General features: G+C 40.2%; 2 protein-coding genes across 2 annotated transcripts; one reads left to right on the plus strand and one right to left on the minus strand.

The window, feature by feature from the left end:
* Positions 1-99: 99 nt before the first annotated feature.
* LOC308124068 (uncharacterized protein) lies at positions 100-1,861 on the minus strand. Its single transcript, XM_080486870.1, has 5 exons — positions 1,798-1,861; positions 1,651-1,718; positions 1,102-1,559; positions 807-956; positions 100-396 (listed from the first exon to the last, which is right to left on the minus strand). The coding sequence occupies exons 3-5, from the start codon at positions 1,205-1,207 to the stop codon at positions 152-154; spliced, it is 501 nt and encodes a 166-aa protein (XP_080342996.1). The 5' UTR covers positions 1,208-1,559; positions 1,651-1,718; positions 1,798-1,861; the 3' UTR covers positions 100-151.
* A 12,802-nt stretch (positions 1,862-14,663) lies between these two features.
* ache (acetylcholinesterase (Yt blood group)) lies at positions 14,664-98,620 on the plus strand. Its single transcript, XM_080486468.1, has 9 exons — positions 14,664-14,926; positions 83,433-83,955; positions 84,586-84,809; positions 84,899-85,159; positions 85,987-86,209; positions 86,598-86,843; positions 90,281-90,473; positions 93,243-93,412; positions 95,873-98,620. The coding sequence occupies exons 2-9, from the start codon at positions 83,526-83,528 to the stop codon at positions 95,992-95,994; spliced, it is 1,869 nt and encodes a 622-aa protein (XP_080342594.1). The 5' UTR covers positions 14,664-14,926; positions 83,433-83,525; the 3' UTR covers positions 95,995-98,620.
* The last annotated feature ends 40,220 nt before the right edge of the window (positions 98,621-138,840 follow it).

The following is a 138,840-nucleotide window of genomic DNA, read 5'->3' on the forward strand; positions in this document are numbered from 1 at the left end:
AAACTTTTTCCTCACAAAATACGGCTCAATTCACACCACAGTCAGAGTGGAGACCTCCAGCACATCACAAGTGTTGACCAAAAAGTAGATGCGCATATTGGGGTGTGAAAAAACTATTTATTGGAACATATTATTTGCATATTTGAACCGGCTATTCCTTTGGCCCTGTGCCACGCTGGGCTCTCAGGGCCTGGGCAAGCAAAGCCACCCCCTGGCGCCGTTCCTCCTGCCTCTCCTCCTGGCGGGCCCGGACCTCATCCAGACGTGTACGCTCCTGCTGCTCCATTTGCTGGCGCTGAAACTCCCTATTGAGGTGTGCCTCCCGCTCATCTGAGGCCTGCATCTCCCTCAGGAGCTCTGTCAGGTGGTGGTGTTGCTGCTCCCGCCTCCTCCTGCCTAAACAGCAAACGGCGAAAGAACTTTGCATTGGACAGTAACAATATAATAATACATTTAATTTGGCAGCGCCTTTCACAGTACTCAAGGACACTTCACAGAAGTATAAATATACAAAACAGTGAATATGCAGCTTGAAACGTCACAAGGATGTGTGGGAAGACACTGCCAGTGTGGAGCCTATCACCTCACTGCTCTGCACTTTAATTGTTTGATCATAATCTGTTGTTGAGTGACGTTAAGCATGAAAATAATAATATAAACATCCAGCTGCAAAAACAGCAGAAAATATATCAGTACTCTGCATCATTAGGTATGTATCACAGTATTTAATGTAATGGTGCATGTATATACTTCTACTTAACAGAATACCAGTACTGCAATAACAACATGTAAAAGCTACTCCTTACCCGGGCGCTGCTGGAGCGACACATTCCCAACCCCTGGACGAGGTGGTGAGGCTGGTGGTGATGGGGTTGGGAGTGACGGTGTGCTGCACCGCCCCTCCACACTACTGGGTCCAGGGGAAGTGAAATCCTCACCCATCGACTCACTTCCTCCTGCAGAAATGTAAACAAACCACACGTTCAGACTGCGCCGATAACTGGGGCTGAAGCTCACTAGCTAAGAGCCGCGTGCTAAAGCTAACAGGCTCGCGCCTCGCGTGAATACAAAAAGCATGGATTTCAGAGTTTAAAAACTTACCATCTCCCTCCACCAGAGACTCCAGCAGGGCCGTGGCGCTGTCCAAACCGGCTTCTCTTCCCTGACTGGCCGGTCTGTGGCCATAAATTTGGTCCATGGCGTCCATCCACCGCCAGTGCAGGACTTCTACTAAAGCCGTTACACCTCATCCTCTCCGACACCGCCCTGAAGGTTTTCTCATTCCTTACTGCCCCGTCTAGCTCTTTTTGAATTTGCTCTTCTCCGATTATGGAGAGGAGCAATTGCACTTCTTCAGTCGTCCAAGGATCCATTCTTCACTATCTTTACTGATTTGAAACGGCGGGCTTGCCGGTAGAGTAGCGGTTGGGTTGTCACAGACCAATCAGCAGACGACAGTGTTGAAGCTCCTCCCCCTCATATCCGGGAGGTTGCGCCTGGTATCCCAAACGGAGGGGTAGCGAGAAATGGTTACCAATGGCACCTGTTGGTATCGGTAACTGTGACAGTGGAAACGCACACCAAACGGTTACCACAGGTCCTGTACCGGTACCAAGGGGCGCTGTGGAAACGGGGCTTTAGGCTACATACCTCAGGGACGCGGTGTGCCACACCTGGGAGGGAAAGCACGTCTGAGCGTTGTAGCCACCCGTAGCTTCCTACAACATCAGCGAGCTTTAATATACGGGTCACCTCCGTGCCTTGAGAGGCTATAACTGGACAAAAAGCGCAACCTACCAGTAGCAATCCACAACGTGATGCGAGTTCAACCAGCTCTGAGAGTCACGATGTTTCCGGAAGTGCGGAGCGACCGACAGGGGCGTGCCCTCAGCCTTGGAGAGAGAGAGGGCGCACAAGGAGACCAGCCCCCCGCTTTATAGTAGGGTGGACTGCCCTGATTGGTTTACGCCTCCCTCTTAGCCAGAGACTTAAACCACCTTAAATAGTATTGTCCCAGACAGGACTATTCTGCTACAATTGTAAGAGTGCTTTGAGATGTTTGTTGATGTGATTTAGCGTTTTACAAATAAAATTGAATTGAATTGAATTGAATTGAATTGAATTGTTCAGACGGGGAGAAGGAGAATCTTCTAACACAAGCAGCCAGTAGCTCTGACACATGTGCAGTCTGCGTGCACAGATCATGCGGTCGACCGCAGATGGTCGGAGCCTAGTGCACAGGGTGGATGATGATTGTGACGTCGGGCGTCCTGTGCACACACAAAAATTTCGGGCCAAAGCCGACCGCAAGGGGCTCCAATGTGGTCCCACCAAGGAAGGTCATTGAATAGGAGGGTTTTTTTTGACATTTCATTGTATTTTGCACCAGATTAAAATTTTCTTTATGTTGAGATTGTTATCATTTTCAGTACTAACTGTTTGAACTTGCAAAAATATAGACAATTTCATTCAATACACTCTGACCACAACAAAGAAAAACTTTCTCGTGTAAATTTAAAAGTTATTATAGCAATATTTCACCAGTCTGGCCCACTCTGGATGAATAAATAAATAAATAAATACAATTTTATTGAATAATTATCTTGTATACATCTTCTATACGTATGTATATATGTATTTATATTGTATTCATCTTGCCTTGGTTCAGTTATGTGCTTTTAAATAACCATAACATATTTGGTGTTTGGTTCATGGTCCTACAATTTGTCCTCGTGACCCGTCCCTCCGAAGAGAGGACACCTGTCTTCAGGGGACACTTGCTCTTGGATTTTAGGGCGTCCCTACATCACAGGTTTTATTGTATACAAATAAATACATAATCATAAACTTACTTCACAGTATACACACAAATATGCATTCTTTTATACAACATTTTACAAATTCAAACAGTTCAAATATTTATTATATGGATGGATAAATAATTAATAAATAAAGTGAACAATACAGGCGGTCAAAATACTATACAAACTTATAAATATAACCAATATAATTTTTTTCCCTTTTTAATCACCAGTTTAAAGCAGAGCGAGTAAAACAGCAGAGCAGCAGAGCAGTAAACAAATGCGATTTTGATTGCGTTGATCTTTCTTACAGAAGAATCTTTTATGTTACCCTTACATTCATTTTAAAGCTTATCTTAGAAACAGACAAGAGCAATTTTTCTGGACTCATTGGATTTTTCTGAACTCATCGGATTTTCCTGGACTCATCGGATCGGACTAGGGGGGTGCAGAGCCTATGCCCGAACGGGCGAGAGGTGAGGTTGCAAACCCGAACAGGTTCCCTCACCTTCAGCTCTGTATCTCCCACCATACTAATTGCTGGAGGCACCATCCAAAAGAAACCATGCTTTCCGAGGATCATATCTTACTCCAAAAAGCCAATAAGACGATCACTGACTTTAAAGATGATATTTGACGGCTCTCCAGAGAACTGGAGAAGAAGGACACCATGTTGTCTAGCTTCATGGAGGTAGATTCTTCACCTGTCGGTCTCCAGACCCTGTACAGGCCTTTGAGGGTGTCAGCGAACTTTTCTCCTCCCTGACTGGTGAGAGGCCGCCAGGTCTTGGCAGCCTCAAGCAATTGAGAGTCCATGTGGCGGAGGATGAGAACGGGGTTCCCGTCGGCACCTGAAACTCGATCATGGGCAGGGTGTCAACCTTGTCAGGTTTAATGAGAAGGAGGAAGAGGGGGAAGAGGAGGAGGAGGAAGAGGAGGAGGAGGAGGCCCCATTTTTAGGGCTTCTCAGGAGGCCGGTCAGAGTGTTGTAGATTCCTCCAGCCCGTGTGTGATGTGGTGACGGAGATGCAGCAAAGGCCAGGAGCTGATCATCTTCATTTTTCTTTCACCCATAGAAGGAACGGGCTGAGTCTGCGAAGCCGGCGCCGCAGCGACGTTGGAGGGGCAAGCGCAGTGCCGGGGAGGGGCCCAGTCGTCTATGACGCTCCGCAAGCCTCCAGAGATAGCAACCTCGATACAGAGAAGGAATGCGTGTGTGTGTGTGTGTGTGTGTCTCCCAGCATTTGGAGGAGGAGAAGAAGAGAATGGATTGGTGTGAGAACATGCTTTTTCTATTTCAGCAGGGGTTTTTTTTCAGTTCAAAATCTTTTACACATATATTCACATTTTTAGTTCAGTCAGTGCCATATTTTTTTTGTCAAGTCTGCCACTATCGAGAGGTCCAGTCCACTTCATTATCCTTGTTACCTCCGGAGGATTTATTATTATTACCCATTACTGACAGCTTCGCCCAGTTTTGTCAGTCTTCAATACGTACGTCGACGTATTGGAATCTGATAGCCTCGCCCGGTTATATCAGTCATCAATGTATATGCCGATACATTGGAATCGTATCAATAACTGACAGCTTTGCCCAGTTTTGTCAGTCTTCAATACGTACGCCCACGTATTGGAATCTGATAGCCTCGCCTGGTTATATCAGTCATCAATGCATACTGACTTTGAAAATGTATCTCTATAGAATTGTCTTTTCATTTCTCAAAGGCTGATGCTGTATCTCTACAGTATTGCCTGAAGGACTGAACCCTACGACACCTTGAAATTCTTAGTCAGGTTTGGCACTTTTAGTCAATGAAAAACTTTGTTATATTATTCCAAATAAAAATGACCTGATTAATTTTAATGATGTCTAGGTCTGATAAACCTTGTTAAATTAGTGGAGGACATCAATGGGTCCTTTCGCGTAGGATGTGGAACCGACAACCGATGATCCGGTCCCGGAGGATCCTCCTTCCGTCAGTCTCATGGGTACAAGGAGATTTCGTCTACACAGAAATCAGTGGCCTTTCTCCGTCCGGTCCCGGTTCGGCTGTCAAATTCGCATTCCACTTCTGACACCAAATTGTCGTGGATATTTTGTTGTTGTCTGTGCTGTTTGGAATAAAGTGTTAAAACAATTTTTTTCTGTCAGGAGAAGTTTATTGGGGCCCAAAGGCACAGACTCATGCAGAGTGCATTCAGCTGTCTCCAAGAAAGAGTGTGCGTCTCACAAGTTGCGCCTGTAAGTCTTAACCGGTGGGTAGGAAAAGGAAGGGTTTGAAGCAGAACAATTGAACTGTTGAGTTTTAGCAATAGCAGACCGTTGACCTTGGTTCCCAGGCAGATAAGGCTTTTCTGGGAAAGGGAGTGAGGGAACCTTTGCTAGTTGAAAGCCAGCTGGAAAAGAGAGTGAACCAAGAGTTGCTAGCTTGAAGCCAGGAAGGTAGGAAGCATATGATGATCAAATATAATGAGTATAAGGCCAAGATATAATTTTACCACAACACCTATGAAAGAAATGCAGTCATTAGTGTGTTCTTTAATTGATGAAGGAACAGAAAGATGTTGTTCACAATACGTTTATTGATAATTACCTTCAGGCAGAGTACATGGGTCACAGCGAGATCTCGTGCTCAACCCTCAGACCATCCGGAAGGACAAGACATCAGAGTGAAAAGAGCCCAGAGTCTCCAAAAACATTGGTTTTTAAGCATTTTCTTTTACCCCTCCCTTCACATATATTGTGAATGTCAAAATTGTTTTTACCGAAGCTGAGCACATCTCTATTGTTCTGTCCCGGGAAGATTTGTGATCTTATAATGGTACCAGGCCTTACCTCTTCCCGGCTTTAAACTAGCGACTTCTTGATTTACGACCTTCTCCAGCTGGTTCTCCTCTAAGAGTCCCTAACTCTAACTCTAACTCTAATGTGTTGATCACTCATAACACTGGTTTCTTCCTTTACCTACTAGATCCAATCCCCACTAAACTCTTCAAAGATATTTTCCCCGTACTAAGTCAGATCAACATATCTCTAATAACAGGTTATGTACCACAAGCCTTCAAGGTTGCTGTTGTTAAACCTCTTCTTAAAAAACACACCCTTGACCCAGGTGTCTAAACAAGTTATAGGTCGATGTCCAACCTTCCCTTTACCTCTAAAATCCAAGAAAAAGTGACTGCAAGTCAGCTATGTGAACATTTAGGTAAAAATGACCTATTTGAGTCTTTCCAGTCAGGTTTTAGAGCTCATCATAGCACAGAGACAGCTCTGGTCAAAGTTACTAATGATCTTCTCGTAGCCTCAGACAAAGGACTGGTCTCTGTTCTGGTCCTATTAGATCTCAGTGCTGCAGTTGATACTATTGATCATAACATCCTATTACATAGGCTAGAACACATCATTGGGCTTACAGGTACAGCACTAAATTGGTTTCGATCATATTTATCAGACAGGCTCCACTTCGTTCATGTTCACGATGACTCTTCAGTCCAGACTGAGGTTAGACATGGAGTTCCACGGGGTTCTGTCTTAGGTCCTATACTTTTTACTTTATACATTCTTCCTGTAGAGAATATAATTAAAAAACACTCCATTAACTTCCATTGTTATGCTGATGACACACAAATCTATTTATCTATGGCCCTGTTTACAAGACAACGTTTCACGTGACAACACCTAATCCGCTAAAAAAAAGGAGTGTGTTTACACAGCAGCAGCGGACACAGAGACAATGATGTAGTTAGTATGCCGGGTGGGTGCTGTTGCTTGATTTTGTAATGAAACTACACAGACGTGTGTGCAGAGAACAATACACTATAAACGTGAAGAAAATGGAGAGCAACCGACATCTGCATGGACTGATGACACATCGGATGTTATCAGGGGTGAGTCTCAACTATTAAACTACTGATATGGACGATAAAACTAGAATACGAACTGTGAGTCGTACCACTACGCGGCCGCCATGTTTGTTTACAACTGAATGAGCAGGAGGGAAGGGGAGAGATGTGCATGCGCAGCAACAGGATCTGTAGCCTCCAGGCAGTCTCTGCAGGAGGGATTTGCGCTGTGAAAGAATCTTTCCACCTTGAGAGCCGGATTAAAAACTTTGCAGATACAGTGCATCCGCAAACTGGTGCCGTGTAAACGGACCCCCGAAAAGTGAAGAAAGTTTTGTGGATACACTCAAATTCGTTGTCGTGTAAATGGGACCTATGAAACCACACGATAATAACCAACTTTCTAAACTAGAAGCTTGTCTTGAAGACATAAAGGCTTGGATGAGCTGTAATGTCCTGCTTCTGAACTCGGATAAAACTGAAATTATTATATTTGGCCCAAAACATCCGAGAGAGAAATTATCTAAAAATACAGTAACACTAGATGGTATTACTTTGTCCTCCAGTACTACTGTGAGGAACCTGGGAGTTATTTTTGACCAGGATTTATGATTCAACTCCCACATAAAACTAATCTGCCTTTTTTCACCTCCGTAATATTTCCAAAATTAGAAATATGCTAACTCAGAGTGATGCCAAAAAACGAATCCATGCATTTGTTACTTCGAGAGTAGACTATTGTAACTCCCTATTATCATAACTGCTTAAAAAATCTTCAACTGATTCAAAATGCTGCAGCCAGAGTCCTGACAAGAACCAGCATCAGAGATCACATCACTCCAATACTAACCCCTCCTCATTGGCGCCCTGTTAAATCTAGAATAGAATTTAAAATCCTTCTTTTAACTTATAAAGCTCTTAACAACCAGGCCCCGTCACAGCTTAAAGAATTGTTAGTTCCATATCTCCCCAGAAGAACACTTTGTTCTCGGAGTGCTGGCTTACTGGAGGTTCCTAGGTTTTCTAAAAGTAGAATGGGAGGCAGAGGTTTCAGCTCTCAGGCTCCTCTTATGTGGAACCAGATATTGGGATCTCACAACACCACAGCAAGTTGGTTCATTTCTAATGAAAAACAATCTTCCATTTGTCCCTGAGCATCTCACCGCAGGGGGGTCCTGTTGCCACTGCAGCCCCATGCATGTAACCCTCGCCCTTTCTGCTGAATTTAGACTGACTTCCCCCATGCACTCCAGCCAATCATCGATTGGTTGAGGCTCCCAGGATTCGACACCTTGGAATCCCCCCACCTTACCAAGAGCCTTTTGGAGAGATTCTCTCAAAAAGCTTTGCTCCTGCTCTTCAACGGAGGAGGTGAGTTGCTGGAAGCAGCTAACCCCAGAGGCCTGCAACCAAAGGCCTCAACTCCTCTTCTGACCGACCACAAGGGTCAGCCCTTCCCCTGGATCCAGAGACCAGCACCCAGCGTCTGATCTCCTATCAACCAGGGAAAACCAACCAGTTTCCCCAGGACAAGACCGGGGAAACGACACCTCACAGAACCTCTTTGTGCTTTTTCCTCAACACACAGGGAAAGCACCACAGACCCGAGCGACCAGATCCTCCGGTCTGGACAAGGGAACAACCAGGAGGCTGCAAAGAAAGACTCTCCTGAATCATCAATTTGTCTTCTTCTCCTTCTGAATCATCAACTTGGTCTTCTTCTCCTCCTGCTGAACACAGACAACCACAGTTAGCAGGAGGTGCTAACTGCTACAGAAGCCAGCAGCTTCTCTCCAGCCTGGACAACAACCAAACTACTTCTTCAAAGACATCAAGGATCTGGTAACAAACAACTGGGCAAATACCTGAGATTAGTTAAACCTGCTGCTATGTATAGAACTGTTTAACTTTTATGAAAATGTGTTGATTCTATTTCACTGATTGAGTTCTATTGATAATGATATTAGATTCTATTACAGTGATTTAGTTCTATTGATGATGATATTAGATTCTATTACAGTGATTGAGTTCTATTGATAATGATATCAGGAGTAGTTTTCAACCTGTAAACCAACGTTAGCTCTGCCACACAGACACAGGGTCTGCATGCTAATCTTTGCTTAACTAACTTGTTAACTTGGAATCCTACACATATCGCATCAAAGACAACATCCTACACGTAACTGAACACCATCTGACGACTCCAGACGTTTTACAAGACAAATCGTATTCACATCAACTCATTTTAGAAATGTTCCTTTAACAGAGACACACAGGAAACAACGCTAAAGACGAACTTCCCTTTGTTCTCCAGCACATGGTGGAGACTGAGGACAGCTTTCCTGCTCTCTGATAACCACCATTTGGAATGTAGTTTGTTGTGATCCGCCATCTTGTTTTGTAGTTCCATCACACGTCTGACACACACACTCCCTCCACCTCTCTCTCTTCTCTCTCTCTCTCTCTCTCTCTCTCTCTCTCTCTCTCTCTCTCTCTCTCTCGCTACACATACACACACACACCTCCACACACCAAGCTGTATATAGGTAGATAGAATCTGTGTTTTTATTTGTTTTCATCGTAAATAACTTCCCGTGGGCTCACCACCTGCAGGAAAGGTTCTTAATCGGTGCAATGTGATCTGGGTGACAGTCCTCAGACTGCCACCCCCGCCACCCGGAAACGGATAAGTGAGAGACAAAGGATGGATGGATGGATTGTAAATAAATATAATTTTTGGAATCATACTTGCTGTCTTATCAATGTGCACAAAGATGAATGAAATGTCGACCCCTTCTTTGCCAAGAATTCCAAAATCCTTCAAGCTTTATTGTTATTTGTGGTAATTGTAATTAATTTAACTATTAATTGTAAATTCCTATATTATCTGTTTCGTATATCTAATGAGACTGATATAACCGAATTGGCTATCATTTCCTGTTAAACAGGTGGTGCTCCCGAGGTATCTGATACAGATCAGATTAAATTTTCCATAACATAATTAATTACTATCTTTGATAATTATTAATCATTATCGATAGCAAAACACAACATAAATGGTACCCGTGGGATGACTGCACTATATACATGGTACCTGTTTCTACTTTTAAGGCGAGACTCAAGACTTTTCTATTTACAGTTAGGGCTGCTTTGAACCCCCCCGCCTCTCTCTACCTCTCTCTCTCTACCTCCTCTACCCGAACCATGGTGTGTTTCCAAGGTTTTTATCTCCCCCCCAATCAATCTCTCTGTCTATCCTAACCTCTCCTCTATCCCCTCACCCCAACCGGTCAGCAGAAAGCTGCTACCTCTGAGTCTGGTTTCTGCAAAGGTTTCTTCCTGTTAGAGGGAGTTTTTGCTTTCCATTGTCGCAAATATATCTGCTTGCTCATGTGGATTTGTTGGGTTTTTCTGATTCCTCTGTTAAAAGCACCTAGAAATGACTTTGGTGCTATATAAAAAAAGTTTAATTTAATTCAATTGAATTGAATTAAATGACCAATGTCCCACTGACGACTCAGGTCAACTTCTAATCTCTATTGGCAGAATAAGCATCTCTATGGATGAGCTTCATGAGGAGTGTGTGACTGCAAACAGCCTTCTGGAAAACCTCACTGCAGAACCTCACTACAAAATCTCACTACAGTACCTCACTACAGTACCTCACTGCAAAATCTCACTACAGTACCTCACTACAGAACCTCAGAGACGGAAACAGTCCAAGAGTGATGGCAGTTCCTCCCCAACATCCAGGCTGTTGAGTCCTTTGCCCTCAGCATCCAGCTGATACTGTGTTTGTGGAGAGGATTTCTTAGTTCTTGAATTAATTAGAAGTGAGCTCATTGTCAGCCTTAAATGATGAAAAGTCTTGCTCAGAGTTTTACTCTGTAACACTAAAAGACAATCAACTCCTCACTGCAGCTAGAGCTCAACAGAAATACAAATGGAAATAATAGTCTGTCTTTACATGATGTAGCATTGAGCTTTTGAGTTCATGAGTTCAATCTTTGTTTTCTTTTTTACTTCAACTGTAGCCTGCTGTCATTCAGTTGGAGGAACAAAAATGTTATGTTTAGAACTTTTCCACAGATTTTCTGTTTTCGCTTTTCTTATTGCACCAAATGTGCATTATTACAAGAATATTCTGCTTTCTATTGTTTTACTATTAATTTATACAATTTTTAAGTACATTTTTATTTATTCTTTTTTTTGACACATATGTTTATTCAAGTTTTACATTTTTATACAAAATACAGTAATAATAAAGAAAACACTCACAAAAACGAAGAAATTAAATAAAATTAAATATTAAATAAATAAAAGAATGGTACAATGTTACACTGCGACAAGTGAAAAACATTCCTTGACATAGGAAAAAAAAGAAAAGAAAAGAGTGGCACAGTGGCAAATTGGTTAGCTACTATGGTCTTGTTGTAATAGCTTTATATTTTGCCAGGTAGTCTACAAAGGTTGCCAGATCTCAGTAAATTTGTCAAGTTTGTCTGCAATAGTATACCAAATCCTCTCCATATGCAAAATATTCAAAATCTCTGTTAAGCACATCTTGAATTGTGGAACAGTATCAGTTTTCCATAGTGTTAAAATTACTTTTTTTGCAATTATCATACCATAAACAACAGTATGCCGTTCAGAGGAGCTGAGGCACAAAAGAGAAGGAGCAATCCCAAACAAAGCTGTTTCAGGTTTTGGCAGAAGCTGACAATTATACATATTTCCAAACCAATGAAAGATTTCATTCCAGAAGTTCTGCAGCTTTGTACAGGTCCAAAATAAATTGGTCAGCGAGCCCTCTGCACATTTACAATGATCACATAAGGGAGAGGTGAAAGGAAATATTTTATGCAGTTTAGTTTTAGAATAGTGTATTTGCATAGGCCTTGCATAGACTTCTATGCAAGGCCTTAAATTGTATTAGCGGATGCCTTGCATTTATAGAGCAGGATTTAATTCCCAAACCTCCTTGTCAATCTGCAAGCCCAGCTCCTGTTCCCATGTGTTCTTTAAAAATAAGGTATTACACCTCAACTGACCAGAAAAGAAATGGACGAATCCGGAAACCAGTTTCTTTGAGTCAGGTGAGCTCAAAAGAAGAATATAAAAGGGACTTTCTTTTGGGAGACTCAAATTTTTGTATATTTTGACGAATATAGTTCCTGATCTGTAAATATCGAAAAAAGTGTGTAGTGGGGAGAGATAATTTATTTTTTAGTTGAGTGAATGAGGCCAGTTGTCTATTAATATATAGGTTTTTGAGAGTTATAATTCGTTTTTGTCTCCAAATGTCAAATGAGGCATCTAGAAAAGAAGGTGGGAATGCCTGATTACAATAAACTGGTGTATGAATGGAAATATAACCCATAACACAGAGTCTGAGACATCATGTTTCCCATTATTTTCTATAAATTCTGAGCTTTTATCTGTCAGAAATTGGCAAAAAGACTTTTCAGTCAAGTGAAGTGTATTAAACCGTCAATTGTATGCTTGCTTTGAATATCTCAAATCTAGAATTACTGAGGTCGGGGAATGATCTGAAATAAGAATGATGTGATATTTTGAGGAGACCACATTTGAAATCAATTTAGAGTCAAGTAAAAAAAGTCTATTCTAGAGTAAGATTTGTGCACTTGTGAAAAATAAGAGTAGTCTCTCTGTGTGGGGTTAGTTAATCTCCAAATGTCAACCAAATTATTTGAACTCATCAAGGTTTTCAACACGGTGGAGGAGGTCATCACTTGAGAAGTTAGTGCAGATTTATCCAGGTGAGCATCAAGTACACAGTTGATATCCCCACCAATTGTCACATTTGTTTCAGGAAGATTAGATATTAAATTATTTAATTTATGAAAAAAGGCAGGGTTGTCAAAATTAGGGCCATTAACATTTAAGAGTGAAACATGGTATGAATGAATATAACCTGTTACCAAAAGGAAACGACCATTTGGGTCTTTCACAGTGGAAATGTGCCTGAAAGGGACTGTCCTCTTAATCAAAATTGCCACACCTCTGGCTTTGCTGGAGAATGTAGATTGGGATATTTGGCTCGCCCAGCTGCATTTTAACAATTGTTCCTTAGTTGGTCTAATGTGTGTCTCCTGGAGGTAGACAATGGATATGTCCAAGTCCACGCACATTACAACTTACAATTTTAATGCCACCACTCTGTGTTAGCAACTTAGAAGGAAATACAAACAATAAAATAGCAGTGTAAACGTGAATTGTAAATTTGCAAAACAGAAGAAAACACAAAGACAAAATCAACGGTTAGAAACACATTTGCCCCCCTCCCCACTTCCCACTTTCCCAAACAAAGTGAGCCGATATCCCACACATATTCACCTCGGGGCGGCTGGAATAGAAAATGAAACATAAAGCATTTGAGAGCCCTCCAAACCTTCTGAGAATAAGAGTTCAGATAAGCAATCAAAAAGTCACCTCAAATATCCCAGAACACACCACTAGGTTGCCAAGCAACATTCAGCCTTCTGTCACAGTGACCACGTAGGTCTCCGCTTCGTGTGGGGAAGAAAACACCTTGACCGTGGATCCATGGCACACGCGAAGTTGGGCAGGATAGATGAAGCCACACCGCGTGCCAAGAGCGAGGAGACGTCGACGCACTTCCCCATAAGCCTGATGCTTTTTCACCATCTCAGCCGGAAAATCAGGAAAAATGAAGATCGGCTTGCCATTGTAAAACAAAGGGAAAGCCTGACGTGCCAGCTGCAGAATGTTCTCCTTGATATGATAGTGATGCAGACGAGCTATGATTACGCGCGGGTGTCCACCTTCTCCGGGGACCTGAGCGCCGAGCCTGTGCGCTCGGTCCACTTTCAATGGTTTGGCATTTGGCACTCTTCCATAAGTCCGTTCTACATTTTCTCAGGTACTCCCACACTTTTAATATTCTGCCTGCGGGAACGAGCTTCCAAATCGACAACCTTGTGGCGGAGTGATTCGTTTTCAGTGTGGAGTGTAATGAGTAATAATGGTGTCCTTTATTTTTTTTTCAGGGAGTTGGCAACCCTACAGTGGAGACTAACACGAGGTGGAAAAGCGTTCATAGTGAGTGGAGTGCCATAAGTCATAAGTCACTGACAGCCAAACAGGGTGAAACTAAAAAAAAGAGAAAACACAAAATCTCTGTTACACCGATACAAAGCTCTGGCACACAGGTAAACATCACAATAATATACGTTATATAAGTGGATATGCAGATGAACATTGCTAAAGCTAGCACATAGCAACAACTGTGGCCCTATGCCCGATGGCTGTAACTGTCTTTTGACTGTGATCAGACATGGACTCTCATGCAAGGTATGAAGTTTGAGCCAGATCCGAGCATGTACACCCCACTTCCTGTTTCCAGGATATGGCGATATGGCTGATGATCATCATTGTGACGTAGCTGTGATGATGGCTGGTCTCTGATGCAATGTGTGAACTTTGACGCCGATCAGACCATGTTCAGGCTATTTACATTGCACTTCCTGTTTCATGCCGTGATTGGCCATTGCAATGCTCCCAAATGGTGGTACGAGTAAAAATAATTATATGGTTGTAATGAGGGCCGGACTCTGATGCAATGTGTCAAGTTTGACACAGATCAAGCCAAGGTAAGGCCTTTTACATTGTACTTCCTGTTCCATCACAAGAATGGCCAAGGTCACCACCTCAAAGGCGTTATGACTGAAACTCATCGTATAGTTTTGACAAGGGCTGGTCCTTGATGCAATTTGTCAATTTTGAGGCTGATCTGATAGGCTATTTACATTGCACTTCTTGTTTGATTTAGGCTCTCAAAAACACGTTTTCCCATAATGAAGAAAGTACAGGTTAATAATAACAAAAATATTAATCTCTACAATTTCAATAGGGTCCTTAGGCACTTTCAGTGCTCGGACCTTAAAAACATATTATTTCAGGGAGCGGGAGTGCGTGCACTCAGCCTGCTGATGTTTTCACCCTCACAGAGTCTCGCGTGTTCTCGCGAGAAGTGCCGCGTGTTTCGGGGCAGTATTTATGAGCGGCAGTCTCCCTCCGCCGTCACAGCGGACTCGAGCGGAGCGGCCGCACAGCACTGCCGTCTAAAGCTCCCCGTGCTCGGGCTTACCCACATTTCGTCTCCGTCCTCCGGGAATCGTTTCCACTCTTCGGCCGAGGGCGCCGCGTTGCTCCGGGGCTCACTCTTCCAGGCGGGGCCACCAACGGGACAGATCCGCCTGCAAGTCGTCGTCTCCGGCTTGTCTCGTAGGAGTAGCCTGGTGAGATGAAAACACCACCTGATTTATTTCCACCGCTCATGATTTCATCTGTATGTATTCACAGTTGGCTTGAGATGACTTGGTCACTGCATGTAGGAATTAAATCAGACTGCGTTTCACTGCTTTTTATCAAGCGTCATCGGCATAGCTGGTGCACAAATGGAAACTGTTATGTCGTGCATAACTCATGCCATATCGTCATATCGGTACATCCGCGCCACCGTGGTTACGAACCATGGGGACCACGGTGCTGATGGGCCTGCTGCTCTCCAGCAGGGACACAGTGTCGTGCCCTTCGCCATTAAACAGTCATGCAGTCAATGGTGTCCAACCCGGGCCCCCAGAGACTCATGAGAGCCCCTGTTCTGCAGGTTGTATACATCTCCCTGCTTCAAATGAGCTGAGTCGAATGGTCACATTCTCAAATAACAAAGACACTCGTTTCGATATAGATCCCAAGTGTATATCCAATGACTAAATTACATGGCTGGGTATGGTTCTGCAAACATGTACACTACCGCTATTGGAGACTCCTGCTGTTTTTGTGAATGTAATTTTTAAAGTTTTTTTTTTTTTTTTTTTTAATGTTGAACTAAGCCGATATGTAAAGTTATTCTTTAGTGTATCATCTCTAGAATTGTGACGGAGACACTAAAACCAGCTTGTAAATCAATAGCCCTACATCCTTCTTGCAGTGAGAAAAAGTGGTTATTCAAAGAAATATTCTTGGCCAATAAGACAGAAATTCTGCCTTTTTTCTTTTTTTTTTTTTGGTAGCTTTAAATCTTTACCCCAACTTGTCTCACGCTTATGTTTTTAGAGCGAGAAAATGCAAGCGTCAAATGGAGAAGAATATTTGACTGACTAAAAACAAACAATAATGGCATTGAACAAATGTTTGCTTTTGCATGATTTACATGCAAACAATATTGTGATGTTATGATCCAGATGTAGCAATTATGGGGTTATTCAGATTCAAAATGATTGATTGATATTTATTAGTACTGACTTTCATTAAGAAAATAAATCTGTTAAAGTAATTTAACCTATGCTATTTAAAGGTACCATATTATACAAAATTCACTTTATAATGGTTTTCTAACAATCCTATGTGTCCTCATAACCTGTGTATGAGGCTCCAGAAGTGAAGAAAGTCTGTCATCTCCTTCACTTGCTTTCTCCACTTTTCAGTTGATGTGTGCTCATTTTAGATTTTTCTCTTCATGACTGCGGGTTGAATAACCCCTCGCTCTGGTTGTGGGTACTAACTTTGACCCCCCCTACAAGTAGATAAAAACTTGGAAAGATGACTGATAATAGGAAAAATTTGAACCGCTCTCCTTACAGTTAGCAGGGGCTCGTGTTAACTACTTGGAAGTAACTAACAACACATACAACCAATTTAAGTAACATATTCAGACGCAATTTTTACTTAGCCATTCTGAAACCTTCTGCTTCAGCTGCAGATTCTGAACTTCTTCTCCTCTGCTCTTGGGTCAGATTCTGGTTCAACATGTTATGGGCGACATGGCCCAAAATAAATTTTTCCCGAAAATGGCGATGTACGATATAAACTCTATTACAAAGCAACCCTTAAAACAAATATTTTTATGCAAAAAGATATATTGATATAAACAATATTTTCTTTTTCAATAGGAAATTTAAGTAAATCTTGATGTATTGTAAATTTCAAATTTCTTAGAGCTATAGCATGGTAAACATTGGTACATGGTACTGGAAAGTTGCGTCTTCTCCCTGGAATAGGCGTGGACAGACACAGCTCATTGTACAGACACAGAAATGGGCTGTTCCCAGTAGAGCTCACTAGCGGGACTGGCTGAAAATCAGGACCCAACTGGAATTTGGGGAAATATATTTAGAAGCCCATCAACATTATACTCCGATGTGAAGTAATGTTGTTGGAAAAACTGTAGAATATGGCATCTCACTTCATCTGTATGCATTTATGCACAAAGTTGTGTGTATTTGAAAGAGCACAAATAATGATAATGCAAATGTGCAGTATTGCTTTTCAGTATAGACAGGTTTGCTTGCATATATATATATATATATATATATATATATATATATATAGGCCTGGGCCTACCACAATTTACGAAAATTACCAACGTTATTTTGCCCATTTCGGTATATTCGGTGTTTAAATACCCTTGTGGCACCACATATGCTGTGCAGCGTACGTTTCACATGCCTCGTTTATGATGACGTAGCGGGACGGTGCTTGGGCACTGAGACTCAGTTTCACCAGATCTGGTCAGAGCACATTCTGAGCTTCATACTCGTCTTTAAATCGTGTTGATAGGCCAAGTAAAACAAGATTCATTCATGATGAAAAATAAACGTGTCGGCTGCGCTCGGTGAGCAGTTGGCACCGTGAAACGTTTTTTTTAATTAATTTGTTAAAAAAGATTAATGATCAGTCACAGTTCCTATGCATTCTAAATACGTACGTCTATATCTTCAATGTAGCTCTATGCTCCCCCCTCCCTCGCTGAATCACATGGCGCCCACAACCGGCCAATCAAAAAAGAAAACGGCACATCAGGAAATAATGTTTTATTAGCAGACTGAGTATTTCAGACGATAAACATTATGAAGCAGATAACGGCTTTAGAAGGGATAGAAGAAACTCCTCTTTGATCGTCCAATTCATTCGTACTTTTAATCAGTGGGCAGAGTCACGCCAAATGCGGCAATCCGCGACTCCATCGCCGGCAGAGCAACGCATAGCGACCCGCTGTCTGCTGGGGCTCGACGTGAAAACTCATTTTACACACAAAATATGTAACTTTTTTCACGATAATTAGGTTAGATAAGCCTTTTTTCATATAACTGTGGAGAAATCCTGTGTTTTCAGGTGCAGTACATACCTGTGCCCCCGCTGCTAATTTGTTCATGCGCCGGTCTCTTGACAACTTGAAAGTGGCCATTTTTGAGTAAGCTCTTTGTAAGATCCATATTTAGAATTTGTTCATAAGAGACTGGATTTTTAATACTTTGTGTTTGCAGGAAATTTAAGTTATTTTATACTTTTAAATAGGGATGTCCCGATTACACTTTCTGGCCCCCGATACCAATCGGATTTTTCAGAATTGAGTATCAGCCGATACCGATACTTTCCCGATCCGATACTTATATTGCTATTGCAAATATACTAAATAGTCTATTTTTGGAACAACTAAGATGTCTGAAGCTAAAAGCACTATAGGCAGAAGCTTTATTTAGCTGGAAATTGTTGTGAAACTCACTTATTGAATTAAAATTCTTCTCAGAATGACTTAAGAACTTATTTAAACTTTATTCAGTCATAACAACAACAAAAAACAATTGCACTCTGCATTCTTGGATCTCTTATTTATGTTAACTTAAACAACTTCACCTGGATTTTGTGGCATATAAAAATTAAACCCAGTGAATCAGTTTGACTAACACATAAACATTATTCAGTAAAACCAATCAGAAGAACCCAATTCCACTTCAAAGTGTCTTTGACTGGTTGGGTTGAAAATAAGTCCTAAAAATGTGCAAATACAATAATAAAAATAAATAAATGCTCTTAGGCTCTAATGTAACTTCTTTGTGTATTAAATTTCAGTTTCACTTAAAGCAGTATGAGAGGTTTGACCTGAATTGTCACAAAACATTTACATTTCAATCTGAATTATAAACACTTAATTCCACTTCAAACTGGTAAAACCTGTTTAACAAAAGTAGTCTGAACATGGTTCTCTCAAAAACTTATTCAGAATACGATCTTTTTTCTCCCTGGACTTCTCCCAAAAAACTTCCGTCCACACCTCACTATGAACACGGCTCAACACGAGGCTTCACGGCATGTAGTACACATGCCAGGACTTTAGGGGCGCTGTGACTCACCAAACACAACAAAAATGCAGAAGAAGACAGACCACATAGAAATTTAGAAATCTCGCTTTACGGCAGCTGACATGAAAAAGTTTTTTTTTTTTGTTGTTTTTTTTTAAGATCGGCGGGGTGATCGGCTGGATTTGCAGATTCCCGATCACTCACAAATCACCAATATCGGCCCCGATCCGATATCTACCGATCTGATTGGGACATCCCTAGTTTTAAATGTATTCAGTCGTTCTCATTTCAAGTAATCTGTGCTTATCGGCTCTTCAATAAATCTTAACAACTAAAAGTACTTAATTTCTATTTTCACACAGTGTAGTTTTACTGTCCTTTTAAAGTGGCAATAAATAGGTCCAGGGGAGTCATACTCAATATAACTGCCACATCTAGTGGCCAAACATTTGTTTTGCGCAGTGGAGTAGTTATCGTCCCATTTATCATTATCGAGGTGAACTGCTCAATATATTGTGATATTGATTTAAGGTCATATCGCCCAGCCCTAATATATATGTTGTGTGTGCGTATAGCTACTTTTATAGGGTCTCCATCCATCATCTTCCCGTTTAGTCTGTTTGGTGTCGAAGTGGCAGTATAGAGAGCAGAGAAACCCAGACATCTGTCCCCTGCCGCTTCCTCCAGATCTGTGAGCCGCTCCCAGGCCAAACCACAGAAATAATCTCTCCAGTGAGGTCTGGGCTGACCTCGGGGCCTCCTCCCAGTTGGACGTGCTTGGTAGACCTCTAAAAGGAGGCAACCAGGAGGCGTCCTAATCAGATGCCTGAACCACCTCAACTGGCTCCTCTCAATGTGGAGCTTGGAATCTCTCCTGAATGGCTGAGTTCCTCACTCTATCACGAAGAGCGATGCCTGCCACCCTCCAGAGAAAACTAATTTTGGCCACTTGCACCTATGATATTCTGGGCGATATGCCAAAAATATATCACAATTTTCTGGGGAATAAAATCACGATTTTATCACTATTCCTTTTTACATGGAATTTTGAGTTTAATTTGCAAGTTTCTGAACAGCAACAAACCATTTCCCGATGTAAAACATAGCCCCAACAGAAAAAATAAGACAATTCAGGCCAAAGAACCTTTCTGAACATATTTTAATTTAGATAATTTGTGTAATTTTGCAAACATATGCAAATAACATAAACATACTAAAAGTTAAATCGCACTATAATAAAGTGCACTCTTGAAACATAAAAACTAAACTGCGTCTGGCTTTTGAGGTAGCTTTCACATGAACAGTGAAACATGAAATGTAAAATGCAACACAAAATATCAAACCGTTCAAATAAGACTTATTTCAAATGGGAAAAATATATAAATCTGCTGGTATAAACTAAACAATTCTGCAAAATATTATCTAACGCTGTTATTTTAACAGGATTAAAGTACTAAAAGACTAAATAGCTTAAAGAAAAAAGTCAAATAAAAATTCAAACCTAAGTAACTGTGGTTATTCAATTTCATTATTTGATTACGCTTTATTTTAAACATGCTCAAATTGAAATATCATAATCGACAGTGAAAGCCCTAGAAATACTCAAGTGAAAAGTGTTGGACTCATCTGATTGGACAGTATGTTGACAACCAGACACTAAATCCTCATTCATAATGCAGGGAAATGCAACCCACTTCTGAAGGTTTCCTCACAAGTGACCTATAGCCATGGTTTTACAACTACAGGGGGCATAAACAAGTACATCTAGTGAAGTTTGGAGTGAGGTGAGACAGGTACAATTACATATACAAGTGAAAACCATCACCAATTAAAAGAATCTATTACCTTAAACAAAACAAAGACAACTTTTTAACAAAGCAAGAAAGTTTATTAGATGCATCAGCAAAAATGGCAAGTAGAAAAGGAAAAACATTACTGTTAAGAAGCAAAATCTACAGTGCATGCGGAAAGTATTCAACCCCCTTCACTTTTTCAACATTATGTAATGTTACAGCCTTATTCCAAAATTGATCAAATTCTTACTTTTTCTCATCAATCTACTTGCAATACAGCGTAATGACAAAGTGAAACAAGTAAATGATTTTTTGCCATTTCATTAAAAATAAAACGTGAAACTATCTCATGTACAAAATTATTCACACCCTTTATTTCATACTTCGTTGAGGCACCTACAGCAGCAATTCCAGCGGGAAGTTTTCTTGGGTAGGATGCTACAAGCTTGGCACACCTACATTTGGGGAGCTCTTCTCTACAGATCCTCTCAAGTTCTGTCAGGTTAGATGGAGAGCGTCGCTGCACAGCTATTTTCAGGTTTTTCCAGAGATGTTCAAGTCTGGGCTCTGGCTGGGCCACTCAAGGACATTCACAGATTTTTCCTGAAGCCACTCTTTAGTTATCTTTGCTGTGTGCTTTGGGTCGTTGTCCTGTTGGAATGTGAACCAACACCCCAGTCTGAGGTCCTGAGTGCTCTGGAGCAGGTTTTCATCCAGGATGTCTCTGTACATTGCCACATTCATCTTTCCCTGTATCCTGACTAGCCTCCCTGTCCCTTCTGCTGCAAAACCTCCCCACAGCATGATGCTGCCACCGCCATGCTTCACTGTAAGCATGGTATTTGCCATGTGATGAGCAGTGCCTGGTTTCCTCCAAACATGACGCTTAGCATTAAGGCCAAATAGTTACTATTACTATAATACTATTTTTGTTTCATCAGCCAATAGAATCTTGTTTATAATGTTCGGTGGGTCATTTACATGCCTTTTGGCAAACTCCAAGCGGTTAGGGCTGAACGATTAATCACATTTGCATAATATCGCAATATGATAAAATGGGATTTTCTAATCGGAAAGGTTGCGATTTGACTGCTCACGTGACGACTTGCATGTCCTGCGCGTGTCATGCGCCCACATGTACGCCGTGAGTGTGCAGAGAAGCAGTATTACTCCTTATGAACATAATTTGAAATGGCAGGTGGAAATAACTCAGGCCATAACGGAGTTCATAGAGAAAGATATGATGCCCATTACAGGGCTCGACATTAAGGAATGTCCGGGGCTTGTAAAAGCTTTGCTTGGGCAAGTGAATCATCTGCCCTCCTTGCCCAACGGGCTAGTGGTTTTTAGGGATGGATCCGATCCGGGATCGGGTTCCGATATCAACGTAATTCACGGATCGGAATTTTCCGATCCAACCTGCTGAGATTTCTGGTCCATGAAGCCTTGTCTGCTTCACTGTTACTGACGTGACTCCACAGTGTTTCCCTGCTGCAGCTCTGCTCGCTGGCTGCAAACTGTGGACTGGATTTCCTGAAGGGAGGCGGGTCTCAATGAGACGTGGAGTAATGAGTCAGTAAATCCATTTCACAGTTTGCAGCCAGCGAGCAGGCTAGGAAAGTACCACTGTGCTATCCAACTTTTCATGACAACATGTTGCTGTTTGGATGGATTTTATGCTCAGAACACCACAAAGCAACACATGAATGTGGATGTTTGCAAAGCAGTTGTACAGCGAGGTGGTCGTTTTGTCAACAGACGTCACTGTTTTAAAACTGCAGCTCGCCGAGGAGAACAGCACTGACCGCGGCATCAAAACAATGAAATTTAGCTCCTCCGCTGTAGCAGGTGATTCACACCTCAGTGAAGCTGCGTCCTATGCCACGCAAAAATCCCTGAAAATAGTCCCAATCATTTGTGTTGTGTTAGAGCTGGAAACATTCTGTTTGTGCTGCATTGCTAGATAATTTCTCCAGGGATTAATAAAGTGATTCTGAGGTTTTAAAGGTATAACTAGTTAATAAACTAGTTATACCTTTAAAACCTGAGATGATGACATCATGTAGACCCACACATTGTCCAAATGGAACAAAAATACTTTGTACTGCTTCCTTTACTGACCTTCATACTTGCCCGTAGAGATGAGTTTATTACAGCCTCATTTAAAGTCAACAATAATGATAATAATAATATTAAAGCAAACAGAGCTCTGGTATCAGAATCGTATCAGCAGATATACAAATTTAAGTATCGGGATCAGATCGGAAGTTAAAAAACGTGGATTGGCGCTTCCCTACTGCAATGTAGATGAGCATGTTCCTGAAGCTGTCCCTCGATCAGACACCTGAAATAAGAACATTTGAATGTGAAGCCCTGCATTTTTATAATGACCAAGCCTAGTTTTTCGGCTTTGATAAGCACAATAGACAAGCGGTTGGCTTGTTGTGGTGAAAGTTGCAAGACTGCAAGTCACGGTATTTAGTAAGTTTACAACTGTAATTGAACTAGAAGATAAACTGTCTTTCATATTAATACATGCTTTATTTGACTTTATCTTAACATAAGCCTAGCCTATAAGGAAGAACAATTTATGTATAATAAATCTGATATTATTATAATAGATTGATTTATTGCTTGTTTGAAAAATACATGAGAAGAGGACCTTGAAAAAAAAAATCGCATATTAAATTGCAATCGCAATATTGAGGAAAAAAATCGCAATTAGATTATTTTCCAAAATCGTTCGGTCCTAGCTGTCATGTGCCTTTTACTGAGGAGAGGCTTCCGTCTGGCCACTCTTCCATAAAGGCCTGATTGGTGAAGTGCTGCACTGATGGTTGTTTATCTGGAAGGTTCACCCATTTGCTCAGTGTAATGCTGAAACTCTGTCAAGAGTGACCTCGGGTTCTTGGTCACCTCTCCACCAAAGCCCTTCTCCCCCGATTGCTCGGTGTTGGACGGGCGGCCAGCTCTGGGAGGAGTCCTGGTGGTTTTGAACATTTCCCATTTACGAATGATGGAGGCCACTGTGCTCTTCGGGACCTTCAATAATGCTCCAATGTTTTTCTATCCTACCCCAGATCTGTACCTCGATAGAATTCTGTCTCAAAGGTCTACAGACAGTTCCTTGGACCTCATTGCTTGGTTTCTGCTCTGACAATCACTGTCAGCTGTGGGACTTTAAATAGACGGGTGTGTCGCTTTCCAAATCAAGTTTAATCAGTAGAATTTACCACAGGTGTGCTCCAGTCAAGTTGTAGAAACATCTCAACCACAATCAGTAGAAACAGGTTGCATCTGAGCTCAGAATTGAGTGTCATAGCAAAGGGTGTGAATACTTATATACATGTATTATTTTGAATGAAATGGCAAAAAATCCTAAAAAAATAAATCTTTTTTCACTTTGTCATTATGCGGTATTGTAGATTGATGAGAAAAAAATAAGAATTTGATCAATTTTGGAATAAGGCTGTAACATTACAAATTGTTGAAAAAGTGAAGGGGGTTGAATACTTTCCAAATGCGCTGTACATGTCACAATGTAGTATTTAATAGTCAAGAATGCACCATTTATGGTTTTTATTGAACTGTGTGGGTTTTACGTTGTTTGAGTCACATGTGGCAATCCTGGTGCTGACCGATGTGCCATATAGCGTTAATAGCATGCTCAGGGTGACTTCACGCTGTCTACTGCGCATGCGTTCTGGGGCCCGAAACTGTCAGGTCTGATCATGTTCTCATGGCAATCTGATAGAGGTTGCATTTGAAAGGTAATGTGAATGATCACGCAAACAAATCTTATACCAGCAAAAAATCTGAATTGAGCATCAAGACCTGCAGTGTGAATGAAGCCTAAATAAACAGAGCAATTAAACATCTTTTATTACAACTCAGACATTCTTTTTAGTGGTTTGGATACAGTTGTGCTCATAAGTTTACATACCCTGGGAGAATTTATGATTTCTTGGCCATTCTTCAGAGAATATGATTGATAACACAAAAACCTTTCTTCCACTCATGGTTGATGGTTGGGTGAAGCTATGTATTGGCAAAAACTGTGTTTAGTCTTTTTAAATCAAAATGACAAAAGAAAGTATCCAAATGACCCTGATCAAAGGTTTACATACCCCAGTTGTTAATACCATGCATTGCCCCCATTAACATCAGCTTCAAGTCTTTTGTGGTAGTTGTGAATAAGGTTCTTTATTTTCTCAGATGGCAAAGCTGCCCATTCTTCTTGGCAAAAAGCCCCCAGTTCCTGTAAGTTCTTGGATTGTCTTGCATGAACTGCATGTTTGAGATCTCCCCAGAGTGGCTCAATGATATTGAGGTCAAGAGATTGAGATGGCCACTCCAGAACCTTCCTTTTGTTCTGCTGTAGCCAATGACAGGTCGACTTGGCCTCGTGTTTTGGATCATTGTCATGTTGGAATGTCCATAAACGTCCCATATGCAGCTTCCAGGGTGATGAGTGCAAATTTTCCTTCAGTATTGTCTGATAACATGCTGCAATGATCTTGCCATAAATTTTGGCCAAGTTCCGTGTGCCTCTGTAGCTCACAGATCCCCAAAACATCAGTGATGCACCTCCATGTTTCACAGTAGGAATGGTGTTCCTTTCGTCATAGGCCGTATTGACTCCTCTCCAAATGTAACGTTTATGGTTGTGGCCAAAAAGTTCAGTTTTGGTGTCATCACTCCAAATGACTTTGTTCCAGAAGTTTTGAGGCTTGTCTGTGTGCTGTTTGACGTAATGGAAGCGGGATACTTTGTGACATTTGCAGAAATGGCTTTCTTCGGGCGACTCGACCATGAAGCCCATTTTTCTTCAAGTGCCTCCTTATTGTGCATCTTGAAACAGCCACACCACAATTTTCCAGAGAGTCCTGTATTTCAGCTGAAGTTATTTGTAGATTTTTCTTTGCATCTCAAACAACTTTCCTGGCAGTCGTGGCTGAAATCTTTGCTGGTCTCCCTGACCATGGTTTGGTTTCAACTCATTTTCTACTTCTTAATCAGCGTTTGAACACTGCTGATTGGCATTCTCAATTCCTTGGATATCTTTTTATACCCCTTTCCTGTTTATTGCAGTTCCATTACCTTTTTCTCGCAGATCCTTTGACAATTATTTTGCTTTCCCCTTGACTCAGAATCCAGAAACGTCTATGCAGCACTGGATGAAAGATGCAATGGTCTGTCAGAAGCCCAGAAACTCACTGACCTTTTATACACACACACTAATTACAAACAAACAGGTCAAAGGTCAGGATGGGAACCTTGATAAGCCATTCAAACCTGTTTGCGTCAACTTTTGTGCATGTTATCAGGTCAAAGTCACTGGGGTATGTAAACTTTTGATCAGGGTCATTTGGGTACTTTCTTTTGTTATTTTGATTTAAAAAGAGTAAACACAGTTGTTTGCCAATACATAGCTTCACCCAACCATTAACCATGAGTGGAAGAAAGGTTTTTGTGTTATCATTCATATTCTCTGAAGAATGGCCAAGAAATCATAGATTCTCCCAGGGTTTGTAAACTTATGAGCACAACTTTATGTGTTAAGCATATGAGAACAGTATAGAGCTCGATCCAGGTCAAAAAGCTTGTTCATTTGAAAAAGAAATGTGATCTTCATTTTTGAAAAATTAAAAACACTATTAAAAATATAAATTTGTGATTGAAAAGTTTTTTCACTTTACATATAATTTTGATTCAGCTCTGGAATTGTTTGATAAAATCCTTTCTTTTCATTTTTCACTCTTAAATATATTTTCTAAAATGTAGGTGTTTTTTCAGTTGCAAGTTTAATGTTTTCAGATTAGGATCTTATTTTTTTCACATTCAAATCCTGTTTTCAAGTTTAAATTTTTTTTTTCCAAGTTCAGAACTTTTTTTCACTTTCAGATTGTATTTTTGCAGGTTCACACTTTTGGCCCTGTTCTGGTGTGGGGGCGTGGCTTTCACTGAGGGGCGTGGCTTTCACTAAGAGGGGTGTGGGATTGTGTTGCCTTCAGGAACAGTGGGTACTTTGAAATATACAACTCAATACTCTCTATACACTGTATTCACCTGATAGCTGTAAACAAAGTTATGCTGAGGACACAGATCACTTTTACAGGCTAGTTTGGACAATTCTTGGCAATTGTCAATATATAGAAAAACTTAAATATTACAGATTGTTTCTTTAAGTATGAATGTTAAAATTAACAATGTTTCCCATTTCCACTTGACTGAATGCAGCGCAGTATTGCTGAGTACAATGGTGTCCTCATTGGGCCAACCTGCTGGCATGCAGTGAATAAATACAGATGTAAATCTAAATAGCAAAGGTACAGTGGAAATCATCCTAAGTATCGTAAGGCTGAGTAACATTCAGGAAGACGTTTTTAGGCGTCAATGCAGCAAGTAGGGATACGCTTTGTATGAACTGGCTTCATACTATCAGCTGCTGTTAATGTGTTCAGCTCAAACTTCAGTCATCATTTTTAACAATGTTTATATGAGCTTCCTTTAAATCTCAATGAAGGCAGCTCAATCAGAGAACGCCCTGAGCTTCCTTTGCAACGCTGTCACTCACAATCCCAAACATGATCCCTCACCCTTCTCGGTGGAAGCCAGGCCCCCACGCCAGAACGGGGCCAAACGTTTGAACCTGAAAAAATTCCGATCTGAAAGCGAAAAAGTTTTGAAAGTGGGGAAAAAAAAAATTGAAACTTGAAAACAGGATTTGATTGTGAAAAAAATAAGATCCTAATCTGAAAACATTAAACCTGTAACTGAAAAAAATAACACCTACATTTAAAAAGATATATTTGAGTGAAAAATTTAAATAAAGGATTTTATCAAAAGAATTCCAGAGCTGAATCAAAATTATATCTAAAGTGAAAACTTTTCATACACTTTTTATTTTGAATACAGTGTTTTTAATTTTTCAAAATTGAAGATCAATCCCTGAACATTCAGATTCAAAATATATATTTTTTTCAATCACATTTTTTTATTTATTTATTTTTTCAAATGAACAAACTTTTTGCCCTGGATCTAGCACCATAGAACAGTTTTATTCTGACGGTTGCGATTCAGCAAATTTTAGTTCAAAGTAGGGCTGGCCGATATGGCCTCTCATCAATATCTCGGTATTCTTTGGCCATGTCACGATACACGATAATATATCTCAATATTTTGCATTAGCTTGAAATCAACACTTTTGATGCATCAATCATACTATATGTAGTATGAAGATTCTTTCTCTATGTTAAAACGTTCTTGTTCATACTATATTAATGTGTGCTAATATTTAACTTGGAGGCAATAAGGGGGAAATCACAACAAAGTAAATCTTCCCATAGCAGTGTTCATTAAACAGTACAATCATGAAATTGTCTTTTTTTCCCCCCTCACTTGAGTATACAATGCAGGTAGAGCTTTCTCTGCAAAATATTTGCGACCAAGCAGATTACATCTTAGGTCAAATATCTTTTCTGAATCTGGACAGTTCATCCACACTAACTGGGACTATGTCTTCTCTATGTGGCGGGTTACCGCGGAGGGTGGAGCGTACCTGCGGCTAAAATCTACAGTGTGATACTCGAATATTCAAGATAAAATCTTTTTTTGTATCGTATAGAGAACAAGCCGCGATACATTGAGTATATTCGATATATCACCCAGTCCTAGTTTAAAGGCCACACAGCCAGAGTTTTCAGTAGCAATGTAGCAGGAAAAAAGATGGACTACATATTGGTGCACTCCGAAAAGCTACACATGATTTATTAAAGTCTTTTATTAGCAATAAGATAATAAAAACAGTCAATATCTTTTAATAAAAAGGTGGTGCATTTTAGAGTAAATCTACACACTGTGTCTTCAGTGAGTGTGCTTGTTCAATGTATCCTATTCTCATGGCTTTCATTTAATTTAATTTGTTAATGTCTCTGTTGTGATTTACAGGTTTGGAAAGTGGATGCCTTCTTTGTATTTGTGATCTGATTTTAGATGATTCCACAGGCTGGTTGGACATACTGTTGACCATCCGTATGTTGGCTGCCTCTGAGATATTGTCTTGAGTCCAACAGCTGAGCATTTGGTGTCATCTGATGAGTAATGGGATGTTTATGATTGGTTGGTTGATGATGAAAAATCAGCTTCCACGTCACTTATTGAAGCTTTGAAGGCTTCAGGAAGTTTCTGGAAGATTTGGAATCTGAATACAGTGCAGGGATGCTAAATGCTAACCTCCAGAGTACCACAGGGAGCAAAGGGCCTCCAACTTCAGCAGACTTTAAAATCTGATGGTTGTTGAAGAATTAAAGGCTTTGAATGGATCTTGATACACAAATCTTTTCAGAATATTGGACTAAAGAACATGTTTGAATTACGACAAATCAGTTCAAATTCAGCCTCTCTTTACTCCACAGGAACATCCACACTTCCCTGGTTAGGAGTCGTAGCACTGTGCGTTATTTTGCATGGCTCTTGCAGTTGTTAAAGAGGCTACATTAGTGGATTAATAAGCTCCAGTGTGTTTGTGTGCTTTAAAAACAAAGTGATCCTTTTCACCTCGCCACTGCGGCCTGGATTTATTGCTGCCCTCAGTCATAAGAGTAAATGCAGATTTGGCAACTGGCAAAGGACAGGCCTGATATACACTCTGAGAAATGACTGCCAATGTGGAATCAATGCAGCTGTTTTTACGGGATTCACTCGTTAATTAAAACTTATACTTGCATGCACACATAGGATAATATATTTAAGTGCTCTCTGACTCAGCAGTTTAGATCTCTGGGTCTTTTTCTTTAGTATAAATACAACTAAAAATGCCAAATTCAAGCTTGTGTAGAGCAAAAGTATGGGGCCATTGTTGTAACAAAACTATTTGTCAATGTGTATGGAGGATTGTCTGTCAGTTTAGGGCTATAACGGTACACCAAAATCACAGTTCAGTACGTACCTTGGTCCGAAAATCACGGTTTGGTTCTCAGTTAAGGGGAAAAATTTAAATGAAAAAGAAAAAATAACCTGCTCATAATTGATTCAAAGCATTTGTTTATTTTCTTAAACAAAACGACTGTAAGCAACTCATTAAATCAAATTGAATATATCATGTATACAAATGTAACTGAAAAACTACTGCATAATACTCAATATCAAATAAACTGAATAAATTAAATAAAAATGCAGGTGCTGCATTAACGATTCCAGCCTATTGGTCTGCTGTAACTATAACTCAGATAATGTTTCCAGTATAGATAGAAAAAGTCTTTTGATCTTTGAGTTCAGCTCATGAAAAATGGGAGCAAAAACAACAGCACTGTTTTTCAATGTATGCAAAAGGCCTATTCCTATTCCTAAACTGTCTAAATCTGTTAGTGAGCACTTCTGCTTTGCTGAGATAATCCATCCTACCTCACAGGTGTGGCATATCAAGATGCTGATTAGACAGCATGGATATTGCACAGGTGTGCCTTAGGGTGGCCACAATGAAAGGCCACACTTGAATGTGCTGTTTTGCTTTATTTGGGGAGGGGGTTAGAAAGCCAGTCATACTGACTGGTTTTCTGACATGACATGATCATCTGGTCATCTGACATGACAGTGAGATCCCCGACCTTTGCATACAGTGAATCTTGAGTCAGATTGCGGTTCACTGCCTCACAAAAATCAATGAGAAGCCAGTATGAGATCATACATGAATGACTTGGAATTTACTCTGATTATTAATGCATATATAATTAAATACAGCGTTTGTTTAATATTCACCTGAGTGGGTTCATGTGTCTCCTGAATGATCAGGAGACACATGAACCCAAAGTGTTTTTCTGAGGTGGAGCGGAGCACAATGACACAGACATTAAGGACACTCTGGCGAATGTGCGCAGCAGCTCTGGTGCTGGAATCAGTTTGTTGTGCTGGAACCTTGGTCGAAATCACCAATTCTTCCTTTTGAACTTTAACGTTGTCTTTGGCTGTTGCATTTGTCTCCAAATTAGAACCATGAGCGACATTGGGAGCAGGTCAGGGCGGGGCTATGAGCGCAGCTTGCTCAGAGTGAGAGCAGCTGCAGTGAGGAATGCGAGGCAGGCAGATGAAAAATGGAGAAACCTAGTGACTCACTGCTATTTAAACTAATATTTTAATACAAAAAGCTATATTGACAAACGGTGTTGTATTTTCTAGGGCTGGGGGTAAATGATTATTTTTAAAATGATTATTCGGGCAATTATTTTACTGAGTGGTCTATTAATTAGACAATTAATCTAACGATTATTTTTCTGTTGCACTATTAATAAAGTCCCAGGCTAGCTCAGTTGGTAGAGCATGAGACTCACAATCTCAAGGTAGTGGTTTTGCGTCCCACGCCTGGCGCCGCCTTCTTGCGGCGCCTTCCTGCGGGCTCACCACCTGCAGGAAAGGTTCTTAAACAGTGCAATGTGATCTGGGTGGCAGTGCTCAGAAACGGATCAGCCACCCGGAAATGGATAAGCGGGAGAAGATGGATGGAAATCTCAAAAAAATACGGAAAAAATCTTAAATTACTTTTATTATACAACGGTTTTCCAAAGACAAATATCTTCTGCTTAACACAAAATAAAAGCAGTGTTATACAAAATGCAAGGCCTGTCAGTGTTTACTCTTTTACAGTACCAATAACTCTAGCTTAAAGGTTTTGCAAAAATACTAAGTTGTAGTGCAAAACAAAACACTGTGCAGTGCACAGTGTGGACATTCCTGAGTGTTTAACACAAAACAAAATTTCTGTTTTACAGTTTCACAATTTCTAAGGAAGAGCACTCAGTTTTACAGCCAAAACATAAATCTGTCCTGTATAAAAGATTAAAAAATGCAGTGCGAAAACAAACACTGTGCGCTGCACAGTACATATTTCTGAGTGTTTGTTCAACAATGTCATAGTCGAAAAATAAAACTTAAGGCAAATCTGACTAAACTGCTATTCTGTCAGTGTGTGCAATATAGCACTGTCGACTTTCCTCCACTTTTTTCCTCCTTCATCACAACACTTTACACCTCCTCTACATTACCTACTCTGAATTACTGTGTAGGAATGTGAGCATGTCCACTTGCTCTTTCGTGAGGCTAGCTCTTTTTTTGCTCATGATGGTCCCTGCTGCTGAGAACAAACGTTCAGAAGGTGTGGAGGTAGCAGGGGCACCCAGATAGGATTTTGCCACAACAGCCAGGGCGAGGAACCTCGTATCATTTTCCTTCCACCACTGGAGCGGGTTTCTGTCCTTTTGGAATGGGTTTCTCCCCCTCATTCCTGACAGTGTCTTCCCTCTGGTCTCGGGCTGGGTCTTCATCTTCCAGCTCCTCATCATCATCTGAACCAAGCAGCGTGTCCAGGACAGATATTGTCCTCTGCTTGGAGTCATCCCGCTAGTGGGAGACATCTTCTTCAGGCTCTTCCCTCACTCGAACTGGTCTGGCTTCAATTGTAAAGCTTTGAAGTTTGATTTTTACCTTCAGTATGTCGTCTGTGGACAGGAACTTGAGTTTTCGGAATATCGGATAAAGGGCTGCGGCGAGGATGCTCACATTGTTTCCATTTTCATCGTATGAAGTTCCACTCTTCCATCTGAAAAATAATGGATTTGAATTGCACACTTACAGAAATTCAAAGTGCTTAGAGAGAAAGACCAGTAGACTCAACAGTTCTACATGATATAATACCAATGGGAAAACATTGAAAGATGCAAACTGGGAAAGCTTAATTTAAAATGGATTCGGTTAGTTCAATACAAGAGCTTTAAAGAACTGAATAATTAAACTGACCTTTAAGCAGTTTCTGCAGCGGCTGTTGTTTGGAAGGTTGCAATGGGTGCAGACTCCAAGGCTGTCTCTGTGGACTTCTGTAGGCCTTTCACCAGCAAAGGCAGGACAGATCTTGTGACGTATACCTCTCCACTCAGGAAGACGATGGCTTGCTCGAATGGCTTAAGTTCTTGCTGTAGTTCCTCCAGGAGGTTCCACTGGTCAGCTTTCATATCCAGGTAATGCTTTGATGCCTTGGTGACCTCTGGGTCTGAGAAGGTTGCAGTTACAGGCCAACGCTGCTCAAGGAGGCGTGTAATCATATAGTATGAACTATTCCATCGCACAGGGTGTAGCTGTGCCCTGGGTTAATTTGTGTTGAGGTGTGCCCATCTGTTCTTCGTTTGGCCTTAAGTTTAAGGAGGGCGACCTCACTACTGTGGAAGTAACTGACAAGCTCCCTTGCTGCCCCAAGTGCCCTGCTGATTCGGGGACCTTTCAGAGCATGGCTGGCTATCAACTGTGTTGTATGGCCAGCACACCAAAGTGAGGCAACACCATGCCTCTCCTCAAGGATCTGTAGTGCTTTCACCACATTGGCTGCATTGTCGTGGACAGTTGTCTGGACTAGGGTTGTTCGGTATACCGGTACTGTATTGGTATCGCGGTACTGACACCTTTAAAACGATGCTATACTGGGCCCGGCTGGTACTGGTATATATATATATTTTTATTTATTTTTTTAAAATATAAACGTCGCCGCGGAGTGTCACTGTGCTGTAATTTGCACCGAGGAGAGTAGTCGGTCTCTCTGTGGGGGAAGCGTCGGCGGGCTGATCCGCCGTCTGACTTGTTTTGGTTGTTTTGGACAATTGAAAGTGTAGAAAACAGCGCTCCGATTTCTTTTCTTTTTTTTTCTTTTTTTTTTGCACTCTAGATTCTCCGAGACGGGGTGCGCGCGCGCTCCCGCGCTACGACGCGAGATCCGCAACTGAATAAGTCCTTCATATTCGACCTACACAACTTCAAAATAAAAGTGAAACAACGTATTTTCAAAACAATTTTCTCCCAACCGAGCTTGTACTTTGAAAAGAATACCGGATGCGCATGGCCAGACATGTTTAGTCACTACTAACTTGGCTAAACACCTGAAGGACAAGCACCCAGACCTGCATAAGGAGTTCAAAGAACGACAGGTAATAACTTGTATACCCTTGAAAAAATTGCTCTGGTAAAAAATGTAAGCTATTATAAATATAATATAAAAGAATATAATCTGAATTTTTTTTATTTTAGCTATTTAATGTTATAAAGATTACTGCATAGTAACATACCATTTAAAGGCATTAGTCCTACGTAAGACAGGCTGTATCTAATGACATTTTTTGTGTTCTCTTTTTATTTGGAAAAGTACTACGTATCGAGTTAATCATGATACTTAGCTGGCAAACGCAGTCTGATATTGTGTTTCACTCGGAAACGACCACAGCATGATAGAGCTAACGCAAATCATGAATTGGCAAACGTAACTTTGAACAGATACGTCTAATCTTACTACAATCTGCTTGCTACCGTAGCTAGCAGCTCTACTCTTTGGTGGTGCTTGTGGCTGGATAGCTGTTTGCTGTTAGCTGTAAGTTAGCCACCGTTACCATTCATGCCAGCATTATATGCTATTTCTCGCTAACGTTAGCTAAACACAGCTGTTTAGCCACCAGCTACTAACAGTATCCAAACACAGTTAGCAAGCACCACCGAAGTTGCAGAGCTCAAGCTGATGTTGCACAATAAAATACATAGACATAGTATTTATTACCGCACGGCAATGCTGGTGGTATTTTTATTCCACAATACACTACTAACATTACAAAACGTGAAATTAATTTTGCAACGTTGTCGATAGTAACGTTACTTCTGTTCTCCGGCGTCACAAGTAACAATGGGATGCCTCCGTTTCAAATGCTCCCAAATGGAAGTTGTGCTGGTGTGATATGCCAGCTCCATCGTGCAAAGACCGCAAATAACTACACCTTGACGCTTATGGCTGCGTTTAAAGTATTCCCACACCTTTGATGTAGGGTGGTTGGTTGTGTTTTGGTGACATGTGGAGCTTGGGAAGGCAGGCTGCTGAGCCTGGGAGGTGGTTGGAGATGGAGTTTCGTCCTCCATGCTGGTTTGCTTTGGTCACCCACGTGGGTGTGGCGAGAAGGCGTGGCAACACGTAGACTTCTGGATTTGACGTCGATGATTTTTTAGAACCGAGTAGTCAACGTATCTCTACAGGCCTAGCTTTTTTCAATAATGACCTTATGGAAAATCTCAGCCTTAGTTAACATCAGCATCAATTGGCCAACCTTTGGCAGGTTACTGATTATTCTCTAATGGCTATAATTGACCAATTAAATCAGCTGGTCGATTTATCGGTTGGGCCCTAAAGATAAGCTAAATAGTTACAGATTTAATGACTTTGGAGATGCGATGTTAAGAAAATCCGATCAGCCTGATTACACAGCGGTCGCATTGGCACTTAACCGTGACACATCTAATTTATTTCCACATATGAATGAGACCTATATCGGAATGCATGTGTCTTTTTCCTGCTTACACTGTCCAAAAGAATTTCTGATCTGTGCCACCTAATAGCAAAAAATCGCAATTGGGTCACATTACACTGACGGTGTAAATGCATCCATATTCTATGTCCTATTTAAAGAATTGATTGTGTAGAAATCGGTTCGTTTCAGTTGGGGATGTCCCAATCGAAATCAGTGATAGCGATTTGGGGCCGATAATAGCTGGTTGATCCGGTATTGGTAAATCCAGCTTATCACCTCGCTGAGCCCAATTGGCGCAACTAACGAATAGCAACCACGGCATGAGCAGCATTACCAAACCTGTTAGCAGTGTGGTAGTGTCTTAAAATTGACAACCAAAACGGTTCAATGGCCAGTTGTAATGTTTGCACAGCCTCGAGAGGTGGAACCACTCGAGCTTCATTCAAGAAAACAAATTTGATAAGACATTTAAAAGGTAAACACATCATGGAGAATGCTACGATTACAGCAACAACTAAAGTAAAGGCTGTACTGAGGCAACAAACACTAGATTAAAATAAATAAATAAATTACCCTCTGAAGAGCTAAATGGCGAGAATAAAATGAGTGAATTATTGCTTTGCACAACCAGCCCATCTCCTTAGTAGAGTGCTGGGTTTTTCCATCTTTCAAAGCTTTAGGATCCATGGTATGTCCTGCCGTCTCAACATTACTTTTCAGAATGCGCCTTACCAAAGCTGTACAAGAAAGTACAAAAAGTAAAGTAAAACTTTATTTATATAGCGCTTATCACAGACAATGGCCACAAAGTGCTTCACAACAGTAGACGTATCAAAAAGATCATGCGATCAAGTACAAAGTTTAAAAAGCGTAAAATGCATAGGATGTAACTCAACACAGGGTCAGTTTGTCCAAAATGCTTCACAGTACTACGGGTACATAAAACTCATGTGGTCAAATAGGGAGGTCTAAAATGCTTGGAATGCAGCAACACAGTGCAGGGTCAGCTCAGTCTAAAATGATTGCTGAAATAAAAACTTTTTCAGGTGCTTTTTACGTGACACCATATGGAATCATTAGAAAAGGAAGTGACCTCTATCAGTGGATATGTGGCTCTCTGTTTGTCCCTTGTCACTCCTGAGCCTCACAGCGGACTGGTTCGACTCTGAAACTTTTCAGTTAAGGTGAGCAGTGCTGCTTGCGTGTGATTTTCATGGCTCACATACAGCGGAGCACGTGAAACAAGAAATCCAGGAGATGCTGGACAATTGGGGAATAAATAAGGAACAAGTACTTGCCATTTTGAGTGACAACACAATGAATATAAAAAAGGCAGTGGATGAAATGGGGGTGTCAAGTATGAGCAGCGGTGTACACACAGCTGTGAGCTCATGATGGGCTGCTATCACAGCGCAGCACCACAGACACAATCGCTATTTCAAGAAAACTAGTAGGTCATTTTAATCAAATGCAACAAGCCTACAAATGACTGGAAGATATCCAGAGTGATCTGAACATAACATTCAAGCGGCTTCAGCAGGATGTTCAAGTAAGATGGAACAGCACACTGCATATATTCCAGAGCCTCCTGGACCTTGGTGTGTATGTAGCAGACCACAACCTCTCAGCTACACTGACTTCAAGCCAGTGGGCACTGATAGACAAGGCAGTGAGGATTGTAGTTCCCTCTGAAGAGCTGACATCCTCTATAGCTGATGAGCTGATGTTGTAGTTATGACAGCCCTTAGGTGGATTCTTACCAGAGAGCAGACCACTGACCATGAAATCAAGACAATGAAAAGTACTCTTCTACAAGCAGTGGCGCAATGCTTCAGTCACATTGAGACAGATGCACGTTATTATTATTGCAACAATGGTGGATCCAAGTTATATATAGAGAGGTAAGTAAAATAAACAATGTACATTTTGAATGCTGTGACATCAGTGTTCCTTTATAATGAAACACATTTTCTTCTGATGAAACATAATAATAGCCTTTATTCTATATTAATGGTAATTCAGACAATCACTATATCTTTTCAGATTTTTTCAAATTCAGAGCACCTTGAGCCAGCTAAGGGGGCATTATTTAGAGAAGGGTAGTAGATTGAGTTAAAGCGAGCTGCCAGGGACTTGTCGGAAGAAGCTGCTTTGATATGACATCTTGTTGGTGGGCTCAGACAGGAGCAGACTTTGAAGTGTCTTTGACAAGTTCCTGCAAGAGATTGAACTGGAGATGGGATCTTTGACTGCCACATCGGGCATTCTTCAATTGCAGACTTACCTGACAGAGCAAGCTATTCCACACAGATAATCCACTCCAGTACTGGAGGCGTCAAGTGTTGACAGTTGGACTCTTCAATCTCCAACATTATTGAAGAGTTAGTTTTGTGTTCTAAAAAGAGAACACAAAAAATGTCATTACATACAGCCTGTCTTAAGTAGGACCAATGTCTTTAAATGGTATGTTGCTATGCAGTAATCTTTACAACATTAAATGGTGAAAATAAAATATTTTCATTTTATATTCTTTTACATTATTTATTATATTATATTTACAATACTAATATATACCCATGAAAAAATAGCTCTGGAAAAAAAATGTAAGCTATTATATATAAGTTATTACCAGTCGTTCTTTGAACTCCTCATGCAGGTCTGGGTGCCTGTCCTTCAGGTGTTTGGCCAAGGGTGGAAACACTTCTAACCTGGCTAGACATGTTCTCAAACACTGTTTGCACAGTGGTGCTTCAGTGTTGATGGAGACACCGTGCTCATTTGTTTTGAAGCCAATGTACTTTCATATAGCACTTCTAGCACCTGTCTTTTCTACAAGGTATGGCCTTGTGGCTCTCGCTCTTTCGCTCTCTCGCTCTCGACTCTTGCTCTTTGCTGCTCAGTTAGTGATGCACTCTTTCTTTTTACAGAGTTTCCTCGGCTCGTTTGAGTCAGTTACGCATGCGCACTCTCTCATGGACGCAAATGCCATGTCATTTACGCATGTGCATCTGGTATTCTTTTCAAAGTACAAGCTCGGTTGGGAGAAGATTGTTTTGAAAATATGTTGCTTTGACTTTTTTATTTTGAAGTTGTGTAGGTCGAGTATAAAGCACTTATTCAGTTGCGGATCTCGGGTCAGCGCGCGGCAGTGCTAGCGCACCCCGTCTCGGAGAAACCGGAGTGCAAGAAAAGAAAAGAAACCGGAGCGCTGTTTTCCGCACTTTCGATTGTCCAAAACAAGTCAGAAAGCGGAGCAGCCCGCTGACGCTTCCCCCACAGAGAGACTGACTACTTTCCTCGGTGCAAACTACAACAAGTGTATTCATAATATAGGAATAGCAATGCAAGTATCGGTATTTGCTGATACTCAAATTTGAAAAATCTACTCCTTTCGGGGGTGCGGAGTGTGTAAGTTTACATTCATACATGATTCTATTGTTGACTATTTATTTATTGACCGAATTCATCTGTCAGACATTTCTATTTTCATGTTGTCCTCATTACATACAGTTCTAATAACCACCACAACTAAAAGGATGCGTGTTGCAGGTTTGTATAATATTTTTATTGACATTAAATTTCATTTTTTTTTTTTAAATGTTCTACTGTCTGCCTGGTTTTGTTCTTGATAGAAACATGTAAGCCTGACACGTGAGGTATGACTCAGCAGCTCATCTGGGTTTTAAAATATATTCATTTGATGTGTATGCAGGTGAAGTTGCTTTAATCGCTGAGAGAAGGAGATGGATTTCATCGTGTGGTGATAAAAATAATTCAGCAGAGGAAGAGTGGCTCCTGTTTTTATTCACTGGGGATCCAAAATATTTCTACTCCAAATTGCCTGGTTTGATCCCAAATGGACTGATCAGTAAAATGAACTGCAACGCTTTTGCTCGGTTTCAGTGCAGAAATTACAGTACATATTGAAAATGTTCCTTTTCTTTTTTCCATCTGAACTTTCTTGAGACTGCGATCATAAACCCTCTTTGTTTCTCTTCATTCTACTTATAAAGGCCCATTGGTTTACAGATTGCAAGAATTAACACTCATTGGAAACTGACCCTCACAGCTTTGATGCTAATGCTACTTCACTGCAACCTGTTGGTCACTGACCTCTAATCTCACAAAGTGCAGACCATATCTTCATTGTGATTTGCACTCTTTGCAAAGTCATCAGGCCATATTGGACCCAATTGAGGGCCACTTTTGGTCAGCCAGATGCAACTTTGACATCCCGGTTACAAAGTAAATAAGTAAATCTTTTCTGGTTTGAAAACTTTCAAACACTATACAACAAGCTGTAAAAACCTAACCTGCTCCGGAGCAGGTTATGTTGTGGATAAGAGATGGAAATTGCTGACCTTGTTAATGTGTAACTTTGTTAGTTATACAATATTAACTCATTGGACAATATAAACAAATAGCACCGTGATGACTCAATTTCAATTTATTATAGCACAGGCACTTTGGTCAGAGCTTCCTCACTGCTTTTATTATTTTTTTTTATTTTTAAGTTTGTTTCGCATTGAATTATAAACGTGTTGGCACAGTTCCCTTGCTGCTGCTTTACAAAAAAAACTAACTTAGTTAATTTTAAAAGCAAGTAGTCTGTAAAATAACTAAGTTAGTTTACAAGTTCCTTTTAGTTACTTTCAGCAGCTGCTAAAAACACCCCCCACCGTCTCAGCATAAAAATTACAACTGGTTTTGCCCCCAAAGAAAGAGGGGTGGTTCCTGACAATATATCTTTAAAGTAAGAAAAATAACACAAATAATGTAGCATCTCTGCAGTTGTGTTGTTGCAATGCTAAGGTTTAATGATGACATTGTGTTGGTTCCGATTCTTTTGCATTACTTGTGTCAGGTATGTGAAGACCGCAGCCGTTATTTTCTTCCCGATTCGTGATCCGCAGTTTGGACAGTGACGTGTTGCGTCTTACCCCGAAAATATGCATTTTGATTTAATAGTGTTGCGTAATTCCTCGGGATGCGTAATCCCTCAAATTACGTAGTCGAGAAACTGCTCGTCCTCCGCCATTTTGAATTTTTCACTTCCGTCAACATTCAGATCGTCACCGGAATGTATTATAAACTCACTCGACTTCAACACATAAAGCAACTTCAACGGATTAAGTGACACTTTTGAAAGGTAAAACGATATACCTTTTTTGACTTTATATGGTTTAGAAAAAAAGTCGACTGAGCAGGAAGAGGAACAGGGACAAGATTTGATTTATTACCAATATAATAAAAATACATGACATTCATTCATTCTCTCCCGCTTATCCGTTTCCGGGTGGCTGGGGTTGCAGTCTGAGCACTGTCACCCAGATCACATTGCACTGATTAAGAACCTTCCTGCAGGTGGTGAGCCCATGGGAAATGACACACATTTACCATGTTATTAAAAAAAAATGTATATGGATAAAAAGTGACTAATACAATAAATGTGGTGTGGTAGTAGGTAGTATGTACTAGTCTGGTAGTAGAGTGTGGCAGCTCCAATCTTAATACTATCAAATTTATTTCAGACCAAGAACAAACTTAAAATATATATTATTATTCCTTCAGATTGAGTATAAAGTGATGCACCTTCCCTGAAAGTTTCATTGAAATATCTTGATTATTAAAGAAACTACAAGTGTTTTTTTGTGTGTATGTGTATGTTTTCGGTCACAGATTTGTGCACCTTTAAGAAAATTGCACTAATTCATAAACTTCTTTTGCCTATAAATTCCTTATTTGTTAAGATATCTGAATGGTGTTGGTGTCATTTTTGTTGTTTTCCCCTACACTTTCCAGTGGTACCAGTTGCATTCTATTTGGTTGATTTCTTAAAATTTTTCTTCACAAACCTACTTGTGTTAGGGCGAGTTGGTCTGTGATTGGCTGATGGTGGAGAAGGCTGCGGGTCAGGTGAGCATGTAGAGACTGCTTGTGTGTGTCCATCCGGTTAGAGCACTGTACAGATAAGCAACTCGTATTCCTTCCCAACGTCCTGCGGGGACCACAGTGACTTGAATAAGAAAGTTCAATCTGATTACTGGTTAGGAAATAATAATGCGTTGGATTACTCGTTACTGGGAAGAAAAGTGATCATATGAGAGTTACTGGCATCACTGATTATAAACCTCATTATTTCAGATGCAACCCTAGTGGAGCAAAAGTAACTTCAAAACAAATCAATAACAAGTACATACTTCAGAGTGGTCCATGACAAGTTTTTATTTTATTATGTCCAAAGGACCTACAGTATCTATCCCAAAACAATCTTTCCTCTTCTAAATGCTCCTCTCACGATCAGCGGAGAGCAGTGGGGGCAGGCTCTCTAGGGAACCGTGGCAGCATAAACAAATGACACTTGACTGCAGATTTGACTTTGACAACCTGCATATTGAATGGCTGGTTGAAAATTGTTATTTAAAGGCTGAATTTGAAAATACAAAAAATAAATCAAAAAAATATATATATATATATATATTTTTTTTTTTATAGTGGAGCTCCAAGGTTCTGTAGTATGGAAATTCTTTGAGAAATTCTTCGGTGGGGCCGATCCAAGAACCTCACCAAACCATAGAGTCGGTTGTACCGATGGGCAGTGTGTACAAAAAATATTAGAATAATTAATTCATGTATTTATGTCTATTTGGTTGTTTCTCTTCTGATAGAGTTGTTTTATAACCACATACAAAAGATTTGTGAAACAGTCACAGGCAGCAAAGTTACAGTTTACAATGCGTTTGAAGTGACCTTATCTGACATTTGATTTTGTATAAATAATTAAATTTTTGTGTTGGTCAGGACATGTTTAATAAAAGGTGCATCAGTAATGTTATTGCTTTGGTTTCAATTCTTAATGGAAACAAATATTTTTAATAATGCACCAAATTAGAGTTAGTCTCTACTATTTACAGCATTAGATTCTCTTTCTGATTTCCGGTCTGGTTTTAACTGCAGGAGCTGACCGCTTTTTGTGATGCATTCAGGTGCATCATGTAAGCCTGCCCTCTGACATTTTAATAAGCTGCGGCGATCACACACTAGCGATGTTACAAGCCAAATATGATTAAAATATGATTGATAGTCATGAGCGAGTTTACAATACGCATGCGCAGCACCTACACAGATCGGCCAGGACGGTTGGCACAGCCAACACTAATTTCTTCGGCCAGAAGGAGCTGGCCGAAGGAAATTGCGTCATTTTGTTCGGCAGGACCCCGCATTGCCGAACTTTCTTCTTGTTCTTATGGAGGATGAATTTGCCTTAAGAATGGGCAGGTCATTTCCCTAGAAATCTGATTGTCAGGAGCCTGTGCTTTTGTACTCCTTGATCTCTTAACCTGAACATAACCTCTTTCGGAGCAGGTTAGCTATTCAGCATAAGTTACTGTCATGATTTACTCTGGTATAAAGTTAACCAGTGTCATAGTAAAAAAGCCTGGCTTGATTCCTGAAGTTATTTTGACTAGAGCAATCCCTGCTTTGTAGTCTCTGGTGTGCTGTGCATTATATTTTGGAAATGACTGGGCTAATGGTGCGTTTAGTTAAGCAACTTCCTGACTGCTTGAATAACTGACATATTGGTTGTGTTTTTACTACTCGGGCAGAATGCTGCAGTTTGGGAGACACTATGTTCAAACTGTCCCAACCTAATTTGGTCTACATCAAAGTTCTCAATCAATTCTGCTTCAACTTCATCTACTTGATAGCCACTGAAGTCACCATGAGGCACTGATTGAACATTATGTCTTATATTGCTGTCCCAGGGTTTACGGTTTGATCTCCCACGTGTTGAAGTGTGTTTGTCCAGAAGTGGTTCAGTTCCTTCCACAAAGGAGCCATTTTAAAGTGTTAGTCTGTGTTATTGACTGTGCCTGTCAGTGGTCATAATGTGATGGCGGAGGGGTTGAGGTCAGATACAAATAACCATCATTGAAATTCAGCTTAATTTTTCTTCATTTAGTAAAGACATGTTATAAATGAGCTACTCAACATGTTTACAGTTAACTTGGGTGTTTGCTTTATGGGTGGAACAAAATCCAAAGTCTGTTTTTCTATTTTTGTACTTCAGTTTGAATCTACTGGTGATGACGATACTCACTGATGAAGACTAGTTCAAACTGTCAATCCACATGTTCAGATCAGGTCAAATTCTTACAAAATGAGAGAAACGCATTTTCTAAAGGAACTCGGTTGGGACATTACAAAAAGTTTAGTATGAATGCTTGAAGCCCTCAGAATTGTACACCTTCTAAATATCTCATGCAGCACTTTGTAGTAACTCCAGAGGATTCAGTGAACGTGGACAAGATTTAATGATGTAATAAAAGCTAATACACAATGAGAAAAACTTCTTCAGGAGGAACTGAGTGGGACTCACAATGGGATGGACAAGAATAGATTGTAAACTGAGAGTACGCAGTTCTGCAGCGACCCACGGCCGTGTCTACAACTCTCACTCCTTCACTGAAATAAAAGCTCCTGTCCATAAATGGAGCCTGCCATGCAGCAGTAAAAGCCATCCTCACCCTCTGAAACCCCACATGAAAGAGTGCATAGGGCAGGTTAAGAGCTCTGCAACGACGACTCCAAACCGATGTTCATCACATCTTCAACATGTTGTGTCACAACATGTCACCAGAGTCCCACCCACTAGGTGTGAGCGTGTGGAGTTTTGTGAGTGTGGTGACGGTGCTCCAGTGGAAACAGGAACACCATGGTTGTAGTGATGTTTTGGATGTGTGTTTCTAGACAAAGGTGTAAACCTTCCTGGAACATGGGCATTCTGCACATGAGAATGGAGAATGAATTTAATCGACTTTAAACAGGCAGCATAGCAAAGTCACGACTCAATGTTCAGCTCTATATGTCTTATTTGCTCAGAGGACACAGGAAATGACCACACAGATGGCAACATTTTCAAAAAATAACCAGATCATATTTCACATCATTACTCCATCCCTGACTGTTAGTCAGGGTAATAAGTAAGAGGCACCAATATCAAGAAAAATACCTTTTAAATTACAAACTTCTTAATTACTACTGACACATGTCAGAAGTATTATGGAGAATAACTCTCAGGCATTTGTATGCAAGCAATACAGGTACTTGTCAAATGTAACTGTGTGTGATGCTTCCTGTAGTTTATGTTGTTTTTATGAGATTCAGCAGCTGAAATGAAGAAATAGTCATTTGTTTTTTTATTTGTTTTTATTTTTAACCTTTTTTCTTATTTGAAGCGTTGCATATTTTTTTTGATGTTTGTTTTTCTTTTGAGCCATTTTTTTTATATTTTTGTGCCTTTTTGGGGTGTTCTTTTGCTGTTTTGGCTATCTTAATTATTTTTTTTTAGGTATTGGCCATTTTATCCACATTTGCTGTTATCCATTTTACCGGTTTTATTTATTCATATTCAATTTGTTTTCAGTTCCTTTGACCGTCCAAGTTGGTTCACCTGTATGTGGAGAGTACGCGTACGATGAATAAAATGTGTTGTTCCTCATTGGATTTATCTGATTATCTCTCCAAGACATTTATATTGAGGTAGCGCACTGCAGCTCCTCGGTTATGATATTTATGTCTTGAAATAATTTATTTTTTTTTACAAGTAAACATCTACACATGAATGTGATAATAGATTTAGTTTCTTTAAGTAGTACTGCGTCTCTGGAGGTTCTATCTTTCCTGGGCCCTGTTTTCTTATGATTTGTGAACAGTTTCTCCAAATGGATTGAGTTTGGGCTTGTACTGTGGCTCATGAATGAGTGCGCGTGTGGCTGCTGTCAGATGTGTTTGAATTCATCCTTCCTTCTTCACCATGTTGTTTCATGCAGACGGGTGAAACCAATCCCCCTGTGAACTTCATACACAAATTCCTCAGTCTAATTTGAGAAGTGACACCCCCCCCCCCCCCCCCCCCCCCTTGCCCCCCCCCAACACACACACACACACTCTCTCTCATTTCCTTGCCCAGTGGACTTCCTTTCTTTTCCGCCCTGGTTTGGATTAAACATTTTTGTCGTTTTGAAGTTGTGTCAATAAATTGGGTGCATTTGATAGAATAAATACTTTTCTGGATTCACGTGTTTTTGCATATAAGGAACATTGGTGGCTAACATTGTGTTGTTAGCGTGTGTAGATTTCTGCTTCAACACATTCAAGAATTTAAAAGTGAGGGAATAATCATGCTGTAACTCCACTGCTGAAGTGAATACCACGAAACAACAATCATCAGGAAGTGTTTTCAATCGGTTACCTGATCCCAGGTAACAGTTGAGCAGTCCATCAAAACTAACCTGAAACAGGTGGAGGAAACCAGAGTTTTGGTTGGCCTCAAAGGGGGCTTTTCCAATGGAAAGAACCAGGGGCTTGTTGGGTAGCATTCTGAAAACTACAGCGAACACGGAGCCCTGGGGTGGTTATAGAGAAAAAAATAAAAATAACCCGTGGGAACGATATAATAAGTCGCTCCCTCAAGTTAATAATACGAGGGAAGGAGATAATTTAATCTGCGATCGCGGAGCCGTGGCTCTTGAGTACTGCAGAGGTCCTGCGCTGCCCTGTCAGCTGCGTCGGATATATAATTTTTCAGTTTTCCGTTGTCGTTTTTTTTTCACGCTTTTCATCGTAACCAACTTCATTTTTATGTCTTGTATCTTGTTTTGACTGCAGGCTGAGGTCTGCATGCGGCTTCGGTGCGCTCCGCTACGAGACGCCCCACTATTATGTTCTAACCCCCAGAACTTTATAATGAAGACAGACTTTTGGTTCATCAGCAACTAAAAAACAAACAACATACTACTGTAAATGAAAGTTTGGATTTTTTTTTGCCATAAAATTAGCTTTTAATGGCTTCATGTGAAAGAGATCTTTAATCGGTTTTTTTAACGTAGGTTTCCATTAGAAACGACTGTGGAGCTGTGTTCTCTCATTCTACACCTCCCTTCCTCCTGATGTTGAAGCATTTGATTCAGACACTTAACCCACAGAAATTCACAATGTAATGCCGAAAATGTTGAAAAATAAGCCCCAAGTTCATTCATGCGTTATTTTTTTCTCTATGGCCACTCCGGGGATCCGGACTAAAGAAAGACAAACGTGAAAAAGCAACAATGGAGCGACAAGGAGAAGCAATGTTTTCTCGCTCTTTGGTCTGCATCCAAGGTTCAGGCCAAACTAGATGGAGCGACCTGGACGAAACTGATACAATCTGTCTCCTCGTTCCTGTATGAGCTCTACATTGGTGAAATCAGTGCCGTACAACGTTTTGGAGTTACGCAATGACGTGGCTCTCACTTGGCTCTGATGACAATGGGGAAAAACAACCGGTTCTTTGGCGGTGCTCATGTAGGAACTGGCCCTTGCATCGGCTGTGAACTTGCAACTGGTTCTTTTTGGTGGAAAAGCCCTAAAAGAGGTTCTGGGACACCATCCAGCAGCTCAGGAGGGGTCAAAGGGGTCTATCTCAAGCTGCGCTCAGCAGAGTGGACATCCCAGTGTTTTCTCGACATTATTTAGGTGTGGCGGTCGCCATTCCTAAATCCTCGCTGCTAAAGGTTAATATAGCAATATTTACTGGTCCAGCCCACTCCAGATGAAACTGGACTGTATGTGGCCCCTGAAGTCAAATTTTATTAATATTCATTTTTTATACATCTTTGTATATAGTGTATGTGTGTGTCTATGTTGTTTACATCATTATATTGGTTCAGTTACATGCCTATATATTAGTAGGTTTCTTCCATAACATATTTAGTTTTTAGTTTGTTGTATGAACTGGTCGTACAATTTATCACATGTTGCAATGTAGCATTTTGTAGTCTACATTGCATTAGAATGCATAATTTAAGGTGTTTTTTTTAATCAAAATTTCAAAAACACCTCTCTTTTGCTCCATTTATTCTTTTTTTAAATGTCTATTTACTTGATTTTCTTTTATGATTGTATGGTAATAACCAAAATAGATTTATATTTGACCTGCAGTTTTCTCCTGCCAAATGCTTCAAGCCCCCCCAAAACACACACACACACACACACACACACACACACACACACACACACACACACACAGCCTGCCCCCACTGCTGAAACAAATCTTAGTGAGAACACTGCATTCTGACTTGGAATGAGGATATTCTCGGGAAGTGGAAGGAGCACCCTTACAGGAGGCAGAGCCTGAGGCTTCAAGGGTGTCCTCGTCCTTTTCCATTGTGGAGGTCGCCAGGTGAACCAAAAACTCCTTGGTGGCAAAGCCCCAGTGGTGGATGAGATACACCTGGAGCTGCTGAAGGCCCTGGATATTGTGGGACTGTCCCCCTTAACACTTGTCTACCATATTGCATGGACCTTGGTTACAGTAACTTTGGACTGGCAGATCAGCGTGGTGGTCCCTTTTTTAAATAGGGAATTGGAGAGTGTGTTCCAGTTATCGCGGTATCACACTTCTCAGCCTTCCTGGGAAAGTCTATGTGGAGGTACTGGAAAGAAGACTCTGTCTGACTGCTAGTCAAACCTCAGATACAGGAGGAACAATGTGGATTCCGTCCTGGCTTTGGAACAACGGACCAGCTCTTCACCCTCCCTCAGATTATTGAAGGGATACGGGAGTTTGCCAATCCAGTCTAGATATTTTGTCGATCTGGAGAAGATCTACGACTGTGTCTCCCAAGACGTCTTTGGGGACTCTTTAGTCCCTAAGCACCTCCCCACAACTGCTGCTCCGGGCTAATCGTCCATTGTAATTCTAGTGTGAGAGCTGCGTCCGTATACTTGGCATTAAGAAAAACTTGGTCAAGGTGGGTGCTAGACTCCGCAAAGGTTGTCACCTCTTCTGTTTGTGATTTTCCCGGACAGGCCGTTGAGGTGCAGCCGAGGTCAGGAGGGCATCATGGAAGGGACATAGGGTGACATCTGCTTTTTGCGGATGATGTTGTCCTCCTGGTAGCATAACCTCCAGCACCTCCATATCTGAGTCCATGGTTCTCTCGCAAAAAAGAATGGCATGCCCTCTACAGGTATGGGAAGAAAGGGGTATCATTCTTCGTGACGCCCCGAGGTCACCCAGGCCTTGCTAAAGCGACTTGAGGTCCCCCAGGAGAGCTGGAAAAAGTTGGCGGGGACAAAGAGGGTTTCTTTGTTCTTTGTACAGTCTTTGACAAAAGTCTTGTGGCTTCGGCACACATTGCCGGGAGTGCCTCTCAAATATATTTATAATCAGATCAGTGCACAAACCTGCACATCAACTGGAACTTGACCTCTGGTCTCAGGATGACTCTTAGGCATAAGGTCAAAGTGTTGCTCATCAAGAGGCTGAAGACCAGAACCACTGCTGAGGTGGCAGACACCTTCAATGTATCTCAGCATCAAGTACAGAGGATAAAAACAAGATATGAAGAGATTTGAGACGTTTCTGACAAACCCAGGTCAAGCAGACCCCGCAAGACAACTGCTTGGGAGGATTGATTGTTGGCTTGAAAATCCAATGCAAGCCCATTTTCCACTGCAGCAGAGCTTCACCAGACCTGGTCACCTGAAATCCCAGTGTCAACCAGATTCGTTTTTTAATCCTGTCTCGAAATGAATTCAATGACCGAATTAGAGCTGAGAAACCAGCAATAAACTAGAGACAATTAAAAAAATGTGTGGTATTTTCCAAGGCCTATAGCCTGCCAGAAGGATGGATGCTTGAAAAGTGGCAGAAGGTGGATTTTTCAGGTGAATCCTCTATTGAATTACATCAGTCGCTACAAATATTGCAGGAGACCTACTGGAACCTACATGGATCCAAGATTAATCCAGAAAACAGTCTGGTTTGGTGGCGGTAAAAACATGGTCTGGGGTTACATCCAGTAAGGGGGATGTGAGAGATCTGTACAGTGGAAGGCAACATCAATAGTCTGAAATATCAAGAAATCTTAGCAGCTGCTTACATTCCCAACCATAAGCGGCCAAATTCTGCAGCAGGATGGCGCTCCATCGCATACTTAAATCTCCACATCAAAATTCCTCAAGGCGAAACAGATCAAGGTGCTCCAGGATTGGCCAGCCCAGTCACCTGACATAAACATCATTGAGCATGTCTGGGGTTGGATGAAAGAGGAAGCATGGAAGACAAAACCAGAGAATCTTAATGAATTCTAGGAGGGATGCAGGACTGCTTTCTATGGCATTCCTGATGACTTCAAGAATAAATTGTATGAGGCCTTGCCAGACTACATAGTTGCAGTCCTTCATGGAAGTCGAACAATATATTAAATTTGAATCTCATGGCACCACAACTTCATTCACTGGTGTTATGTAACCTATTTGTGTATTTGAAATAAATTTTGTTCAACTCTCACAATACTTTCTATAGGCGACAAAACTTTTGTCTTGCCAAAATTTTACCTTTTTCATCCAACTAATTTATCTTTTCACTTTAAACCTCATTTGGGAGGGTTTCAGCTTTCTGAAATCAGTTGATTCATTTAAAATCAAGCTATAAGCTGTTGTTTCTACAAAATGGATAAGCGACAAGATTTTGTCAGGGACTGTACTGTCACCATGACCCCTTATGGAATAAGCGATAGAGAAGATGGACTGATGGATGCTGTCGAACTTCATTGTGCTGCAATCTGCCATACAATGTGCAAGGGCAGAACTGCTGCACTCTGCATTACACGCTGTGTATGATTCTGCCCTTGCTGTAGAAACGGATTGCACAGGTAAAAAATCAATTACCGTGTTTTCTGGACTATAAGTCACACTTTTAACAGTTTGGCTTGTCCTTCACTTGGAGAGTAGATTAAGCCCCTGATGGGAATCAGGTGTGCTGCCTCACCTCTCTGCCCATAAAAGGAGGAGCCGAAGTGTTGCAGAGAAAGGGCAAATAAGCGTGACTATAGTGACAACTAGTCATGAGAAATCACATTTCAGAGTGGTCTTGACATAGTTGAGTTAATTTTGTTGTTCTAACAAGCATTTACCGTCTTTTTAAACGACGATAAATGTAGAAAGCATTATTTACCTAAATAACGTTTCCTGTATTTACCATTGTTTTAAAAAGAATCTATACATACATGCTCCTGGCATGTTGTGGAAATGAATCAAAATTGCCACCAATGGTCAATTTCAAAAGGAAAACCATGCCAAAAGACTGAATAACTTGCCTTTCCAGATTAAATGTCAATTGTTGGTCTTAGATTTTGTGGAATAGATTTCTAAATAAATGAGAATTGTAGTCCAGTGCAACATGTGTTTTTTTTTCTTGTTTTTTTTTTTTTCTTCTCTCCACGCATTTTTTGACTAATGTGACATATACTTCGGATCAGTGGTGGCTGATCAATAGAGCAGAAGCAAAAAATAAGTTGAAAAATAAATTATAACATATGTTGTTAAACTAATAATTTCAAAACATGTTTATGCCAACAAACGAACATTTGGCCCTCAACTGTATTCGCTTAATTTTTTTACAGATTATTTCCAATAAAAGAGGATTTCTTGATTTCGCTCTCTCTCTAGTAGTGTGTATGTGAGCAGCTTCGGCAAAATGAAAGCCGCCCAGAGGAGGCGGGGTTTAGCAGCGATCTCACGAATTACTGATTAACACCAGAGTGACTCACATGAAATTAAACCAATTGGCATCGTTTCATGTCCAAGACTTGGGGCACCTTTTAATTTGCCTCTAGCTCAGTGATTGGTTTAAAGTCAGTTCTGGTTGGTTCTCGCGTGTTTCTACAAGATGTTGAGATGAAGACAACAAGCGGTGAGTCTCTGATTGTTAGTTCTGTTACATCTCTTCTAATTTACCCGTTGAAAGGAGAAATTTGTCTGAAAAGCTGCAGGTCAGGTTCAACTTTCTCCGTTATTTTTAAATGCACACAAACAGAAACTTGTTCAGAATTTTGCAAATGTGCCCAGGTTTGTTGATGTTTATCAATGTTTAGATATGATCATATTTATTATTGACTGAAGAGCTTAAAAAAGCACAGCGTATTTTGCAGTTCTTTGGTTTCTTTCAAAGCATTCAAAAATGCTTTGAATTGATTTTTTGTTTAAAAATATATGTGATATATCTTTTGTTTTTCCTAAACTAAGACTGTCAGTTCAAGTAAACCAGCCCCAAAACACATTCATTTTCTAAAAGGGACTTGCGCTTCTGCTGGTGTATGTTAATAAGAGCCATCTTAGTGCTCTCCATTCACTAGCTGTTTGTAATAAAAAATAAAATTTTTATCTCTGGGGGACTCTCAATCTACAAAAGGCAGGATTGTTGTAATGTGGTTTATAAATGCACTGTATTTAAATTGAGTTAACATTGGCTGAAAGTGGGGGGAAAAAAGGAAGAGCCCCACCTAAGAAATTTACCACCAGCCGCCACTGCTTCGGATACGCCAGATCAGCGATCTCCAACCAGTTGCTCGGGAGCTACCGGTAGCTCGCCAACCCTTTTCAAGTGCTGAAGCCTTTCTAAATTCATTCATATGCTTAGTGAGTCATATTTTAGAATTCCTTTTTTCTTTTTCTGGATATGTTGAACACAATCTGCAAACATTTAGAATAATAAAATATATTATGTGGACAAAATGTAGGCAATTCTCAAGGCAATGCCATCTAAATTGCATTTTTACACTAATGTCTTCAAGCAGAAGTCTCTGTCTGATGTTTTTTTTTGCATAAGTGTAGCTCACCGGGTAAAAAGGTTTGAGACCCTTGCTCCAGATCAACTAATAGTCTGGAAAATTCGGGACTTTGAAGTGACTGACTGTGGAGACATTGTGTTGAACCTGGCGTTGGGTAGTGGGTCTGATATTTATGGTTTGAGTTTTGTACCCACATGACGTGGAATCGGCATGACAGAACATGTGTGCCATTTATACTACACACGGCTCCTGCTTCCAAACTGCAGAGGGCAGTACATTGCAAATACACGTTCCAGGGAGTACTGAATTATGGTTGAAGTAGACTACTCCAGTGATTTTCAACCAGTGTGCCGTGGCGCACTAGTGTGCCGTGAGAGATCGTCAGGTGTGCCGTGGGAAATTATCTAATATCACCTAATTAACCATAGTCGGGTGTCTGTGCTGTAATAAAGTGTGGCAGATAATGTAATACTCTTCTATTTCAGTGGGTGGCAGCAGAGGGCGATGCATGCCTGTAAAGACAATAGAGTTAGCGCTGTGCGACACGTGACAGTTTGGGATCACAGCAAGACGAGGCGAGAAAGTGACAGTGATGGAGAAGTTTTTGAGAAGGGAAAATACAAATGAACAGGGTCCTGGACAAAATTGTGACCCAGATGAAGGCCGTAGTATGAGTGGTCGACAAAAGAAAAAAGACAAGACGGTGAGTTCGAGGCAATACAGCGAAAGCTATCTTTCATTTGGATTTACTTTCACCGGGGATGCGACGGCACCGACTCCGCTGTGCTTGGTGTGTGGTGAGAAGCTATCCAATAGCGCCATGGTGCCAAGCAAGCTTAAACGCCATCTCCAAACAAAACACCCTTCCGTTCAAAACAAGCCGATGGACTATTTTGTACACTTACTTACAAACAACGAGAAACAGGCAACTTTTCTGAGAAAAACCACAAAGGTAAACGAGAGAGCCCTCAAAGCTAGCTACCTTGTTGCTGAACTCGTAGCTAAATCAAAAAGGTCCCACACTGTGGCAGAAACATTAATACTGCCAGCTTGTAAAGCCATTGTAAATGAGATGCTCGGCCCTGAGATGGCCAAAGAGATAGCTAAAGTGCCTCTCTCAGATAACACAATTGCCAGACGTATTGATGACGTGTCTGCGGACATCGAAACTGTTGTTTTGGAAAAGATGCGCATCAGTAAGAAATTTGCTTTGCAACTTGATGAGTCGACGGATATTAGTGGACATTGTCAGCTCTTGGCCAACGTGCGTTTTGTGGATGGAGAAGTCATTAGAGAAAACTTCCTATTTTGCAAGGCAGTGCCAGAAAAATCAACAGGAGAGGAAATATTTCGGGTCACGTGCAGTTTTCCCGCGTGAGCCCGCTTTTGTCAAGATATTCTGACAGGTGTCTGCACTGATGGAGCCGCAGCCATGGTCGGGCGCATCAAAGGCTTCGTAAGTAGAGTCAAAGAAAGAAACCCAGATGTAATTGTTACGCACTGTTTTTTGCACCGTGAGGCCCTCGTTGCAAAGACCTTACCAGCAGATCTAGCTCCTGTGTTGGATGATGTTGTGCGCATAGTGAACTTTGTGAAGACGCGACCTTTGAAATGTCGCTTATTTGCGTCTTTTTGTGAGGAAATGGGAGCGGAACATAAAGCCTTATTTCTGTACACGGTGGCTGTCACGCGGCAAAGTGCTGGCCCGTGTGCACGAGCTGCGAGAGGAACTTTAAAGTATTTCTGACAAATGAGAAGTCTGATTACTCAAAGCTGCTTACAAGTGGTGTGCAAAGCTGGCATACCTGGCTGATATATTTCATCATCTGAATGAACTGAACACACGGATGCAAGGCCGAAATGAAAACCTGCTTACAAGCACTGATGAAATGAATGGATTCCGTTTAAAGGTGCAGTTCTGGCAACATGTGCAAGCGTGGCAACCTTGAGATGTTCCCACTCACCGAGAAACTGCATGATGGCAACACTGCTGCAATGTGCCAGGTGATTGGCACACATTTGAAAACTCTTGAGGAGAAGTTGTCATTTTATTTCTCTTCAGCCTTCACAGAATGCCTTGACTGGGTTAGGGACCCATACAGCTCAGCATCCGTTGCTGGAAAGGACATGACTTTAAAGGAGCAAGAGGAACTCATTGAACTGAAACAAGATCGTGGTTTAAAGCTAAACTTTGCTGATCTTCCTTTGGACAGTTTTTGGTTATCTGTTGCCAAGGAGTTCCCCATTCTGGCCAACAAAGCTATTTTGACATTGCTGCCGTTTTCAACCACATACGTATCTATGTGAGCTGAGCTTCTCAAGCTTGACTGCGATAAAAACTAAAAATAGAGAGAGACTGAGAGCTGTTGAGGAAGAGCTTCGTGTGTGTCTTTCTACCATTTCTGCCAAAATATCCATTTTGTGTTCATCGAAACAGGCCCAGGTTTCACACTGAGTATAAATACATTTAGAAACTATATTATTAACTATATGTATTATATGTACTGTGTTAGAGTGTCATTTTGGTTGGTGGTGTGCCCCAGGATTTTGTAAATGTAAAAAATGTGCCGCGGCTCAAAAAAGGTTGAAAATCACTGGACTACGCAAACAGGCGATCCTGCCTGTGGAGAACAGAGTGGAGCAGGACACAACGACTTGTTGGACATTGGTTTTCACTCGCACTGTAATTTCAACTCAAAATGACTTGAAATGATTCTTCCTGATGCCACAGAGACTTGAACTCATGATGATGTGCTTAGAGAAGTTCTGCTGGAGAGGGCTGAAGAAACTACAGGACTTCATTGAATTTGCAATTCAACACTGTTTAATGCAGATAACATTATTGAATAAGTGATGTTTTTGTCAAAAATGGTGACAGAGAAAACATATCAAGAAAAGAAAGAAAAAATAACTCGTATCTGTGTTTGATGTATAAATGAGTCTTCACCTCAAATATATTTGGTTGAACAGCCTCCTAAAGTCACTACTTCCTTTGTTTTGCTCTGTGTATTGTTGCTGACATGCTGGAAATGATCAGTCAAATCACAGGTGCTGATCCTGTGCGCTCCGGTGTTGAAAAGGTTGATCATTGACTGGGAGATAGCCGATCAAATAGAATAACATATTTGAATAAATTCTTGGAAAAAATCCACTCCAACGAGAATCGATCCAGGACCTAATGATTTGCAAGATGAGGTCACTACCACCAGACTACACTGGCTGCATTTAGAATGCCCAGTTGTACAAAGTTTTTGACAGTGAATCACACAGTTTGATCTGTTCCATGCAATTATCACTTCAAATGTAATTTTCCCTCTGTTGAAGTCTGACACTGAAGCAAATCGGCACCTATGAGTCAAATCTTGTGTGTTCAGTGTAGATGTGTGCAGCTTTATGCTTTCTAGTATCTTCTAAACCAAGTCTTCAGTCCTCCTCCTTTTCAGCTCTGCCTTTTTTTCCTGCACGTCCCTGTCCATGTAGTCAGAAAACTTTTGAGGCACATGGAGTGATGATGTGCCGCAGGAAAAGGGCCGCACCGAGGGGCGTTGCTGCTGAAATTACGTAATCCGGCTCTGTGCGCAGCTCTCAGATGCGTCAAGCATAAAAGAGCCTTTACCAGGACAGGTTTGTTAAACTGGACTTGTCCAGGACTATGTTTGGTAGTAATAAATAATGTATTTCAGTGTTACCTGTTCGTCAGGTATGTGATCCTTCCTGTCTGACTAACTTCTTCTGAGGAAATATTTTCTGAAGATAACCACACCTTGCTGCTGATGTTGGAACTGCAAGTGATTGATTGATCAGTTTTCTTTTGTATGAGTTGTGTATAACGTGACACATTTGGATATTTTAAGACTGTATCAAACTAATTATATTTTATGTATAAGCAATTATATATTATGTATAAATAATTATATATTGCAACATCAAGTTTTTTTTCCTGGTTTGGCAGCTTGAAACAAAGCTCACAATATTAATGTGCTTAAGTGGAGTAAAGAAGTATTTCCGTGTGTCGTTAAACAAGCTTTGTGCAAATGAAACTCAGAATATCATTCATCTTTACATTCAAACAAAGCTACACTGAGTACTTTAGATGAATTGCAGGTATGAGATGTTGGACCTCGTCAATATAGACCAGTCTTATTGCCTCTTGTGCTTTTCCAGCATCTTTCTCATCTCTACTGTTGTTTACCTCCTCCCTGTCTTTCCAGCCTGCAGCTGTCAGTTCTATTAATAAATGTCACCACCCCAAACAAAACCTCCCCCCGTTTCCATCCTTATATTCTCCTCCCTCTCACTGTACAATATTAGCTTTTTTTTTCTCTGATTTGTTCCCAAAACACCCACTCATAAAAACTATCACTTTAGCCTCTGACAATTTACATTATGTGCATTGTCTGATTTACATTATAAAATGCAATGACTAAACAGCAAAAGATGGTGCAGGCAGCGTAATGTAGTGAAACCTATAATGTGAATAGAGATCAATACTAACCGTAGCATTTGAAGTGTAACTATCTAATAAATGTTTTACATGAAATGACAAGTTGGCTCAGTTGAGCCAAATATCTGAACATGCACAAATCCACTTACCAGTTGGAAAAATCACATTTCCATTAAACTGTGAAAAATGGGATGTCCTGGTGACTAAACCAAAATTTACAGTGAAACACTCAAAGTAGTCCGAATGTATCAGGATTTATATTCATGTGTCTTAATCACTGTCCCTGAAGTATATGGTGTTTATCCAAATCCATTTGTCCAACTCTATCAGATTTTAAAGGGGTCGTATCAAACAACTTTTCAACACTTCCATATTGTTCCTATTGGTCCAAAAAAATCGTATTCAAAGTTTTTTGCCCCAAATCCAGCTTATCCTTGATTTTCAGCCGTTTGAATATTCAATCCTTCGAGCCGCATTCAGAATCTGCTGGTTTCGGGGAGCTGGACTGGCTCTTGTTTACGTTCTATCTGTCACTATCTTTTGGAGGAACGCAGTTCAACCAAACCAATATGAACCAGAATCTGACCCAGGAGAAGCTCCTGAAGAAGTTCCAACTCAGCAGGATGTTTCAGAAGGTTAGTAAAACATAGTGTGTCTGACTATGTTAATTAGCTGCACTAAATATTTTCTATACAATAAAATGTGCTGTTTTAATAGCAAATAAATTACTATTCAGACCAGCCTGAGTGACTATGCACTTATCTGACGATGTGCAATCCCACACTGAGATCTGATAATTTAATTATCATCTACTAATCATAATTAGTAGCGGAGAGGAGTATATCCTGAGGCACCATTGAATCATAGAAATAAATAAGGTCACCTCAATTATCAAGCCCATACACACACCTCAGACTCTGCAAAGCCTACATTTGATCTACAGTCTCTATCAGCACAATTTTTCAGACATGAACAATTGCTCACAATAAACAAAAAAAAAGAAAAGAAAACTGGCATCAGCTGTTGCAAACTAACCAGCCTGGTGCTTCAAAAAGTAATATAAAAGCATATAAATCTGAATATTTTACTTAGAGTCACCACATTTGCAGTAGAGTCACAGATTGTTGGTACAGGTCCATGCTTCATTAAAAGCTTTGCAGCGAATCCAGCGTTGTTCTGGCCATTGTTCTGAAAACACTCCTCTGCGAAGTGCTGGGAGCGACATACAAAACTTTAGGAATCTTGTTGGTAGATTACCATTAAAAATAAAATTAATCCACTGTGTCCTCACAGGCTGAGATGAAGGCAGTACAAATCGACTCCTCTGCTCGTTGATACAATGAATAATGGTGCATCTGGCGTGTTTTGCTCATATCTTTGCCATGTGTGTTTACCTATAGCGGTAGAGAGGTGAAACAAACAGACACACACGGAGCTGCCTGGTTGTGGGCGGGTCAAAGGGAGGGTCTACCTGGATTGGGGTTGGCTAAAAAAAAACCTGGTGACGCTACACAGGGTTTGCTTTCCGACTAGCTCATTGGAGTACACACTTTAGAAAAAATTAAGCAAGCTAGAGAACGAGACAACAGACTTTCTTCTCTTCTGGAGTGTCATTCCCAGGTATGGGGATGCAGATTACTGTAGGAAAACCATTAGAAAGGCATGAGATGTACCCTTTAATGTCGAAGTTGAAGGCTCTCTGCACTCTATAGGCTGCCTGCTTTTTGTTTTCCAGAACACTCAGACAAACCACGCTGGTTTAGAAAGACCATATCTTCATTTCACGCATTAACCTTTAAAAGTTGCACACGACGATTTAGATCCCACTTCCCCAGTGGGAAGTTCCCAGTTTGACAGTGTTCCGATGTATTTTTCCCAGTGGAAACTCGGACTCACTAACGAAAAAAACAAACAAACACCTCATTAACCAGCGAGCTGCCTCTGTGTTTCCTGTGACATTTGCATAATGTGAGTGTGAGAACACAGGATTTCATACAGTTTGGTTGAGTCCGAGCAATGCTTTTAAAGGACCAGTGTGTAGGATGTAATAGCATGAAGCAGTAAGTCTGCACATTGTGTGGGAGAAAGACGAGGGGGTGAACCAGTGAAGCATTATTGGTGGAAACTCACTCACTACATTGACTCAAAAGACTAATTCATACACAGCATATAGAGTCTTATATTTGAGAACCTTAGGAATATACCCCAAAAATATGTTACACACAGAATATTATATTTAACAGGCTTAATTTTGGGGCATGGAATCAAACTGAAAATAAAATGGATATATTTATAGAAATCTAAATAGCTGCCTTCTATCAATTGTGAATTATCTAATGTTGATGTGACTTTGGGTCAATGAATCAGATAGACTCACATGTTGGCACACACCAAAAAAAATTGTATAGTTTGAAGATTACATGTTGATAACCTTAGCATCACCTGGGGGCTACAGGTTTATCTGGTAGCTACATGTTTAGATTATCTGGTAGCTACATGTTTAGAGTTAGCTGATGGCTACATGTTTTGCATTAGCTGGTAGCTACATGTTTAGAGTTAGCTGGTGGCTATGTTTAGAGTTAGCTGGTGGCTATATTAAGCGTTAGCTGGTGGCTATATGTTTAGCTGGTGGCTACATGTTTAGTTGATAGCTACATGTTTAGCATTAGCTGGTGGCTACATGTTTAGTTGATGGCTACATGTTTAGAGTTAGCTGGTGGCTACATGTTTGGTTGGTAGATTCATGTTTAGTGTTAGCTGGTGGCTACATGTTTAGCATTAGCTGGTGGCTTCATGTTTAGTGTTAGCTGGTGGCTACATGTTAAGTTGGTACCTACATGTTTAGTGTTAGCTGGTGGCTAATTGTTTAGCATTTGCTGGTGGCTACACGTTTAGCTAGTTGCGACATGTCTAACATTAGCTGGTGGGTAACATGTTAGCATTGAGATAATACAAAGACTTGAGTTTTTTGATGATGTTTAACTTTGTTCATATCTTGCATACAGATTTGCTTGTATCCACACTTCCATCGCACAGTTTTTAAACTGAAACGTCCTTAGTTTTATCCTCACCTCCTTTAGCTGCTAATGTTAACTTAGCTTCTTTCCACACTAATGCTCTACTGATGCGTCGGTACTGGAAAGAAAGAGCAGGAATTGTCTTCAAACTGCAGACACTTTTTTTAAAGGAAATAAATGGTTCTTTTGGGCTGTATCAATGCCAGAACAAATGAAGGCTGTCAAGCTGCTAAGTCCCAGGACGTTCTCCAGCTCAGCTCTTTTAATCAAGTCAGCTTCCTCAAACACTTTTTCTGTAATTATTATTCAATAATAGTGCATTAATGTTCAGCCGTAATAATAAGAGATATAAGTGTAGTGTAATTGCATGCAGTGTTTTCTGCAGAGAAGTGTGACATCTGTTTGTGTGCCTTTGCTCATAAATGTGCAACAAAGCCTGCAGACAGTCCTCTTCTTCCACCTGTCAGGACGAAGCTGTTTATGTTTTGCAATGTATGGTTGTCAGAGTGACGGGAGCGGCTCAGAGGTCCTGTAAGGGATAGTCGGCAGCTGTGTGTGTGTGTGTGTGTGTGTGTGTGTGTGTGTGTGTGTGTGTGTGTGTGTGTGTGTGTGTGTGTGTGTGTGTGTGTGTGTGTGTGTGTGTGTGTGTGTGTGTGTGTGTGTGTGTGTGTGTGTGTGTGTGTGTGTGTGTGTGTGTGTGTGTGTGTGTGTGTGTGTGTGTGTGTGTGTGTGAGATCTATTTTGGTGCTGTCACCTTCTTCTGTATGTCTCTCAGGCACATCACAGAAAATATTATTTTGTATGGTGGAAGATAAAGAGCTTAGCAGAGAAATTCCACTTCACAAATTGTACACACAATGGGATACTGCTTGGGGGACCTTCCTTATACTACGTCCAGACCACATCAACCATAGCACATAAACACTTTATTCTTTCCAGCTCTCCTTGTTTAGTTTTCTTTATTTACACCAGTTGCACTCCATAATAGACTTGATGTATCGCCATGGTAACAGTTGATTTAACACCCTGGATAATTGTCCCTGTCATAATTTATTTTTCTGCATTTCTGTGACCTTTATTAGATGGAAAGCCTGATGCCCAACTTGTGATGGTAATCACTTGTGGACCATTCATCATAACATTAATGCTTGTTCATAGACACTTTAACATGTGTCGTCGTCGTTGTCGTCTATTTATTCATTAATCATTAGAACGAGGGGTAGTAACAGTGATGGGTGCTTTACTGTTACAGACATGTAACTGTTAAATACAGTGCAATCTTCTTCTGTTTTGTGTTTCTAGTGTGTGTTTTTTAATACTTTGTTGGGGGGGGGGGGAATAATACTAATATTTCTGAAAGAAATTGTTGAACTACATTTTGATTCCATATAAAAATGGTTTTGAGTGAAAACATCGAGATGCAGAAAATCTATGCTGACAAACACAAACAATATGATCCTGCTAGTGAAGCAAACATCTGAGTAATAGAAATGTTTTGTGGATTCAGTTGAATAGTTTATATTTGTATAAAGAGGTCCGTGGAGCCATGTGGCTCCTCTGCCCCTCTGCACTAGCTTCATGAGACTTGAGAAAGTCACATTTGAGACATTATATTTTGTTTAGTTCTTATATCTTCGTAACCTTGTTACCTTGGGTGTTGCTCAGTTTCACATAAGCTGCTGAGCAGTTGCTGTACCTCATTATAGGGGTTAATTCCCTTCGTGTTCCCTTTTTCAGAATGGGAGCTTGAGTAACAGGAGTAGGAGGAATGGGAAGTTGTATCTTGTATGATACGGGAGTTTAGTTTTCCCAAGGGATTTACTTGTTTTGATTGTGTGTGTGTCTGTCTGGCTTGTCTCTCGTATGGTGCCTTCTTTTCCCCTCTGCCCCCCCTCCCTTTTTTTTTTTTTTTTTTTTTTTAATGCAGTTAATTACAGTTCAGTCAGCCAACTCTGATGAAACTCCATTTTGATGTCTGGTAAGAATATCCGCTTCATTTCGTGGAATGTCAAACAATGTTGTCAAGGCCAACAAGGTAATATAGCATTTTCAATACCTTAAGGGAGATTTGTGCTTCTTACAAGAAACTCACCTTTGCAATTCTGAAATTTCTCGTTTTAAAAAGGGCTTGGATGGGTCACTTGTTTCACTGAGAGGGTAAGGGGGGCTGCGATTGTTATACACAGGGACGTCGCTTTTGAACCGTCTGTTACGATATGCGATCCTAATGGACGCTTTGTTTGAGTCTTGGGCAAATTGCAGAATACTCCTGTGGTTCTGGTTTCAGTGTATGCTCCCACGTGGAATGATGATAAATTCATATAAAAAATGTTTTCCCTCTCTACATGATCTAGCAGACCATCTCATCATTATTGGGGGCGATTTTAATCTGGTACAGGATACGCACTTGACAGATCACCCTAACAAAATCAGGTACTACTTTGAAATACCATGCAGACTATTAGGGACTGGTGGACCCTTGGAGGACCAGGTTTCCTTCTAATAAGGAGTTTTCCTTCTCCTCCCATGTGCACCACAGCTACTCACAAATTGATTTTTTTCTTGGTGGATAATAAACTGCTGCACAATACTGTTGCCTGTGAATATCACAGTATAGTAATTTCTGATCATTCCCCTACATCAGTTGACATTTCTTTTTGCCGCTGCAGGCCGGCTCACAAATTTTGGAAATTTAATTCACAGTTGCTTTCAGAAGCAAAATTTAAAGATTTCCTTTCCATGGAAATAAACTTCTTTGAAATTAATGATACAACTGATATTGGCAGTGATATACTTTGGGATTCCTTCAAGGCTTATCTACGTGGGCAGGTTATTTCATTTGTTTCCCATTTTAAAAAAGTGGAACTCGCTTAATTAACAGAATTGTCAGATCAAATTCACATTTTAGATGCTGAATATGCCACCAACCCTTCAGCTGCATTATATAAAGAAAGGTTACAGCTACAGTCTCAATATGATTTATTGTCAACCAGCAAAGTTGAGATTCAGCTTTTACAAACAAAGCAACGCTTCTTTGAATAAGGCGATAAACCGAGCAAACTTTTGGCATACCAGGCCTGAGCCGCAGGTGCCTCCAGACTTATACCCAAAATAGCGTCTCCAACTGGGTTAGTCACGATGGACCCCAGGGAAATTTGTAATACCTTCTCTTGTTATTACTCAACACTTTACTCATCTGAGATCTCCTCTTGTATTTGGTCAGAGCCTAACTCCCTGGACTGTTCAGCATACCCTCAAGTAGACAACAATTCAATTCAATTCAATTCAATTTTATTTGTAAAGCGCTAAATCACATCAACAAACATCTCAAAGCACTCTTACAATGATAGAGTACAACAGAACCCAACTAAACCTTTCCAAAGCAAGCAGATGTAACAAGCAACAGTGGCCAGGAAAAACTCCCTCGCATGGAGAGAAGTTCATAAGAACTCCCTCTTCAGGAAGAAACCCTAGGGGCGGACCCTAGACTCTGGAAGGGCGGCCATCCGCCTTGACCGGTTGGGGGGAGAAGTACATGGGATAGGACAGGGAGAGAGAGGAATAGAAGAGGGAGCGAGAGAGTGGCAGACAGGCGAGATAAGTACAAATACTAAGAAAAGTCTATGATGAGCGTTGGTCTGATGATGAACCAATCTCAGTCTGGTGTTTAAGGGCTGTGCCGTTGTGGAGGGGCCCCGGTGCTGTGGTGGGGTCGGGTAGTTGGACCGTCGTAACTCCACTCTGTGAGTCTTGGGTCTGATCCCCTGGATCCTGCTCCCCTCCTGTCAGGGAGAAAAAAGACGGCGACTGTATTTGGTGGCTACAGTAATGTTGTTACACAGAGAGAAAGAAAGAAAGACAAGAAACAGAACCTCCAAATGTAGAGTTACTCCCTTTAACGGGAGAGAGAAAATCCCCTCAGCAGTCTAGGCCTATAGCAGCTCAACTTAGTGGTCCTATTTTATTCCTAATGATAAGCTTTATCAAAGAGGAAGGTTTTTAGTCTACTCTTAAATAAACTAATGGTGTCGGCCCTTCGGACCGAGGCTGGTAGTTGATTCCAGAGTAAAGGAGCCATATGGCTGAAACTCCTGCCTCCTGTTTTACTTTTATGGACTTTAGGGATTACCAACAGTCCTGCATCCTCAGAGCGAAGGGCTCGTGGAGGGTAATAAACTTCTAGAAGTTTCTCGATATAGGACGGAGCCTTCTGATGAAGAGTTTTATATGTGATCAGAAGGATCTTGAATTCTATTCTAGATTTAATTGGAAGCCAGTGTAAGGATGCTAAGACTGGGGAGATGTGCTCTCATCTTCCAGTTCTGGTTAGTAAACGTGCAGCAGCGTTCTGCACTAGCTGTAAGATCCTAACAGAGGAGTTTGGACAGCCTGACATTAGGGAGTTACAATAATCTAATCTTGAAGTCACAAAGGCATGAATAATTTTTTCTGCGTCTTTGAAGGACAAGAAGTTTCTAATTTTTGCAATATTCCTTAGATGGAAGAAGGCTGTCCTGGAGACATGTTTAACATGGGAAATAAAGGACAGATCCTGATCAAAAATAACACCCAGGTTCCTAATATCACTGTTAGAGGTTAAAGTAATATTACCTAAGGTAATCAAACTATCTGAAAAGTTATCCCTGAGCTTTGTAGGACCTACGATTATAACCTCAGTCTTGGATGTGTTGAGCATTAAGAAGTTGATAAACATCAAGGACTTAACGTCCCTGAGGCAGGACTCTAATTTAACAAGTTGGTCGGCTTGATTGGCTTTAATTGATAAATATAGCTGAGTATCATCTGCATAACAATGAATGTTAATGTTGTGTTTCCTAATAATATTTCCGAGTGGTAACATATAGAGATTAAACAATATCGGTCCGAGGACGGAGCCTTGTGGTACTCCACACATGACCCGTTCATGCATTGAAGATTTGTTATTTACATGAACAAATTGAAACCGGTCAGATAAATATGATTTAAACCAGTTTAAAGCTAAGTTTTTAATGCCGACGGCATCTTCTAATCTCCTTAAAAGTATATTATGATGGACAGTATCAAATGCGGCACTAAGGTCCAGAAGAACTAAAACAGATAGAAGACCTCTATCTGAGGCCATTAGAAGGTCATTAGTAACTTTTAGCAGTGCAGTCTCTGTACTGTGGTTCATTCTGAAGCCGGACTGAAAGTCCTCTAACAGATTATTCTCGTGCAGGTAATCCTGGAGTTGTTTAGCGACTACTTTCTCCAGAACCTTTGACAGGAAAGGAAGGTTGGAGATCGGCCTGTAGTTTGAGAGAAGGCTTGTGTCTAAGTTTGGCTTTTTAATGAGAGGTTTAATAACTGCTAGTTTAAAGGATTGTGGCACATAGCCTATTGTTTGAGACTGGTTAATAATTGCGAGTATAGAATTATTGATTAGTGGCAGTGCCTCTTTCAGAATTCTAGTAGGAATTGGGTCGAACAGGCAAGTAGTTGGTTTAGCAGAAGAAATAAGGGAATTTAGTTCGACTAGTTGTATTTGCTGAAAGCATTCCAGATGACTGTTAGGTTTAACCAGTTCCTCTGTTATGGGGCTAACGGACGGTAGGGTTTGATGGATGTTATCCCTAAGCGTTGTAATTTTATTTTGAAAGAACTTCATGAAGTCCTCACTACATATATTGATAGCAATGGTGGGCTCAACGCTATTTTGGTTCTTGGTCAGTTTGGCTACAGTACTGAAAAGAAACCGAGGGTTGTTTTTGTTTTCCTCTATTAAGGATGAGTAGTAATTAGTTCTACTTCTACTCAGAGCTTTCTTATAAGTTTTGAAGCTATCCTTCCAGGCTATATAATCTATGTCTGTTTTTGTTGAACGCCAAGTTCTTTCTAATCTACGGGAGCGTTGTTTAAGCTCGCGGGTTGATGAGTTAAACCATGGGGATGACTTTTCCTGTTTTTTCAGTTTCATTTTTTGAGGAGCTATGTCGTCTAGCGTTGTTTTTAGCATATCTGTCAGACTGTTTGTTAGGTATTCAATATCTGAGCTAGCAACAGTATACGGGTCAGGAAGATTCACTACTGATTCTATAGCAGAGGGAATTCTTTCCTTGAATTTAGTTACTATGTTATCAGAGAGAGACCTGGTTAACACGGCTTTAGCCGGAGGTTTATAACTATTTAGAACAAAGTCAAAGGTTATTAAGAAGTGATCTGACAGGAAATCATTGTGAGGAGAGATGGTCAGATGCTCTATATTCAAACCATAAGTTAGAATACGGTCTAGGGTGTGTAGATGTTTATGGGTAGGCCCGTCTACTACCTGAGAGAAACCTAGAGAGTCAAGTGTAGATTTAAAGCTGGCACTGAAACTATCATTTTCTACGTCAACATGAACATTGAAGTCTCCTACCATGATAACCTTATCTTTAGTCAGGGCTAGATCAGACAAAAATTCAGAGAATTCAGTTAAAAAAGTAGAATAAGGTCCAGGAGGACGATAAATGATTACAAATTCTACAGAATTTACTATTTTATTTGACGGGTGTCGCATGGTCATGCTCAGACTCTCAAAAGAACTAAAGTTGGATTTTGGGTTAATATTAATTAGTAACCGAGAGTTATAGATGGCTGCCACGCCCCCTCCTCGACCACTTTCACGAGCTATTTGAGTGTTAGTATGACTTGGAGGGGAGGCTTCATTTAGACTAACATACTCATCTTTACGTAGCCAGGTTTCTGTTAATCCAAAGAGATCAATGTTGTATTCGGTTATCAGATCATTGACTAGAAGAGCTTTGGATGATAAAGATCTAATGTTTAGGAAACCACATTTAATTTTTTTGTCTTGATTTTGTCTAGTTTCACACTTGATACGGATTAAGTTTTTGTAGTCATTTGAAGTTGTTTTCCTAGGTTTAGATAGTTTTATACTTGTGGTGGTCCGAGGGATAGACACAGTCTCTATGGGATGTTTGACTAAGTTAGCTATGGTTGGTGACTGCCGAGAGGGAAACTCAGAGAGGCGTGTAGGACTGCGACTCTGTTGCCTGGTCCCCACTCTGGTGCGTCAGGATGGAGGAGCTAAGCCTTTAACTATGTTTCTCGATAAGAGGTACGCTCCATCCAACGTGGGATGGATGCCGTCCCTCCCAATGAGACCAGGCTTGCCCCAGAAGGACTTCCAATTATTAATGAAGCCTACCGAGTTACTGGGACACCACCCTGACAGCCAGCGGTTAAAAGATGACGTGCGGCTAAACATCTCGTCACTGATGAGGTTTGGGAGGGGGCCAGAGAAAACTACTTCGTCTGAAATGGTCCGCGCGTATGTGCACACTGACTCTACGTTAGCTTTGAGGACCTCAGACTTCTTCAGGCGAACGTCGTTTCCACCGCAGTGGATTACAATCCGTTTAAATCTCCGTTTACTCTTGGTCATTAGCTTTAGCTGGGACTCAATGTCGCCTGCTCTGGCCCCAGGCAGGCAGCTAACTATGGCCGCTGGTTGTCCTAGGTTTACGTGTCTCACTATTGAGGAGCCAATAACCAGCGTGTCCTTCTCAACCAGCGTGCTGCTGAGTGGGGCAAACATATTGGAGACACTGACGGAGGCCTGCAGGGTGTAGCGGGGGTGTCCGGTAGACTTTTTGCTGCTACGTTTACCCCTGGCAGTCACCCAACCGCCCTGTTCCCCCGGCTGCTCAGGGGCCACTGAGGGGGGGCTAAAGTTAGCAGCTACCTGCGCTGCTAAGCTAGAACGCTCCGCTCCAGCTAAACCTGGCGGCTGCCTACTAGCTACAGGGCTAGCCCTAAGCTCGACAGAGAGGAGACGTTCCTCAAGCTGACTCAGCCTCGCCTCAAGTGCTACAATAAAGCTACACTTTTCACAGGTCCCTGTGTCAGTAACTGAGGTCGAGGTGTAGCTAAACATCTGACATTTAGAGCAGGAAGAAATAGGAGGAGAGGAGGGGGAAGCCATGACGAGACAGGTGCTAATAGGAGCTAAAACAGAGCACAAACAGAGAGAAACTGGAAGGCAATCACCTTTTCGATTTAGGAATCCGGTTCTTTCCGTCCAGTTCTTTTCGTCCAGTAGTTGGGTTTAGCCGCTCACCTGCTCTGAGCACCGCTCACCTGCTCTCTTCATCTAAACAATGTCTTTAGTAATCTAGGAACCCCCATTACAGTTGCAGAGGTCCTACAGGCAATCAGCTCTTTAGAATTAGAATAGAATAGAATTTTACATATATATAGCGCCTTTCCCAAACATGAGTAACAAGGTGCTTAACAGCACTAAAAACAGAAAAAAATTTAATAAATAATTGGAGATTATTTTTTTCAATAAAACAGATAAGATCATTAAAAGTGTAGGAGCAAGAAAAAAGAAAAACATACATGTTATACAGAAACGTAAAATTGAGCAACATTGAGTAGCTACAAGACAAAGGCCTGCTTGAATAAAAATGTCTTTAACTGCTTCATAAAAATACCACAGAAGTCAACACATCTCAGCTGAAGTGGAAGAGCATTCCACAGCTTTGGTGCAAGAGCTTCAAATGCCCAGTTACCATGGGTTTGAGCTCGGTGTGTGGAACCGTAAGCAGCATTTCTTGGCCAGACCTAAGCGCTCTAATTGGGGCATTTGGGTGAAGGAGGTTGGAAATATAAAACGGTGTTTGGCCATGTAACGCTTTAAAAGTTAGCACTAGTATTTTAAAACGAACACGGAATGTGATCGGGAGCCATTGAAGGGAGGAGAGGACAGGGGTGATGTGGCCTCTCCGAGTTGTTCCTATTAAAAGACGAGCAGCTGCATTTTGGACGGTTTGAAGGCGGTTTAGAGATTACTGATTTAAACAGGTAAAAAGGGCGTTACAATAGTCGAAACGAGAAAAGATAAAAGCATGTAAAATCATCACCAGCTCCACCTTGGACACCATTCCTTTAAGTTTGGCGATGTTACACAGGTGGAAAAAGCAGGAACGTGTCAACAGGCTGACATGGCTGTCCAGTGACTGAGACTGGTCAAAAGACACACCCAGGTTACAGAGGCAGGGTTTGATATAGTCATTGTGCTGCCTAATGGGTGGTATCCATTTTTGGGGGACAAGTATAAGAGCCTCTGTTTTGCTGGCATTTAGCTGGAGGTAATTGTCAGTTGTCCAAATTTTGATGGCCTGCAAACAGTCATTTAAAATGGAAAGTTTATTGATCTCTTTGGGATTAAAGGAATAGTATAACTGAATGTCATCCGCATACAGATGGTAAGAAATCCCACTGAAACTGCTAATAATCTGACCCAGAGGCAATAAAGACAATAAAAATAGTAATGGGCCCAGGACAGACCCCAGAGGTACACAACAGGACAGAGGGGCTGTGTCAGACATGAACTGTTCCACTGAAACCGACACCCTCCTGTGGGAGAGGTAGGATGAGACCCAGTCCAGTGCAGAACCTGAGAGCTGAGGTCCAGAAGTACCAGTACGGAGCATTTCCCGTCATCTGCTGCCATCAGAAGGTCATTGGTGACTTTAGTCAGTGCAGCTTCTGTGGAGTGAAGGACCCGTGTCCTACATACCATGTGCCTCAAGTGCAGATGTAAGCTGCGTGGCTACAACCTTTTCAAGTATTTTTGAGACAAAGGGCAGTTTGGAGATAGGCCTATAGTTCATATGAAGGGTGGGGTCCAGATTGGGTTATTTTTTATAGCATGCTTAAAAAGTGTAGGGACGGAGACGGTTGATAGGGAGGGATATATTACATCAACAATTGTGGGCCCAATTGATTTAAAAACATTAAAAAACAAAGATGGGGATAGAAAATCAAAGGAGCCATACGAAGGCTTAATTTTGGTCATCAGGCCTGTAACTTCCTCCAAGGAGACTGGGGAAAGAGTTTAATATTGAGATGTTGAGCAGCTGCAAAAAGCTGGTGAGATGACTGGGGGATCTTGGCTCTGATTTCATTGACTTTATTGACAAAAAAATTTTTTAAATTATTGCACTCAGTGTGAGAGGAAACGGGCACTTGTGGAATGGTAGGAGAGACTACCACATTTATGGTGTTAAAGAGAACTTTTGAATTTCTTTTGTTCACAGAAATTAGGTTGGCAAAGTATGCTGTTCTTGCAACTCTCATCATTTCATTGAGTTCCAGTAATGATTCCTTAAGATACAGCCGGTGAACCTGTAGTGGATTTCCATAAACGCTCTGTCCTCCTACACTGACGCCTGAGGCAGCGAATTGACTCATTAATCCAAGGTGAGGATTTTACTGAGGAATGTTTTTTAGGTTTGAGGGGAGCAACCATGTTGAGGACAGAGGAGCACTTGCTCCTCATCACAATCTGACAGGCCATGTTCATCAAATAAAGCAGTACATTTTTCAGCAGTGTGTTAATTTATGATGCACCTAGATTGAGACATGGAGTTACTTGGTTTCATATCCGGAATACAGGAAATTCCAAAAAGGACAAATTTATGATCAGTGACCAGTAAATCCTCAAGGCGAAAGTTTTCCATAGTTAGGCTATGAGTAAAAACCAAGTCCAAAGTATGTCCAGCTTTGTGTGTGGGCCCAGAAACATGTTGACTAAATTTAAAAGACCCGGTGATATCCAGAAAGGCAGCGGCAACTTTAAAGGGAACATCATCAATGTGTAAATTAAAATTCCCAATAATTAAAACCTTTTCAAACGTTATAACTGAAGATAAAAACTCAGTAAAATCAGACGGGAAAGGGCCAGGAGGGCCAGGAGGTCGGTAGATCAAAATACAGTAAAAAGGTTTAACACAGCCAACTTTTGTTACTGAGAGTTCAAAGGAGGGAAAACCCTCTGTGCTGACCGACCGGCAGTCAAACTGTCTTTTAAAAATCACAGCAAGACCTCCACCGCTGACTGAGAGCCTCGGTGTGCTGATGTAGCTGCACTCTTGAGTGGCACAGTTCATTTAAAGCAGTATATTCAGAGCTATGAGCTTAGATTCTTAGCCCTAAGACCTCTGCCAAGTTTCAGTGAGGAATAAGAAGTCCAAGTTTTCCCTCATGAACAGGTCCTGAAGAAGAAAGGTTTTCTAGGTAATGGAGCAGAGCCATTTCTACAGAACGCTCTGTAGGGGGCACTGCAGCAGAAGCCAGTGGCAGTGTGCGCAAGTGACAGGTGTTCACTCCCTGGCGATACCTGCTCCTATGTGACTGCTGTGTAGGGACAGTACGACTGATTATCACAAGGATATAGTGATGTGTAGGGCCAGTCTGCCCTCCACAGTGATGAGGGTGGGACTGTGTCCTGGGGTGTGGCAGGAGTGGCAGAGGGGGGGTATGGAGAGGGAGAGTATTTATTGTAGCGTCATGGTTGTGATCCATACCGGACTGCATACTGAATATTGGAGGAAAGCTTTTCACTGCTATGCTTATTTGGGTGAATTCCATCATTCCTGAAGAGGGAGGATCGATCCCAAAACAGATTAAAGTTCTCAATAAAAACCATGTTCAAAGCTTTACATGCGGACTGTAGCCAGGTGTGCAGGTAGAGGACATGACTAAAACGGTCCGAACCACCGCCGATTCAAGGAATCGGACCAGAGACAAAAATAAATTTTCCGCACTCTTTCAGGACATTGAAAATGAGGTTAAAATGACTTTTGGTGCGCTCAGATTCACGAGGAGAAGTGTCGTTAACTCCAACATGGAAGCTCTCTCAATGGAAGCTGGCAGAGTGGGCAGGAGGATGAGGAGTTTATCCAGGATGACGGGGACTGTGGCACCAGAGAAGCAGTGTGTAATTGCATTAAAGAAATGCACATTCCTGATTATGGAATCTCCGATAATTAATGTATTGGGAGAGAAAAGAAGGCGGGGGGATGGAGGTTGAGAACCATCAGGACAGGCTCGGCGATGGTTGTCTGTCTCCCCCTGAACCGAGGATGGCGGCTCATGCTGGAGAGTCTGCACAGGTGTTCAAGGAGGAGGAGCCTCAGCCTGAGGACGAGAGCCTGACCGCCGCATGACAGCCTCCTGCAGCAACCTGTGACGGCGGTTACCGGAAGAAAATCGGTGATATTCCCGACTGGTGTGGACCACAGGTGGAGCAGAGTCAGCCGAGACGAGAAGAGCCTCAGCCGGAGCCACGGCCGTCCTCTCAGCAGAGAACAGGACTTCCCTTGAGTTCCGTTCACAGCCAGCCTGGCTGAAGGGGGCGTGTCGCAGAGATCGGGCCCGTTCTGGGTCCGAAGCCCCGGGCCGCGGGGTAAACAGCGCACATCCATGCCGTGACGAGGGGACCCGGTGTCGAGAGTTGAGACAACCGGGCAGCCCAGACGATCCAGACGCACCCGAAGGAGGACGGCCATTAAACTCCGGAGATGCAGGAGAGGAGTGATGACTGCTGAGTGGAGGGAAATCCAGTTGGTCCAAGATGGCGAACTTGTTTGACTGCTGGGGAGCTTTTGGCGAAAGAGGAGAACCGGCACGTCTCCCAGCCTTTTTACCCCCCGGGCCAAAGTCCACAGTTCTTTCTGGCTCGGAGTGGAGCAGGCCAGAGCTTTGGGCTGAGCTCCCAGCAAAACCCGGTGAGTAGCCGGAGCAGCAGCGTCCAGGTGGAGCCCAGTTCAGCTTCAGTTGTGGTGGTGGAGCTCGCAGGACCCACGGTGACCAAGGAGTCCAGGATCTGCTCCTCATCTCTGATCTGGTAGAGGGTCGATATTCTCCCTTCGAGCGCAGAGATTTTCTGGGACAGACGGAGGCAGCTGTCACACCCAGATGGTGGGGTGAGTGGAGGCATGACTGTATTTTAAAGGTTTGTACTTAAAATCCAGGCCTCCACTTGTTAAACTCTTGATATTTTTGAGAAATGTGTGGTTAAAAGATCCAGTGTTTCAGCGTGTAGCCCAGGGTATTCTCTATAACTGGTTAATAAAACAAATTTTGTGACGAACCTCCGATCGAGAGACACAACGTAGATGCTGGCACATGCGTACGTGATATTTACAAAGCTCCAAAGCTCCTGGACCGGACGGATACTCCACAGAATTTTTTAAAACCTTCTCCAGCATACTAGCTCCTATCCTGGTGAGGGTATATAAGTATGCGTTCACAAATGAACGACTACCTTCTCCATTTTCAGAAGCATCAATAACCCTGTTGCTTAAGAAGGACAAAGATCCTCTCCATTGTAGCAGTTACAGGCCCATTTCCCTCCTTAATGTTGAAAATTTTATCCAAAGTACTCGCCATCCACCTTCAGAAGGTCACTTCGACGCTAATAAACCCAGACCAGACTGGCTTTGTTTCTGGACGACAGTCTTTTCATAATACGAGAAGGTTATTAAACATTGCATGCTCCTCTTCAGACTCTTACCCGGCCGAAATCATCCTATTGTTAGATGCCGAGAAAGCATTTGACCGCGTGGAGTGGGGCTACCTGTTCTTTATCTTAGGCAAATTCTGTTTTAGCCCCAAATTCATGTCATGGATTTGGCTTCTTTAAACTTCCCCCGTGGCTAGTATTAATATTAATGGCATAAAATCTAAATCATTTTCCTTATCCCGTGGCACCGGGCAGGGATGTCCACTTTCTCCATCCCTGTTTGCCCTTGCCGTCACACTTTTAGCCATATGGCTTCGTAACGAAAGGGAATTTGTAGGGATTTCTAGGTTTGGCATCTCTCACAAACTATCTCCATATGCAGATGACATCCTGCTTTACATCACCAACCCAACCTCCTCCATTCCTGCAATCTTGGATATTTTAGAACAATTCAGAAATTTATCTGGCTATAAAATTAACCTGCACAAAAGCAAGTATCTTCCAATTAACTCCCCTGCAGAGAACCTCCCTCTTTTCCTTTAGAAAAGCGACCCAAGGATTAAAATACCTTGGCATTATTGTAACATAATCATTCTCTGACTTATTTGCCAAAAAAGTTCAACTGCTACTCGAGCGCTGTAAATGTGATTTTGCTAGGTGGTCCACTATTTCTCTGTTTCTTGTGGGTCGTGTCAATCTAGTCAAAATGACAATACTTTCCCGTTTTCTTTATGTCTTTGACAACGTCCCGGTGTTAGTCCGCAAATCTTTTTTTTTCTACATTTGAACAGTTGATTAACTCATTTTTATGGTGCAATAAACGAGCTCGCGTTCAGTAGATTATAAAAAATACAGATTTTAAAGGGCCTGCCTTTTTTCTGATTTGTAAGACTTCAATATAGATAAAAGTCCTGTCTTTTTTTTTTTTTTCCCTTTTGTCTTTTCACAGTTGTTACACTCTGTGCTGATTTGGTAGTTATTTTTTCACCGATACTATTGGGCTAGTAATGTCAAGAAAATTGTTTTCTGGAACGTTATCGCTCTCAATGATCGTCCTTTATGGGCCAGCATGGAATTAGCCTCCTCACCTGTCGCGTTATGGTCAGTGGTTTGTTCACAGTTTCCGCTACCAACCAAGCGTGTAGCACAGAACTCCATTGTTTCTGAGATTTAAAAAATTTGAGTCAATTCAGGAAGCAACTTGGTCTACACTCATCAAAATTAGCCCCAGTGTTTCGAAACTCTTTCTTCTTCCATCTTGTTCCAACCTCGCATTTGAATCCTGGTCAAACAAAGGCCTGCAGACCTTTGATGACCTCTATATTAATGGTATTTTCCCTTCATTCGACTTCATTCATTTTTTTTTTCAGACTTGTCAAAAAAATTCACTCTCCCTCAATCTCTTTTATTCCGTTTCTTTCAAATCCGTCATTTTGTGCAAAATCAATTCCCTCACTTTCCTAATCGTCCCCTTGAGACCTTGATAGATTCCCTTTTCTTGCTAAAAACAACACAAAAATCCCTGACTTCAATCTTGTACGATTCAATTTCTAGAATGAACCCGGCCTCGCTGAATTCCCCAAGAGTCGTCTGGGATTGAGACCTCCATATAACTATATCTGATGAACAATGGGGCCCTATTTTTAATCTTGTTCACACATCCTCAATATGTGCTAGACACAAACTCCTACAGTGTAAGATCTTGGACAGGAGTCACTTCACTAATGCAAGGTTAGCTAAGATCTATCCAGATAGAGCTGACGCCTGTAACAGATGTAAACTTGGACCCGCTGATCACATGCACGTGTTTTGTTCGTGCCCTAAATTTTCAGAATTTTGGAGTTCCATCTTCGATAGGTTGGGAACAGTCCTCTTTTGCACAGTGAACCTTGACCCCCTTGTAGCTCTTTTTGGAGTGCCCCCATCACTCAGTTGGTCCAAAACTTCACAACATATTATCGCTTTCACCACCTTGCTTGCGAGGAGCCTCATTCTCCTTAAATGGACGCATTCAACCCCACCTACACATAATAGATGGATTCAGGAGATTTTGCAGTGCGTGAGACTTTAGAAAATCAGATTCTCCCTTTTCAGGCTTTAGATCGTCTTGTCCATTTTGTCATTTGTGGTGTGAATGGCTGTGAGTGAATGAGTTGTTTTAATAGGGGGACTTGTCCTCTGATTCTCATTGGTTTTACAGTTATGTTCTACTGTAGCAAGTTTAATCTCTTTGAGACATGACCAGTGTTGTACATCTGGAATAGTTTTGTCTGTTTCTGTGCCTTCCCACGTGAAAAATCAATTAGAATATTTGACAAAAAAGAAAGTCACATTTGATTAAATACTTTTGTCAATAAAATGAAATTGTTCAATGTTCCATCTGGTGAAGTTCAACTGCAAAGTTCCCCATCTTGGGAATCAATGGTTGAGTTGATAGAATACCTTTATTTGGAAAAAGGTTGGTTTTTGAATATATGAAAGAAACTTTATGAATATGCCTACAGGAAAACAGAAGAACTGGAGTGGAAAGATTGTTTTTGTTGAGGCTTTTCTGGTGACGGTTGAAGGCTGTTGTGAAAATATTATCAGAGATGAATTGATGAGAGCATCATGTCAGGATGAGTTGAAAGCATAGATGCGAGTCCATATGAAACCCAGGAAGAAACCAGAGCTCTCAGCTGAGTGCCTCTCTTTCTTCCAGGCTCAGTATCTGAGTCCAATTGACTGAAAATCTGTAGTTGTTTGCTTCGAAATAAAACTGGTTTTACTGGTTTTCCACATTGTTGATCAATTTGTTGTTGTTTTTTTTTTGTCTGACTGAGATGAGTGTTTCTATTTTTGATTGAATGAAACATTAAATCTTGCATTGGAAAATAAAAGCAAAAAATTGGGTTAGCCACTATCAGGAATAAAAAATATCAGATTTTAAAGTCTGTTGGAGTTGAATTGTGTTTGCTCCCTGAAGTTCTTTGGAGGTTAGCATTTAGCTTCCCTTCACCATGCGACTCGACATCTTCCAGAAACTTGCTGAAGCCTTTAAAGCTTCAATAACTGAAGTGATGCAGATTCCTCCTTTTTTTTTTTTTTTTTTCCCATTCCCCTTGTCCTGTTCGACAGCTGAGGTGTGCAATATTTTTGGATTGACGGTACAGAGCACGTGAGTGAAATAACGCGTGGTATTGAGATAATAACTCGTTGCCACGCATTAATAATGTGTGCAAACTTTATTACCTTGAGGTAATGACTTATCTTGTTCCCACGCATTATGTTGTAGCGATCACGGAGCCGGTAGCTATAACTAAACACTTGTGCTGCAATGCACCATGTGATTTCAGGGTGTTGGGGACTTTAAATGTGGTTATTGTGATTTCTATTAGTTGCAAAGTGTTGTTAATGGTTGTGTTTTACTGTATTTTTGTGGTTTAGTTAGCCTAGTTAGTTTAGTAAGTGTAATGTTGTCATGGCCATGGTGTTCGTTATGGCCAAACTGTGACTAGCACAGAAGTCCAATAACAGAACACCGCTCGGGTTCAGATGAGGGAGGCCGTTCCTCCCAATCACCCCTTTCCAAGTCTCACTGTCGTTGCTCACGTGGGCGTTGAAGTCCCCCAATAGAACAACGGAGTCCCTAGTTGGAGCACTATCCAGCACCCCTCCCAGGGACTCCAAGAAGGTCTGGTACTCTGTACGGCTGTTCGGTCCGTAGGCCGAGACAACAGTCAGAGACCTGTCCCCTACCCGAAGGCGTAGGGACGCGACCCTCTCGTTCACCGGGGTGAACTCCAACACATGGCGGCTGAGCTGTTGGGCAATAAGCAAGCCCACGCCAGCCCGCCGCCTCTCACCGCGGGCAACTCCAGAGAAGTGGAGTGTCCAGCCCCTGTCAAGGAGCTGGGTTCCAGAGTCCAAGCTGTGGGTGGAGGTGAGCCCGACTATATCTAGACGGTATCTCTCTACCTCCCGCACAAGCTCAGGCTCCTTCCCCCCCAGCGAGGTTCCATGTCCCAAAAGCTAGGTTTCGTGTCCGGGGATCAGGTCGTCGAGGCCCCTGCCGTCGACTGCCACCCAATCCACATTGCACCCAACCCCTACGGTTGCCTCTGTGGGTGGTGGGCTCACAGGAGGAAGAGGAGGGACCCGCGTCATCCCTTCGGGCTGGGCCTGGCCGGTCCCCGCGGGCAAAGGCCCGGCCACCAGGCGCTCGCATGCGGGCCCCAACCCCAGGCCTGGCTCCAGGGTGAGGCCCCAGCTGCGCCTAGCCGGGCGACGTCACTTTCCTCTTCTGTTGTTTTGACATAGGGGGCTTGTTGAACTGCTTTTGGTCTGACTCGTCACCTAGGACCAGTTTGCCTTGGGAGACCCTACTGGGGGGCAAGCCCTCCCGACAACGTAGCTCCTAGGATCATTCGGGTACTCAAACTCCCCCACCGCGATAAGGTAGCAGTTCAAGGGGGAGGAGCTGAGACAACTACGTCCAAAATGGTTTGGACAGGGCATAAGATGCTATGACTTGTTTTCTTCACTGTCAATCTAACAAACAACATATCAGATGTCACGTTACCATTATGTGAAAAATATTACCTTGTTTAGATCTAATTTTCAATGTCAAAAAATGGCACAAGATAATGTTTTTGTTGTGGAAGTTAGTCCAGTGTGTGATTGTCTGGAGAGGAACTGTGATCCAGGTTTTCTATTTGAGAAAGATTTGGACTCCTCACTTAGTTGCACTGCAGAGCCGAGCAGTTGTGACGGATGTAGTCTGAGGTTGCTTTAATGTAGTGAATGTGTTCTTAAGGATTTGCACTGTGTGGCGGGGTCCACCCAACAATCTTCCCAAACTGGGAAAAACAATGGCGTAGTCGTCAGCTGTGTTGTTGTTTTTTCCAATTTAATTTTCAGGCCTCTCCAAACAATGAATCATAATATTTACAAAGTGCAAATAAAAAGACAAATACCCAAATGTGAAAATAATCAAAGCAAAGAAAACTCTATACACAAATCTGTACAGGTTATATGCATAAGGGTTCTTCCTCAACTTCAGGATATACAAATAAACCTCCACAGATCATTACCGGTCCCCACCTCTAACCAGAGTCCAGCGCGGCCCGTTTTATCCGTTTAGCCCCTCCCACTGGGCGTAACCTTTCACGGACAAACTTCATTATTTTATTCTTAAACCCAAATTCTAATACATAAATAAATAGATTTGCCATAATATATCTTTCCATAATTAAATACAAATTACCACTTACTGACAGGATTATGCCCTCCCACAATAACCCCTCCGTACACACGGCAATAAGTTTTAAAGAAAATAAATAATAATATTGTTCACGTGACTGTGAAACCTTCCGGGCCCAAACCATTTAACCCGACTGGTGGTATGGCCCGGGTTCGCCAGTCACCCTACAGGCGCGTCACTGCCGGGTGCCCTCCGCTACTCTGGAAGGTGAGTGAAGGTGTGTGTGTGAATGTATGCGTGACGTGTAGGCAAAGAGTGTGCACCCTTGTCTGCCTACAGCAGGGAAAAATGTCCATGGACCCGGGAAACAGTTTCTGGAGTTGATCTCCCCAATAACATTGACAGCGCTGTGTGCGCGCGCCCCCAGCGCCGGCACTCTCCGGCCAGCGGAGAGAGGAAAGGCACACCGCTCCGGGCATGACGGTGCGTTCAAGAGTGCTCTGTCACATACTGGCATATCCTTATACATTATTTTTTACATGTCCTGGTATGAAATTTGGAGCAGATGACACCCTGATGCAGGAGCAGAGGACACTGCTCAGGACTGGAACCTCTTTCCAGCAATGAATGCGTGAGCTGCTTCTGCCTGATATCATGATGCACGCTTTTAAACCAATGATCAGTCTCCTGAGTCAGTCTGAAAACACAAATTCTCAATTCGCCTCAAACCATTTGAAATGAGCACCACGCCCAGATAAAACAGACTGGATTGTGTTTATGTTGCTTCTTCTCATCATGGCACAGCTTTACCTTGAACTGTGTGCACAGCTAAATGTTTCTGCCAGTGCTTGAGTCAATGCAGAGGTTTTCAGGGCAGGTTAACGGCTGTTACTTGGAAAAAGCTTGGAAAAAGAAGGAGCAGTTATACAAAGATTTTATAAAACACAGAAACAAGGAGAAAGAACATACGTACAAACAATATAAAAATTGATTGACTACTATTATTAGAGAGCAAAAGCAAAATTATTATAGTACACTGCTGGAAAAACATAAAACAAATATTAAAGCTACTTGAAATGTAGTTAAAGAGGTGATTGATCAGAACAACTTTCAAACGTTAACAACATATATTGTTAAAACGGACAATGCAAGAGTTGAGAATGTACAAGAAATTGCAAATTTAACAATTTTTTTGTCAATGTAGGTTCCAATCTAGCAAAAGAAATACAACAAACCCATGTGGCAGTGATCAATCAAGATATAAATATTGATCAAAAATTCAATGTTTCTTAGAGCTGTGTGTGAGAGTGATGTGTTAGAAGTGGTCAGAATAAGAGGTCTACAGATTGTAATAATATTGACACATTAATCAAACAAGTTATTCATTGTATAATTAAGCCTCTGACTTACATTTGCAATAGATCATTTATAACAGGAACATTTCCGGAGAAAATTAAGTTGGCTAAAGTACTTCCGATCTTTAAGAATGGAAACAAGCAGCTGGTGACAAACTACAGGCCGGTCTCACTATTAGATAAATTTTCTAAAATATTAGAAAGATTGTTTGTTCAACAACTAGATAACTTCCTAGACAAATATAAGATACTAAATGATCAACAGTATGGGATTCGTAGCAATAGGTCGGCATCTCTAGCAGTGATGGATTTTGTTGAGAACATAACAGCTGTCGACAACAGAAAAAGTGCAATTGGGATATTTATTGATCTGAGAAAAGCGCTTGACACCATCAATCATTCTTCAATTTTACAGAAATGTCATTTCTATGGGATAAGGGGTGTGGTCAATCATTGGTTACAAAGCTACTTACATAACAGACTCCAATATGTACAAATCAACGTAACTATCATTTCAAAAAAAATGTTATGTTGTGGCATCCCTCAAGGTTCTGTTTCAGGACCAAAATTATTTATCCTTTACTTGAATGATTTTTGTAGTGTACCTAAAACATTGAAAATGGTCATTTTTGCAGATGATACAAACTTATTCTGCTCAGGACAGGACCTCAAGCAGTTCATTTTGAAAGTGGAAATTAAGCTGAATTTCTTTAAAAATGGTTTGATCTGAATAAGTTATCTCTAAATGAACAGAAAACTAAATTTATGATTTTTGGATCCAATGATAAAAACTGTAACATAAAACTGTTTGAATGGAACTGAAATAGAGCGAGTTTTTGGGGATAATAATATCATATATATATAATATAATAATAATCATCAGCTATGTTGGAAACCACATGTGCAGTACGTTAAGTCTAAGCTATCAAAAACCGTTGGTATATTATATAATACTAAAACTTTACTGAACAAAAAATGTCTGCATATATTGTACTCCTCTCTTGTGCTCCCCTACCCTTATACTGCTCAGAACTTTGGAGGAATGCTTGTAAAACATACCTAGACCTAATCGTTAAAGTACAAGAAAGAGCAATTAGAATAATAAATAACGCTGGATTCCGGGAATCTACAAATCGACTCTATATAAAATCCAAACAATTAAAATTTATGGATTTAGTTAAGTTAAAACTGCTGGAAATTATATTTCGTGCGGTAAACGGAAGCCTTCCCAGGAGCATCTAATCCTAATTCAAATTAAGAAGAGGACATTATAATTTAAGAGTTTTGCTTCGGTTTGAAATACTCAAAATAAGAACCAATGTCAAACAAAGGTGTATTTCAGTTGTTGGGGTGAAATTATGGAACGATCTTAGTGATCAATTTAAGTTAATCCAATCTCTCTTCGAATTAAAAAAAATCTCTCAAATCCGATATGATTAATACAGTCAGTTATACAATCAGTTATGTGAATAGTCAGTGCAGTACATTTCCTTAATTGAAAAAAAAAAAAAAAACATTTACAGAAGGTTATAGATGAAGGTGAGCATAGTGGCAAAAGTTTGTTTGTTTATTGTTGTTGAGTTGATGTGATGTACAGGGTGGGCTGGGAAAAAAAGCATTGCTTCTGCCCAAACCCTTTTTTGGTTGTGTCTTTCGGTTGTGTTTTTGAAGGGAATATACAATTGTTAAATGTAAACAACCAAAATAAAAGTTAGTTTCAAAAAAAATGTACTGGTGCAGATCGAGAGCATGTCTGCAGATAATTTTCAAATAGTTTGATCATATAATGGCTGGAAGTGGTGGCTAATTTGGACTTTTTTCTTCTAACATCTGTCACAGGTTTTTATTAGTAGACATCTGTTCAACTTTACTTGTAAAACACTGCTCTTTTTTTCACTGCTCATTTCAACAACTAACCCTCCAGTTCTCTTTGGGACACTTTGACCAAGTGTCAAAAGGTAACTTATCAAAACTTTGGTTTTCTTCTCTATATTTACTTGACATTTACATGACTGGTACCACACAATGGTCTTTGCATGTCAACTGATTTGTGACTATATTCGTTGAATTATATCTTATATTGAGATTTATATTGAGAATTTTGCAATTTCAGCAAAGTATCATTACTAAACTTTGATATATTCCAGTCAGGAGTTTTCCATCAAATTGTGCTTCTGATCACAACCAGGATTTATGTATAATGATGTAAAAAAATAAAAAAGATAATTGAAATGATGGCCACCAAATTATCCATTGCAATAAAAGTAAAATGAACTACATGTGAATGTGTTACAAACCCAAATCTTCACCAAATTGTCTCACAAAAGATGTGAGATAATACAAAACTAACCTAATGATCATAGAAATTAAAAATGTTGGTCATCTGATCTCCTTTTCTTTGGTCTGTAGTAAATTCCAGATGCATTCTTTTTGGAAATACAGTAATGAATCCTTGCATGCTTTTTTTACTTAAATTGCAGTTAAATTCTACTTTTGTTGTTTTTTGGCCTCGTGATGAAAAGAAAAGCATTTTTTGTTTAAACCAAAGTTGTTTGGCTGATTTTTAAAGCTCTTACTGAAGGTAAAGGCACTGAGCATCTTTTCATGTTGTTGTGGCGTCTCTCTCTAACGCAGGCAGAAATATATCTGGTATGTGTGTGGAGCAACATGAATCCCTCAAACCACATGGCATTTAGCAGGGTTTTCCTTTGCAGCCTTTTTATAGTGCTGCTCATGACCACACACCTGTCCCAGCCTTTGGGACTGCAGGGGATTAAAATGCCCCAAGGGCAGCAAGAAGAAAATAACTTTCTCCACCAGCTCAGTTTAAACCGGAGAATGCCTAAAATTATAATGAAATGATTGACATCAGTGTGTGTGTGTAAGGTTGCTGTGTTGGGCCTGTTGTCATTCACATGAAAAGAAATCCACAGTCCACTGAAAAGATTGAATAGATTACTGAGCACGAATATTTACAGTATAACTATTATGTAATAACACTGCAATATATAAATTTACCTTTTTGATCTTCTGAGTTCTGTCCTGTTGCCTCATGGTGGGATGTAATGAAATAACGGTCTGACTCATGTGATTGGATAACATTTTTGCATGCCCAGAATGAATGGAATTTGCAATATATCATGCGGAACAAAATTTCACCTCACGCTTGAAGGCTTCGGTAAGTTTCTGGGGGACGTTGAGAGTGAATACATGGCGCAAGGATGCTAAGTGCTAAATGCTAACCTGCAGAATACTGCAGGGAGCAAACATTAGTGTTAACTGAAGCACAGCTCATACTATTCTCAAAGCATCATTTAGCCAGACTGAGTTGAGGTTTTAACAAAACAAAAGCTGTGAAATGTGTAAAAGAAAACCCTAAAACAAACAACAAAAAAAGCTTACAATTGTCATTGAGCGCAATAATTAAATCTGTAGCAAAAAGCAGTGTCCCTGTTCACAGCGTCCACACACGAGGAGGGAATCGTTTGTGCTTCAGAGAGGCACATGGCTCTGTTGTCTTTGTGTCCTGATGAATATTTAAAAAGCCTTTGCTGGCCAGTCAGAGCCCGCTTTCATATCTGCTTCAGTGTCCTCTGATGAGCTGCACTCACATGTTTTTAACCAGCTCACTTAGGCTGTTCAGCCTTCGCTTATGTTTTTGTTAACTTTCATCAGAAAATAACTTTATGATCCTGTGGTCAGGACACACTGTAATTGATTACATTTATCACCATATATCGTCACAGATTGTAGCTTTGAGCATCTTAAAGTCAAAATATATGCTAAAAATGTATTTAGTTGGGTGATTTGGACTGCTCACCTGTGCAGCTCCAGCACCCCGCAACCCTGAATAGGATGTCTCACTGACATGACAGCGTGAACTGATTGTCTGCGGAGAGTTCATACAGAAGATATGTTTGCTACTAACATGAGGATTATTTATTGATCTGTTTATTGGAGTACTGCGGCAGGAAGGGCTGTTGGTTTTCTAACAATAATATGTGTCACCAAAGCCCCAGAGGTGAAGAAAATTTGTCATCTCCCTCACTTGCTTGCTCCGCTTTTTTAGTATGTATGAGTGCTCATACAGGCAATTCAGAGACATAGACATTCATGACTTCATCATGGTTTGGAATTTGGCAACACTGATCTTCTTCCAGAGAGTGGTGTGGAGTCGGTGTGGACAGACACAGCTCATTGTACAGACACAGAAACAGCCTCTTATCAGTAGAGCTCACTAGAGGCACTTTTCGACCGAAATTCAGGACCAATACTGGATTTCTGGCAATACACTTTAAAACTAGTTAATGGGCTGAAAATGGTCAGTGGGCCATAGTTTGGTCACCTCTGTTCAGAAGTGAAATATCTTTTTATGACCTCTGTGATGATCTCGGGCTGCATGGACAAAAATGACCCTGACCTTCATGGTGTGTGTGGGGAGCTGCTGGGAGATTAAAGGAAACACTACGTATGAATATATAAAATCTCTGATTCCAAGTGATGTTGTGACTCTGCAGTGGTTTCCTCTGTCTTCTTGTTTATTCCCCTGTGTCATTCTTCCCTCCCTCTTTCAGTCTGTTCTCTATCACTGCTGTGGTGTAATTACATTACTCTGTCTCTGTGTTTCTGCAGACCTAAAGAGAGGCAGAGTCGACTCTGGCATCACCCATCTGAGAGGGAGTCAAGACTACAGCTTCAGCTGCACGGAGCATCTTTACCTCCACCATGCAGTCCTCTTTCCTCCTCCTCCTCTCCTCATACTGCCTCCTGTCTATGCTCCCCTCCTGCTTTTCCCAGGCGGATGGAGACCTGGTTGTCCAGACACGTAATGGCCGGGTCCGAGGCATCCGCATGCCGGTGCCAGACCGGAGCTACGTCTCTGCCTTTCTTGGTATCCCTTTTGGTGAGCCGCCGATGGGGAATCGGCGTTTCCGTCCTGCTGAGCCCAAGCGTCCGTGGACGGGGGTGTATGAAGCCAGCGCCTACCCCAACGCCTGCTACCAGTTAGTGGACACGTTGTTCCCCGGCTTCCCAGGCAGCGAGATGTGGAACCCCAACAGAGAGATGAGTGAAGACTGCCTGTACCTCAATGTGTGGGTACCCTCTTCGCCCAGACCTCACAACCTCACTGTAATGGTATGGATCTACGGTGGAGGTACGTCTTTTATCATAACTGCAACCACACATCAGAGACAGATTAATTTAAATAGAAGCTTTGTAGTTCGTTTTGTTAAAACAATCAACCATTTGTTAAACGGATGTGGAGAAATGGCATTTAAATGGTGAATTCACAACGTGAAATACCACAAAGGAGACCGTCTTTATGAGTCTGTTATTTTCAATAAAACCTCTGTAAAATTTAAAAACATCACAATTTAAATAGCTATTAAATTTTATTATGGCTCGATGTAGCTAGGCACTAATTAAGAGAATTACTTTTACCCCTTCTTTAAAAAGAAAAGGTAATATTTCCCTTTGATAAATTCAAATTATTACTGAATTAATGGGCATCTTCTTTATGTTTTCAGTGTGGTGCCAAACAACAGAATGACTGCTTTTCTCCTAAATAGGCTGGATGCTTGATTGGAAGACTGAAGATATGTGTAACGCAAAGACTTGCTTTAATCTCACTAACTTTAACCATTTTAGGAGTTCTAACTGATCTTTTTAGACCGTTCCAGAATATCTCTTCTGCTTTATATATTCTCTTATAAAGCTTTCCTCTCTTTACTCCAGCTTTGTCCTCATCCTTAGGTCAATACTGTACTTTTGGTTACATTTCCAGGCTTCTACAGTGGCTCTTCCTCTCTGGATGTGTACGATGGTCGTTACCTGGCTCACAGTGAAACGGTCATCGTGGTTTCCATGAACTATCGTATCGGGGCATTTGGTTTCCTGGCTCTGCACGGCTCCTCGGAGGCTCCTGGTAACGTGGGTTTGCTGGATCAGAGGATGGCCCTGCAGTGGGTGCAAGACAACATTCACTTCTTTGGAGGAAACCCCAAGCAGGTTTTCTTTTTCTTCTCACTGTGTTAGACATCCCACCTCTTGGCTGCTGGAGAGTGAGCTGCTTTTGTTTCTGTTTAATCCGTCATCAGGTCACCATCTTCGGTGAGAGTGCTGGGGGAGCCTCAGTAGGATACCACCTCTTGTCTCCAGACAGTCGTCCTACCTTCACCCGGGCCATCCTACAGAGCGGGGTCCCCAACTGCCCCTGGGCCTCGGTCAGCCCTGCCGAAGCTCGGAGACGCGCCACTCTGCTGGGGAAGCTGGTGGGTTGCAACGGAGGCAACGACACTGAGCTGGTGGACTGTCTGCGGGGAAAAACTCCCCAAGAGCTCATCGACCAGGAGTGGCAGGTAACCAGGTTCAGTCCCAGGTCTGCTTGATCGTGAGACTCTTTAGCCACGTTTTCAGAAAACGCGAAAGGAAGGCAACATTGTGACCTCCTTTCTGCAACCCTGGCCTGTTAGAGCACGAGACCTCTGAAGGTGTGTGGCAAGAAACACTGAAATAACAACTGAAGAGTTTTAACTGTTTCAAATTTTAAATAATTGAGGTGGAGCCTGCTGGCCTAGAGCTGAAACCCCCCCAGGAGCTACAGAGGCTCTAACTCAGTATCCAGGCAGACAAACTAACAACTGATTGAAAAAATGTGTTGCATTTTAAGTTGCAAGAAAATATAAGAAATCATCCTGGTCACAAATGGAGATGTTTTTTGGACCAATAAGTATAATAGCAATTTTTAATTTCATTTGGAAATTTCAGCAATTTCTTTCGGTTTGGTGACAAAACAATCCAGTTGACATGGTGTACTTTTTCTTCTTGGCAGTAAGCCAAAGCTGAAAGGTTGGAAATGTTATTTAGAGATCATTATGCTTTCATTTCACTGCTCTGACTCAAAGACCAAACTGGCCTGTATGTGTCTCCTGAGCTGAAATGACTTGAACTCTTCTGGTCCAAGTGAACAGTTGTCACAAGGAAGTCTGGCAGAACTAAAATTGGTTTGCTCAAAAAATATTTTATTTATTTCAGCCAGAAATCAGTGTACAGTAGATTTCTACAGTACGATTGGAACTAAGCATGTGTTCAAAGTTAAGGTCCGTCCTGGCTGTGCGGCATCATGTGGTCTTCTCTGTGTGATGGACCTGGTGTTCCTCTGGGTGTGTCATTGTGTCTGGGGCAGGTTCTGCCATGGTCGGCTCTGTTCCGGTTCTCTTTCGTGCCTGTGGTGGACGGCGAGGTTCTACCCGACACTCCTGAAGCCATGCTCAACTCGGGAAACTTCAAGGACACTCAGGTCCTCCTCGGGGTCAACCAGGATGAAGGCTCCTACTTCCTGCTGTATGGAGCACCCGGCTTCAGCAAAGACAACGAGAGCCTCATCTCCAGAGAGGACTTCCTCGAAGGCAAATAACACACAGCGCAGCAGTGACACAAAGCGTGTTGTAGAGTTATGCCAGACAGGAATATACATGAAGAAAAGTGGAGGGGAATCTGTGCTATTGTGTCATGAAGGAAAAGAAGAGCTCATTTGTCAAGGAACAGGAGCACAGCTGTTTGCTCTGTAGCATCTCCACATAGTGTATGTGATGGTGCATGTTCTTAGGTTAATGAGCCATAGATAGTGTATTTGTTTCTGACCTATTCAACACAACAACAACATGAAACATTTGATGCAAACTGAGCTTCTTAATTGTAGAAAGAAAACATCACAATACTCAGAAATCTTGTTTAAGTGAAATTCTTGGACACCTCACAGTACCACTATAGAAACTTTCCATTTCCCTCTCCCAGGTGTGAAGCTGAGCGTCCCACATGCCAATGACATTGGCCTGGAGGCAGTGGTGCTGCAGTACACCGACTGGATGGACGAGAACAATGGCCTGAAGAACCGGGATGCCATGGACGACATTGTGGGCGATCACAATGTTATCTGCCCGCTGGCCCACTTTGCTCGCTCCTACGCTCAACACAGCGCCCTCAAGGCCAATGTCGGGGGAGCCAACTTTGGCATGATGAACAGTGGAGGGAACTCACAAGGTGTGTGTGCGTGTGTGCGTGTGTGTGTGCAGGATCCCTGAGTTAAAACCAGGAGGGAGGAGCTTCAAGAACCATTGATAATTTTAAATAAGTGAGCGCAATTCATGGTAAATGTACCGTCATTGCAATATACATAGCACAAAAGACTGCTGCACTAGATTGTTTTGACGACAGATCAGATTTCACGTCATTATTTAAACATGAAACATGGAAACAACAAAAGTTTGAAGATCAAAAATCAAGTCAAACACTATTTAGCGTCTGTTTAAAACTGTGTCAGAGAAGAGAGAGGGAGCACTTGTATTTGAAAGAATAAATCCTAAAGCAGAAACATCACGTAGTAAAGTGTTTGTCATGTCACCATCACATTACTCATGTGGGGGGGTACTTGAAGCATTTGGGCAGAAACCAGTGCTTGTCATATTACTTAATCATAATGGTGGGAATTATGGTTGGTTATTAGCATTAAATTACTTTCAGTAATAGATTACTGAAATTAATAAATACCTGGAAGTCATTTTATGTAAAATTTTAATTATTAATGGAAGTAACTGTAATTTACATATTAACAACTCCAAAAGTAATTGCTTGATTACTTAAAGTTAATAAATTATGAAATTATTAATGAAAAATTATTAATTTGAATGAATTCATTATTTATTCATAAATAATAAAAGGGGCGTTACCAGAGATAATCCAAAATTACGGTCTTGTTTGAAAAATGTTATTTAAGTTTAGTTAATATTTCTGTGTGAAATATAAAAATCTTAAATAAAAGGGAAGGCGTGAGATCACAAATCAGTGAGTGTCAAAAATAAATACACAATAATCACCAGGAATCGTCAATTCAGCTGAAAGGCGTTTATTAACAAAAATGTGTTAATTCATAAATAATTCATAAATCATTCTATAAATCAACACATTTAAGTATCTAATGTCATCTGACACGGAGATCTAATCTACTAAAGAGCAAACACTATGTACAAAGTGTGTGTGTGTGTGTGTGTGTGTGTGTGTGTGTGTGTGTGTGTGTGTGTGTGTGTGTGTGTGTGTGTGTGTGTGTGTGTGTGTGTGTGTGTGTGTGTGTGTGTGTGTGTGTGTGTGTGTGTGTGTGTGTGTGTGTGTGTGTGTGTGTGTGTGTAACGTCCACCGGGTGATGGATGAGTTGGGATACTCATCCAAAATGGTTGCACCGACGCAAAGCCCACTTTCCGTGGCGACAGGAAGACGCTTTCTGAGGTCATGTGACAACCGGACGGCTTTGTTGGCCTGGTTCCGAACGCTTGAGTTTTAACTGGATGTCGGAACATGCAGTTAAAACTCTGATGACTGTACGTAGGTATCCAGCAGCACAATATAGCAGTTTGGTTGCTAAATCGCGGGGCTGGATTTTATACTTGCGCGTTGTGTGGCACCCGGCGGCACCAGGCCACGTCTTAACCGATTTCCCTACATCGGTCTCAGGTTCAGAGATCAGCGTCCTCCTCTGGGTGTGGCGGAGTTGGTGGAGCCCCCTGGCGGTGAGGTGCAGGGGTGCAGCTTCCAGGGGGGGTCTGAGGGGCCCCCTTGGTGGTGGTCATGTGACCAATGGCGTTTTCTACCATGCCGTCACCAGCTTTTCCTTTGTTTGAGAAAAAGAGGGGGTGAACAATGGGATCATGGGCCCAACAATAACATAACAAGTAAATGTAAATTAAGAATAAATAAATAGAGCAAAAAAAAAACCTTTAGCTCCTCCAACACCCAGAAATTTATGAAAAACTAGACCTTAAATGGTGCATTCTAATGCATTGTTGATAACTAAATACTACATTTTGACATGTGATAAACGTTCGGACCAGTTGATATCGAATGAACCAAACACCAAATATGCTATGGAAGAAACATACTTATTTAAAGGCACATAACTGAACAAATATAAAGTTGTTTACAATATATATACATGAATATAATATATACAAAGAGGTATACAAAATAAAATTTGAGTTCAAGGGCCACATACAGTCCAGTTTCACCTTGAGTGGCTGGACTGGTAAAATATTGCTATAATAACCTTTAAAACTACACTTCAAAGTTTTGCTTGGTTGTGGTACACAGTGTACGTGCTGAAACTGTCTATCACTTTGCAAGATCACACAATTACTACTGGACATAACTACAATCTCAACATAGTCAATTTCAATGAAACATTCTGCTGCATAATATAGTGAAAGGTTGGTGTTTGTGGGGTCGGATTGGAGCCTTTGACAGACCGTTTTGGCCCACGGGCCTTATGTTTGACTGAAGTAAACTTCACAGCAGCAACTTGCTGCAGGAGAGGCTGTCCGCTCATTAAGGTACGTTAACAGTTAAAACGTCTCCGCACACTACGATGTGTCAGCTCTTACTGGGTCCCCTTGTCCGAGGTTCTACCGTGTACATATTTTCGATGGCTTTGAGCAAGCCGTGCACTATTTTTTGGAACGTCTTTTTTGAAAATTGCCTGTCCAGATGACAGTTGGATGGCTCGCGGCTGTAAACAGTGAACTGAAATAGACCTGCTGCTACTTAAACTGGCTTTAGCAGCCAAAATACTGCCTGTGTTCAGTCTGTTCCACCGAGCACCCCGACCCCCTATCGGAGGACGTGATCACAAGGAGAGGCAAGTTTCCGACCCAGTGAAGGACTCTGCTGTGAAGGTCTCTGCTGTGAAGGTGCAGACTTGCAAAGGTGCTGTATTTGTGTCAATTAAAGAAAAGAAAAAAAAAGAGAGAGAGAAATCGGATGGAGAGTGGCGAGGATTTAGGAATGGCAGCCCATCACTACTAAATGAATGTAGAGGAAACTCTGATATATAACTAATATATGTTCAACTAAGGTTGACCTTCAACTTCTGGATTGGCCGTCCACGAGACTGGATGAGCAAGCACAATTTTAAAGAACATGTTCAATTCCAGTGAAATGAGAATTACATTGGCTGAAATATAAATTGCTTTTATATGAATCATTTTTGTGTATGTATCTGTGCCATCATGGGACCTTTTTTGGAGACATGTGTGTCCAATATTTACTGAGTGACAAATGAAACGAACCACACCAATTTCGCAGGGTTGAATCTTAATTCTTGTTGTTGTTGGTTTTGTCAGTAATTGTGTTTATAAACCATTATGGAGGTTGTGGTGTTGTTAAAAGTGCATAATATAAAAAGTGTGATTTTGTTGTTTGGTGTAGGTGAAATGACAAAAACTATTTGATGCAAAGTTTAACTCTATTGCAAACTACACATCATACACATACAGCATGTCATTCAGTGATTCACTGTAAGTCTGAAAGAAAACATAGTTATTTGTGTAATAATGTGTCATCAACCCGAAGAACAATCTGCTAGTCATTAACACATTTCTCTAATATTTCTTCACTGGGCCCTCCCCTACATTTTCTCTGTTTTGCTTTTGAAGGAGGAGTGTACCTCTACCTGTTTGACCACCGAGCAACCAACATAGCCTGGCCAGAGTGGATGGGTGTGATCCATGGCTACGAGATTGAGTTTGTCTTCGGCTTACCGCTGGAGAAGAGACTCAACTACACCATAGAAGAGGAGAAACTGAGCCGACGCATGATGAGATATTGGGCCAACTTTGCACGGACTGGGTAAAGGCTTCACAGATTGGAGATCAATGGTCTGTTTTGATCATATTTCAAAGTTCAGAGTTGAATTATTTGTCAGTTCTATTTCACATTTTCACATATAGAGAAGTGAAATGACATTTCCCTCTCACACGACATTTTAAAAATAGAAATTCCACACACTAAAATATACAGGCTAAAAAAAAAAAAAAGCTAAAAATGTATAGGTTAGAAAGTAATAATTTAGGAGGAGAAAAAAGTAAAAATTAAAGTAGACTTAACAGGGAAAATGACACAACAGAGAAGTCAAACATAGAGCAGTTATCAGCACAGCCGAGGAGCTTACGCATGGTGTAAAATGGCTCAAAGTCCTTGTGTCATTTTTCAGTCCAGTTCAGTGACCAGAGGTGGAGGGAGGGCATAGCTGGTACAGAGTTCAGCTTCCTGGCAGCCTAGTAATGAAGCTGTTCTTCAGCCTGCTGATCCTGGCTCTCAGACTCCGCAGTCTCCTCCCTGATGGCAGCAGGCTAAAGGAGGTGTGTGACGGGTGGGTGGGGTCGCCCACAATGCTGATGGCTGTGCATGTGAGGCGGGTGGAGTAGATGTCCCGGAGGGAGAGGAGAGAGACACCAACAATCTTCTAGGCTGCTCTCACGATGCGCTGGAGGGTCCTACTCCAGGAGGCGGTGCAGGAGCCGGACCACACAGTGATGCAGCTGGACAGGACGCTCTCCATAGTGCCCCTCTATAAGGTGGACATGGTGGGGGCGGGGCTCTGGCTCTTTTCAACTTGCACAGGAAGCAGAGACCTTTTTTTGTTTTCTTGGCCAGTGATGTGGTGTTGATGGTCCAGGAGAGCTCTTCTGTGATGTGCTCACCCAGGGATTTGGTGCTGCTCACTCTCCACAGCCGCACCGTTGATGTTAGGAGGAGCAGGCTGGGTCTACAACAATCTCCTTTGTCTGCTCAGTGTTCAGCGAGAGATTGTTGAGGATGCGCCACCTGGCCAGGCTGCTCACCTCACTCTTTCCATTTGTAAAACCATAAATTGGAGTCATACAAAGAAACTCAACTCTTTTTAAAGGCTCTGTTTCTGAGGTTCTGAAGATTGTAAAGAAACAAAGTGAACATTAGGTTAGATTGGCATCCATCAGTCTCGGAAGACTATGGTAGTTGCGCCGTGGATTAGTAGTGACCTCTCCAGGGTGCAGACCTGGGCAAAGGTTATGGAGATCCTGGGGTGCCCAGATGTCAGAATCCCCCTCTCGACCTTGCGGGCAGAATCCAACGAAATGACGAGCCGATACCGTTAGTGTCAGCGCAGCTGCAGGAGTTGCCGGAAAGTGTTACAGTGTTCCACCAACCGCCTTAGGGGCTCCACTCCTGATTTTCTGTCAGGGTTCACTCCCTTAGCCTTTCCCAAGTAATGGTAAGCCACAAGGCAATGGCACTCGTATCCCTGAGTGGGGGCCCTAACCGGGTGCTGACAGCCGGAGCCAGCTGAGCCTGGGTCTCGCATAGGCAGGGCGGACACTCCCTGAAGTAGCGCCTACTGCACTACCTGCTACCACAAAGTGAAGCATTGAGTTCAGCCATCCGGAGACCTTTTCGAAACCCAGTCATTTACATCCTGACAGCATTTTGTGTTGATCTAATACATTTTTCCGTTATTAGACACATATCTATATATCACCCTTTCAAATTGAAACATTGATTATAAATTGTCTACATCTCAGAAGGTAGGTAAGGCTTTTAGTGTAATTATTTTGGACAGGCCTTGTGTCTTTTTCCTTTTAGTGGGTGACTGATGATCCTGCTGCAGTTCCTGCTGAAGTCAGGCTTTTATGGGGCTCATTTATTAAACTCATTTCTCTCTCATAGCAGAGACGGTGTGGCGGCGTTTCACATTTTACTACTGAGTGCAGGGTCTGGTGTGGGCTAAAATCTGTGTGTCAGCATTTCAGTGGTAATTAAAGTCAGTTTATTAAGACATTTAACACAAAGCCCCACCAAGGTTTATTGAAATTGTTTCCATCTTACTGCAGTGATCCAGCACCAAAGAAGAGCAGCAGAACAGAGCATCAGTTGTTTTTTTTGTAGTATCTACTATATTTATTGCCAGTCAGAGAAGTTTTTATGTGCATCTGTGAAAAAGCCCTGTGATAAATATGTTCTGCTGTGTGCTCACTGCCAGTGTCAGTATAACTCTATGATGTAATATGGGAAGGTAGCATGCAAGCAACCCGCTACTCTCATGAAATCAACAATTCATTCGATGATATTTGTATATCGCCAAATACAACACAAATTTAATAGCCAATAAGAAAACTTGAAAATTACCATAACACATTATAAATTCTAACATAGTTTTCAATTGAGCCTTTTTGATATAAATATAATGTCTAATGTAAGGAAAAGTTCCACGATGTAGTTGATCACCAAACCAAACAGCTGTACTTTGAAAAAGGACCTCAGAACAACTGGAATCTGGGATTCAAGATATTCCAGATAAACCAATACAGAGCTTGATGTGTGGGATGTGTTTTACCCAGGGCCTAACCATCTGACTCGTTCTGGAACATTGACATGTTCTAGAACTTTTTCACAGTGTAGAATTCTGACACATTTCAAAAAGACATGGTATTTTTGCCTGATATAACTTGATTAATCTAATTTCTACTACAGTCCTTTCTTTGAATATTCTCTCTTCATCTGCAGATGAACATACGATATCTTTTTCTGTTCCATCTGTCTCTTCTCCTGCTTCCGCCTCCTCCTCCTGCTGCCTCTCAGTAATCCAAACGAAGGGCTGGGGGATCGAGGGAAGCGCTGGCCTCAGTTCACACTCAGTGAACAGAAGCACGTCGGACTCAACACTGAACCGCTGAAGATCCACAGAGGTCTGCGGAACCAGATGTGTGCTTTCTGGAACCGCTTCTTGCCCCGCCTCCTCAACATCACTGGTAAATAGCACTGCCTCTGCTGGAGTACATGTTTGTTTACCACAATACTGTAACATCTACATTAATTTATTTTACGCTCCACATTCCTACGACCAGTCGCATTCACACCACTGCAGTGCCGTGCAAGGTGTTCGCAAAGGCTTTGCTCGGGTCAAACCATCAATCCTTGGATTAGAGGAAAATCAACGCACTCACTTTTGCATCTGCACATGATGTCAGTGAAGGCTTGTAACAACATGAACCCATTTTATGTAAATGTGGCAACAAAACACTAAACCTGACACAGTAGATCAGCGTTGGATTGTTCACCCACTAATAGGGAACGTGAGCTGTGCTCAGACTGTCGTGAGACAGGTTAGTTTTACCCTACTGATGATGTGTTGTTGTAATAGTAACAACAGTGCATGTGGCATTCCTATTTAACAGCTACACACACGCATGCACGCACTCACACACACACACGCGCGCATGCACCAGGGCTGACTGGGTGCTCCAACCATGTTGAGGAACGTCTTTTACTGTGTTCTGATATTGACGCCGGCAGACCTTTGAAAATTGGAGTGAAACATGCAGCTTGTCCTTCGTCCACCTGCGCTCAGACCTTCAGCACCCCCGTCTGGCTGCCCGAGTTCTTTTCTTGAAACAGGGTTCAGATCTGGCTTTAGGCTACCTAGTTTTTGATGGAGCCACAGAGTCCAGTATGGTGAGGCAGGAGGCGTGAAACCAAGAACTGAGCTCCTATGAACCAGTTAAGTCAGAGAGGATGAAGAGCTGGACATAGCTAGCATTAAAGTCACAAGCTTTCCCCACTGCATTTCAGATCTCTCGCCTGTCAACAATCTATAATTCAACTCTTGAGTTTCCACATTGCATTCTCACCTCCACTCTGAACCAGCTCAATCTCCAGTGGCTGGTTCTGGCCTGCAGGCCACATGTTGGACACCTCTGCAGTAGACAGGATAGAGGAGCTGATAGACTTACAAAATATATATTTTAGGAAACAGACAGCATAACATTATCTTGTAAAGCATTCTGTTCCACTGTGGTTGTTTGAAAGTGCTTTATAAATAAAGTTGGTATATGCTATGACTGATAATCACCTACAGATTGTGGAAACACTGTCCACCCACTCTGAGAAAAGGAGGTTGATAAAAAATCTGTTTGTGAACTAATAGAAAGCTTGTGAGGAGAGAATCAGACCTTTTATCATCATGTTCCGACCAGCACTCATGCATTTGCACGTCTTACAAGTGCACCAAGTATGTGCAGTATAATGCGCTTACATAGAAATACATTATAGTGGCAGATGAGCAGAAGTAAAAGTGACAGCTGGAGTTGGAGACTGAGAATGGCTGTAGCGTAATCAATTTTTTGTGTGATGAAATCAACAACAGTTACTTATCGATAATGATGCCACTGCTCTTAGTTTGTCTAAGATATGTGCAGATATTCAGGTCAATGAAGCTTTAATGGCTTCAGTAAGTTTTTGGAATATGTTGAGTCTGAGGATGTATCCTACAGTAAAGCTAAATGCTAAATGCTAACCTTCGGATTACTGCAAAGGGCTCCCAACTTCAGCAGACTGTAAAATCTGACGGAGTTGATAAGTGTTCTGATTAAAATCTTAAAATGGATCTGAATGCACACTTTAAAATTCAAGGGAAAATGTTTAAAATAACTGATATTAAATTCAGGTAAATTTAATATGTTTTTTGTGTTTTCCTTTTTGAGGGGGATTGGTGGACTAATGTTAATTCTTTGATTAGTTGGTGGAGAATTTAGTCCCCAAAAACATCCCCACTGCCTGGACACACGTACATACAAAGATCTGACTATAGCAAACACAATTCAACTTCTAAAATATTCAGCAACATGCCTCTCTGTAGTGGGGATGTCAAATATAAGGACATTTCTGGCTCCCTGGAGAGTTCACTCCAGCCCAGATTGATCAGGATTGATGACTGGGGAAATGTGTAACTACAGATTTCAATAAGACTAGTCTGAGACCACAGACCCGAACTGCAGAGGGCAACAAGGCCTGTAGCCCAGAAATCAGTGATGCAGCATTGATAGTGAGCTGTCCTGTCCTTTGTAGAAATATCTTTAATATTAAATCCAAACTATGCAGCTAAATGTGTGAAAACATGATAAAGGCTGCAGCAGACTTCTCTCCCATCACTCTGTGGAGAAATACTGTGGTATCTGTAACATTTCACCTGATTTTACTGCAATAAATGGGAACATTTTCAGAATGGACATGTTTTGTTTTGCACTAAAACTGAGGCAAAACTTTGGGATTTTGTCTTCGTCTAAATAAACGGCTGCAGGATTGTGTTCATGCTAACATTTGCTGGTGTCATCAGCATAAAAACTGCACAAATTACTGAACTGTCCACATTAATGACTGTCATCACCTGTTCATATAACCGGAGCATCTCTGCTGTGCTTGCTGTTAAACAGACAACATCGATGAGGCCGAGCGTCAGTGGAAGGTGGAGTTCCACCGCTGGTCCTCCTACATGATGCACTGGAAGAGTCAGTTTGACCACTACAGCAAGCAGGAGCGCTGCACTGAGCTCTGAGCCGCCGGTCGCATTGGCATGCCAACGGTGGGAGCCGGCAGAGAGGACGAGCCCTGTCCCTCCATAGTCCCTCAGTCTTCATCCACTTTCAACACACATTGTTTATTTATGTTATTTATATTATTTATTGATGTGTCCTTCTCCTGTTCTCCTGAAGGGTGCGTGCGTGCGTGCGTGCGCGCGTGCGTGCGTGGTGGACATTGAGGGCTATGGAGGGAACTTGTCATGAATATGGTGGATGTGTTATTACCTCGTGTGTGCGTGTTTCACTCACTGTCATGTGCAGCTGCTGTGTACTTGATAGATGTGTTTCTGTGTGTGTGTTCTTTATATTTTTTCATCTTTCCGCCCTGCATGTATTCGTGTCCATTCGTGGATGTCTGCCTGGCGGTCCCAGCCCATCCTCCTTTCTTTCCTCACTCCTCCATCTTCTTCCTCTGCTTTAATCTTCATCTCCTCTCTGCCACCCCTTCCCTCCCCCCATGTCAGACCGCTTTCCTTCGCCTTCGCTCCTTTCCCGTATTTGTCTCTTCTTCTTTCCGACTCATCGAACTTTTACCGCCTTTCTTATCTTCCTCCTCTCTCGCTCTTCTCTCTCTGTCCCCACCCCCACCCCCGGCTCTGTCCTTCCTCGTGCTTTCTTATTAGTCTAATGGAGGCAGAGTAATTCACTCAGCAGCAGGATAATGTGACAGAGCGCTGGCTCAGCCTCCAGCAGGACATCATGGAAAGAAGGATGGATGGGTGGGAAATGGAGGTGAAAAGGTAGAGAGCAGCAGCAGGAGGAGGAGGAGATGTGATGTAAAGATGAAGAGACAGAATAGTGCACTCTTGCATAACCACAGAAAAGTGTGTGTATAGATGCGTATGATGGGACAAAGGAAGAAAAGCTCATCTGGTATTTTCTGGTTTCCTCTTCCTGTGCACTATTTCACTGATCCACGCTCCTGAAGTCGAAGGCGGTTTCCTCCAAGCATACGTTCTTCTGTACAAACTTTAGTTTAGTGCCTCTGAGATGATGTTTCAGATCACCTGAGCTCAGAGGTCCCAGGACAAAAGCCATCATCGCTCACTCGGACTCTATTTGGTTTGATGGCTTCACTTTCACTAAATTTATAAACAACAAAAAACCACAGCACTGACACAACCGAATAGAAATCCAACTCATTATGTATTGTGGTTCATATGGTTTACTGTGAGGTTTAAAATATCATACATCTGGTTGGTTTGTGATTTAATCACAGCGCACCTTTTTAAAGTAACATTTCAGTTTGCTCTGACAGCAAAGCAAACTGACATGATACTATCAACATGAGTGGAGGCAAAATGGAAAGGTTTTTAAAATATTCTTAAAGGCTGCCAAAGGCTGCAAACATGTCTGTCCGACTTTTATTCACATTCTGAATAGAAGCACATTGGATTTTAGAAATGTTTTGCTTGTTGATAATTGATGTTGGTTAAAAATGCAATGAATGTGAATATTTTCACAAAGGACATTCAAACTGTATGTCCTATTTTAACTTCATTTGAACATGTTTCTGTGGCTCCAGATGATTTTAAGTTGGTGGTGGTCCTCCTGTCTGTGTTTGAGTGGGGATGGTGGTGGGGTGAATGTTCCTCCTTTCCACCCTGCTATGTCTCTGTTGGCATGTGAAGCTCCTGTCTGTGGCTCTAAAAAGAAGAATAAAGACAACAGTGAGAGATGCATGTGTGAAAGGCTGTATGAGTGGCAGCTCCTCCAGGTCCTCCTATCTAATGGAAGACACGATCCCTCTCATCAGACCCTTGTGCATGTCCTGCTTCCCTCATCATAGCCCCGAAACTCAGACTGTTATTTTCTGTAAATATTTGTACTTTTCAACAAAACTATTATCAAAGTACATAATATAACTCTAATGCTTGGTATGTTTGATGTTAGCAATAAATACATCCATGAAGGAATATATTTGATATTTAAATGCAGTGAAACTATAACATGATAAAACAGCAATGATGATGGAAAGAGGCTGTGTTTTAAAAGCAATATTATTCTGAGTAGAAACAAAAAAGGAGTGCCATAAAGCAGTTTTTCTTTTTTTCTTGTCTGTTTGACTTAAGTTTGTTTCCTCTGCCTCATCGTTGTTTGTTCTGTCACTAATGCTGTACGTGTTGAAGGCTTCTGTAGCTTCCCAGTATGTCTCTGTGTATCATGAAAGCTGACTTGGTTGAGCTATAGCAACAGAAATAAAGACCCTGCTGCTTCTGTCCTCCTGCAGTGCTTCATCACTCTGGTTTGAATAAAGGCTGAAGGAGGCCTCACAAAACACACAAGATCACAGAACTTAGTTATTTACTAGTTATTGACAATATAGAGGGGCAAGATACTTTAAGTTATAATAGTGTAACTCATGGTTTATTTGGGAACAAATTTTAAGTCTTGAAAAATATATAAAATGTTCATTTTCATTATCCGAACATTCTTTTTTTTCCTTTTTGCATTTTCTGCTTCGTGATTACTCTTTTTCTTTTTGAAAGAACTTCAAGCAGTTTTGTTAAATTTTTTTGCATGTATTTAAATTTTCATCTACTTTTTAAAATATTACTTATTACTGCAGTTTTTACTTTGTTTTTGTAATAAATATGTACATCAGTCGTTTTCATTTGTCACTGATTAGAATATTTTTGAATTTCAGGATTTATTCTAAGGATTCTTTTCAGAATTGAAGCACTTGTCCACTTTATGTTAGAATCTTAGAAAATTCTTTTTCTAGCATTAGATATATTTTTTGCCCATCTGATATTTTATGTCACACTTTGTTCAGAGCAATGGTGTGGTCCTGCATTTCAAACATTTCAACACTAATTAGACTTCAGACACAAAGTACCCCCAGCCACATTCAGTGCTTCATTGACAATACTCAGCAGTAAACTATGACTGATTTGGTTAATAGAGGTACAAAATTAATGCATAACATTTATTATTGCATATACTGTCTTATTTTGTGTTTTTTTTTTAATATACTTTAAAGTTTATATGGAAAATATCCAACATGGTACTGCAGTTAAAGTCAAGGTTGGGCCACAATGATTTTGTCTTCTCTCCCAGAGGTTCAAAGGAGCCAATAAGTTAACGTAAAGAGCTGCAAAAAGCTGTACAAAAGCATACATGTGAGAACTTGGCTACGTAATATTTAAGGAATAATTCCTGTTGATATTTGTGGTTAATTGACCTTTAATGGAAAGGACCGCTCCCATTGACCATGTTTGGTCACAGGTCCATTCTCTCAGTGGTCCACATTCTTTTCGTGATCAAACTCAAAACAAGTATTGGGTTTATTTAGTTTCAAAAGAAACTCAATGAGCAAACGTACCATGTTCAATATTTGCTGTTAAAGCCGGTTATGGGATCATGTAACCATGTCACAAGCATCAAGGGATTCCTCCACCGTACGAATGAGAGGATATTTGTATTGCAAATAAACCTGGTCACTTTTAGTGTTCGTGTCAATAGGACAATCTCACCAGGCAGAAGCAATTCAATCAGACTGACAGAAAAAGAAATAAGCATGTTTACAATCTGAAGATGACTATGCTTTATAATCTCAGTTTAGCTGAAGTTGCATCATTTAGTGGGAGGAAGATGCTCTATAAGCTGGATGTTACTGGTTAAAAAAAAAAAAAGAGAGAACAAGAAGCAACAACGAAACAGTTGAAACCTCATGTGAGACAAGCCCCTAGATCAGGGGTGGGCATTCCTGGTCCTCGAGGGCCACAGTCCTGCATGTTTTCCATGTCTCCCAGCTCAAACACACCTGAGTTATTGTGATGAGGCTCTGCAGAAAGCTTGATAATGAGCCAGTAATTGCTGTCAGCTGTGTTGATGTGAGGACACATGAAACTGTGCAGGACTGCGGCCCTCCAGGACCAGGAATGTCCACCCCTGCCCTAGATGGTGTTGGGGTCAGCGTTGTGAGTTAAGTTCAATTTATTTCCATTCAAATGCATCAGAAAAGAAAGCCATGTCTATATTGCATTTTCATGTCAACAGCTCAGAAGAGTCCTTGTCCATGACACTGAGCAGTCCCCACAGCGCTTTACACAGTGAATCACATTCATCTATTCACACACGAAGTCACACACCAATAGAAGCTGCTGTCATTAGTTCGTGATGGCTAAATGAACCCTTATGAACCACTGTCTTTACTCCAGCAGATGGCGCTATTAGTTTGGAGATGGAGGCTGGAGGGCTGACAAATGAAGTGTGCTTCAAATGTTTGTTGAACAGACAGCCCCAACTAGAGGCGAAGCTGCCTATTTAGAGCCGACTCTATTGTGTATTTATTGTTGATATATATAGTAAAATGCACATGGGAATTAACTACACGAATGCCTCATATGCCAGAACACTTATCTGGATGATCTTCTCACAGATCAGTGTTCCCTGCTGAGCTGCTTGTTGGAAGACTGAGTCCCAGCAGGATGCTGCTTGTCTGCTTTTTGAAGTTTGATTCCCTTCAGGGAATCAGTGGAAAAGAGCAAGATGCTATTGGAAGTCATAACCCCAGAATATTAAATGACATTTGGAGTCCGAGGGAACAACAGGTACATAGTATTCTTCCTTTTTTTCTGCTGGTGCTCTGGGGAAGATCCATCTTTCATCTTTCAGGGATCTCGACTTTATTTTCTACTGTAGCACCAACAACATGCTCCGTGAACCTAATAGTCGCTCACATCCAGTAGAGCTCTGCTATTTAAAACATTACTATGTGACACGACACACAAGATATTTAGCCAAAGTGATGAAAGGTTCACCAGCCTGCCACTTCAACTCACCACTGAATGAAAACTTTAACAGCAGAATGTCACTGATGGAGCCTCAACAGCAGCAGGAAGCAAAACACACAGCAAGTTTTCATTTTGGCCTCAACCACAAAGGCACTAACTCCTGCTGCCAGTCACCAAAACCTCCAGTGAAAGAAAACTCTTCTCTTCAATGATCTAATGCCATTAAGAAGCACTGCATGGAGAGAACCAGAAGGAGTCCCAATTCACATCTCAACCACCAAACAGCCACAATCATCACTCACCATGAGACGTCATAATAAAACCATACGTCGGTTGTTATGGTTGCGAGCCAAGGCTTCAGAGATTTTGTCACTTTTTCTTTTTTTCAAACTGCTTTTTAGTGACAAAATAAATACATAAATACATGTTTTAGTGGTGTATTTATTCCTCAACCACACAACAAATTCTAATGTTCACACACAAAAAAAACCCTAAAATAATCACTTTAAAAAATCATATTTCTTGGATGTGCTATGGCTATTTTAGGGGGAGCTACAGCCCCTCCCCCCATTATGTTTACAAAATCGGTTGTTGTTTGGTTATTTTTAAATGGTTTTAAATCCAATAGACTGGTTTCAAACACAGGGCTCCAACAAGGATGTGTTTTATCGACCCATTTTGTTATCTGCCTACACTAATGACATCACCTGCAGCATGAGGGAATGAGTCTTTTTAAATATGCTGATGACTTGTCCCTGGTGGCCCACATGGACAGTATGGAGGCTTCCATCCAGTACCAACTGGCAGTCAATGACCTGGCCACAACCTTCAGGGGAAATCACTGGATCTAAATATCAAAAAGACAAAGGAGCTATGCTGTGTGGGCAGGGACAGAGCAGCATTTACACCTCAGCTTTCTAAACCTCTGATTATCCAGGGAGAACAGGTTGAACAGGAGGACTGCTTAAAGTATCTGGGGACACAGACAGACACTCGCCTGTCTTTCCAAACACACTCCGACACCATTTACAGAAAAGCGCTCCCGTCTCCATCTTCTCAGGAAACGAAGGCACTTCAACATCAGTAAAAAGATTCTAACAATGGTTTACCAGTCACTCATAGAATCCATTCTCACCTTCAATATCACATCTTGGTACAACATCCTCACATGCAAACACAAAATAAAACTATCCCGCATCACCGACCAAGACTATCTATCTATCTATCTATCTATCTATCTATCTATTGTACATAATAATAATAATAATACTAATATCAATGCATCCACAGTCACTCTCCTCCCCCCACTCACCACAACACCTCCCTCCACTCCAATATTTCATCACACCTTCATATCCCCAGGACCAACCTCAGCCCCATGGGGGACCGGGCTTTCTGCTCCCCCCCTGTGGACATTACTTCCAGACCATTTGAAGTCACCACAGACCCAGTCTTTGTTTTGCACTTCTTGATTGATTTTGACGGCATTTTGAAGGATTTGATATTCTTGTTTTTAGCACTTTGAGATCCACAAATGTAAAGTGCACTACAAATAAAATATATTATGATCATGGAAGCAAAAAGGTTTTTTTTCGATGTGACATAAAAAGAGTGAAAAGTTCAACTGAGACTCATTAATGTTCAATATTAAACAAACTGAATAAAAAACAACAATTGGATTCAAATGAACATTTTATTTTAACACTGTTGGGGCCGTAGAACTGTTTCTCCAGCTTGCTCCGCCGATGGAAAACACCAGCAACAATAGATAGGCCATAAAACAGCAGGGGAGCGAGGCAGACCCCGGAAGTGGCCAATGAGGAGGCTTGAATCCGACCCAAACCCCACAGGGGTCCAAAACTGAAGTTGGTGAGACTCACTTTCTATCAAATCTCTGCGATTCTCAACTGACCATCGAGGGAGAGACATCGCTGTCCCTCCTCAGGATGGTAAAGAGAGCAAAAGAACAGAAGAAACACCAACGCCAGCCAGCTGGACGAGCAGGACCCAGTTTGGACTACATCTTCTGTTTTCCTCTATTTTCCCTGTTTTTGGGGGATTCTGGAGACCAGAGCCATTGTCTCCTCCCCAAGATCATCCTCTCAGTTGCACTGCTGCAGCTGGAGCCAGGCCTCTGAATTCAGGACGCTGAATTCAGATCCGGTAACAACCAGTCACCACAGCTTCCCAGAACCAACAGCACCACGGACGGTGCTGTCCAGAACCAAACCAATAAGGGTGACAGCTTTAGTCTGGGCAGATAATAGTTAGAATGATGTTCTGTTGAAAATGCAATGTGTTTCCATGTGCCGCTCAGAAGGCAGCAGCATCTCATGTTGTTTGTGTATGCGCATTCACGCGCACCAAGTCCAGAACTCTGGTTTTCCACCTCAGAACCAGAGGTCCAAGTGAGCTCCAGGCCCACTGGGAGCTCTGTGTGGAGGAACCAGGGTTCAGAACCGAGCGTCGTCAGAATTCTCTGTCTTTCTCTTGTCTTCATCCTCTCTCATTCTCCCCCTTTCTCCACTAACCCGGATCTCCTCGCAGCCCTGCTCCCCCCTTATCTGATCAAGATAAGCTCACCTCTGCATGTAGCACCAACTGCATGTAACCTGCTGCAGAGCAGATCTGCCTTGATCACAAGAGTTCTAACTGCAGGAACCGACCTCCACTTAGGACTCAGGTGCTCAACGGAACCGCGCGTTCGTTACGCCCTCTGTAGACTAACTCGCTCCGAGACCGCGCACGCGCGCTCGACGGACGTCTTGTTTATCTGGCCGCTAAGCAACCGCCGCGTCCCCAGAAAGAGCGAGTCAAACGCCTCTAGTGGTCGCGTGGGTCATCGCAATCCCTCTTGACATCCTGGTGGACACATCAAGTCATTGCGCTCTCCCTCTGCGCGCCGCCGCACGCCCCTAGTGGTTGTCACAGTCACCGCATTGACCCGCCGACGTCTGCCTCCACCTGGTGGACGTCCGAGGTCATTACACCCCCTCACATTGACCCGAGGACGTCTGCCTCCACCTGGTGGACGTTCGAGGTCATCACACCCCCTCGCACGCACGCACGCACGCACGCACGCACGCACGCACGCACGCACGCACGCACGCACGCACGCACGCACGCACGCACGCACGCACGCACGCACGCACGCACACACACACACACACACACACACACACACTCTTTGTACATAGTGTTTGCTGTTTAATAGATTAGATCTCCGTGTTAGATGTCGTTTGCTATTTGAATGTGTTGATTTATGAGATGATTGAACATTGAACAGAACATTTATTTTAACATTCTCATGAGATTTTGGCCTCAAGCTGGATTTCTCTAGCAAGATTTGCCAGAATCCTTCAGGACTTCATCTCTGTGTGAGATTTCACGTGGTACATTAATGAACAATGTTGACTGTAACTTTTCCCACATGTTTCACAAGAATACGGCTTCTCAACTGTGTGAGTTCTCTTGTGGTTCAACAAAGTTTCCGTTGATGGAAACTTTTCCCACATGTTTCACAAGAGTATGGCTTCTCACCTGTGTGAGTTCTCTTATGGCGCCACAAACTATTCTGTGCAATGAAACTTTTCCCACATGTTACACAAATTATTTGCTTTTAATCAGTTCTTGCGTTTTGACCTAATCTACGTTTTTTACAGACATTTTCCCCACATGTTTCCTCACAAAGAAGCTTCAGCCTACTGCTCTGACTCAGGAACCTCGTCCACACGGTATGCTGAATCTTTTCAGCTTTACATTCCTAGTTGATTCTGAGTCAAGATGTTTTGTCACATTGTGGACTTCAGAGTCATGAGAGAGGAGCTGCTCAGTGTCCGGTACTTCTTCTGGTTTGCTCAGAGAATTTTGCTCCTCAATAGAAGGAACCCTAAAGGAACCACTTTCTACCTTCAGTGTGAGGCTCCCTCCTGGCTGGTACGGAGTTCCTGCTGCTCCTCAAGCTGGGAAACTCCTGGTTCCTCTTTGAACTGTGGAGGTTCTGGTTCTTCTGGTTCATATTTGATCTGTGGAGGTTCAGGTTCTTCTGGTTCCTCTTTGACCTGTGGAGGTTCAGGTTCTTCCTTCTCGCCACGGAAGTCTGTTTTCTGGTTCAAGAGCAGATCCTCCCTGCAGTCACGGTGGAGCTCTGGAGAGACAAACAAGTACCAGATGAAAGTATAGTTACATTACTTCTACAGTTCAAACTTTAAAACTAATCTGGGCCTCGAGCAGTGAAATTGAAAACTTTCCACATTCCACTGATCTCTCATTTTCACACAACATTGTGTTCACTGTTTACCATGCTACCTGAGATGGAGTCATCATGAGACGTCCTGCTTTTGAATGAAATGCCTCTTCAGAAAACATCAATGTCCACAACTTGATTGGGCCATCCATGTGGGACTGAATGGGTTTATTCACACTTTTCCATACCTGTTCTGTGGAGCTTGATTTGAGGTTTCCAAATGTTGTCCAGCAGCCTGCTCTGACGATCCATCTCCTTCTGGTACGGGACCACAGTTTGTTGAAACACTGTGAAGATTTCTCCGGCAGCAGCGGTTAGTCGCTGGGTGGTCCAGTCTCTCAGAGACTTGTGGCAATCGTCACATTCTCCTCAACACCACTGTCATGTCTTTAGGTTAAAGACATTATAAGGTCCTGAAGCTTCTAAGTTTGTTGAAAAGTGTGCTATAGTTAAAAAGTGAATGTAGTGACACATCTTCATCTTCTCCATAGAGGATCGTTTTTTGTTGTAGCAGAGTGAGTGTTCCTCTCGCTCTACGATCTTTGCTGTTTTTTCTCTCGGTGAAAGTAAGCTAACAGTACGGCAGAAACATGGCTGAAACTTCACAGGAACACGCTGTGTCGCTCTTAACACTTGAACCTAGGGAAATTTTCGTCTTTTTACCACACTCTCACACAAACACACACACACTAGAAATCACTAAAACAAGAAAAGCAAGCCTTGTGCACAGTGTTTTCTTTGATGGTTTGCTAGCTGTCTAGCAACACACTGTCACGTGTTGTGAGGACAGCATAACCACCCTCCTCCTCTTTAATGTGTGGAGCTTCATGTTCCTCCTGCTCCACACTGGAGCTCGTCTCCTGGTGAGATGTGTTGCTGTGGACTCTCTGGAGGGAAACAAGACAAAAGTCCCTGATCTGATGGGGTCAATATTTTACAGTGAAGGATGGATGAGACGGGACAGGCTGCATTTACAATACAAACATTTAAAAAACAAAAAGTCTGCTCATTTCAATCAAACTGACAGTCTCTGTGGGGTTTAAAGAATAAAGGAGAAAAGTGTCTGGATGTGTTAGTGTGTTCTGGTTTGACGCAGAAAAGAATCTCAGAAGATCTTGGTCTCAGCTCATGTTTTATTGTCTCGTCAGGAGGCTTGTATGTTCAAACTAGGCAGAGGACTGAAACTGTCAACAGCACGCAGGATGAGAGCAGAAGAACCCTGGAGAACATCTTCAATGACATTGAACTTCTAACATCGATAGAAGCTAACGATAAAATATGTAATAGGTAAAATAATTTTCGATGTAATATTAAAGGTAACTATTGTAGCGAACCCCAGTCAGACAATGGTGAAGCTTACTGATGTTTTAGAGTCTTTATTTATGTTCAGCCGTCATCCTTATTTTGAGCACAAATGTAGTTCTCCATGAAACACCGTAAGAGCTAAAGGATAAAATGATAGCATACAGTTAGCTCTTTTAACACGGAAAGTAAAGCAATGCTAAGGCGCTAAAAACCGAGTGCGACCACAATAAACAGAACTTCCAATTAGCATGACCATATATATAAGCAATACACAATTTAACAGTTCAAAGAACATGAAATACCTTGTTCCCGTTCCAGCTAGGTGCTTAATTTACACAGTTAGATAGTCTTTATCTCCGTTCTCTGCTCCGCTCCATTCATTCATTTTCTGTGCTGTCAAGTAGGGCACCTTAACAATCGCAATACCATGGAGAAGTAATTTGACTTTTCTTCCTCTAGATAGCAAAGAACAGTATCTAGACTGTTCTTTGGTATCTAGAGGAAGAAAAGTCAAATTACTTCTCACAGACTTTCACCTAACACCTCACCCTCAGCTGTTTGTTATGTAAACAAGGCTAATACTGGTGCACCACAGGAGGGGGAGCCAGTCAGCCATCAGTAGGGCATGTTTTGTTTTTTTCTTTGCTGAGGTTTGTTGTATGTGCCATGAGTAATATACAAAAAAACAAATGTGATTTATTTACAATGCTTTTATTGTACTTTAGCTAAACAAAACAAATAAAACAAATTCCACACATATTTACAATTTTAAAAAGCATGCATTATTAGGATTGTGTGTGTGTGTGTGTGTGTGTGTGTGTGTGTGTGTGTGTGTGTGTGTGTGTGTGTGTGTGTGTGTGTGTGTGTGTGTGTGTGTGTGTGTGTGTGTGTGTGTGTGTGTGTGTGTGTGTTGAGCGTGACTGGCATTTCATCACTCATTCAGGAGTCTGCTTGGTCGGCACATACCTGGCATTGCCCTTTTACATTGGCCACATGTATATTTGTAGCATTCAACACATCGTACAATGGCGCGATTGTTCTTGCATTGATGTTTGACCTGACACTGAGCCCTTTTACCAGGGCTAGGTGTGGGAGGTTGTTGCTGAAGCTTTTGCTCCTTGCATGCTTTCTTTGCACCCACATGAGAGTTAGCCAACTCTGTTGCTAGCTGCACCAGGAAGTCAACCCGTCTCTCCTCCCTCCCGGAGCATTCTTGATAAAGCACGTGTGCATTTAGTGCAGCCATGTCAATCATGTTGTAGAACACGGCGACTGGCCATCTCCGTGTTCCTGTGCACACAGTGTACTCTCTGACCATCTGGTCCATCACATCCACGCCGCACTTTGTGGTGTTGTATTTGGTGATGGTGTTTGGCTTCCTTATGGTGGTATCCTCAGTCTCAACCATGCTGTGCATGCTGCTGAGAACGTAGACGGTCTTCTTCCGTTTTGGTGCATATACTGTCAGCGTGGCACCAGTGGTTGAAAACACCTAAAAATAAAAATAAATTGTCATTTCCACAGCACTTTTACACACTTGGAGGTGTTGGTGAAACAAAGACCTGCAAAGACCTGAGTGGTGAATTCATTGCGATCCGTCTGTCTCGCTGACTGAGGAATTTCCCGGCGAATCTTGTTGACTGTGCCGAGGATGGTGGTTTTCCGGCTAAGCAGTCGTCTTGCTTGACAGTGATGTAAAGAAATTGTCAGTGGTAACAGCTCTGCCCTTATCCATGAATGGTTCCATCAGCCTCATCACTACACTCTCGGACAGTCTCTCCCCACTTGGTCGACTGGGGTCCTTGCCAAGATATGGGAGGACATTGCAGATGTACTTGGATTTCAAGTCACAAGCCACCCAAAATTTGATCCCAAACTTGTCAGGTTTTTTGCAATATACTGCAGAAAAGAGCAGCGAGTCTTTGATGGGAAAAGTTGTTCATCTATAGTGATGTGTCGACCAGGGTTGTAGGATGCTATGCAGTTGGTGACAAACGATCCCCACACATTGGAAATTGCAGAAAACTTATCAGTCTCCGCTCGTTCACTCCGCGTGAACATGTCATCAAAGCGTAGGTGTCGCATGATGTCTTGGAAGCGGTTTCGGGGCATAATTGCAATGATCCGTGGATTTCCCAGGTTTGCTGACCAGCTGTCACACAGTGATGGAACCTTGGTCACCCCCCGCAAAATCATGATGGCAATAAATGCCATTAGTTCAGGGAGGGCCATGAACCAATCCACCTGCTCTGTTTGCCGTGCATGCTGAATAGTCCATTCTTGAATGGTACGAAGCATGTCCAGAGTGATAAAACAGAGGAAGCTCTGAAGGCGACTCCCAATACTTTTTCTGGCCTTAGCCGTTGGCTCTCCATCTGCAGCGTACGGTTTTATTGAGGTGAACTTGAGAGGTGTCCCCACCTGTTCTTCACGCCACACTGTGCCATCTTTTGCCGTCTCGGTCGGCTCACTCCCCATCCGAGCTCTCTTTTGGTAGTGGAGCAGTCTCCTCATCTGCATTGTGAACAAATTCAAATTATGAGCAATGGGAAAGTCAAATGATATCACAAATTCATGCATAGATGCTAATAATAATTCCAATACATCTGAAATACACTTCTTCTGGATCTGAATATTGTCTAAAATGTCTTCCTAAATAAAAAGATACAACAGCAGAAAAAATATCTTGCGCTTCAGATGGAAAAGTAGAACCAAACAACTGGAAGAAGGCCCACACTCAGAAGCAAAATGTTTGAAATGGAATCTGAAATAGGAAATAATATGAATTGAAACTAGGATGTTTGGGAAATCTAACCTGACAGCTCAGAGTCCGAACTCGGTTGAAGGATTACGTCGTCTTCATCCGAGTGAGAATCTTTTGCTCCGTTCAGGATCATTTCCAACGCCTGTTGTGTGTTGAATCTTCTCTGCATCTTTATCCCTTGGAGAGGAGGTTTATCCACCACAAATGTTTTGAGGTCAATGAAGTGGTAGGCTATGAGTGAGGTATTTATCTAACTCAACACAAAAGATGCTGAGATAGGTCTAATTTGAGAGCAAGCCACATACAATAGGCTATTCAACGATCTCTTTTTGTGCTGCAATCAGTCAATTGAGCCACAAACAACAGAAAACTGCATTTTTTTTGTTACCATTTGATTAGCCTTTATTGAAATCAGGAGAACCACATTGAGATTACTCACCTCTTTTAGTACATAAAAAAGTTTGCTGTGTCTTATATTAATTATAAATACAAAAATATTCTTAAAACAAATAAATAGCACAAAAGACAAATAGATGGAAACAATAAAAAGTACAGTCGCAGAGAAAGACAAAACTATAAAAGCCACCAAATACTTAAATATAAGTTAGCTAAAACAAGAACAAGGTTGGGAAATTGTCTATATTTCACTAGAAATAAATTGGACTTTCACTGATCAACCACGTACAATATGGATTCAGCATAGTTAAGCACTATCAACCCTTTTATTCATTGGATTTACTGTGGAATTGTCATTTTCATAATTTGTGGCCAAACACGTGCTCCAGACGAGATGTTGAGCATGATTTTGGAAAGAAAATTATATTTCACGAGAACAAACCCGTACTTTCACTTATTAACCACGTACAATATGGATTCAGCATAGTTAAGCAGTTTCAACCTGTTTATTCATTGGATTTACTGTGCAATTGTCATTTTCATCAGTTGTGGCCAAAAACGTGCTCCAGACGAGCTACTGAGAGTGATTTTGGAAAAATGGTTATATTTCACGAGAACAAACCCGTACTTTCACTTATTAACCACGTACAATATGGATTCAGCATAGTTAAGCAGTTTCAACCTGTTTATTCATTGGATTTTCTGTGCAATTGTCATTTTCATAATTTGTGGCCAAAAACGTGCTCCAGACGAGCTACTGAGAGTGATTTTGGAAAAAAAATTATATTTCACGAGAACAAACCCGTACTTTCACTTATTAACCACGTACAATATGGATTCAGCATAGTTAAGCAGTTTCAACCTGTTTATTCATTGGATTTTCTGTGCAATTGTCATTTTCATAATTTGTGGCCAAAAACGTGCTCCAGACGAGCTACTGAGAGTGATTTTGGAAAAAAAATTATATTTCACGAGAACAAATCCGTACTTTCACTGATCAACAACATATAACATGGATTCAGAATGTTCAAGCAGTTTCAACATGTTCATTCATTGGATTTACAGTGCAATTATCATTTTCATCATTGTTTGCCAAAAACGTGCTTCAGACGAGATGCTGAGCGTGATTTTGGAAAATTGTCTATATTTCACCAGAACAAACTTGGACTCTCACTGATCAACCACATACAATATGGATTAAGCATTTTCAAACAGTTTCAACATGTTTATTCATTGGATTTACTGTGTGATTGACATTTCCATCAGTTGTGGCCAAAAACGTGCTCCAGACGAGCTACTGAGTGATTTTGGAACAATTTTTATATTTCCCAAAAATAAAACTCGTACTTTAACTGATCAACCACATACAATATGGGTTCAGCATGTTCAAGCAGTTTCAACTTTTTTATTCATTGGATTTACTGTGCAATTGTCATTTTCATAATTTGTGGCCAAAAACGTGCTCCAGACGAGCTATGAGAGTGATTTTGGAAAGAAATTTATATTTCACGAGAACAAACCCGTACTTTCACTTATTAACCACGTACAATATGGATTCAGCATAGTTAAGCACTATCAACCCTTTTATTCATTGGATTTACTGTGGAATTGTCATTTTCATAATTTGTGGCCAAAAACGTGCTCCAGACGAGATGTTGAGCATGATTTTGGAAAAATGGTTATCTTTCACGAGAACAAACCCGTACTTTCACTTATTAACCACGTACAATATGGATTCAGCATAGTTAAGCAGTTTCAACCTGTTTATTCATTGGATTTACTGTGCAATTGTCATTTTCATAATTTGTGGCCAAAAACGTGCTCCAGACGAGCTACTGAGAGTGATTTTGGAACAATGTTTATATTTCCCAAAAATAAAACTCGTACTTCAACTGATCAACCACATACAATATGGATTCAGCATGTTCAAGCAGTTTCAACCTGTTTATTCATTGGATTTATTGTGCAATTGTCATTTTTAATTTGTGGCCTAAAACGTGCTCCAGACGAGCTACTGAGAGTGATTTTGGAAAAAAAATTATATTTCACGAGAACAAACCCGTACTTTCACTTATTAACCACGTACAATATGGATTCAGCATAGTTAAGCAGTTTCAACCTGTTTATTCATTGGATTTACTACTGTGCAATTGTCATTTTCATAATTTGTGGCCAAAAACGTGCTTCAGACGAGCTACTGAGAGTGATTTTGGAAAAAAATTTATATTTCACGAGAACAAACCCGTACTTTCACTTATTAACCACGTACAATATGGATTCAGCATAGTTAAGCACTATCAACCCTTTTATTCATTGAATTTACTGTGGAATTGTCATTTTCATAATTTGTGGCCAAAAACGTGCTCCAGACGAGATGTTGAGCATGATTTTGGGAAATTGGCTATATTTCACTAGAACAAACTTGGACTCTCACTGATCAACCACATACAATATGGATTAGGCATTGTCAAGCAGTTTCAACCTGTTTATTCATTGGATTTTCTGTGCAATTGTCATTTTCATCAGTTGTGGCCAAAAACGTGCTCCAGACCAGCTGCTGAGAGTGATTTTGGAAAAATGGTTATCTTTCACGAGAACAAATCCGTACTTTCACTGATCAACAACATATAACATGGATTCAGAATGTTCAAGCAGTTTCAACATGTTCATTCATTGGATTTACTGTGCAATTATCATTTTCATCATTTTTTGCCAAAAACGTGCTTCAGACGAGATGCTGAGCGTGATTTTGGAAAATTGTCTATATTTCACCAGAACAAACTTGGACTCTCACTGATCAACCACATACAATATGGATTAAGCATTTTCAAACAGTTTCAACATGTTTATTCATTGGATTTACTGTGCAATTGTCATTTTCATAATTTGTGGCCAAAAACTTGCTTCAGACGAGCTACTGAGAGTGATTTTGGAAAAAAAATTATATTTCACGAGAACAAACCCGTACTTTCACTTATTAACCACGTACAATATGGATTCAGCATAGTTAAGCACTATCAACCCTTTTATTCATTGAATTTACTGTGGAATTTTCATTTTCATAATTTGTGGCCAAAAACGTGCTCCAGACGAGATGTTGAGCATGATTTTGGAAAGAAAATTATATTTCACGAGAACAAACCCGTACTTTCACTTATTAACCACGTACAATATGGATTCAGCATAGTTTTAAGCAGTTTCAACCTGTTTATTCATTGGATTTACTGTGCAATTGTCATTTTCATTAGTTGTGGCCAAAAACGTGCTCCAGACGAGCTACTGAGAGTGATTTTGGAAAAATGGTTATCTTTCACGAGAACAAACCCGTGCTTTCACTTATTAACCACGTACAATATGGATTCAACATAGTTAAGCAGTTTCAACCTGTTTATTCATTGGATTTTCTGTGCAATTGTCATTTTCATAATTTGTGGCCAAAAACGTGCTCCAGACGAGCTACTGAGAGTGATTTTGGAACAATTTTTATATTTCCCAAAAATAAAACTCGTACTTTAACTGATCAACCACATACAATATAGGTTCAGCATGTTCAAGTAGTTTCAACCTTTTTATTCATTGGATTTACTGTGCAATTGTCATTTTCATCAGTTGTGGCCAAAAACGTGCTCCAGACGAGCTACTGAGAGTGATTTTGGAAAATTGTCTATATTTCACCAGAACAAACTTGGACTCTCACTGATCAACCACATACAATATGGATTAAGCATTTTCAAACAGTTTCAACATGTTTATTCATTGAATTTACTGTGGAATTGTCATTTTCATAATTTGTGGCCAAAAACGTGCTCCAGACGAGCTACTGAGAGTGATTTTGGAAAAAAAATTATATTTCACGAGAACAAACCCGTACTTTCACTTATTAACCACGTACAATATGGATTCAGCATAGTTAAGCAGTTTCAACCTGTTTATTCATTGGATTTTCTGTGCAATTGTCATTTTCATAATTTGTGGCCAAAAACGTGCTCCAGACGAGCTACTGAGAGTGATTTTGGAACAATTTTTATATTTCCCAAAAATAAAACTCGTACTTTAACTGATCAACCACATACACTATGGGTTCAGCATGTTCAAGCAGTTTCAACCTTTTTATTCATTGGATTTACTGTGCAATTGTCATTTTCATCAGTTGTGGCCAAAAACGTGCTCCAGACGAGCTACTGAGAGTGATTTTGGAAAAATGGTTATCTTTCACGAGAACAAACCCGTACTTTCACTTATTAACCACGTACAATATGGATTCAGCATAGTTAAGCAGTTTCAACCTGTTTATTCATTGGATTTATTGTGCAATTGTCATTTTTAATTTGTGGCCAAAAACGTGCTCCAGACGAGATGTTGAGCAAGATTTTGGAAAGAAAATTATATTTCACGAGAACAAACCCGTACTTTCACTTATTAACCACGTACAATATGGATTCAGCATAGTTTTAAGCAGTTTCAACCTGTTTATTCATTGGATTTACTGTGCAATTGTCATTTTCATCAGTTGTGGCCAAAAACGTGCTCCAGACGAGATGTTGAGCATGATTTTGGAAAAATGGTTATCTTTCACGAGAACAAACCCGTACTTTCACTTATTAACCACGTACAATATGGATTCAGCATAGTTAAGCAGTTTCAACCTGTTTATTCATTGGATTTACTGTGCAATTGTCATTTTCATAATTTGTGGCCAAAAACGTGCTCCAGACGAGCTACTGAGAGTGATTTTGGAACAATGTTTATATTTCCCAAAAATAAAACTCGTACTTCAACTGATCAACCACATACAATATGGATTCAGCATGTTCAAGCAGTTTCAACCTGTTTATTCATTGGATTTATTGTGCAATTGTCATTTTTAATTTGTGGCCTAAAACGTGCTCCAGACGAGCTACTGAGAGTGATTTTGGAAAAAAAATTATATTTCACGAGAACAAACCCGTACTTTCACTTATTAACCACGTACAATATGGATTCAGCATAGTTAAGCAGTTTCAACCTGTTTATTCATTGGATTTACTACTGTGCAATTGTCATTTTCATAATTTGTGGCCAAAAACGTGCTTCAGACGAGCTACTGAGAGTGATTTTGGAAAAAAATTTATATTTCACGAGAACAAACCCGTACTTTCACTTATTAACCACGTACAATATGGATTCAGCATAGTTAAGCACTATCAACCCTTTTATTCATTGAATTTACTGTGGAATTGTCATTTTCATAATTTGTGGCCAAAAACGTGCTCCAGACGAGATGTTGAGCATGATTTTGGGAAATTGGCTATATTTCACTAGAACAAACTTGGACTCTCACTGATCAACCACATACAATATGGATTAGGCATTGTCAAGCAGTTTCAACCTGTTTATTCATTGGATTTTCTGTGCAATTGTCATTTTCATCAGTTGTGGCCAAAAACGTGCTCCAGACCAGCTGCTGAGAGTGATTTTGGAAAAATGGTTATCTTTCACGAGAACAAATCCGTACTTTCACTGATCAACAACATATAACATGGATTCAGAATGTTCAAGCAGTTTCAACATGTTCATTCATTGGATTTACTGTGCAATTATCATTTTCATCATTTTTTGCCAAAAACGTGCTTCAGACGAGATGCTGAGCGTGATTTTGGAAAATTGTCTATATTTCACCAGAACAAACTTGGACTCTCACTGATCAACCACATACAATATGGATTAAGCATTTTCAAACAGTTTCAACATGTTTATTCATTGGATTTACTGTGCAATTGTCATTTTCATAATTTGTGGCCAAAAACTTGCTTCAGACGAGCTACTGAGAGTGATTTTGGAAAAAAAATTATATTTCACGAGAACAAACCCGTACTTTCACTTATTAACCACGTACAATATGGATTCAGCATAGTTAAGCACTATCAACCCTTTTATTCATTGAATTTACTGTGGAATTGTCATTTTCATAATTTGTGGCCAAAAACGTGCTCCAGACGAGATGTTGAGCATGATTTTGGAAAGAAAATTATATTTCACGAGAACAAACCCGTACTTTCACTTATTAACCACGTACAATATGGATTCAGCATAGTTTTAAGCAGTTTCAACCTGTTTATTCATTGGATTTACTGTGCAATTGTCATTTTCATTAGTTGTGGCCAAAAACGTGCTCCAGACGAGCTACTGAGAGTGATTTTGGAAAAATGGTTATCTTTCACGAGAACAAACCCGTGCTTTCACTTATTAACCACGTACAATATGGATTCAACATAGTTAAGCAGTTTCAACCTGTTTATTCATTGGATTTACTGTGCAATTGTCATTTTCATAATTTGTGGCCAAAAACGTGCTCCAGACGAGCTACTGAGAGTGATTTTGGAAAAAAAATTATATTTCACGAGAACAAACCCGTACTTTCACTTATTAACCACGTACAATATGGATTCAGCATAGTTAAGCAGTTTCAACCTGTTTATTCATTGGATTTACTGTGCAATTGTCATTTTCATAATTTGTGGCCAAAAACGTGCTCCAGACGAGATGTTGAGCATGATTTTGGAAAATTGGCTATATTTCACTAGAACAAACTTGGACTCTCACTGATCAACCACATACAATATGGATTAGGCATTGTCAAGCAGTTTCAACCTGTTTATTCATTGGATTTTCTTTGCAATTGTCATTTTCATCAGTTGTGGCCAAAAACGTGCTCCAGACCAGCTGCTGAGAGTGATTTTGGAAAAATGGTTATCTTTCACGAGAACAAATCCGTACTTTCACTGATCAACAACATATAACATGGATTCAGCATGTTCAAGCAGTTTCAACCTGTTTATTCATTGGATTTATTGTGCAATTGTCATTTTCATAATTTGTGGCCAAAAACGTGCTCCACACGAGCTACTGAGTGATTTTGGAACAATTTTTATATTTCCCAAAAATAAAACTCGTACTTTAACTGATCAACCACATACAATATGGATTCAGTGTGTTCAAGCAGTTTCAACCTGTTTATTCATTGGATTTACTGTGCAATTGTCATTTTCATAATTTGTGGCCAAAAACGTGCTCCAGACAAGATGTTGAGCATGATTTTGGAAAATTGGCTATATTTCACTAGAACAAACTTGGACTCTCACTGATCAACCACATACAATATGGATTAGGCATTATCAAACAGTTTCAACATGTTTATTCATTGGATTTACTGTGTGATTGACATTTCCATCAGTTGCGGCCAAAAACGTGCTCCAGACGAGCTACTGAGTGATTTTGGAACAATTTTTATATTTCCCAAAAATAAAACTCGTACTTTAACTGATAAACCACATACAATATGGGTTCAGCATGTTCAAGCAGTTTCAACATGTTTATTCATTGGATTTACTGTGCAATTGTCATTTTCATAATTTGTGGCCAAAAACGTGCTCCAGACAGCTGAGAGTGATTTTGGAAAGAAATGTATCTTTCACGAGAACAAATCCGTACTTTCACTGATCAACAACATATAACATGGATTCAGAATGTTCAAGCAGTTTCAACATGTTCATTCATTGGATTTACTGTGCAATTTTCATTTTCATCATTTTTTGCAAAAAACGTGCTTCAGACGAGATGCTGAGCGTGATTTTGGAACAATTTTTATATTTCCCAAAAATAAAACTCGTACTTTAACTGATCAACCACATACAATATGGATTCAGCATGTTCAAGCAGTTTCAACCTGTTTATTCATTGGATTTATTGTGCAATTGTCATTTTTAATTTGTGGCCAAAAACGTGCTCCAGACGAGCTGTTGAGCATGATTTTGAAAAATGGTTATCTTTCACGAGAACAAACCCGTACTTTCACTTATTAACTACATACAATATGGATTCAGTGTGTTCAAGCAGTTTCAACCTGTTTATTCATTGGATTTTCTGTGCAATTGTCATTTTCATAATTTGTGGCCAAAAACGTGCTCCAGACGAGATGTTGAGCATGATTTTGGAAAATTGGCTATATTTCACTAGAACAAACTTGGACTCTCACTGATCAACCACATACAATATGGAGTAGGCATTGTCAAGCAGTTTCAACCTGTTTATTCATTGGATTTTCTTTGCAATTGTCATTTTCATCAGTTGTGGCCAAAAACGTGCTCCAGACCAGCTGCTGAGAGTGATTTTGGAAAAATGGTTATCTTTCACGAGAACAAATCCGTACTTTCACTGATCAACAACATATAACATGGATTCAGAATGTTCAATAAGTTTCAACATGTTCATTCATTGGATTTACTGTGCAATTTTCATTTTCATCATTTTTTGCAAAAAACGTGCTTCAGACGAGATGCTGAGCGTGATTTTGGAACAATTTTTATATTTCCCAAAAATAAAACTCGTACTTTAACTGATCAACCACATACAATATGGGTTCAGCATGTTCAAGCAGTTTCAACATGTTTATTCATTGGATTTACTGTGCAATTGTCATTTTTAATTTGTGGCCAAAAACGTGCTCCAGACGAGCTGCTGAGAGTGATTTTGGAAAAATGGTTATCTTCACGAGAACAAACCCATACTTTCACTTATTAACTACATACAATATGGATTCAGTGTGTTCAAGCAGTTTCACATTGTTCATTTATTGGATTTACTGTGTAATTTTCATTTTCATCATTTTTTGCCAAAAACGTGCTTCAGACGAGATGCTGAGCGTGATTTTGGAAAATTGTGTATCTTTCACCAGAACAAACTTGGACTCTCACTGATCAACCACATACAATATGGATTAAGCATTTTCAAACAGTTTCAACATGTTTATTCATTGGATTTACTGTGTGATTGACATTTCCATCAGTTGTGGCCAAAAACGTGCTCCAGACGAGCTACTGAGTGATTTTGGAACAATTTTTATATTTCCCAAAAATAAAACTCGTACTTTAACTGATCAACCACATACAATATGGGTTCAGCATGTTCAAGCAGTTTCAACCTTTTTATTCATTGGATTTACTGTGCAATTGTCATTTTCATAATTTGTGGCCAAAAACGTGCTCCAGACGAGCTCTGAGAGTTATTTTGGAACAATTTTTATATTTCCCAAAAATAAAACTCGTACTTTCACTTATTAACCACATCCAATATGGATTCATCAGCATGTTCAAGCAGTTTCAACCTGTTTATTCATTGGATTTATTGTGCAATTGTCATTTTCATAATTTGTGGCCAAAAACGTGCTCCAGACGAGCTACTGAGTGATTTTGGAAAAATATTTATCTTAACGAGAACAAACTCGTACTTTAACTGATCAACATCATACAATATGGATTCAGCATGTTCAAGCAGTTTCAACCTGTTTATTCATTGGATTTATTGTGCAATTGTCATTTTCATAATTTGTGGCCAAAAACGTGCTCCACACGAGCTACTGAGAGTGATTTTAGAAATAAATGTATATTTCACGAGAACAAACCCGTACTTTCACTTATTAACTACATACAATATGGATTCAGTTTGTTCAAGCAGTTTCAACCTGTTTATTCATTGGATTTTCTGTGCAATTGTCATTTTCATCAGTTGTGGCCAAAAACGTGTTCCAGACGAGCTACTGAGAGTGATTTTGGAAAAATGGTTATCTTTCACGAGAACAAAACCGTACTTTCACTTATTAACTACATACAATATGGATTCAGTGTGTTCAAGCAGTTTCAACCTGTTTATTCATTGGATTTTCTGTGCAATTGTCATTTTCATAATTTGTGGCCAAAAACGTGCTCCAGACGAGCTACTGAGAGTGATTTTGGAAAAAAATGTATATTTCACGAGAACAAACCCGTACTTTCACTTATTAACCACGTACAATATGGATTCAGCATAGTTAAGCAGTTTCAACCTGTTTATTCATTGGATTTATTGTGCAATTGTCATTTTCATAATTTGTGGCCAAAAACGTGCTCCAGACGAGCTACTGAGTGATTTTGGAACAATTTTTATATTTCCCAAAAATAAAACTCGTACTTTAACTGATCAACCACATACAATATGGGTTCAGCATGTTCAAGCAGTTTCAACCTTTTTATTCATTGGATTTACTGTGCAATTGTCATTTTCATAATTTGTGGCCAAAAACGTGCTCCAGACCAGCTGCTGAGAGTGATTTTGGAAAAATGGTTATCTTTCACGAGAACAAATCCGTACTTTCACTGATCAACAACATATATAACATGGATTCAGAATGTTCAAGCAGTTTCAACATGTTCATTCATTGGATTTACTGTGCAATTTTCATTTTCATCATTTTTTGCAAAAAACGTGCTTCAGACGAGATGCTGAGCGTGATTTTGGAACAATTTTTATATTTCCCAAAAATAAAACTCGTACTTTAACTGATCAACCACATACAATATGGGTTCAGCATGTTCAAGCAGTTTCAACATGTTTATTCATTGGATTTCGTGTGCAATTGTCATTTTCATAATTTGTGGCAAAAAACGTGCTCCACACGAGCTACTGAGAGTGATTTTAGAAATAAATGTATATTTCACGAGAACAAACCCGTACTTTCACTTATTAACCACGTACAATATGGATTCAGCATAGTTAAGCAGTTTCAACCTGTTTATTCATTGGATTTTCTGTGCAATTGTCATTTTCATCAGTTGTGGCCAAAAACGTGCTCCAGACGAGCTGCTGAGAGTGATTTTGGAAAAATGGTTATCTTTCACGAGAACAAACCCGTACTTTCACTTATTAACTACATACAATATGGATTCAGTGTGTTCAAGCAGTTTCAACCTGTTTATTCATTGGATTTTCTGTGCAATTGTCATTTTCATAATTTGTGGCCAAAAACGTGTTCCAGACGAGATGTTGAGCATGATTTTGGAAAATTGGCTATATTTCACTAGAACAAACTTGGACTCTCACTGATCAACCACATACAATATGGATTAGGCATTGTCAAGCAGTTTCAACATGTTTATTGATTGGATTTACTGTGCAATTGTCATTTTCATCAGTTGTGGCCAAAAACGTGCTCCAGACAGCTGAGAGTGATTTTGGAAAAATGGTTATCTTTCACGAGAACAAATCCGTACTGATCAACAACATATAACATGGATTCAGAATGTTCAAGCAGTTTCAACATGTTCATTTATTGGATTTACTGTGTAATTTTCATTTTCATCATTTTTTGCCAAAAACGTGCTTCAGACGAGATACTGAGCGTGATTTGGGAAAATTGTGTATATTTCACCAGAACAAACTTGGACTCTCACTGATCAACCACATACAATATGGATTAAGCATTTTCAAACAGTTTCAACATGTTTATTCATTGGATTTACTGTGTGATTGACATTTCCATCAGTTGTGGCCAAAAACGTGCTCCAGACGAGCTACTGAGAGTGATTTTGGAAAAAAATGTATATTTCACGAGAACAAACCCGTACTTTCACTTATTAACCACGTACAATATGGATTCAGCATAGTTAAGCAGTTTCAACCTGTTTATTCATTGGATTTATTGTGCAATTGTCATTTTCATAATTTGTGGCCAAAAACGTGCTCCAGACGAGCTACTGAGTGATTTTGGAACAATTTTTATATTTCCCAAAAATAAAACTCGTACTTTAACTGATCAACCACATACAATATGGGTTCAGCATGTTCAAGCAGTTTCAACCTTTTTATTCATTGGATTTACTGTGCAATTGTCATTTTCATAATTTGTGGCCAAAAACGTGCTCCAGACCAGCTGCTGAGAGTGATTTTGGAAAAATGGTTATCTTTCACGAGAACAAATCCGTACTTTCACTGATCAACAACATATATAACATGGATTCAGAATGTTCAAGCAGTTTCAACATGTTCATTCATTGGATTTACTGTGCAATTTTCATTTTCATCATTTTTTGCAAAAAACGTGCTTCAGACGAGATGCTGAGCGTGATTTTGGAACAATTTTTATATTTCCCAAAAATAAAACTCGTACTTTAACTGATCAACCACATACAATATGGGTTCAGCATGTTCAAGCAGTTTCAACATGTTTATTCATTGGATTTCGTGTGCAATTGTCATTTTCATAATTTGTGGCAAAAAACGTGCTCCACACGAGCTACTGAGAGTGATTTTAGAAATAAATGTATATTTCACGAGAACAAACCCGTACTTTCACTTATTAACCACGTACAATATGGATTCAGCATAGTTAAGCAGTTTCAACCTGTTTATTCATTGGATTTTCTGTGCAATTGTCATTTTCATCAGTTGTGGCCAAAAACGTGCTCCAGACGAGCTGCTGAGAGTGATTTTGGAAAAATGGTTATCTTTCACGAGAACAAACCCGTACTTTCACTTATTAACTACATACAATATGGATTCAGTGTGTTCAAGCAGTTTCAACCTGTTTATTCATTGGATTTTCTGTGCAATTGTCATTTTCATAATTTGTGGCCAAAAACGTGTTCCAGACGAGATGTTGAGCATGATTTTGGAAAATTGGCTATATTTCACTAGAACAAACTTGGACTCTCACTGATCAACCACATACAATATGGATTAGGCATTGTCAAGCAGTTTCAACATGTTTATTGATTGGATTTACTGTGCAATTGTCATTTTCATCAGTTGTGGCCAAAAACGTGCTCCAGACAGCTGAGAGTGATTTTGGAAAAATGGTTATCTTTCACGAGAACAAATCCGTACTGATCAACAACATATAACATGGATTCAGAATGTTCAAGCAGTTTCAACATGTTCATTTATTGGATTTACTGTGTAATTTTCATTTTCATCATTTTTTGCCAAAAACGTGCTTCAGACGAGATGCTGAGCGTGATTTGGGAAAATTGTGTATATTTCACCAGAACAAACTTGGACTCTCACTGATCAACCACATACAATATGGATTAAGCATTTTCAAACAGTTTCAACATGTTTATTCATTGGATTTACTGTGTGATTGACATTTCCATCAGTTGTGGCCAAAAACGTGCTCCAGACGAGCTACTGAGTGATTTTGGAACAATTTTTATATTTCCCAAAAATAAAACTCGTACTTTAACTGATCAACCACATACAATATGGGTTCAGCATGTTCAAGCAGTTTCAACCTGTTTATTCATTGGATTTTCTGTGCAATTGTCATTTTCATAATTTGTGGCCAAAAACGTGTTCCAGACGAGATGTTGAGCATGATTTTGGAAAATTGGCTATATTTCACTAGAACAAACTTGGACTCTCACTGATCAACCACATACAATATGGATTAGGCATTGTCAAGCAGTTTCAACCTGTTTATTCATTGGATTTACTGTGCAATTATCATTTTCATCATTTTTTGCCAAAAACGTGCTTCAGACGAGATGCTGAGCGTGATTTTGGAAAATTGTCTATATTTCACCAGAACAAACTTGGACTCTCACTGATCAACCACATACAATATGGATTAAGCATTTTCAAACAGTTTCAACATGTTTATTCATTGGATTTACTGCGTGATTGACATTTCCATCAGTTGTGGCCAAAAACGTGCTCCAGACGAGCTCTGAGAGTGATTTTGGAAAGAAATGTATATTTCACGAGAACAAACCCGTACTTTCACTTATTAACCACGTACAATATGGATTCAGCATAGTTAAGCAGTTTCAACCTGTTTATTCATTGGATTTTCTGTGCAATTGTCATTTTCATAATTTGTGGCCAAAAACGTGCTCCACACGAGCTACTGAGTGATTTTGGAAAAATATTTATCTTAACAAGAACAAACTCGTACTTTAACTGATCAACATCATACAATATGGATTCAGCATGTTCAAGCAGTTTCAACCTGTTTATTCATTGGATTTATTGTGCAATTGTCATTTTCATAATTTGTGGCCAAAAACGTGCTCCACACGAGCTACTGAGTGATTTTGGAACAATTTTTATATTTCCCAAAAATAAAACTCGTACTTTAACTGATCAACCACATACAATATGGGTTCAGCATGTTCAAGCAGTTTCAACCTGTTTATTCATTGGATTTTCTGTGCAATTGTCATTTTCATAATTTGTGGCCAAAAACGTGCTCCAGACGAGCTGTTGAGCATGATTTTGAAAAATGGTTATCTTTCACGAGAACAAACCCGTACTTTCACTTATTAACTACATACAATATGGATTCAGTGTGTTCAAGCAGTTTCAACCTGTTTATTCATTGGATTTTCTGTGCAATTGTCATTTTCATAATTTGTGGCCAAAAACGTGTTCCAGACGAGATGTTGAGCATGATTTTGGAAAATTGGCTATATTTCACTAGAACAAACTTGGACTCTCACTGATCAACCACATACAATATGGATTAGGCATTGTCAAGCAGTTTCAACATGTTTATTGATTGGATTTACTGTGCAATTGTCATTTTCATCAGTTGTGGCCAAAAACGTGCTCCAGACAGCTGAGAGTGATTTTGGAAAAATGGTTATCTTTCACGAGAACAAATCCGTACTGATCAACAACATATAACATGGATTCAGAATGTTCAAGCAGTTTCAACATGTTCATTTATTGGATTTACTGTGTAATTTTCATTTTCATCATTTTTTGCCAAAAACGTGCTTCAGACGAGATGCTGAGCGTGATTTGGGAAAATTGTGTATATTTCACCAGAACAAACTTGGACTCTCACTGATCAACCACATACAATATGGATTAAGCATTTTCAAACAGTTTCAACATGTTTATTCATTGGATTTACTGTGTGATTGACATTTCCATCAGTTGTGGCCAAAAACGTGCTCCAGACGAGCTACTGAGTGATTTTGGAACAATTTTTATATTTCCCAAAAATAAAACTCGTACTTTAACTGATCAACCACATACAATATGGGTTCAGCATGTTCAAGCAGTTTCAACCTGTTTATTCATTGGATTTTCTGTGCAATTGTCATTTTCATAATTTGTGGCCAAAAACGTGTTCCAGACGAGATGTTGAGCATGATTTTGGAAAATTGGCTATATTTCACTAGAACAAACTTGGACTCTCACTGATCAACCACATACAATATGGATTAGGCATTGTCAAGCAGTTTCAACCTGTTTATTCATTGGATTTACTGTGCAATTATCATTTTCATCATTTTTTGCCAAAAACGTGCTTCAGACGAGATGCTGAGCGTGATTTTGGAAAATTGTCTATATTTCACCAGAACAAACTTGGACTCTCACTGATCAACCACATACAATATGGATTAAGCATTTTCAAACAGTTTCAACATGTTTATTCATTGGATTTACTGTGTGATTGACATTTTCATAATTTGTGGCCAAAAACGTGCTCCAGACGAGCTCTGAGAGTTATTTTGGAACAATTTTTATATTTCCCAAAAATAAAACTCGTACTTTCACTTATTAACCACATCCAATATGGATTCATCAGCATGTTCAAGCAGTTTCAACCTGTTTATTCATTGGATTTATTGTGCAATTGTCATTTTCATAATTTGTGGCCAAAAACGTGCTCCAGACGAGCTACTGAGTGATTTTGGAAAAATATTTATCTTAACAAGAACAAACTCGTACTTTAACTGATCAACATCATACAATATGGATTCAGCATGTTCAAGCAGTTTCAACCTGTTTATTCATTGGATTTATTGTGCAATTGTCATTTTCATAATTTGTGGCCAAAAACGTGCTCCACACGAGTTACTGAGAGTGATTTTAGAAATAAATGTATATTTCACGAGAACAAACCCGTACTTTCACTTATTAACTACATACAATATGGATTCAGTGTGTTCAAGCAGTTTCAACCTGTTTATTCATTGGATTTTCTGTGCAATTGTCATTTTCATAATTTGTGGCCAAAAACGTGCTCCAGACGAGCTACTGAGAGTGATTTTGGAAAAAAATGTATATTTCACGAGAACAAACCCGTACTTTCACTTATTAACCACGTACAATATGGATTCAGCATAGTTAAGCAGTTTCAACCTGTTTATTCATTGGATTTATTGTGCAATTGTCATTTTCATAATTTGTGGCCAAAAACGTGCTCCAGACGAGCTACTGAGTGATTTTGGAAAAATATTTATCTTAACAAGAACAAACTCGTACTTTAACTGATCAACATCATACAATATGGAGTCAGCATGTTCAAGCAGTTTCAACCTGTTTATTCATTGGATTTATTGTGCAATTGTCATTTTCATAATTTGTGGCCAAAAACGTGCTCCACACGAGCTACTGAGTGATTTTGGAACAATTTTTATATTTCCCAAAAATAAAACTCGTACTTTAACTGATCAACCACATACAATATGGGTTCAGCATGTTCAAGCAGTTTCAACCTGTTTATTCATTGGATTTTCTGTGCAATTGTCATTTTCATAATTTGTGGCCAAAAACGTGCTCCAGACGAGATGTTGAGCATGATTTTGGAAAATTGGCTATATTTCACTAGAACAAACTTGGACTCTCACTGATCAACCACATACAATATGGATTAGGCATTGTCAAGCAGTTTCAACCTGTTTATTCATTGGATTTTCTTTGCAATTGTCATTTTCATCAGTTGTGGCCAAAAACGTGCTCCAGACCAGCTGCTGAGAGTGATTTTGGAAAAATGGTTATCTTTCACGAGAACAAATCCGTACTTTCACTGATCAACAACATATAACATGGATTCAGCATGTTCAAGCAGTTTCAACCTGTTTATTCATTGGATTTATTGTGCAATTGTCATTTTCATAATTTGTGGCCAAAAACGTGCTCCACACGAGCTACTGAGTGATTTTGGAACAATTTTTATATTTCCCAAAAATAAAACTCGTACTTTAACTGATCGACCACATACAATATGGATTCAGTGTGTTCAAGCAGTTTCAACCTGTTTATTCATTGGATTTACTGTGCAATTGTCATTTTCATAATTTGTGGCCAAAAACGTGCTCCAGACAAGATGTTGAGCATGATTTTGGAAAATTGGCTATATTTCACTAGAACAAACTTGGACTCTCACTGATCAACCACATACAATATGGATTAGGCATTATCAAACAGTTTCAACATGTTTATTCATTGGATTTACTGTGTGATTGACATTTCCATCAGTTGCGGCCAAAAACGTGCTCCAGACGAGCTACTGAGTGATTTTGGAACAATTTTTATATTTCCCAAAAATAAAACTCGTACTTTAACTGATCAACCACATACAATATGGGTTCAGCATGTTCAAGCAGTTTCAACATGTTTATTCATTGGATTTACTGTGCAATTGTCATTTTCATAATTTGTGGCCAAAAACGTGCTCCAGACAGCTGAGAGTGATTTTGGAAAGAAATGTATCTTTCACGAGAACAAATCCGTACTTTCACTGATCAACAACATATAACATGGATTCAGAATGTTCAAGCAGTTTCAACATGTTCATTCATTGGATTTACTGTGCAATTTTCATTTTCATCATTTTTTGCAAAAAACGTGCTTCAGACGAGATGCTGAGCGTGATTTTGGAACAATTTTTATATTTCCCAAAAATAAAACTCGTACTTTAACTGATCAACCACATACAATATGGATTCAGCATGTTCAAGCAGTTTCAACCTGTTTATTCATTGGATTTATTGTGCAATTGTCATTTTTAATTTGTGGCCAAAAACGTGCTCCAGACGAGCTGTTGAGCATGATTTTGAAAAATGGTTATCTTTCACGAGAACAAACCCGTACTTTCACTTATTAACTACATACAATATGGATTCAGTGTGTTCAAGCAGTTTCAACCTGTTTATTCATTGGATTTTCTGTGCAATTGTCATTTTCATAATTTGTGGCCAAAAACGTGCTCCAGACGAGATGTTGAGCATGATTTTGGAAAATTGGCTATATTTCACTAGAACAAACTTGGACTCTCACTGATCAACCACATACAATATGGAGTAGGCATTGTCAAGCAGTTTCAACCTGTTTATTCATTGGATTTTCTGTGCAATTGTCATTTTCATCAGTTGTGGCCAAAAACGTGCTCCAGACCAGCTGCTGAGAGTGATTTTGGAAAAATGGTTATCTTTCACGAGAACAAATCCGTACTTTCACTTATTAACCACGTACAATATGGGTTCAGCATGTTCAAGCAGTTTCAACATGTTTATTCATTGGATTTACTGTGCAATTGTCATTTTTAATTTGTGGCCAAAAACGTGCTCCAGACGAGCTGCTGAGAGTGATTTTGGAAAAATGGTTATCTTCACGAGAACAAACCCATACTTTCACTTATTAACTACATACAATATGGATTCAGTGTGTTCAAGCAGTTTCACATTGTTCATTTATTGGATTTACTGTGTAATTTTCATTTTCATCATTTTTTGCCAAAATCGTGCTTCAGACGAGATGCTGAGCGTGATTTTGGAAAATTGTGTATATTTCACCAGAACAAACTTGGACTCTCACTGATCAACCACATACAATATGGATTAAGAATTTTCAAACAGTTTCAACATGTTTATTCATTGGATTTACTGTGTGATTGACATTTCCATCAGTTGTGGCCAAAAACGTGCTCCAGACGAGCTACTGAGTGATTTTGGAACAATTTTTATATTTCCCAAAAATAAAACTCGTACTTTAACTGATCAACCACATACAATATGGGTTCAGCATGTTCAAGCAGTTTCAACCTTTTTATTCATTGGATTTACTGTGCAATTGTCATTTTCATAATTTGTGGCCAAAAACGTGCTCCAGACGAGCTCTGAGAGTTATTTTGGAACAATTTTTATATTTCCCAAAAATAAAACTCGTACTTTAACTGATCAACCACATACAATATGGGTTCAGCATGTTCAAGCAGTTTCAACATGTTTATTCATTGGATTTACTGTGCAATTGTCATTTTTAATTTGTGGCCAAAAACGTGCTCCAGACGAGCTGCTGAGAGTGATTTTGGAAAAATGGTTATCTTCAAGAGAACAAACCCATACTTTCACTTATTAACTACATACAATATGGATTCAGTGTGTTCAAGCAGTTTCACATTGTTCATTTATTGGATTTACTGTGTAATTTTCATTTTCATCATTTTTTGCCAAAAACGTGCTTCAGACGAGATGCTGAGCGTGATTTTGGAAAATTGTGTATATTTCACCAGAACAAACTTGGACTCTCACTGATCAACCACATACAATATGGATTAAGCATTTTCAAACAGTTTCAACATGTTTATTCATTGGATTTACTGTGTGATTGACATTTCCATCAGTTGTGGCCAAAAACGTGCTCCAGACGAGCTACTGAGTGATTTTGGAACAATTTTTATATTTCCCAAAAATAAAACTCGTACTTTAACTGATCAACCACATACAATATGGGTTCAGCATGTTCAAGCAGTTTCAACCTTTTTATTCATTGGATTTACTGTGCAATTGTCATTTTCATAATTTGTGGCCAAAAACGTGCTCCAGACGAGCTCTGAGAGTTATTTTGGAACAATTTTTATATTTCCCAAAAATAAAACTCGTACTTTCACTTATTAACCACATCCAATATGGATTCATCAGCATGTTCAAGCAGTTTCAACCTGTTTATTCATTGGATTTATTGTGCAATTGTCATTTTCATAATTTGTGGCCAAAAACGTGCTCCAGACGAGCTACTGAGTGATTTTGGAAAAATATTTATCTTGACGAGAACAAACTCGTACTTTAACTGATCAACATCATACAATATGGATTCAGCATGTTCAAGCAGTTTCAACCTGTTTAATCATTGGATTTTCTGTGCAATTGTCATTTTCATCAGTTGTGGCCAAAAACGTGCTCCAGACGAGCTGCTGAGAGTGATTTTGGAAAAATGGTTATATTTCACGAGAACAAACCCGTACTTTCACTTATTAACTACATACAATATGGATTCAGTGTGTTCAAGCAGTTTCAACCTGTTTATTCATTGGATTTTCTGTGCAATTGTCATTTTCATAATTTGTGGCCAAAAACGTGTTCCAGACGAGATGTTGAGCATGATTTTGGAAAATTGGCTATATTTCACTATAACAAACTTGGACTCTCACTCATCAACCACATACAATATGGATTAGGTATTGTCAAGCAGTTTCAACATGTTTATTCATTGTATTTACTGTGCAATTGTCATTTTCATCAGTTGTGGCCAAAAACGTGCTCCAGACGAGCTACTGAGTGATTTTGGAACAATTTTTATATTTCCCAAAAATAAAACTCGTACTTTAACTGATCAACCACATACAATATGGGTTCAGCATGTTCAAGCAGTTTCAACCTTTTTATTCATTGGATTTACTGTGCAATTTTCATTTTCATCATTTTTTGCAAAAAACGTGCTTCAGACGAGATGCTGAGCGTGATTTTGGAACAATTTTTATATTTCCCAAAAATAAAACTCGTACTTTAACTGATCAACCACATACAATATGGGTTCAGCATGTTCAAGCAGTTTCAACATGTTTATTCATTGGATTTACTGTGCAATTGTCATTTTCATAATTTGTGGCCAAAAACGTGCTCCAGACGAGCTACTGAGAGTGATTTTAGAAATAAATGTATATTTCACGAGAACAAACCCGTACTTTCACTTATTAACCACGTACAATATGGATTCAGCATAGTTAAGCAGTTTCAACCTGTTTATTCATTGGATTTTCTGTGCAATTGTCATTTTCATAATTTGTGGCCAAAAACGTGCTCCAGACGAGCTACTGAGAGTGATTTTGGAAAAATGGTTATCTTTCACGAGAACAAACCCGTACTTTCACTTATTAACCACGTACAATATGGATTCAGCATAGTTAAGCAGTTTCAACCTGTTTATTCATTGGATTTACTGTGCAATTGTCGTTTTCATCATTTGTGGCAAAAAACGTGCTCCAGACGAGCTACTGAGTGATTTTGGAAAAATATTTATCTTGACGAGAACAAACTCGTACTTTAACTGATCAACATCATACAATATGGATTCAGCATGTTCAAGCAGTTTCAACCTGTTTATTCATTGGATTTATTGTGCAATTGTCATTTTCATAATTTGTGGCCAAAAACGTGCTCCACACGAGCTACTGAGTGATTTTGGAACAATTTTTATATTTCCCAAAAATAAAACTCGTACTTTAACTGATCAACCACATACAATATGGGTTCAGCATGTTCAAGCAGTTTCAACCTTTTTATTCATTGGATTTACTGTGCAATTGTCATTTTCATAATTTGTGGCAAAAAACGTGCTCCAGACGAGCTACTGAGAGTGATTTTAGAAATAAATGTATATTTCACGAGAACAAACCCGTACTTTCACTTATTAACCACGTACAATATGGATTCAGCATAGTTAAGCAGTTTCAACCTGTTTATTCATTGGATTTTCTGTGCAATTGTCATTTTCATCAGTTGTGGCCAAAAACGTGCTCCAGACGAGCTGCTGAGAGTGATTTTGGAAAAATGGTTATCTTTCACGAGAACAAACCCTTACTTTCACTTATTAACTACATACAATATGGATTCAGTGTGTTCAAGCAGTTTCAACCTGTTTATTCATTGGATTTTCTGTGCAATTGTCATTTTCATAATTTGTGGCCAAAAACGTGTTCCAGACGAGATGTTGAGCATGATTTTGGAAAATTGGCTATATTTCACTAGAACAAACTTGGACTCTCACTGATCAACCACATACAATATGGATTAGGCATTGTCAAGCAGTTTCAACATGTTTATTGATTGGATTTACTGTGCAATTGTCATTTTCATCAGTTGTGGCCAAAAACGTGCTCCAGACAGCTGAGAGTGATTTTGGAAAAATGGTTATCTTTCACGAGAACAAATCCGTACTTTCACTGATCAACAACATATAACATGGATTCAGAATGTTCAAGCAGTTTCAACATGTTCATTTATTGGATTTACTGTGTAATTTTCATTTTCATCATTTTTTGCCAAAAACGTGCTTCAGACGAGATGCTGAGCGTGATTTGGGAAAATTGTGTATATTTCACCAGAACAAACTTGGACTCTCACTGATCAACCACATACAATATGGATTAAGCATTTTCAAACAGTTTCAACATGTTTATTCATTGGATTTACTGTGTGATTGACATTTCCATCAGTTGTGGCCAAAAACGTGCTCCAGACGAGCTACTGAGTGATTTTGGAACAATTTTTATATTTCCCAAAAATAAAACTCGTACTTTAACTGATCAACCACATACAATATGGGTTCAGCATGTTCAAGCAGTTTCAACCTGTTTATTCATTGGATTTTCTGTGCAATTGTCATTTTCATAATTTGTGGCCAAAAACGTGTTCCAGACGAGATGTTGAGCATGATTTTGGAAAATTGGCTATATTTCACTAGAACAAACTTGGACTCTCACTGATCAACCACATACAATATGGATTAGGCATTGTCAAGCAGTTTCAACCTGTTTATTCATTGGATTTACTGTGCAATTATCATTTTCATCATTTTTTGCCAAAAACGTGCTTCAGACGAGATGCTGAGCGTGATTTTGGAAAATTGTCTATATTTCACCAGAACAAACTTGGACTCTCACTGATCAACCACATACAATATGGATTAAGCATTTTCAAACAGTTTCAACATGTTTATTCATTGGATTTACTGCGTGATTGACATTTCCATCAGTTGTGGCCAAAAACGTGCTCCAGACGAGCTCTGAGAGTGATTTTGGAAAGAAATGTATATTTCACGAGAACAAACCCGTACTTTCACTTATTAACCACGTACAATATGGATTCAGCATAGTTAAGCAGTTTCAACCTGTTTATTCATTGGATTTTCTGTGCAATTGTCATTTTCATAATTTGTGGCCAAAAACGTGCTCCAGACGAGCTACTGAGAGTGATTTTGGAAAAAAATGTATATTTCACGAGAACAAACCCGTACTTTCACTTATTAAGCACGTACAATATGGATTCAGCATAGTTAAGCAGTTTCAACCTGTTTATTCATTGGATTTATTGTGCAATTGTCATTTTCATAATTTGTGGCCAAAAACGTGCTCCACACGAGCTACTGAGTGATTTTGGAACAATTTTTATATTTCCCAAAAATAAAACTCGTACTTTAACTGATCAACCACATACAATATGGGTTCAGCATGTTCAAGCAGTTTCAACCTTTTTATTCATTGGATTTACTGTGCAATTGTCATTTTCATAATTTGTGGCCAAAAACGTGCTCCAGACGAGCTATGAGAGTGATTTTGGAAAAAAATGTATATTTCACGAGAACAAACCCGTACTTTCACTTATTAACCACGTACAATATGGATTCAGCATAGTTAAGCAGTTTCAACCTGTTTATTCATTGGATTTTCTGTGCAATTGTCATTTTCATCAGTTGTGGCCAAAAACGTGCTCCAGACGAGCTGCTGAGAGTGATTTATGAAAAATGGTTATATTTCACGAGAACAAACCCGTACTTTCACTTATTAACTACATACAATATGGATTCAGTGTGTTCAAGCAGTTTCACATTGTTCATTTATTGGATTTACTGTGCAATTGTCATTTTCATAATTTGTGGCCAAAAACGTGCTCCAGACGAGCTACTGAGAGTGATTTTGGAAAAATGGTTATCTTTCACGAGAACAAACCCGTACTTTCACTTATTAACCACGTACAATATGGATTCAGCATAGTTAAGCAGTTTCAACCTGTTTATTCATTGGATTTACTGTGCAATTGTCGTTTTCATCATTTGTGGCAAAAAACGTGCTCCAGACGAGCTACTGAGTGATTTTGGAAAAATATTTATCTTGACGAGAACAAACTCGTACTTTAACTGATCAACATCATACAATATGGATTCAGCATGTTCAAGCAGTTTCAACCTGTTTATTCATTGGATTTATTGTGCAATTGTCATTTTTAATTTGTGGCCAAAAACGTGCTCCAGACAAGCTGCTGAGAGTGATTTTGGAAAAATGGTTATCTTCACGAGAACAAACCCATACTTTCACTTATTAACTACATACAATATGGATTCAGTGTGTTCAAGCAGTTTCACATTGTTCATTTATTGGATTTACTGTGTAATTTTCATTTTCATCATTTTTTGCCAAAAACGTGCTTCAGACGAGATGCTGAGCGTGATTTTGGAAAATTGTGTATATTTCACCAGAACAAACTTGGACTCTCACTGATCAACCACATACAATATGGATTCAGCATAGTTAAGCAGTTTCAACCTGTTTATTCATTGGATTTATTGTGCAATTGTCATTTTCATAATTTGTGGCCAAAAACGTGCTCCAGACGAGCTACTGAGTGATTTTGGAAAAATATTTATCTTAACAAGAACAAACTCGTACTTTAACTGATCAACATCATACAATATGGATTCAGCATGTTCAAGCAGTTTCAACCTGTTTATTCATTGGATTTATTGTGCAATTGTCATTTTCATAATTTGTGGCCAAAAACGTGCTCCACACGAGCTACTGAGTGATTTTGGAACAATTTTTATATTTCCCAAAAATAAAACTCGTACTTTAACTGATCAACCACATACAATATGGGTTCAGCATGTTCAAGCAGTTTCAACCTTTTTATTCATTGGATTTACTGTGCAATTGTCATTTTCATAATTTGTGGCAAAAAACGTGCTCCAGACGAGCTACTGAGAGTGATTTTAGAAATAAATGTATATTTCACGAGAACAAACCCGTACTTTCACTTATTAACCACGTACAATATGGATTCAGCATAGTTAAGCAGTTTCAACCTGTTTATTCATTGGATTTTCTGTGCAATTGTCATTTTCATCAGTTGTGGCCAAAAACGTGCTCCAGACGAGCTGCTGAGAGTGATTTTGGAAAAATGGTTATCTTTCACGAGAACAAACCCTTACTTTCACTTATTAACTACATACAATATGGATTCAGTGTGTTCAAGCAGTTTCAACCTGTTTATTCATTGGATTTTCTGTGCAATTGTCATTTTCATAATTTGTGGCCAAAAACGTGTTCCAGACGAGATGTTGAGCATGATTTTGGAAAATTGGCTATATTTCACTAGAACAAACTTGGACTCTCACTGATCAACCACATACAATATGGATTAGGCATTGTCAAGCAGTTTCAACATGTTTATTGATTGGATTTACTGTGCAATTGTCATTTTCATCAGTTGTGGCCAAAAACGTGCTCCAGACAGCTGAGAGTGATTTTGGAAAAATGGTTATCTTTCACGAGAACAAATCCGTACTTTCACTGATCAACAACATATAACATGGATTCAGAATGTTCAAGCAGTTTCAACATGTTCATTTATTGGATTTACTGTGTAATTTTCATTTTCATCATTTTTTGCCAAAAACGTGCTTCAGACGAGATGCTGAGCGTGATTTGGGAAAATTGTGTATATTTCACCAGAACAAACTTGGACTCTCACTGATCAACCACATACAATATGGATTAAGCATTTTCAAACAGTTTCAACATGTTTATTCATTGGATTTACTGTGTGATTGACATTTCCATCAGTTGTGGCCAAAAACGTGCTCCAGACGAGCTACTGAGTGATTTTGGAACAATTTTTATATTTCCCAAAAATAAAACTCGTACTTTAACTGATCAACCACATACAATATGGGTTCAGCATGTTCAAGCAGTTTCAACCTGTTTATTCATTGGATTTTCTGTGCAATTGTCATTTTCATAATTTGTGGCCAAAAACGTGTTCCAGACGAGATGTTGAGCATGATTTTGGAAAATTGGCTATATTTCACTAGAACAAACTTGGACTCTCACTGATCAACCACATACAATATGGATTAAGCATTTTCAAACAGTTTCAACATGTTTATTCATTGGATTTACTGCGTGATTGACATTTCCATCAGTTGTGGCCAAAAACGTGCTCCAGACGAGCTCTGAGAGTGATTTTGGAAAGAAATGTATATTTCACGAGAACAAACCCGTACTTTCACTTATTAACCACGTACAATATGGATTCAGCATAGTTAAGCAGTTTCAACCTGTTTATTCATTGGATTTTCTGTGCAATTGTCATTTTCATAATTTGTGGCCAAAAACGTGCTCCAGACGAGCTACTGAGAGTGATTTTGGAAAGAAATGTATATTTCACGAGAACAAACCCGTACTTTCACTTATTAAGCACGTACAATATGGATTCAGCATAGTTAAGCAGTTTCAACCTGTTTATTCATTGGATTTATTGTGCAATTGTCATTTTCATAATTTGTGGCCAAAAACGTGCTCCACACGAGCTACTGAGTGATTTTGGAACAATTTTTATATTTCCCAAAAATAAAACTCGTACTTTAACTGATCAACCACATACAATATGGGTTCAGCATGTTCAAGCAGTTTCAACCTTTTTATTCATTGGATTTACTGTGCAATTGTCATTTTCATAATTTGTGGCCAAAAACGTGCTCCAGACGAGCTATGAGAGTGATTTTGGAAAAAAATGTATATTTCACGAGAACAAACCCGTACTTTCACTTATTAACCACGTACAATATGGATTCAGCATAGTTAAGCAGTTTCAACCTGTTTATTCATTGGATTTTCTGTGCAATTGTCATTTTCATAATTTGTGGCCAAAAACGTGCTCCAGACGAGCTACTGAGAGTGATTTTGGAAAAATGGTTATCTTTCACGAGAACAAACCCGTACTTTCACTTATTAACCACGTACAATATGGATTCAGCATAGTTAAGCAGTTTCAACCTGTTTATTCATTGGATTTACTGTGCAATTGTCGTTTTCATCATTTGTGGCAAAAAACGTGCTCCAGACGAGCTACTGAGTGATTTTGGAACAATTTTTATATTTCCCAAAAATAAAACTCGTACTTCAACTGATCAACCACATACAATATGGATTCAGCATGTTCAAGCATTTTCAACCTGTTTATTCATTGGATTTATTGTGCAATTGTCATTTTTAATTTGTGGCCAAAAACGTGCTCCAGACAAGCTGCTGAGAGTGATTTTGGAAAAATGGTTATCTTCACGAGAACAAACCCATACTTTCACTTATTAACTACATACAATATGGATTCAGTGTGTTCAAGCAGTTTCACATTGTTCATTTATTGGATTTACTGTGTAATTTTCATTTTCATCATTTTTTGCCAAAAACGTGCTTCAGACGAGATGCTGAGCGTGATTTTGGAAAATTGTGTATATTTCACCAGAACAAACTTGGACTCTCACTGATCAACCACATACAATATGGATTAAGCATTTTCAAACAGTTTCAACATGTTTATTCATTGGATTTACTGTGTGATTGACATTTTCATAATTTGTGGCCAAAAACGTGCTCCAGACGAGCTCTGAGAGTTATTTTGGAACAATTTTTATATTTCCCAAAAATAAAACTCGTACTTTCACTTATTAACCACATCCAATATGGATTCATCAGCATGTTCAAGCAGTTTCAACCTGTTTATTCATTGGATTTATTGTGCAATTGTCATTTTCATAATTTGTGGCCAAAAACGTGCTCCAGACGAGCTACTGAGTGATTTTGGAAAAATATTTATCTTAACGAGAACAAACTCGTACTTTAACTGATCAACATCATACAATATGGATTCAGCATGTTCAAGCAGTTTCAACCTGTTTATTCATTGGATTTATTGTGCAATTGTCATTTTCATAATTTGTGGCCAAAAACGTGCTCCACACGAGCTACTGAGAGTGATTTTAGAAATAAATGTATATTTCACGAGAACAAACCCGTACTTTCACTTATTAACTACATACAATATGGATTCAGTGTGTTCAAGCAGTTTCAACCTGTTTATTCATTGGATTTTCTGTGCAATTGTCATTTTCATCAGTTGTGGCCAAAAACGTGTTCCAGACGAGCTACTGAGAGTGATTTTGGAAAAATGGTTATCTTTCACGAGAACAAAACCGTACTTTCACTTATTAACTACATACAATATGGATTCAGTGTGTTCAAGCAGTTTCAACCTGTTTATTCATTGGATTTATTGTGCAATTGTCATTTTCATAATTTGTGGCCAAAAACGTGCTCCACACGAGCTACTGAGTGATTTTGGAACAATTTTTATATTTCCCAAAAATAAAACTCGTACTTTAACTGATCAACCACATACAATATGGGTTCAGCATGTTCAAGCAGTTTCAACCTTTTTATTCATTGGATTTACTGTGCAATTGTCATTTTCATAATTTGTGGCCAAAAACGTGCTCCAGACGAGATGTTGAGCATATTTTGGAAAATTGGCTATATTTCACTAGAACAAACTTGGACTCTCACTGATCAACCACATACAATATGGATTAGGCATTGTCAAGCAGTTTCAACCTGTTTATTCATTGGATTTTCTTTGCAATTGTCATTTTCATCAGTTGTGGCCAAAAACGTGCTCCAGACCAGCTGCTGAGAGTGATTTTGGAAAAATGGTTATCTTTCACGAGAACAAATCCGTACTTTCACTGATCAACAACATATAACATGGATTCAGAATGTTCAAGCAGTTTCAACATGTTCATTCATTGGATTTACTGTGCAATTTTCATTTTCATCATTTTTTGCAAAAAACGTGCTTCAAACGAGATGCTGAGCGTGATTTTGGAACAATTTTTATATTTCCCAAAAATAAAACTCGTACTTTAACTGATCAACCACATACAATATGGATTAGGCATTGTCAAGCAGTTTCAACCTGTTTATTCATTGGATTTACTGTGCAATTATCATTTTCATCATTTTTTGCCAAAAACGTGCTTCAGACGAGATGCTGAGAGTGATTTTGGAAAAATGGTTATCTTTCACGAGAACAAATCCGTACTTTCACTGATCAACAACATATAACATGGATTCAGCATGTTCAAGCAGTTTCAACCTGTTTATTCATTGGATTTATTGTGCAATTGTCATTTTCATAATTTGTGGCCAAAAACGTGCTCCACACGAGCTACTGAGTGATTTTGGAACAATTTTTATATTTCCCAAAAATAAAACTCGTACTTTAACTGATCAACCACATACAATATGGGTTCAGCATGTTCAAGCAGTTTCAACCTTTTTATTCATTGGATTTACTGTGCAATTGTCATTTTCATAATTTGTGGCCAAAAACGTGCTCCAGACGAGCTATGAGAGTGATTTTGGAAAAAAATGTATATTTCACGAGAACAAACCCGTACTTTCACTTATTAACCACGTACAATATGGATTTAGCATAGTTAAGCAGTTTCAACCTGTTTATTCATTGGATTTTCTGTGCAATTGTCATTTTCATAATTTGTGGCCAAAAACGTGCTCCACACGAGCTACTGAGTGATTTTGTAACAATTTTTATATTTCCCAAAAATAAAACTCGTACTTTAACTGATCAACCACATACAATATGGGTTCAGCATG

Source organism: Lipophrys pholis (assembly GCF_963383615.2).
Source record: "Lipophrys pholis genome assembly, chromosome: 18".
Classification (NCBI taxonomy): domain Eukaryota; kingdom Metazoa; phylum Chordata; class Actinopteri; order Blenniiformes; family Blenniidae; genus Lipophrys; species Lipophrys pholis.

Bases quoted from the DNA above. Each gene is read 5' to 3' on its own strand.
- LOC308124068 (XM_080486870.1), bottom strand. From the start codon at position 1,207: ATGGACGCCATGGACCAAATTTATGGCCACAGACCGGCCAGTCAGGGA. The intron at 957-1,101 runs GTAAGTTTTTAA...ACATTTCTGCAG, and splicing joins GTCTCTGGTGGAGGGAGATG to GAGGAAGTGAGTCGATGGGT. The intron at 397-806 runs GTAAGGAGTAGC...TTTGCTGTTTAG, and splicing joins GTCGCTCCAGCAGCGCCCGG to GCAGGAGGAGGCGGGAGCAG.
- ache (XM_080486468.1), top strand. From the start codon at position 83,526: ATGCAGTCCTCTTTCCTCCTCCTCCTCTCCTCATACTGCCTCCTGTCT. The intron at 83,956-84,585 runs GTACGTCTTTTA...TTACATTTCCAG, and splicing joins GGTATGGATCTACGGTGGAG to GCTTCTACAGTGGCTCTTCC. The intron at 93,413-95,872 runs GTAAATAGCACT...GCTGTTAAACAG, and splicing joins CCGCCTCCTCAACATCACTG to ACAACATCGATGAGGCCGAG.